This window comes from Capra hircus, chromosome 1 (assembly GCF_001704415.2).
Source record: "Capra hircus breed San Clemente chromosome 1, ASM170441v1, whole genome shotgun sequence".
NCBI classification, from domain to species: domain Eukaryota; kingdom Metazoa; phylum Chordata; class Mammalia; order Artiodactyla; family Bovidae; genus Capra; species Capra hircus.
This window is the reverse complement of record NC_030808.1, coordinates 106391282-106513177: the sequence shown is the minus strand read 5'-3', so window position 1 is coordinate 106513177 and position 121896 is coordinate 106391282. Positions and strand designations below refer to the sequence as shown.

Below are 121896 nucleotides of genomic sequence, written 5' to 3'. Positions count from 1 at the left end.
CGTAAGAAAATTACTCTATAAAATCATTTGGCCTATTATAACCTCACTGGCTTAATTTTAACCAGGTTTTTGTACACTAAGAAACAAGAATTATGCAGAGCACTGTTATGTGTATGTTCTAGTAACTTATGCCATTTGTAAAATCATACTTTGTGTGCACTCTATCATTTGCAGCCATATGCTGAAGTTATAGAAATACTTAAAATATATCTCAGGTGTCTCTCAGTCCACTTTGCTGAAGGAGTGAAAGAAGGTCAGAATCTTGGTTTGGACACGGAAGAAGCAGAAGCACAGATGGCATCAGCTGAACAAATTCAGTCAGTTGGAATATTAACATGTCTATACTGAAATTAAAAAAGTTAAGAAATTTCTTTTGTAATGCTGGGTCAATGTTAAAAGCTTATGAAAGACAAGCAAACACAAGCCACTGAGTTGTACTCTAACTTTACATTAATATATATAAAAAATCCACACAGCACACACACATGCCCCATGTAAAACATTGCTTTGAGTTTTAATGTTTATTTCCCCAAGATAGCCTAGCCTGCACTCTACTTGGATAAATTTTACAAGCTAGTTTTCTGCTGCTTCTAGTTTTAAACTTTAACCATGTTTCTGATGACAAGGAATGCTGCAAAAATACTCTAGTTCAACAAAGAGTTATGATCACAAAATAATTTTTATCCATTCTACAGTGTTTCAGAATTACCAGTTGATTTTTAAACACAAAGTAGATATAGATGCTAATGGTGGCTAATCTGGTATGTTTCTTATAGCAAACTGTTGTTCATGCAACACTTGTGCTCAAAGGGGAAGGCACAGGATTTCCTACAATGAGCCACCTTATAAAGAGTTCTTTTTGTACAAATTAATTTATGTCACATTTAATTTAGTGTGCATAACCTCAAAACTGAGGTATTATTCCAATTTATAAAAACCACTTGCATAACTTATATGCAAGTTTTAAAAATACAAAGTTTTCTCCCTAAAGTGGCTCAAAATAGATTGTTCATGGCTGCCTACATCTAAGATAAAAAGATTCTAAAACAATTGAACAGATTAGGCATATTATTAAAGGTGTTCAAACCATTACTTGATTTGTACATCTACTCAAACCTCTTCATCGGTCTTTATTCAGCAGTACATATGCACCAAATTCCATTTTAGAAGTTTCCATATCATTTTCATAGAAAACAAAGTTTGAAAACAAGTAACATTTAAACACAGCACGGTATTCTACCACAACTGAAACTTTTTTCTTCTTCTTCTTTACAGGACTCAACAAAATCTAAAAATGAACTAGGCTGTAGATTTACCTCATGCAAAGATCTTTATGTTATCTCTGAAAATGAAAAGGATGGCTTTTAAAAGCACATTTTACTGTTTTATACTATTATGGCAACTTGTGTACTGCAACACAGTCTATTTTGAGGGAAATTTATGATTTTTTTTCATGCAAAAATCTACACAAATTAGTTTTGATGATATGGAAAGCTTTTCATAGCATCAAACATTCATCTGGTGCAAATGCACAGGGAAACCTTCCTGAAAGTTTTCTGACTTGAGAAGCAACTAAAAAGCCATACTAGGTAAAGTAAATAAAAACTAAAAACAAAACAAAAAACTCCCACAAAAAAAAAAAAAAAAAAACCTAAAAAAAAAAAAAGGAGGGGGTGGGAACAGGGAGGAAGGGAAATAGAAAACACAGGCTGCAGAGTACACCAATGTCTGCTGCTGAACTGGTCTTTGTTTTCATGTCCAGTGTACAGTAACACTTATGATCTCACTCTGATGATTTTACTAGGTTTGTTATCAGCCCCCTGAAGGCAAATCAAGCTTGCATGCGTTCACATACAGCACCACAACCATACTCTCGTACACAGTCACTCCAGGACTAGGAGTCTGCTTCATGAATGAAGAGCCCTAGATTTGAAAGATGAACCTGGCTCTCCATCACTGAGCCAGACATTCATTCAACACTGTCCACTCACACACTGCTTCATAGCAAGGCCTGGGCTCGTTTTCCTTTGACTTTTATGGGCATCCTATTCTCTTTTATGCTTACAAGGCTTGAAGATGACAGTACTGCACTTTCCCCTCAATTGATACAAAGTCAATGTTCCTTCTCAGGCACTGAAGATCTGTGACCTGTAGCCCTTTTTACTTTGAACAACCTAAATAAGCATCCATGTAGAGTTTTCATTACATTTTGCCACTCATTCTCACTCGCACCCACTCGCCATCTTGACCTCATTTGGGCATTTTCTGTGATTCCAAATGAAATCTTCACATTTTCCTTCCCGATTTAATGCAGCAGCAGATCCCATGAGCCAAGCTTGATGGATCAAACCTTTTTATATATATGTATATATATATATATATCCCAGTGCTGCATTGTACCTAACTTCCACAACATCTTTCTAAAACTGGAACCCTTCTGTTGGTACATTGGCAGATGAATTGAAACCAAATGTTCCACCTTGTATTGCCTCTGGAACAAGGCTAGGATCTTCATCAATCTACAGGGGAGGGGAAAAAAAGAAGGTGATGGTTAGTTTTAAATAATAAAACATAGAATTGTAGTTAACACTTCCATTTAAAAAGTATGAGAGATTACGGGTGGCCAACACAGTCCTACCATCCCTTGAGAACCCTGAAAACACTTCATAAAGCTTTTTTTTGTAAGGGATGCCAAAAGGGAAGAAACTGAAGAGAATATGCAAAATGGCTATCTTCTGAAGAATGATGACTGCAGATGGTACTATGTCTCAAATTCAGAGAGTATACTCATTCTAATGCTACCACTTTTGGAGGCTAAGTGTATTCTTCAGTTAATATTTTAATAGCAATTGGAGACAACTTTTGAGCTTAAAGTGTAACATAATAGCCCAATGAAAATGGATAACTGATATTCTTTCTATATGCTTTATATCTAATGGTTGAAATACCACGAAATTATGTGCCTATGGTATAGTTCCTATAAAGAGGCACATCATCTTTATTATTTTTTTCACAATATAACAGAGTAAGCAAGACTTGCATGTTGAAGTATTAAAAATCATTAACGCTTTGTGTATACCTAATTATCAATTAGGACTTCTAAAAATATCCAACTTTAATACATGATAAAAGCTACTTTTAAAAAAGTATGCTTTTTAATAGATATTATATTCTAACTAGGACTTAGCTTGAAAATCTGTAGGTATAAATAGTCTAATTCTTTTTTAGTACTATCCTTGTCAAGTTAATCTACAAACCATATATGCTTAACAAAATATTTTAAAAAAGTTGATAAAATCAATCAAGAAATCTACTGCTGGCTATATCTGATCACTATAATTTTAGATTTAACATTCCCAAAGAGATAATACTAAAAATAATTCTTTAATTTCAACTACCATATATTGACAATATGAAAACATTCTTCTATAGTATACATTATATAGTAACTTACATTTCTTGATAATTTTTTTTCACTGTATCTATTTATCTTCATATTTGTTTTTGGTCACCAACTAAAATTAATGGTGGCAATATAGTCAAATACAGATTAACTAATTACTGTCATAATGGATTATAGGATATACTAGCTTTACTATTTTGTTCATAAACACATATAGGCTATTAGCAATATAAAATATGATAACTATAGAGACATCAAGGGAAAATAAAGCCTAATTTATTCACTGTCAAAAAATTCTCATCTTTTTTTGCCATTTGAGGTAATACTACTTTTTAATACCCCAAAGGACTTTAAAATACTGAAATATTATGTATCTATTTCAATTCCATTCTCTAAAATGCATACATATATGCCCTAGCTTAAATTTCATCCAGACTTATGCTTATTAAGTAAAACTAAGAAAATGATAAGATTATTAAATACATCATCTGAAGAGAAGAACTGATCAATGATCTCATAGGCCAATTTGTAGATGTCTTCATTTTCATGATTTTGAAGCTGTTCAATTTTCTCCAGTCCTGTAAGACATTTTATGAAGTGAAATAATAATAATATTAAAACAACACCACCACAGTGGCAAAAAGGTTATAATAATCTTGGGAACACATAATTCAATTGGGGGTATCTATTCTAAAGGTGAATCTTAAACACAGTAAGGTTTTATTTACAAAGAATTCTATATGCCATGTGGCACACTAGAGCCGAAACAAAAAACAACAACCCCAAACACTTGAGTGTTTAACTACATACAAATTAAGCAATGGGATATCTTTCTATTCAGAAGAAAATGATGTATCATACATCAGTGTTTGTAAGGAGTAATTGTATGTAAAATTACTCTGTTAAAAGCTGGGAAATCCCTGGTGATGTAGTAGTTAGGACTCTGGGCTTTCACTGTCATGTGGCTTGGTTTCAATCCTGGTTGAAACCGAGGATCCCAGGAGCCATTTCTAAAGAAAAAAACCAAAAACACCCCCAAACAAACAGTAAAACCCAAACGTGCAGGAAAAGTAAAAAAAGTTAAAAGCAAGTTCTTTCTATTTTGTAGCATTTGCCAAATTTTTCTAGTGAGCATGTAAGAAAAAACTTTTAAGTACTCACAATTAACAAATATGAATGTTAAGACAGCTATTAAGTATAATGAAAAATGATCATGATCAACAACAGTATTTCAGGGGAAAGAGGATTTTCCCCTGTAAATAAATACTAACAAACGTATTAAATCATAAGCAAAATATGTAAACAACCTATTGATATAAAAATTGAATACTGTTTTGCTTTGTAGTGGTTTAGTCGCTAAGTCATGTCTGATTCTTGCAACCCCATGGACTGTGGCCTACCAGGCTCCTCTTTCCATAGGATTCTCCAGGCAAGAATCCTGGAGTGGGTTGCCATTCCCTTCTCCAGATCTTCCTGACCCAAGGATTGAACCCTTGCCTCCTGCAGGTGGTCTCCTGCATTGTAGGTGGATTCTTTACCAACTGAGCCACCAGGGAAGCCTAATAGGAGTAATAATTAATTTTAAAATCTCTGAATTAAAGTGAAATTGCCCTTTCATGAGTATTTGTCCTCTGTTTCTTAAGTGGAGGAAATCGCTTTAGGCATATTTCTCACTTTACACACTCTCCTTATGGGGCCTTTCCACGAAAAGGTTTAACTACTATTTACATATAGGTTGAGGACTTATACTCATCTATAGCTTCATTTTTCTGAGCTTCAGATACTTAAAACTTTAAACCTGCTTGATAATTCCATGAGGATATTTTATAGGTACCTAAAGTTCAAGCTGTACAAACACAATATTATCTGCCATTCTTCATTTACAGTTTATTCTACTGTATACTTACTGGTGATAATCAACAACATTTTGAAATCTGAGAGAAAGACTAATTATTAAAGTTCCCCTTTCCCTCAATTCTATAACAAAATCTCAAAAACCTCAAAGCCTATCCTATCCATTTCTTGAATCTTGTCATCTCCCCCTTGTCTCTGTTATCACTGCCTTCATTTATTGTAGTGTAATCGCTATACACTTTCCTAGGTGGTTTCCTGCCAGTCTCTACCAGGGTTCCATTCCCCTTATATCCAAGTTCCATTTAAACGTATCAATTCCCTTGGTAAAATCTTCCAGTGACTTGTCGTACCCTACAGCAGAGAATCCTTTGGTAAATTTGTAAGCTAGGCTTTACTTCCAGTGAAATAGGCAATGCTCAAGATCTATATTTTTATATTAATATACAAAATAAATTTTTAATTATTAAATATCGTAAAAGAAAAAAATACACAAGTAGGAAAAAATTTTTTAACTATTCCTTTTAAATTTTAAATTTTTTAAGTTTTAAATTTTTCTGGAACTCACTTCCTAATTAGTTCCCTAACAGTATTTCCCATTTCCTGTTCCCAACTTGATAGTTATGAATTTTGTTGTTGTTGTTCTGTCATTTTGTGTCCTAAGTTATCACTTAAGTAACTTTAAAAACACTTACTTCCTATTAATTTTCAACTCTCCAAATTCTACTAAATAAGTTGAAGATACTGGTTCTCCTATTCTTAGCTAGCTTTCCTTTCACTTCTCAACTTCTATCAGAAACAGCTTTACTTTTGTGCTTACCTAGATTGATAATATATTTTGTTCCACACCCACATCAGAAACTTCCATGTTATATCTAGATGCTCATCTTAAGAGCTGAAAGCTAAGGCATGCTGTGTACCTTCTTGGTGGTTCTGGTATGCTGCCAGATTTGGGAACCACTGCCTTAAAAGTATCTGCTGTGCTACTAAACTTCTAAGACTTCATCCCTTTTCACTTTCTTAATTCTTATTCATCTCTCAAATCTAGCTCAGGTCACTTCCTACTTCTTCCAGGACAGATTAGGTATTTCACTTTGTTGCACACTTCTATTAGGGTAATCATAATCAGCACATTAAATCAGTTCATGTTTATCTCCATGATGGGACTATATGCCTTGAGGGCAAGGACTGTGTCTTGTTTACTACTTTTCCCAGTATCTTAGCACAGTGCCTGTTCAATATATGGCAGCAATTCAGTTACCTAAGCATATGCAGCAAGCTGAGGAGGACTGTACATACAGAATATAGTATTTATTTGATTCTATTACTTGATTATCTAAGATAGAAAAATATAGAAGTGCTGCATTTGAAAATAAAAGTAGTTACAAAAAGAATATTAAAATGTGGAATAACAGCATATAATAAAACTTACCTCCACATTCTTCTATAAGATTGGCTATGGTTTCTGCCTCATCTTCAGCCATTTTTAATATATTACTTAGTCCATCGAGTACTACTTGCACAACTTGTGCATCTTTTACAGTCAGCAAGTTGCAAAAAGGTGGGATAACATTTTGTTGGATTAGGTAGGCCACCTGAAGAAGACAAACACCATGATATAATAAATGTTCAGTGAATTTCATTTGTGCACCCTGTTTGTTATCTCACTGGAAAAATTTTGATTTATAATCTTGAATTTGGAAATATGACCTCATTTCTCACGTTAAGTTCAGTTTCAGTTCAGTTCAGTTGCTCAGTCGTGTCCGACTCTTTGCGACCCCATGAATCGCAGCACGCCAGGCCTCCCTGTCCATCACCAACTCCAGGAGTTCACTCAGACTCACGTCCATCAAGTCCGTGATGCCATCCAGCCATCTCATCCCCAGTCGTCCCCTTCTCCTGCCCCCAATCCCTCCCAGCATCAGTCTTTTCCAATGAGTCAACTCTTCGCATGAAATGGCCAAAGTATTGGAGTTTCAGCTTTAGCATCAGTCCTTCCAAAGGACACCCAGGACTGATCTTTAGAATGGTCTGGTTGGATCTCCTCGCAGTCCAAGGGACTCTCAAAAGTATTCTCCAACACCACAGTTCAAAAGCATCAATTCTTCAGTGCTCAGGTTCCTTTACATTCCAACTGTCACATCCATACATGACCACTGAAAAAAACCATAGCCTTGACTACATGGACCTTCACTGGCAAAGTAATGTCTCTGCTTTTGAATAGGCTATCTAGGTTGGTCATAACTTTCCTTCCAAGGAGTAAGGGTCTTTTAATTTCATGGCTGCAATCACCATCTGCAGTGATTTTGGAGCCCCCCCAAATAAAAGTCTGACATTGTTTCCACTGTTTTCCCATCGATTTCCCATGAAGTGATGGGACCAGATGCCATGATCTTCGTTTTCTGAATGTTGAGCTTTAAGCCAACTTTTTCGCTCTCCTCTTTCACTTTCATCAAGAGGCTTTTTAGTTCCTCTTTGCTTCCTGCCATAAGAGTGGTGTCATCTGCATATCTGAAGTTACTGATATTTCTCCCGGCAGTCTTCACTCCAGCTTGTGCTTCTTCCAGCCCAGCGTTTCTCATGATGTACTCTGCGAATAAGTTAAATAAGCAGGGTGACAATATACAGCCTTGATGTATTCCTTTTCCTATTTGGAACCACTCTGTTCTTCCATGTCCAGTTCTAACTGTTGCTTCCTGACCTGCATACAGGTTTCTCAAGAGGTAGGTCAGGTGGTCTGGTATTCCCATTTTTCAGAATTTTCCACAGTTTATTGTGATCCACACAGTCAAAGGCTTTGGCATAGTCAATAAAGCAGAAATAGATGTTTTTCTGGAACTCTCCTGCTTTTTCCATGATCAGTGGATGTTGGCAATTTGATCTCTGGTTCCTGTGCCTTTTCTAAAACCAGCTTGAACATCTGGAAGTTCACGGTTCCTATACTATTGAAGCCTGGCTTGGACAATTTTGAGCATTACACCACTAGCATGTGAAATGACTGCAATTGTGTGGTAGTTTGAGCATTCTTTGGCATTGCCTTTCTTTGGGACTGGGATGAAAACTGACCTTTTCCAGTCCTGTGGCCACTGCTGAGTTTTCCAAATTTGCTGGCATACTGAGTGCAGCACTTTCACAGCATTATCTTTTAGGATTTGAAACAGCTCAACTGGAATTCCATCACCTCCACTAGCTTTGTTCGTAGTGATGCTTTCTAAGGCCCACTTGACTTCACATTCCAGGATGTCTGGCTCTAGGTGAGTGATTATACCATCGTAAATATCTTGGTTGTGAAGATCTTTTTTGTACAGTTCTTCTGTGTATTCTTGCCACCTCTTCTTAATATCTTCTGCTTCTGGTAGGTCCATACCATTTCTGTCCTTTATCGAGCCCATCTTTGCATGAAATGTTCCCTTGGTATCTCTAATTTTCTTGAAGAAATCTCTAATCTTTCCCATTCTGTTGTTTTCCTCTATTTCTTTGCATTGATCGCTGAGGAAGGCTTTCTTATCTCTCCTTGCTATTCTTTGGAACTCTGCATTCAGATGCTTGTATCTTTCCTTTTCTCCTTTGCTTTTCACTTTTCTTCTTTTCACAGCTATTTGTAAGGCAACCATTTCGCTTTTTTGCATTTCTTTTCCATGGGGATGGTCTTGATCCCTGTCTCCTGTACAATGTCATGAACCTCTGTCCATAGTTCATCAGGCACTCTATCTATCAGATCTAGGCCCTTAAATCTATTTCTCACTTCCACTGTATAATCATAAGGGATCTGATTTAGGTCATACCTGATTGGTCAAGTGGTTTTCCCTACTTTCTTCAATTTAAGTCTGAATTTGGCAATAAGGAGTTCATGATCTGAGCCACAGTCAGCTCCCGGTCTTGTTTTTGCTGACTGTATAGAGCTTCTCCATCTTTGGCTGCAAAGAATATTAATCAGTCTGATTTCGGTGTTGACCATCTGGTGATGTCCATCTGTAGAGCCTTCTCTTGCGTTGTTTGGAAGAGGGTGTTTGCTATGACCAGTGTGTTCTTTTTTGCAAAACTCTATTAGCCTTTGTCTTGCTTCATTCCGTATTCCAAGGCCAAATTTGCCTGTTATTCCAGGTGTTTCTTCACTTCCTACTTTTGCATTCCAGTCCTCTATAATGAAAAGGACATCTTTTTGGGGTGTTAGTTCTAAAAGGTCTTGTAGGTTTTCATAGAACCGTTCAGCTTCTTCAGCGTTACTGGTTTGGGCATAGACATGGGGATTACTGTGATATTGAACGATTTGCCTTGGAAACGAACAGAGATCATTCTGTCATTTTTGAGACTGCATTTCGGACTCTTTTGTTGACCGTAATGGCTACTCCATTTCTTCTAAGGGATTCCTGCCCACAGTAGTAGATATAATAATGGTCATCTGAGTTAAATTCACTCATTCCAATCCATTTTAGTTCGCTGATTCCTAGAATGTCGACGTTCACTCTTGCCATCTCCTGTTTGACCACTTCCAATTTGCCTTGACTCATGGACCTGACATTCCAGGTTCCTATGCAATATTGCTCTTTATAGCATCAGACCTTGCTTCTATCACCAGTCACATCCACAACTGGGTATTGTTTTTGCTTTGGCTCCATCTCTTCATTCTTTCTGGAGTTATTTCTCCACTGATCTCCAGTAGCATATTGGGCACCTATCGACCTGGGGAGTTTCTCTTTTAGTATCCTATCATTTTGCCTTTTCACACTGTTCATGGGGTTCTCAAGGCAAGAACACTGAAGTGGTTTGCCATTCCCTTCTCCAGTGGAATTCCCTTCTCCATGTTGTTAGCCTACATTAAACTAACCTTTTCTTTTTAATGCAGTATGTTTGTTCTTCACTAACTTAGAGAAAAGAAAAACTGAAGTGAAAATGAGGGAATCACTCAACTTTATATGACACATTTCTTTGCCATAAGGAGTACTTCCTTCAGAGATCCTTTCTCCTTTAATATTAAATTATGAAGTCAGTTAAGAGGCCAGGTATTAATTTTTTTTTAAAAATTACAATTGTTCAGTGTGACAGCATCCTCTCTTTGCTTTCACATTAAACACTGTCATATACCTGACAACCTCTCTCTCAATCTGTTGTTCTATGGTTCCATAAAATTTGCAAATTTTCTATCATCTTTATACTTTATTAGTTATTGCCATGGAATATATTTATGTTCTGCTCTATATTCATATTTAAGTGGATTCAGTCTATGGCTTATCTGTGACAATTATGTGCTCCAAATCTGCCCTTTTACTTGTCTGTGAAACATATGTGGGACTGGGACTTTCCTGGCAGTCTAGAGGTTAAGACTCTGTGCTGCCCATGCAGGAGGCACAGGCATACATTCCCTGGTCCAGGAACTGGGGTCCCACGTGGTGTGCAGTGTGGCCAGAAGACAAAAACAAATAAAACTCATTTTCTTTTGCCAGTTGGCACAATGTAAAGCTCTGTTACCTGCACAACTCAGAGAGTTACGTGTTTCTTTAACTTTTATGCCCTAGGCACCTCACATTGTTCACCCTAGTTCCTAGCCCCAGCTTTTAAGTTGAATTTAGTTCCTTACTTGGTTTACTGTCAGATAATTTTTGTTCTTGTTCATTTGTTAGGAGAATGTGTGAGGCAGTTTCATTCTGCCCTATTAACCTAAAAAGTCTTGTTTTTTCCTTAACATTAAAAAAAAACCAACCCTGACGATAAGTGCTTTATCTTACCCTGGATCAGAAAAATTCTTGTAGGCCAAGAAGCTGGAAAGTGAACACTTCACATTTATGAAATATAACTAAAGGAAGTCAAGGTGACACTTTTATATATCACAGGATGTCTATTATCTTGCTATTATCTTAAATTATGATTTACTGAAATACAGATCTTAGAATTATTAGTACTGTTACTTATCAGTTTTGAGAAATATATAAGATCTGAACTTACTTGATCTTTTCTTCCACTAATTGTTAAGTTACTTATGGCCCACGCAGCTTCTTTCTGAGTGCCAAAATCTCCCTATAAAAGCAAAGTAAAGGATATAAACTGCAATAGAAGATAAACTGGAAAAGAGGTTTCCTAAAATGATTTTTCAACTGCATACTCCCCCTGGTTTCCTTCTAGCTTTTATGTATTCATATAATAAAGATAAGGCTTTGAACCCAATTTACCCAGTTTAACAAACAGAGATTCTATTTCGTGAACTTTCCCAACAACAAACTGACTTGATATTGCTGTTCATAATATCAAATGAAGTCAATGATAAAATACAATAAAATCAGTTAAAAAAATAAGAAGTTACAATTTTACTTTAGTCAAAGAAATGTCAAGGTAAAATAAAGTATCTTTTTAAACACATAGTTTTAAAAATAAAAATACCCATGATTAATGAGACTGTGATAAAGACTACTCTTATAGAGGTTACTCTCATACAAATTAAAAAATAAATTTAAAAATCACTTATAAAGTCATATATTTAAGAATCTCATCTTTGAGAGTTAATCAAGAAAATTTTAAAAACTGCAATGGATTAATACTAAATACTGTAAATCAACCATACTTAAAAAAAAAAAAAAGCTGCCATAGGATATCTACTTTTACTTATCAGATTGAGAAAACCCAAGTATGTGTCAGTAAGACTGGTAGGAGTATAAAACAGTACACAACCTTTCTTGCAGTAAATGGGCATTATATAGCAAATTTATATCTATGTCTATTTGTGGATCCAGTGATCCTAAATACAACTTGTCATGTGGAAAAAACCTTACACAGACATTTGCTTAAAGAAGAAACAGTAGAAGAATAATCCAAAAATTAAGGGAAAGAATAGGGAAGAACAGACAGAAACAGAAGTTAGACCTTTGTGTATTACCTTGAAGACAAGGTACTTATTTTTTACTTGGAAACTATAAATGGTTCACATAAGCAAAAACAAAATAAACAAGGGAATTTTCTAGTAGTCCAGTGGTTAGGTCTCCACACTTTCACTGCTGAGGGTCTGACTGGGGAACTAAGAAACCATAAGCCTCTTGGCATGTGCAAAAATAAAGAAAAATAAAACCCCCAAACTGAAGCAATTCCCCCAAATAAAAGTAAACACAGAAACAAAAAACTGTATATGAAGCTGGTGGCTTAACTACACATATAGAAATTATTTCAAGTGACATTATTTTTAAGTACATCATTGATGGAATATATCCTAAAGAAAAAAAATCCTCAAGGAAATCCCAAAAGTGGAGTAGTTATGTTATTAGCATCAATGTGGTCTTGTTATTTTGACAGATTTTATATTATATACCTCAATATATGTCAAGTAACTATGTCTACAGAAAGATTTCCAGCATAGATGAGATAAAAATACAAGATCAACGAAGTGAAAATATCTTACTCAGTGATATCTGATAGCTCTCTTTCATTTATGATTTGTTTTTATGAATTCTCATGTTTACAAAACTTACAATATGTATTATCTTTCATTTTCTTAAAAAAAAAATTACTTCCTATTTTATTCATTCAAGCCTACATACCATGACAATCCTGCAGCAATGATCATCCTTAGTATCTGAACTATGACCTTTAAATACCACTTGCTACAAAAGGGAACCAAGACACCCTATCAATCGTTAATTCTAGGTCTAGGTCAGAAAATACATCCAAAACAAAAGGCCCAGGAATCATGTCATATCCAAAAGGTAGGAAGCTCTCAAATACTCGAGTGATGTTAAAAAGACGGGCACCAAACTTAAAATAGGTTCTCATTGGTCAGGGACAACCTGAGCATCAGAAAGAATAACTACAAAGTACTGAAACTTATAATAAAAATAGATATATGTAAATCCATAATTTCCTAATGACACTAATAACTTTGTACTCGTCTCCTTTTGAGGTCGTTAGGGAACCATGTCATTCTAAAGACTGAATGATAGTAAGTAGGAATCAAACATTTATCTTGCTTTTCCTATATGAAATATATTTCAGAGTAAATAAACAGCTGATAAGGAAGTAAACGAACAGCTGATAAGGAAACGCTCTTTAATCTTCTTTATTGAAGAATCAGGCCTAATACATAAAGAATGACACAATTACAAAGTCATCGTTTTGCAGTTCGTAGTAAAATAAGGGATCTAGGTAATGTTCATCATGACTGCTTAAAAACCACTATGTGAAAGAATGATGAATAACATTATAATAAGGGTGGAACAGTCTGGTAACAGCTGAGCTCACTTTTCAATCTAAATTATCACTAAATGTAGGATAAACAGAATGTATCTCCCCATGTGAATCATTAGAACATTAAATATTTTTCCCTAAAAACTGAACCCAATCTAGCAATTTGTAAGAAACATGGAGGAAAAGAGGATAGAGATAATAACAGATCAGTGTTCAGGAAAAAACCTGCATGCTGTGATTGTGACATTTTATTTTTTGATTGTGACATTTTAAATTGTGTCTTTCCCAAACGTTAATGTAAGCATGTGATGACATGGCATATGACTAAATAGCACAATTACTTGCTGTTTGATCTTGGGCAGTTTATTTATCTATACTACAGTTTCTTCATCTGTTAACTCATGCCACTGTATCAATTCTAATTAAACAGAAAAATATATATACACATACTTAGTTATATTAAGTTCTTTTCCTCTTACACAGATACTAACATGATGACTTTCTTACCTTATCCAAAAGGTGTATTATCATTGGTACAAGATTGGCATCAATTACTGCCTGAACCTGCTGCTGATTTCCTGCAGTGATGTTAGACAGGAACCACACTGCTTCCTGTAGAAAAAAACTCCTTTAATATTTCTTACTGAAAAATAAAATCTGCAGCTGAACTAGGAAAAAGCATTCACTACCATAATCAAATGATTTTTACTATGGAATGACTTTCATAATTAAAAATTTCAGAATCTGTATTTCTCTGTCCCCTTTTCTGTATTTTTCCTTGGACAAATTGTTAATCAAATAAACTAACCTTCTAAAAACTTCTTGAAAACGTTCCAAGCACTAAGACTATAAAGAAGCTTGGCTGAACAAATACTAAGGAACTGATGAACTGTAACAACCCAGCAGAGGTGATGGAATTCCAGTTGAGCTAATTCAAATACTGGAAGATGACGCTGTGAAAGTGCTGCACTCAGTATGCCAGGAAACGGAAAAATCAGCTGCGGCCACAGGACTGGAAAAGGTCAGTTTTCATTCCAATTCCAAAGAAAGGCAATGCCAAAGAATGCTCAAACTACCACAAAATTGCACTCATCTCACATGCTAGTAAAGTAATGCTCTAAATTTTCTAAGCCAGGCTTCAACAGTACGTGAACAGTGAACTTCCAGATGTTCAAGCTGGTTTTAGAAAAGGCAGAGGAACCAGAGATCAAATTGCCAACATCCACTGGATCATCGAAAAAGCAAGAGAGTTCCAGAAAAAACATCTACTTCTGCTTTATTGACTATGCCAAAGCCTTTGACTGTGTGGATCACAAAAAACTGTGGAAAATTCTGAGAGAGATGGGAATACCAGACCACCTGACCTACCTCCTGAAGAATCTGTATGCAGCTCAGGAAGCAACAGTTAGAACTGGACATGGAACAACAGACTGGTTCCATATCAGGAAAGGAGTATGTCAAGGCTGAATACTGTCACCCTGCTTATTTAACTTATATGCAGAGTACATCATGAGAAACGCTGGACTGGATGAAGCACAAGCTGGAATCAAGACTGATGGGAGAAATATCAATAACCTCAGATACGCAGAAGACACCACCCGTAAGGCAGAAAATGAAGAAGAACTAAAGAGTCTCTTGAAGAAAGTGAAAGAGAGTGAAAAAGTTGGCTTAAAACTCAACATTCAGAAAACGAAGATCATGGCATCTGGTCCCTTCACGTCATGGCAAATAGCTGGGGAAACAGTGAAAATAGTGACAGACTTCATTTTTGGGGGCTCTAAAATCACTAGATGGTGAATGCAGCCATGAAATTAAAAGACACTTGGCTCCTTGGAAGAAAAGCTATGACCAACCTAGAGAGCACATTAAAAAGCAGAGACATTACTTTGCTGACAAAGGTCTGTCTAGTCAAAGCTATGGTTTTTCTAGTAGTCATATATGGATGTGATAGTTGGACTATAAAGAAAGCTGAGTGCTGAAGAACTGACGCTTTTGAACTGTGGTATTGGAGAAGACTCTTGAAAGTCCCTTGGACTGCAAGGAGATCCAACCAGTTCATCCTAAAGGAAATCAATCCTGAATATTCATCAGAAGGACTGATGTTGAAGCTGGAACTTCAATACTTTGGCCACCTGATGCGAAGAACTGACTCTTTTGAAAAGACCCTGATGCTGGGAAAGATTGAAGGTGGGAGAAGAAGGGGACAGGTGATGAGATAGCTGGATGGCATCACTGACTCAATGGACTTGAGTTTGAGTAGACTCGAGGAGTTGAGGATGGACAGGGAGGCCTGGCATGCTGCAGTTCATGGGGTCGTAAAGAGTCAGACACAACTGAGCAACTGAACTGAACTGAATACAAACACAAATCTTATTTATTCCCTCTTCTATTCTGATCAAGAGTCCTAGCCAAAACAGATGAGTATCTCAATTATTCATGATGACTGAAACACACAAAAATGAAACAATGGATTGCTTTTGTATACTTATTTGTAATATTCATTCACTGTACCATCTCTCTCAAAGATAAAACAGATTCAGGTGTTCAACAGCTTTACTGATCTACTTCAATGATCTTTTTATGTTACCCTTTATACCACAATGGTACTACTGCTACCAAGAGAATTACAAGTTGCTTTTCCTCACAGAAAATAAAAGCCACTTGAAAACACAGAATGAAATGAGACAAAATGTCTGCCTAGTGTCCTATGTAGGATATTACTATAATTTACAAACTTAATAAATTTATTAAACATATGAATTTACTAAAGGAAATATTTTCTCTCTTTTAAAAAACTAGCAAACAAGTTTTACTCCTAATGTGCAGAAGGCTCTTTTGGATCAGATCACAGGACCACGTTTAGTGAACCTGTCAGAGATTTTAGGGTGCTAGGCTACTTAGGTGAGCTGCTCCTGGGCTATAATCATAGGCAATGTTGTAATCAACAACCCATGCACTTCTACAACAGCCTCAGATGCACTCCAGTATCAGCATCACCAGTCAGTGCCCCCTTTTCATAGCCTCCACAAGCACACACACATGCACACACACATACACACACTATCAGATAGTTAAAAAATATTAAACTTAAGATTACTTAACTTAGATATTAAAATTTTCTAATCATACAACATTTAACACCCAATTATCTCTATTTCATCATTTCCAGGAGAGCCAAGTTTGCACTGTTTGCAACTGGTTTACTGTAAAAATGGAAAATCATGTACCAGTCCATATCATAAAGAGTAAAATATCTTACTTTCTCGTAATGTCTAAATGACAGCTTATATTAAAAGTAAATATGAAAGATACTCAACCACCTAATTTCATAATTGAAAATGACTTCTTCACATGCTATTTATTAAACAGTATTTAAAAATACTTACTTTATTAATTTTCTCTTTGGGATGTGTCAGAAGTGCAGGGAAGTGTGAAAGAGCATCACAGTTTAAAACTACTTGTGTTTGCTCATCAGTTCCAGTAACAATATTGCCTACAGCTCGAAGTGCTGCCGTCTGAAACATAAAAATATTTAATGAGATGATGTTGTTCTATAGGAATCACTCCTTATACACAAAGGAGTATTAGGCAGGCTATGAGAAATATCTTCATTCATTCATGGCAACCTATATTTTTGAGCAAGTTGTGTCAGACACTGATTTAGAAACAGAGGGGTGAATAGGACAGATACAACCTCAGTTCTTAGGGAGCCTCCATTACTGTACGAGGAAATGGTCAATAATAAGTATGAAGGATAACTTTAGATAATAATTATGACCATAAAGAAAATAAGATAATACAGAAGTTTTTGTGTGAACACATGTTTTCAGTTTTCTTGGGTATACACCTGGGTGTGGAATTTCTGGGTCATATAATAACTCTGTCTAACTTTTCCAGGTACCGTCAAATTATATTCCAAAGAGGCTATACCATTTTACATTCTTTCCAGTAATGTATGAGGATCATATTTTCTTTACATTCTTGCCAACACGTTACTGTCTTTTGGATTACAGCAATCCTGGTGAGTATAAAGCGGTACTTCACTGTGGCTTTGATTTACATTAGTGACATTTACATTAGAGATTTGTGTTTGTATTCAGTTCAGTTCAGTTGCTCAGTTGTGTCTGACTCTTTACGACCCCATGAACTGCAGCATGCCAGGCCTCCCTGTCCATCATCAACTCCTCGAGTCTACTCAAACTCAAGTCCATTGAGTCGGTGATGCCATCCAGCATCTCATCATCTGTTGTCCCCTTCTTCTCCCACCTTCAATCTTTCCCAGCATCAGGGTCTTTTCAAAAGAGTCAGTTCTTCACATCAGGTGGCCAAAGTATTGAAGTTCCAGCTTCAACATCAGTCCTTCTGATGAATATTCAGGATTGAGTTCCTTAGTGACTAACAATGTTGAACATCTTATGTGCTTACTGACCATCTGTATGTCTTCTTAGGAAAATATTACTTTTAAAAAACCATTTAGAATTGGGTTGCCATTTTTTGTTGAGTTTTAAGAGTTTTTTATGTATTCTGGACACAAATTCTATTTCATATATGATCTGTGAATGTCTCCTTCCATTGTGTGGGTTGTCTCTTCACTTTCTTGATGGTCTCTTTAGAAGTTTTAAATTTTGGAAGTCTAAGTTTTTTTTGGGGGTGGGGGCATTTTTTCTTTGACTTCTTGCAGTGTCAAATCTAATAAACTACTTCCTCATTCAAGGTTATGAAGATTTATGCCTTGTAAGAGGTTTATACTTCCAGATGTTTCATAATAGCTGTTTTCATTTCATAATAGCTGTGATTCATTTTTGAGTTTAGTTTTTTAAAATATGGTGTGAAATAGGGATCCAAGTTCATTCCTTTATATACATGGGCATCCAGTTGCCTCAGCACCACTTGTTGAAAAGACTGTTTTTCCTCACTGAATTTTCTTGGCACCTTTGTTGAAAATCAATTGATCACAAATGTATGAGTTTCTTTCTGGACTCTTGATTCTATTTCATTGATTTATATGTCTATCCTTATACTAGAATCACAAAATTTTGTTTTCTCTAGCTTTGTAGTCAGGTTTTAAAGTGAGAAGTCCCCAAACTTGATTCCTTTTTCAAGACTGTTTTGGCTATTTCTGGGTCCACTGTATTTTAAATATCGATTTTAACAAGAACTGCATTTAATCTGTATATAATTTTGGGGACCATTGCCACCCTAATACTGAATCTTTCAATCCACAAACATAGGTATCTTTCTACTTATTTAGGTCTTATTTAATTTCTTTCAAAAATGTTTTGTAGTGAGCCAGTTTCTTTAACAAATAAATTTAATAAGGGAAAGAATAAAGGAAGAGTAACAGAAACATAAGAGTATAGCTACTAAATGTAATGTGCTGACCTTGTTTGAAGACCTACTGATCTGGTCAAGTTGTGAAAAAAAGTGAGGCAAAAAGTAAAAATCAGATACTGATTGGATTTTAGTAAGCGCTCTAACGAACTGTGAATGTTAAAAAATAGGCTTACTTCTTACAGACGCAAGCTGGATGAAATTATACAATATCTGGGATTTGTGTCAAAGTAATCTGGAGGGGAAGTAGAAATATATGGGAAGCCTACATAGTTCATTACATTATTCTTTCTACATTCCAAATTTATGGCATGAAAAATTTAAAAAGTTTTACAAAATCTATATTAGTTATCAGGCAAGGTATAGAACATTAAATTTCTTTGAGAGCTGGCTAAAGTAAAAGTCTAAGCACTATCTTCTCAAAGTCTAGTATTAAAACTGAAGATGCATTCAGAAAAAAACAAAAACAAAATGCAAACCAAAAACCTATACCAAGACGTAAGTACCACACTTAAGAAATGCAAACTTCATGGTAAGAATTTAGTAGGAATATTTAAAATAGACTACAAATACCCCTAAATGACAAAGTATTCTATTAATCAATTATTTCTGAATTTAGCTAAGTGTTCCTTCTTTTCTTTAAAGTGCTTTAAATTTTAGAGATGAGTTTTCATTTTGACAGCATATGAATAACCTAAAGAGCTTTTTAAAGCCCAGATTTCTAGGAAATACAGCAGATTTACTGAAACAAATTCTAAAAGTTGGGCAAGGGAAACCAATTTTTTTCTTTAAGCTTCACACACCTGATTTTATCATCTAGCCAAGGTTGATAAAATGAATCTGGTTAACAGTTTTCCTTATGCTATTATTGTAGTTTATAGGTTCTTTGTCATTCTACGATTAAAGCACGCGCTATTTACTTCCGAAGGACAGGGAGAGCTTGCTGCACTTCCCTTTACCACCGTAGTTTGACAGTTATTGCTTATAACTGTGTGAACTTCTCATCTTCTCTTTATTAGCTCTTTCTAGATGCAGGTTTTTGGGGATATTTCTACAGAAGGATTTTAAAATAATACAATAAAACAAAAATCAAAGAAAATGATTTTAAATAACTGGAAGAATACAAGTTAGGAAGCCCCTAAGCAGCACATTTCAGTACAGAGCTTTTATCACAGTGCCAGTGATGCTGAGCATTAACTAAACTTACCAAGCGCAGTGAAGAAGAGTAAAAAAGGACAGCTATAGGGGAAAAAAAGAGTAGGAGAGTAAAAGAAGAAAAATAGGGAAAGTAGGAAAAATAAAATCATCAATACTTATTTCAGATGCTACCCAAGTTGCTTTAAGAACTGCCCTGCTCTACGTTAGAGATCAGTAATTTACAAATAAGTCAACTTGGCTTTTTTTTCTAGGAAAAGGGATATTCTTGTAGTAATCATATCTCATTTTCTTCTTCTTTAAAATGGGGATCTAATAATTCACTCTTTTCCATCACAGATATGTTATTATTAGACTAAAAAATACTTAACTATTGATATTATCCATATTCAAATGTCATGTTTAAAGCAGATAGTAGCATGTTATTAATAAAAAACTCACCTGCACTTTAACTTCCTGGTGGCTGAGAAGAGGAACCAAATGAGGGACTATCCAGAGTCTATTACCATCTGTATCTGTTCGTTGCCAGCATCAGTAAGGTAAGAGAGGGCCCAGACTGTATCTACCAATATCTAATGAATAAAAAAAATTCAAATAATCCTTGAATATTTTCTCATTTCAAAAATTTTTAACCATATGGACTAACCTCTGATTGTTCTACTGTCTTCTTTCTTCTGTTTGCTCTCACTTAAAATCACTGGAATGGTAGTCTTCTCTAATATACTAAGCATCATCAACTATGAATGTCTATATCAAGTATGTTCATGTTCCAGTCATATTTAGGATATTTAGGTTAATTATGATTCAATCACAGATTGATAGCCACTCCTCAATCACAAAGATACAAATATACTATGTAGCACATAAAATATGAGAAAAAGACATTCTCTTTCCCAAATGCTCAGATTGAGGGATAATAGGCCCAAGGACACTGTGATAAATGCATACAGCTGGAAAGAGTATATGTATCCAACATTATATGTATACACATTAAAAATATCTGGGGTAGGTGAATATACTCAAGATGTTCTCACATCAGTAACATATTGGTTGGTCTAAAGCCAACACTCCAGTATTAGGATTATAGTACTTTCATCTGTTCCAACCAGTTTGCTTTGCTTTGTAAAACTAGAGGCAACTTCCCAAATAGCGCAAGTCTCCCATAGCTACAGATAAAGACATTAAAAGCAACCAAAGGTCAGCCTGTGAGATCTATAATCAAAAAACATGTTCTAGTTTAAGAAAACAAAACAATGAACCAACCTCAAAACTATAATTTACATCAGCTGCCAAACTACTTTAAAAAAAAATCTCAAGTAATTAACTTATTATGATTATATTTCAAAGTACAACAGGCCACTGTGTTTCATCTTTGTATGTTAAGTCCTAATTAGAAGTTATGGCAAAACAAAGTATGAAAAACAACTCTTAAGCTGCTAAATAATGCAATTATTGACAAAGACACAGTAATAATTATGCCTGAAACTTTACTTTCAAAGCCTTTCTAGAATATGAACTCTATGTCAAAAGACAAGCCAAAGAAGTTTGAAATCTTTACATTCTAAATCAATGGTATATTTATAACATCCAAGAAGCTCCCAGAAAAAAACAGCACTTTGTCATTTTTCCTTTCAGAAATTCGAGAAAGCACTATGGATATTTTTTAATGTAATAAGAAGACATTGAATGAAAAAATTCACACACCTAAGGAAGTATCAAAACATGTGAGACAACTAAATTTCAACTCACAAAAGTAACTTCATATGCACTTTCTGTGTCAGCAAAGTTAAGTCTATGGATAAGTTTACTAATTACAACTCTCGTGTAATTTCAATATTTCACTTATGGTTTGTGGAAACAGTTTTGTTCAGTTATTTTTACTTCTTTGATGGCCTGATTTAAGAACTTGCTCCTAAGTATTAACCCAAGAAGATTTTTTTTTCCCCCCCAAGAAGATTTTATTTTTAGTAAACATTATTATTTAGCAAATAATATTACTAATGCTAGTAAAAAAAAGAACAATGCAAACTGGCTTGGGAAATTCAAGATAATATCAAGAGGAAGAAAAATGGAGTTATAATCTCAAATGGATTGGGGTAAACAAGTGGAAAGAACACAATACAGCTCTGAATAAGGTCAACCAAGATGTCTGGTTTTTCCAGTAGACATATCAACTTTGAGATTAATCTTTCTTGGAAATCTTTTAAAATAAAATATGAAAAATCTGACTATAAGAACCCCAAACCAAAATTTGTTTACATGTGTGTTTTCTGATCTTAGACTATTTGGAGCTATAAAAAATATCTTTAGAGCAAAGATCATGTTCCTCTATGAATGTGAAGCACATTCTATAATTCTAACTTAATGTAGTATAATTTGAAGTTTAAATTGTTCCATATCTTTAGAGAGATCTTAGCAAGAAGTTTTACTACCTAAGAAACTGAAGCAGTTTGTCACACACTGATCATACCAAACTGTGTTTCTGAAGACCTACACAAGTTTCTGATGGTTGCTATGCGTTTTGTCCATGTGATTTCCTTTTACCCGTAACACTTCTAGCTCCTCTAACAAAGGAAGGCTAGACTGACTTTATAAGCAGTTAGATCTGTTTCCTACTCTTTCATTCTTCCCGAGTTGCTTTTTCCTTTGTTCTCTTTGTTAGAAAGAATGAGCAGGATATATTTATTATGTTTAAAATCTAGTTTGCACTGATTTTTTTTCCCCTGTTGTTTGGATACTCAAGAATTATCTTTATACCAAGTGAGGCCATTAGCAAAGTCACTATAAATGAATTCACAGAGTAATAATGAAATTAAAGAGCAACTGATGCTTATGTTTTGGTCTAAGAATGGGATATGAATACAAATGCACACATAAAGGCACACATACTTTTTTTTAACCTTTCAAAAAATAATACCACTAGGTGTATGTGTTTCTCTCACCGGCCAGCTGTCAAAATGAGCTTTCATAAAAAGATTATGAACAGTCAAAGATATGATCTTTGTGAGAGCTTACTAAATGGACACTTTAACAACGTCTAATATCAGTTTTTGCAAAACAAATACATAATATATGCACACACATTACTGCCCAGACCAAAATAACAGGCTTGACTTCACTTGAAATTTACATTTTGTGATATGGGTAAACACAGAGTAAATACAAAAATACCAAACTATGTCTAAACAGCTCTTGAACTAGGGTGAAGCCTTAAATATATACACACATAAAAATATATGATGGGAAGCATTTACTCACATTTACGTCTGTGTGATGAATTAAAACACAAAGAGCTGGAAGAATCTAAAGAGGGAGAAATGCATAGATTTTAATTTACACGTAGATAAAAATATACACATAGTAATATCTACTTTAATTTAAAAAACAAAACAAAACAAAAAACACTTGTTACCTCCTGAATGGTTTCCATTGGGGGTGGTGGGTCTTTGTGGCGACATAGGTTGACCATAACCCAAGTAACATTTCTTAAGAATGTTATAGGAATAGATGGACTTATGAAGGAAAGTAAAGGTTTCACAACTCCAAGACTTATGACATAGTCTCTACACTGTGGCCCATCACCTGTAGGAAGGAAGATTTATTAATACAATAAGTAATTCAGAAAACATAAAGCACTGGGTTCAATATGCTGCTTATTGTATTTGAACCATATATTTTGATATATGCAGCAGTTTTAGACAATACTAACCTAGCTCACATTTTAGGTCTTTGAGGCAAGAGGTGTAACATAAGGTACTAAGACTTCCTTTGTACATTATTCATGTATTCAGGTTTATATGCTGCTCACCTATAAAATGTTTTTATGGCATCTAAATGCCAGAAGCCTAAATAAGGTTTTCAAGTACTTTGTGAACAGAGAATTGTTGCTTTTTGTCTTCTCTCTCAATGGTACTCTAAGAAACCTTCATGTTATAAAAAGAAATATATGGGAATACCATTACAGAGAAAAATATCTAGAATTTATACTGATGACCTGATGTCAAAGCACAGAGAGTATTGACTATAAATTACTCTATATACTTAAACTATGTAAACTATGTCTACAGTATTTGAAGATGACATGTTTGTTCTTTTTGCCATTTATTCTATAATGGCACTGGAATTAAAAACCAAAGATCAAGATGTGCTATTAATAGTTATAAATCTAAAATTTGATATAAAGGGACTCTGGATATACAAATGATAGCATTCCTAACAGCAATATATTGTATGCCAAGAACAGTTTATAGGGAAATCTCCCCATCTGAACACTCACAACTGTGGGGCACTAACCACACTTCACCTTCCATCTTGGCCCCCAAAAGGGTAATAAAGAAGAGCTTTATTAGAGCAAGGCTGATTACTTCCATGCAAAAAAATATCTGTGGCAAAAGTAACTTTTAATATAATGGCACACAATACAGTTCAGACCCCAGATTTTTTCCATTCTCCAGCTTTTTGAATTTTTGAGTTTGGGTAAACTTAATGTTGTAGTTAAAAAGCAAATTCCTGAAATACTGGAGCTGTCTTTAATTATTCTTCTTGCAATTATTTATCAGAGAAAATCAGAAAGGTATGGTAATCATGGTTGTCAACATTTAACGAGACTGTCTATATGACAGTCATATAGACACTTGTATGATGACCACCTCATGATAATAGTGGACAACATTACTATATTTTACTGTACTAAAATCTATAAGAGATATAAAAAATTTCAACTTAAGGTTCCTCTCAGAACTGCTATTGTAATTTGGTTTAAGTTTTACCACCTTCTTTTTTCTTAGCATTTCCTAAGACAGTTAAGAGAGTTGAGGAATAAAATGAACCCCACCGTAACGAAGGAGGATGAGGAAAATACCTAAATCATACACATATTTTGTAATTATTATAAATAACTAAGAGCTGACTATATACAAAAAGATATAATGGCATAAGCAACAAAATGTTCCTTCTGTTTACTATGTGTTTATACTTAAACAGCTATAATTTCTGTAAAATAGTTCATAAAAACTAGAACTGAAAACGACAAGCTGCTTTTCCTTTTCAACTCCTAGTAGGCATTTGTATTACACAGTTCATGATCACAACAATTGCTGGACTAGCATTATGAGTTTTAGACAAACCTATGATATTTCCCAGGGCCCACACTGCTTGCTCACAGACATTCTGATGGGGTGAATGGAGAAGCCTCAGGAAAAGTGGCACAGCATCTGAAGGAAGAAAATACATGCTATCATTTAAGTCTGAAGATATTATATATCAATTAGATTTTTTAAAAATTGAAAAAAAAAGTTGACAATACTGTAAATTGAAAACTGAACTTGTTTCTTTGCTGAAATTCCAAAAGAAATGAACCTATCAAAAAAATATACATATATAAAATATATTCTCATTAAATGATTTTCATTAGACTAATAGTAGTACAAAATTTGAGTAGCAGACAAAATTGTCACCATCAAAATGACAGCTTCAACATACAGACAAACATCAAATTAAGTTGATAAAACTTTATTCATAATTAAACCTGGATTTAAATTTAAGAAATTAATTCCTTATAGAGTATTATCTTCAAATTTGAAAAAAAAAAACCCTCTAATAATTAAAATAACTTTTGAATACAGAAATGTAAAATAGTATCACATAGGTCTTTAACCTGGCCACATGAGACATTCTGAATCAGAAAATGCTTCTGTTGCTTAACAACAAGGAAATACAGAGAGACATTTAACAGAATAATACCGCACTGAAGACATGATTCTTTCATTTTTCTTTCATTCTTTCTTTTCCTTCTTATACTGCTTTGAAAAATGCTATTTAAGTAACTACACAGAGATCAGGCAGGTATACTTATATGTGTGTGTGTGTTAGTCATTCAGTATTGTCTGCCTCTGTGTGACCCTGTGGACTGTAGCCTGCCAGGCTCCTCTGTCCATAGAACTCTCCAGCCAAGAATACTGGAGTGGGTTGCCATTTCCTTTTCCAAGGGATCTTCCCAACCCAGGGATGGAACCTGTGTCTCCTGCATTGGCAGGTGGATTCTTTACCACTGAGCCACCTGGGAAGCCCTTAGACAAAGAATACTGCTTATATATTTGAAGGGGATTTTCAAAGTACCTTCTTAAACTTATGAATTTCTTTGTTTAGTGTGTGCTAAGTCACTTCATTTGTGTCTGGCTATCTGCAACCCTATGGACTATAGCCCATCAGGCTCCTCCGTCCATCAGGTTCTCCAGACAAGAATATTGCAGTGGGTTGTCATTCCCTTCTCCAGGGAATCTTTCCAACCCAGGGATCAAACCCGCGTCTCTACTATCTCCTGCATTGGTAGGTAGGTTCTTACCACTAGCACTACCTAGGAAGCAGAATCAAATAACACTCATGGAAAATAACTCAAGTTACAATAACATAACTCAGTGATTATTTCCTACTTACATTTGTTGGAACATAAACAACCAATCCTATAATAACAATGAAAAAAAAATTCAAGCCATTCTCTCAAAGGCCTACTTTGTAAAATAGAAAATATCACTAACTGGGATAAGATGATCAAAGTAACATACTTAAGTTGGCTTTTTTCAACTGCCTTATGTGTTACTGAATTCAAAATTATTATTTTATAATTTAATAGCGCTATTCTTTCAGAAAAAGCACTAAGTGTTTTAAATAACCTGTTTTTGGAAAATTACAATTTTGTTTCTTAATAACCAACTTACTAGACTGAACTACTGCTTGAGTTTGTTCAGAGGTTCCAGATGCAATGTTTGTCAAAGCCCATGCCGCTTCAAACTGTAAAGAAGGACTACAAAAAAAACAAATTGTTTTAAACAGCAGGAATTTCTACACTGGCCCCAAATATCTACCAACCACTCCTCCCTTCCAGCATTTAAAAGTATCAAATATTTTGATGTAAAAGATCTATATAACCTATATTTTTTAACTTCCAATGACTATTTAAAATATCTCTTTGGTATAAAAAGCATATAACCCTCTCAAGGTGTCCTTATTTTTATTAAGAACTCTTTAAGATACCCGCACATTACTAACTGAACAGTTTTCTCAAGTATTATCTGGATAAACTAGATCTTACTAATTTTCAAAGCTTAAAGGCTAACTAAATATATCACTCGCAAATTCCCTTTTGATCTTTACCTTCTCTTGGTGTAAACATATCTTACATTGTTTTTCACGTTGGCTTTTCAACTCCATCTTACAGCCCTTTTTTTTTTTCGTTTGAAGATCAAATTAACTACTAAGAAAATGTTGTCTTCTGCAAAGGACACACTCTAAATTATTTCTTAAAATAATGTACTTACTTGTCATCTCTTTCAAGACAATGGACTAAAATAGGCAATATTCCAGATTTTATTAAGTCATCAATTGGTGGATTTCGATCACTGGACAAAAGCTTCCTGTAAGAGATATACATACTCCTTATGAAACTTAATGAAACATAATTAAATTCAAATTCACGTTTGATTACAATAACCTGAATATTTGCCACACTCTTCTTGAAAGTTACTTTTAAAATTTACATAATGCAATTTTGTCTATTATAAAAAGACTGATTTATAAATTCACAGAAATTATTAATAATTAGGAAAAATGGTAGACACGAACGATTACATATGGTTCTAACAACCATAAAGACATGAACACTTTACCACTTCTTTTAAGTTAGGACAAAAGTGCTGGTACAAGTTTATAGCTGATACCAGTTTCTAATTCTTTATCCTACTCTATACACTAAATTGGAGAAGGCAATGGCAACCCACTCCAGTATTCTTGCCAGGAGAATTCCATGGACAGAGGAGCCTGGTAGCCTACAGTCCATGGGGTCACTAAGAGTCAGACACGACTGAGCGACTTCACTTTCACTGTACACTAAATTAAAGACCATAAAATCTCAACATTCTCAACAACTAAAGGAAATGTTATTCCCCTATATAAACCAAGTGATAGCTGCTAATTTACTATCCTATCAATGTAAACTCCCTGACTGAGCTTTGTAACATTCCACAAACTGACTCCATTTTATTTGTCTAACTAATTCTCTGTAATTCAAGGATCAGTTGTCTGTCCCAACATTTCAATCTAATTTGCAGGCCCTTCAAATCCTATTTCCCACACTTGGAGTGCTCTCTTTTCTGTCTATTCAAACTCTATCTATACAACCTGTGTGTGTATGCTTAGTTGCTCAGTTGTGTCAGACTCTTTGCTACCCCATGGACTGTAGGCCACCAGGATCCTCTGTCCATGGGGAGAGATTCAGGCAAGAATACTGGAGTGGGTTGCTGTGCCCTACTTCAGGGGATCTTTCCAGCCCAGGTCTCCTGCACTGCAAGCAGATTCTTAACCATCTGAGCTACTCTCTCTAAATTCCAAGAATATTTACATGGCATACAGCTATACTTACTGTTGAGCATCACTGTTTTTTATATAGTTTTGTCTTCCCAATTAGCTTCTAAACTTCTTATAGAGCAGCAATTATTCCACATGCTTCCTCACAGTATTTTCCATAATATATGGCACAATTCTTTATACAAAGTAGGAAATAAGCCAGTCTTTAACCCAGTCTTTGTTAATCAAGGTTTCAAAGTTGATAAAAGAAAACTTTTTTACTACTTCACTGAGGACATTCTTAAAGAGAAATGATGTTTTTTCTTTGATTGCAAAATGGTATATACCATATATACAATGTATCATTAGTTTGGTGACACTGTTTTGGTTTGTGCTAAGGTGCCAGTAATTTACCCAGCCGATTTTGCAACATCAATGTGAATGCTAACACAGTTTTTAAAAAAATGGCAAATGAAGTCTTATTCTTTTTTATAATTATTGTGAAAATAACAGTCCCTAAAGTTATCTCAGGATCTCCTAGGGATCCACACACTTTATTTTCAGATACCCTGCCTTACGACTTTCATTATCTTGCAGAACTCATGTTGAGAAGAGCTGCTCCAATATTACAATTAACACTGACAATGGTGAGCATAATGTATTAATTTCTCAATCATTCTTCCTATTAACATTAATTTGCTATTTGAGATATGAAAATTTCTGTGACTTTCTTCCTATATTAACAAAGACCTTTCTAATAAGTTCTTTAACCTGTAGTGGACAACACTGTAATCTTATAATTTCCTTATCTGTTCTAGACCATTTACAGTGAATATACAAAAGTAGCAAAGTCTAATGAACATAAAAGGGACTCAAAAGCACTGGGTAAGATATTATATGAAGGTGTGAAGTCTTTTTCCACTTTGAAATTTTATAACAAGTTAATTTCTTGCTCAAGTGTCTCTTTCCTACTGATAATTAGAACATAGGGTATTATTCTTACATATATTAAAAAAAAAAAAACAAAGAAACCACTATATTGTACTATGATACAACCACGTCTTCCCCAAGCTATTTATTAATACAGATGTCTCAGTAGTTAAGTTTCTCTGGCTTTTCCTTTGAAATATGAGTGCACAGGTTTTACAACAGAAATATGTAAAACGATAAGTAGGAGTCCTAAATCTTAACACCCTGCAGCCTTCAGTTCAGTTCAGTCGCTCAGTCTTGTCCAACTTTTTGTGACCCCATGAATCGCAGCACGCCAGGTCTCCCTGTCCATCACCAACTCCCAGAGTTCACCCAAACTCATGTCCATTAAGTTGGTGATGCCATCTTGCCATCTCATCCTCTGTCATCCCCTTCTCCTCCTGCCCCAATCCCTCCCAGCATCAGAGTCTTTTCTAATGAGTCAACTCTTCGCGTGAGGTCGCCAAAGTATTGGAGTTTCAGCTTTAGCACCAGTCCTTCCAATGAACACCCAGGACTGATCTCTTTTAGGATGGACTGGTTGGATCTCCTTGCAGTCCAAGGGACTCTCTAGAGTCTTCTCCAACACCACAGTTCAAAAGCATCAATTCTTCAGCGTTGAGCTTTCTTCACAGCCCAACTTTAACACCCATACATGACCACTGGGAAAAGCCATAGCCTTGACTAGACGGACCTTTGTTGGCAAAGTAATGTCTCTGCTTTTGAATATGCTATCTAGGTTGGTCATAACTTTCCTTTCAAGGAGTAAGCATCTTTTAAAGCTTTAATTCAACTTATCGTTTTATCATTATGAAAATTGTGAGAATCAGCTACCCGAGCAAGAGCTGAAGAATCTGACTTTTAATAAAATTAAACCTATTATTCAGTAAAGAATGAAAAGTTTTACAATGTTTTTCTATTAGTCTATAGCAGTAACATGTCAAATCAACCTTTCTCCAGTGTTTGCACATTTTAAATGTACACTAAAGCTTCCAGTTCTTAGTGAATTAGAAATTTGCTAATTTTAATACTCTAAATTAGAGAATAATCTTAGAGAATAATTTTTAAAATAAATTCATTAGGTCTTTGATATTTTTTATTATTTGTCATCAAAGTTAATATAAGAAACAGGACTACTATATAGTAAAAACCCAAACCTAAGTTATAAACATTAAATATGTCCTTAACTTACCTAGCAGCTTGAACTGCACTTAATTGAATTCCTTGATTATCACTGGACGCATTCTATAAAAAACCAAACAATTTTTGATGCAGATACACAATAATTAGTTGACAAATACAAGAAATATGAATGAGGGTGAGGGAGGGGAAATCAACTTACTTGAACTATAGCTTCTAGAGAGGTATTTTGCTAGGAAAAAGTTAGAGAAAATTAAGTTAAAAATTCACCTTGTAATTCTGTATTTATGTAAAAATCACAGAATTTTTAAATTACCAGAATAACAATAACTTACCACTCTATAATCACCATCTATGTCAGAGTCTTCACAGATATCTTCATGTGGTACATTCCTCCTCTTTAAGAGATGTTCATCTCTTTTATTCTTAAAAAAATAGAACTTCAGTTAAATTTTAAAACGCTAAGTAGTTTCACATAAAAATGAGACAATCCTGTGCCTACAAAAAATACAAAGTGACTTTTCAAAGTAAAATGCAAATGCAGACAATTAAACCAAATTGTGAATTAAACATGTAAGCAACACCTATTTGAGCCCCCAAACTCCAAACATTACATTTTTAATGAACTGTGAACAATGTAAAAACAAACTAAAAACAAAAACAAAAAAAAACTAATTTGATTAAAAAAAGATAAGAATAGAGTTTAAGCCAGAACCAAACATACATATTTATTTAAAAGTACTGAACCATTTTATACATCATCTGGGAGCTTCTCTTTATCACCTAAAAGCAAAGTCAAAGCAAAAGTTGGCAGTTCAAAAATCAGACAAAAATTAACAATGTCTTACAAAAATTAAGGGCCACTTGAATTTCACTAAAATGTTCAGGACAAATTTTAAAATATATTCTCAACTAACCTACTTTAATACTTGAAAAGTTGACAAAATTTTTAAATACCAAGCTCCTTTTATGGAGTAAATTATCGTAAATAGCAGAACTATTTAGTATAACTATGACATATACCTTACATAAACCATTTAAAATTACAGAAGAAAAAAACTGTTAGGTAATGTTTACCTCTATTTTAGATAGTTGACAAAATGCACCTTGCCAACTTCAATAGTTGTCAAATTTAGTCAATATCTCCATTTTCAAAGAAAAAAGAAACGCTCATTTAAGCACTTGAGATTCATATACACTTGCTAATTTCTCTATATATGGCTGCTGTAATTATACTTGAAAGTACACAATATTAATCAGACTCACCTTTCTTAATTCAACTACAACTTCATTTCGTTGTCTTCTCATAGTCTACAAGAAATCAAAGAAAATTGTTTTAAAAAAAATCACCTCAAATTCCATCACCCAGAGAAAACTGCTATTAACACTTTGATGTACACCCCCTAATCTTTCCTTCTAGTCATATATATACATAAAGTTATATTCTACTCCTAATAAAGATTATATGATGATTTCCTATCTTCATTTCATATTCACATTCTTCAATACTGAAAATCTCTTTGAAATTATTACTGGAACTATAATATTGGATATATCATAAAAGTTTGAAACTGTAACACAGGAATTATTAAAAACATAAAGGTACAAAGAATAATCCATAATCTCACCCCCTGTAAGAATTCCCTATTTAAAAAGTAATATATGTACAAGGTAATCTCACTGTCATATGAACCCCCTATTTAAAAAGGAATATATGTACAAGGTTAGTAAACTGAATTGCTTTAAAAAAGGAGGGTGGGGGAGGGGGTGAAAACCTTCCTGACAATTCACAGCCTCTTTCTTTAAAGATACACATAGCTAGGTTTACTATGATTCTGATACACTTATTCTGTTCTTTACTTTATTTTTATTTATTTAAAGATCTGGAAGATCTTTCATGATGGTATATGCAGATATATTTTATTCTTCCGAAGGAGCACATAATTATTCTGTCACATATTGTAACCATTCTGTTTTTTAACGTTTTTTTCTCTTTAAAGTTACCTAACACATGGATACATGTTCACTGTAAAACATTCAGACATTCAGAAACGATACCAATTCACATTATATATAGGACCGCCTCATTCTTTCTAATAACTGCATATGCCAAGACATATTAAGTGGAGAGAGCAATTCATGAAGTAATACTTAAAATGTCTAATAAATACATCAAACATATCTGAAACCAAAACTTTTGACCTTTAACAGTTAAACATATGTTCTACCCCATCTCACATGGTTCATACGAGGGTGAGACTGAGTTCTTTTACCCTTAGTATTTTTGTATTTTTATAAGCCTTATGTTACTGTTTAAAAATCTGCAATATATCCAATACTCCAGGTCTATTAATAATTTCAAAGAGAATTTCAGCAAATGGCAACTCCATCCTTCCAGTTGCACAGATCAAATTATATATTAAAGCCATCCCTAATTCTTCTTTTTCTCTCATATTACACACTCAATTTGTTAGCAAATCATATTGGTTCAATCATTAAAACTTATCTGAAATACAACTACATATGATGATTTCTCTGCCACTCTCTGATCCAACTCACCATGATCTCTCCTCTAGATAACTGCAACTCCTAACTTGCATCCCTCTCTCTGTTCTTGCTCTCCATCTTTCTTCCAGTCCATTATTATCACAGCAACCAAAGTAATCCTCATAGGGAGTCTTGATTTTTGTGTGCCACAGACTTCTTTGGCAGCCTAGTGCAATCAATGGCCACCTTCTCAGACTGTTGCGGTTATTCAGTTGCTAAGTCGTGTCTGACTCTTTATGACCCTATGAACTGTGCCAGGCTTTCTTGTCCTGTATCTCCTTGAGTTTGCTCAAATTCACATCCACTGAGTTGGTGAGGCAATCCAACGAACTCATTCTCTGTTGCCCCCTTCTCCTCCTGCTCTCAATATTTCCCAGCATCAGGGGCTTTTGAGTTGAATCTTGGCATCGGGTGGCCAAAGTATAAGAGTTTCAGCATCAGTCCTTCCAATGGATATTCAGGACTGATTTCTTTCAGGACTGACCAGTCTAATCTCCTTGCAGTCTAAGAGATTTTCAAAAGTCGTCTTCAGCACCACAATTAAAAAGCATCAGTTCTTCAGTGCTCAGCCTTCTTTATGGTCTAATAACTCTCACATCTGTGCACAACTACTGGAAAAAACACAGCTTTGACTATACAGACCTTTGCTGGCAAAGTGATGTCTTTGGTTTTTAACACACTGTATAGGTTTATCATAGCTTTTCTTCCAAGAAGCAAGTGTCTTAATTTCATGGCTTCAGTCACCAGTAATTCTGGAGCCCAAGAAAATAAAATCAGTCACTATTTTCATTACTTCTTCATCTATTTGCCATGAACTGATGGGACTGGATACCATGATCTTAGCTTTTTGAAATGTTGAGTTTTTTCTTTTTTAAAAAAATATAAATTTATTTATTTTAATTGGAGGCTAATGTTGAGTTTTAAGCCAGCTATTTCACTCTTTCACCCTTATCAAGAGGCTCTTTAGTTCCTCTTTGCTTCCTGCCATAAGAGTGGTGTCATCTGCATATCTGAAGTTATTGATATTTCTCCCAGCAATCTTGATTCCAGCTTGTGCTTCATCCAGCCCAGCATTTCACATGATGTACTCTGCATAGAAGTTAAATAAGCAGGGTGACAATATACAGCCTTGACATAGTCTTTCCCCAATTATGAACCGGTCTGTTGTTTCATGTCCAGTTCTGTTGTTTCCTGACCTGCACACAGGTTTCGCAGGAGGCAGGTCAGGTGGTGTGGTATTCCCATCTCACAGTTTGTTGTGATCCACACAGTCAAAGGCTTTTGTGGAGTCAATGAAACAGAAGTAGATGTTTTTTTGGAATTCTCTTGCCTTTTCTATGACCCAACAGATGTTGGCAATTTGATCTCTAGTTCCTCTGCTTTTTCTAAACCCAGCTTGTTCATCTGGAAGTTCTCGATTCATGTACTGCTGAAGCCTAGCTTGAAGGATTTTGAGCATTATCTTGCCAACACGTAAAATGAGCACAATCATACAGTATTGCCCTTCTTTGGGACTAGAATGAAAACTCACCTTTTCCAGTCCTGTGGCCACTGCCGAGTTCTCCAAATTTGCTGACATACTGAGTGCAGCATGTCATTAAACCACCTTTTAGGATGTTAAAAGAGCTCAACTGAAATTCCATCACCTCCACTAGCTTTGTTTGTAGTAATGCTTCCTAAGGTTCACTTGACTTCACACTTCAGGATGTCTGGCTCCAGATGAGTGACCACATCAGTGTGAGTATCTGGGTCACCAAGACCTTTTCTTGTATAGTTCTGTGTATTCTTGTCATCTCTTCTTAATCTCTTCTCCTTCTGTTAGGTCCTTGCCATTTCTGTCCAAATGTTCCCCTGGTAGCTACAATTTTCTTGAAGAGATCTCTAGTCTTTCCTTTTCTATTGTTTTCCTCTATTTCTTTGCACTGTTCACTTAGGGCTTTCTTACCCCTCCCTGCTATTCTCTGGAACTTAAGATAGCGGTTTTAAATATAGAAATGAAATATGGACTATTACAAAAAAAGCCAATTAAACGTATTGTTCCCAAAATATAGAAAACATGAAACAACAAACTGTAATACATATGCTTCATTGTCATATTAAATGGAAACTAGCAGTTCCATAACAATTACTATACTTTCAAAGTAATGATCATGAATGGTATTTCAGGATATCTTGCAACAAAACTGATTTTTATAGGTGGTAACAAAATCACAGGTTACTTTAATAAATATGGAGGTTTATTGGCTACATTATTAACTGAATGAAATACTCTTTCAGTTAGAAAGTTAGTGAAAACAAGGATGCTCTTTTTTTTTTTCTAAGTTCCCAGGTTTTCTTGAATTCTACCCATAGACTTCATGGGAAGAAAGACTCAGTAAAGAAACCCTTTCTAAAAAGTCAATCAGATCATTTTACTCCCCTCTTCAAAACCACCCAATGGTTTTCCACTTTGGAGTAGATGCCAAATCACGGCAATGGCTTCAGTATTCCCATCTCATCCCCTCCCTGGTTACCACCTCCTATATCTCAACTCCTATGATTCTCTCCATCCATTCTGCTGTATCCTCACTAACTTCACTATTCTTCTAACACACTGGAAATTCTCTCTTCAAGGCATTTTCTAACATACCATATAGTAACTACAAGAAAATGGACTTTAGAAATAAACTGATTGGGTTTAATTTTCAGCCATAATACTTGTTACCATGCCTCAGTTTCCTCATCTATACAATGGGGATTAATAAAAAAAAAAAACAACACACAAAAAACCATCTATGGGCTTGTGTGGTAGCTCAGTGGTACAGAACCCACCTGCCAATGCAGGAGACAAGGGTTCAATCCCTGGGTCGGGAAGATTCCTGGGAGAAGGAAATGGCAATCTACTCTAGTATTCTTGCCTATGAAATCTCATGGACAGAGGAGCCTGGCAGGCTCCAGTGCATGGGATTGCAAAAGAGTTGGACATGACTTAGCAACTGAAGAACAGTAACAAAAATACCTACATCAAAGGATTACTGTAAGGATTAAACACACACATATAAAGTACATAAAATTTCTGGCACATAGTGCACTACTTATTATTGCTATTGTTATATCCTCAGGCTATAATGCTCTTCCCTCAATATCTGCAGTGTTCACTCATCTTCAAGTGCTTCAAATGTCACCTCCATGATGAGGTCTTCCTCTTCCTAACTATCCAGCAACTATACATCTATATATCTGGGTGCTGGGCTTCTCTGTCTTATTTTTCTCCATAGCCCTTACAACATTTCAATATACTATGTAAAACTTTTTTTTGCTTATTGTCCCCTTCCTCCCCTAGAATATATGTTCTATATATTAGGAATAACATGAGGAATAAATATTATTCCTTCTCAAAATGTACTGATCTTAAATGTGTGGAAATCTTTACCTCAATTTTTGACCAAATCAATTTATCCCATCTTTGTTTAAGTGATCATTTGAGCTTTGGTAAAGCTATGGAATTTAAAAATATGACAACTGAAAATACTAATAAGTATTAGTATTCTATAGTATGCTGCAAATGAGTAAAAACAATTGGCCAAATATTATGATAAGACGTTCAATATTCACCATGGTTCAATCATTACAGCCTTCAGAGGTAAGAAGAAGAAATCTTTCTTTTTGCAAATAAGGAAACTGAGGCTTAGAAAAGTTAAATTACTTGACCAAGGCTACATGGCTAGAACTGTGACACCCAGTATTACAATTTAGAGCCTGTGTGCATGCTTACTCACTCAACTGGGTTTGACTCTTTTTGACCCATGGGCTTTAGTCCACGAGGCTCCTCTGTCTATGTGATTCTCCAGGCAAGAATACTGGAGTGGGTAGTCATTTCCTTCTCCAGAGGATCTTCCTGACCCAGGGATAGAACCCACATTTCCTGCATTTCAGGCAGTAAAGGATCCTTTACTGTCTGAGCCACCAGGGAGGCCCAAAATTCAGAGTTTCATACACAGCCAATTAACCACTAAGCGATACTGTCTCCCACAAGTCAAATAGAGTTCAAGCCAGTTTTTAGAGCCAATGGTTCATTCTAAAGCAGAAGCACCACTATCAAGACAACGGGCTTTTCACTGTATCACAATACTCAAACAATAAACAAATCAAGTAAACAGTAACAAAACACAATGCCCTATGTCTTACATACTGAAAATAAAACCTGCAAAATGTACTAAGGTTTGTCCAGTAAAAGGGAGACTTCTGAGGGACAGAGATTATTTCTAGTCTGGTTTCTCATCCCATTTAAAGAAGTGGGATTAAGGTATAATCAACGGGCTGTAACTTCTTTTTAATAGAGCAAGCTATTAATAAATCCTAACAACTGCTATATATACACAAAATTTCCCCTCATTTTAATCTATCTTATTTATTAAATGTAGATTTTCTGATAATTTGAACCACCACTAAAGGATTTATCAAACTAATTTAGTACTACAGTTATGACATAAGCTTTGGGCTACTACTAGCCATAGAAACATACAAAATAAGAGAAGTGACAATCTTTTTCATAATAAAGCAAAAAAGATTTTATTTAAGAGAATGATTGAGGTAAAGAGACAACTGAATGAAATAGTAGAAAGACATCCCATGCGCCAGCCTGGTAGCATTTACCATTTTTTTTTTTTTAATTGCAAAAAAAAAATGTCTTCAAAGTAATATTAGATATTTACAAATCACAACCCCATCTCAAATCAAGGATTTTTTCCCCTGAGGTCACATGAAAGGGATACATAAAGTTTCTTTTTCTGAATTTTAACTTATTCTAAAGAGCAGTTTTTTACACACTACATGCAAACATAACAGTTACGGAGTCACATGATTTACACTGATGCAGTAAGCTGTCAATCAGAATTCCAAAAGGCTGCCAAACTGGCCAAAGGCTTATTTATAGGCCAAAGACTATCTAAAGGACAAAGCCTGTAGAGGGTGCCTCCCTCCACCCCTCCTCCCCCAATAAAGAGTAGATAGAGTTCAGGCTGATCTAATCACCCAGAATTTCTGTATTTTTTTTGCTCATAATACAGCTTCAAAGTTCTAAATTCAGGCAAAAGGGGACAAGAAATTGCCAAAAAATTCAAACAAGTGAATCTTAGAGAACACAGAACTTTCATTTAGAAGGAATGTGGTTCTTAAAATTAACAATTACTCTATGTCCATTACTGAGCTAGGTTCTAGGGATTAAATACTTTCTCTGCTCTAATGGGGTGTAGGGTATAGTACTTTCTTTCTAATTCATGGCTATTTAATTCTAAGTCACCTTTATCAATGTACAGTTTTCTTTAAAAACTATTAATCTAAAGTGAAGTCACTCAGTCGTGTCCGACTCTTTGCAACCCCATGGACTGTAGCCCGCCAGGCTCCTCCATCCATGGGATTCTCCAGACAAGAGTACTGGAGTGGGTTGCCATTTCCTTCTCCAGGGGATCTTTCTGACCCAGGGATTGAACCTGGGTCTCCCGCACTGTAGGCTGACGCTTTACCATCTGAGCCACCAGGGAAATCCAGTCACTGGTATTAATCTAAGATATGGTAGTATAACAACATACTGTATGAAACTTAAATGTTTAAAGAAAATTCTAAAGTTAGTCATTCAAGAAATAACGAATATAATTCTTTGACTTTATGTCATCTAGCCTGTCATTTTTACCCTAGGAATATTGATGGTTAGGTAATAGCACAAGAAAGAAAAAGAATAAAAAAACTTATCAGCGTAAGATATTTTGTGAAGAGATGAAATATATTTTAAAACAGGATTGTGATAGTCAGCACAACTCTGAAAATCTGCTATAAATAATTAAATTGTACACCTAAAATGGATGACGTTTATGCAAAGTAAGCTATATCCCAGTAATTTTTAAAAAGTTAAAACACACACACATCCTCCCCACATGGATTCTACTGAATGACCACTTTAAGCCTGCTAAAAAGCATACACTCAACCATCCAAATATTTATTAATCATCTATATGCCAAGCACTAGAAATACAAAGATGGACTGGACATAGTATATCCATGGCCTTAAGAAGCTAGTATTCTTATGGCAGAGAAACATGATTTAATAAAATAGTAATAAGGCCTAACATTTAGCAAACATTGGGTGCCAAACACCATTCCAAACAGGTTACTTGACTTTATTCATTTAAATATATGCAATGTGTTATAACATGCAAACTGATCTTAGCAGCAGGAAGACTATGTAATAAAGATGAAATATAAACTGAATCTTTAAGATTGAATTGATATTTGGTTACAGACAGGCATTCCAGGTAGAAAATACAGCATATACAAAAACAGAGATGTATAAACGATGTCGTGCAGGATCTGCTGAAGAACATGAGAAGCCAGGAACAGAAAGGTAGGCAAGAAGTTGAATCAGTCATGACAGGAAACACTGACCTACACAACATTTCAGGGAAAAGTGAGTTACTACTGTTTTCAACCTCAATAACCATTACATCCTAAACATACTCCATAAGGACAACAGCTCTTTAACCCAATAAATGCAGTAAATTGAATGTGAAAGATAAAATAACTATAAAAAATGTCTTCCATTCTTTACCTATTTCTCCTCGTCTCACTTTCACCTGTTGATCTCTGCATCAGCAGTCATTATGGTGCTTATTTATTTCCTAGCAAATAAATTTCAAGTTCACATTTCAACTTTACAATAAAAAGTTAAATGCTTAACACTAAATGCTTCCTCTGTGGACTTATCTCTCAGTGATAAATAATAGGAGCAGTATGAGAGAAAAGCTCTTATTAGCACTACTAGTGATAGGCAAGTCTTCACAAGCAGAATCAAGTTCTTACCTCTGCCAAGTATAAAGATGAATGCAGATTCAGTACAAGAGAAGTTTAAAAGTAAATTCATAGTAGGAGGCCACGTGAAAGCTTGGCAAGCTTTTGGAGCAGTTTTCAGAAACAATTCTAACCTACAGATACTATACTTTAAAATGATCCACATCTAAATTGTAAGCATTGAAATTTATTAGTACATGAATGTAAACTCTAAGGAAAGACATTAGAGTTTCATTATTTACTCAATATTCAAACAATAAGGAAATAGATTAAATTCAAAAGTTATATTTGGAAAAGTCAGAAAATAAAGGTAAGAAGAATAAAAAAAATTGAATTTCTGAAGTTTTCTATATTCACCTATCTTGTACAAGTGAATCAAATTCACTTGATCAAACTGCCAAAGTCCACTGGATCATCGAAAAAGCAAGAGAGTTCCAGAAAAATATACACTTCTGCTATATTGACTACGCCAAAGCCTTTGACTGTGTGGATCATAACAAACTGGAAAATTCTTAAAGAGATGGGAATAGCAGACCACTTGACTTGCCCCCTGAGAAATCTATATGCAGGTCAAGAAGCAACAGTTAGAACTGGACATGGAGCAACAGACTGGAGAGTGAAAAAGTTGGTTTAAAGCTCAACATTCAGAAAAGTAAGATCATAGCATCTGGTCCCATCACTTCATGACAAACAGATGGGGAAACAATAGAAACAGTGACAGACTTCATTTTGGGGGGCTCCAAAATCACTGCAGGTGGTTGACTGCAGCCATGAAACTAAAAGATGCTTGCTCCTTGGAAGAAAAGCTATGACCAACCTAGAGAGCATATTAAAAAGCAGAGACATAACTTTGCCAACAAAGGTCTGTCTAGTCAAGGATATGGTTTTTCCAGTAGTCATGTATGGATGTGAGTCGGACTATAAAGAAAGCTGAGCACCAAAGAATTGATGCTTTTGAACTGTGGTATTGGAGAAGACTCTTGAGAGTCCCAGTTCATCCTAAGGGAAATCAGTCCTGAATACTCATTCATTGCAAGGACTGATGCTGAAGCTGAAACTCCAATACTTTGGCCACTTGATGTGAAGAACTTACTCAGTGGAAAAGACCCTGATGCTGGGAAAGATTGAAGGTGGGAGGAGAAGGGGACAACAGAGGATGAGATGGTTGGATGGCATCACTGACTCAATGGACATGAGTTTGAGTAAGGTCTGGGAGTTGGTGATGGACAGGGAAGCCTGGCATGCTGCAGTCCATGGGGTCGCAAAAGAGTCAGACATGAATGAGTAACTGAACTGAACCGATCTTGTACAAGGGGCTTCCCTGGTGGCTCAGACAGTAAAATATCCGCCTGCAATGCTGGAGACCTGGGTTCAATCTATGGGTTGGGAAGATTCCCTGGAGGACAGCATGGCAACTCACTCCAATATTCCTGCCTGGAGAATCCCATGGACAGAGGAGCCTGGTGGGCTACAGTCCACGGGGTCTCAAAGAGTTGGACAAAACTGAGCAACTAAGCACAACATCTTGTACAAGAGGTGTATACACACACACATAGCAGAAGAGAAAACATATGAATACATATATGTCTTCTCCCAAGATGGGTTACTATAATATGACTAAACTACTTTATCAGTATATGGCTACTAGTCCCATATTTGGTAGGGAAAGAAAAAAGGTTAAGAAATGAAAAGTTTGGTAAGACACATAAAACCAACCCTCTCAAAAGATGGGAAATGCTGCAAGGTAAACTTACAGAATCACACAGAAAGTGATTAATGACAATGCAGAGAGAAACATGTTATACCAAACACATACATATTCAAATCTTACATGAGCAAAAGGGAAAGTACTCCCTTCTCTTTTATAATGAGACTGATCAAATCCTGGCAAGAATGATCATTTCTCTTCAAAGGTTTTGAGTACTTTATAGAAGAAATACAATTTCAGGAAGTGACTGACACGCTGAAGAGAACTTAACATATGGCAAAGACAGTGGAAAAAATTATGATGAACAGGAATCTAAACAAGATTCAACCAAGTTAAGGAAGTCAACAGAACCTAAGCTTATCACACTGCTGAGTTAAATCTGCCTTCTCTGCTTATTTGTTGCATTCTCAGATGAGAAAACCAATTAGTTTTTTCCACTTACAAAACAGCATCTGATTAAAATAAAATATGAGAGATCTAAGAGATTAAGGAGTATTTTCCTTGTATGTATAACGTATGAATATAATCAAAGTCATGGTTTTGTTACAGAAAAATCTACACAAAAAGCATTATAGGATTTTACAACTGGAAAACACAGAAATCAACTGTCTCATTTTATACAATGACTTGTCCAAGAACAATAAGGCTCAAATTATCCTGGTCTCAGACTAATGTTCTTTATACTAGATCATACTACTTTTTCATTCTAGGTCTGCTTCTGTGGCATCTCTCTTCAAATAAGCTACTTTTCCTTCTTTTCCTCAGTATTTTCAAAATAGTAATTTTTCTTTGTGAACTAAAGTTCAAAGATTTTCACACTGCCAACAGAAAAACTTCACTAGAAGGCAAATCACTGAATTACTTCATTAAAACATCATTTGAGAAACATTAACTCTAATAATGTTCCCATACTAAACAGATGTGTACATCTACACAGAAAGCCAGTCATTCACTCAACAAATGTTTACTGATCACTATGTACCACAAACTGTTTTCAGAGTTAAGGACATAGCAGGGAAAAAAAGGACACAAATCTCGTCTTCATGGAACCTACTGTGGGGAAAGACAACGAATAAAAACTAAAATATATAGTATGTTAGACAGTGAAAAATATTATAGAGAAAAAATATAAAGTCAAGAAGGGGGCTATTTTTAAGTAAAGACCTTAAGATGAGTGAGCAAGCCATGTGGGTAATTTGGCAGAAAGTATTCAAGGCAGAGGAATTAGCAAATAAAAAATGACATGAGAGGAAAGAAAAGCAAGAGTCCAGCTGGCTGATATGCAATGAATTAAGGAGCAGGAAATGGTGGCCATTGTAAAGATTTTGGCATTTACTTAGTGAGGCAGAAAGTCACTGATGGGTTTTGAGCAAAGGGAGACATACGGACAGGAACAGAATCATTCCAGCTACTGTGTTGGGAATATACCATAGCTATAGAATTCCAGTAAAAGATGATAGTTTGGAGCACAGCAGTGGAGATCATGAGATGTGGATTCTGAAGACTGAACCTACAAAATGTGCTAATTAATGGGATGGATAAGACTGGAAGAGAGGAAACAATAAGAGCTAGAAGGTTTCTGGTCCAAGTAAGTCAAAGACAGAACTATCATTTACCAAGATGGGGCAGACTGAATGATGAGCAGGTTTAGAGGGTAATATCACTTTTGAAAATGCTAAGCTGAACATGCTTGTAATTAATCAAAATGAGACATCAAGCAGTCAATTGAGCAGAGGGTTCAAGGAAGAAGTTAGGACTAAAAACATCAACTTAAAAAGCTGGCTGTGTATAAACTGTATTTAAAACTAGGTGATCTGATAATTATCTATGGAATGAACACAACTTCAGGCACTCTAAGGGGTAGAAGACTAAGACTCAGTGAGACAGAAGACAATAGGAATCTGTGCAAACCTGTAATCAAGTAAAAAAGTTATTTTTTCAAGGACACATACACAATTAACTATGTCAAATGCTGGTTTTAGGGAAAATAAGATGATGACTAAGAACCATCAGATTATTGTATATTTACTTTGTAATACGGCTCAACATCATAGAAACAATACCTGCACCCCAAATCTACTATGAATTCTGGTCTGTTCCTGTTATCCTTTATTGCCATTTCTGGGAACTTAAAAAGGTAAAAAATACCACCCAAAAATCCAAGCTTCTAATCCACATCTCCTTTACTGTGCTACAGTACTGTATGTGAGTAAGTCACAGAACTTTTAAAGGTGAGCTCTGGTATCTACAAAACACAGATTTCTTCAAATGAAAATAAACCTCACTCCCTAGCCCGTCCTTGTTCTCTTAAGCCACTGTGCAGGCATTCTCATTTCTGAGTAGGTCACAGTAGTTTAGGAAAAGACTAAATTTGTGTAAATACCGGTTCTTCCTCTATCAATGTAGTCAATGAAGTAGATTACATTTTAACATATATTCCCAAATTAGTCACTTCTGTAAGAATGAAGTTATTTTTAAAAATGTCAATTAAAACTCCATATCTGGGTTGGGAAGATCCCCTGGAGAAGGGAAAGGCTACCCACTCCTCTATTCTGGCCTGGAGAATTCCATGGACTGTATAATCCAAGGGGTTGCAGAGTCAAACACAACTGAGCGATTTTCATTTTCTTCTTTCCATATCTACTAAACAACAATTCCCTATTTCCTTTTTGCCCCAGCAACCATTAAATTACTTTCTGTTTATATGAATTTTGCTATTATTCAGTTCAGTTCACTTCAGTCACTTAGTCGTGTCAAGACTCTTTGCAACCCTGTGGACTGCAGCACACCAGGTCTCCCTGTTCATCACCAACTCCCGGAGTCCACCCAAACCCATGTCCATTGAGTCAGTGATGCCATCTAATCATCTCATCCTCTGTCGTCCCCTTCTCCTCCTGCCTTCAATCTTTCCCAGCACCAGGGTCTTTTCCAATGAGTCAGTTCTTCGCATCATGTGGCCAAATTATTAGAGTTTCAGCTTCAACATCAATCCTTCCAATGAATATTCAGGACTGATTTCCTTTAGGATGGACTGGTTGGATCTCCTTGCAGTGCAAGGGACTCTCAAGAGTCTTCAACACCACAGTTCAAAAGCATCAATTCTTTAGCGTTCAGTTTTCTTTATACTCCAACTCTTACATCCATATATGACTACTGGAAAAATCCTAACTTTGACTAGATGGACCTTTGTTGGCAAAGTAGTGTCTCTGCTTTCTAATATGCTGTCTGGGTTGGTCATAACTTTTCTTCCAAGGAGCAAGCATCTTTTAATTTCATGGCTACAGTCATCATCAGAAGTGATTTTGGAGGCCCCCAAAATAAAATCTGGAACTGTTTACACTGTTTCCCCATCTATTTGCCATGAAGTGATGGGACCAGATGCCATGACGTCAGTTTTCTGAATGCTGAGTTTTAAGCCAACTTTTCCACTCTTCTCTTTCCCTTTCATCAAGAAGCTCTTTAATTCTTCTTTGCTTTCTGCCATAAGGGTGGTGTCATCTGTATATCTGAGGTTATTGAGATTTCTCCCGGCAGTCTTCACTCCAGCTTGTGCTTCTTCCAGCCCAGCGTTTCTCATGATATACTCTGCATATAAGTTAAATAAGCAGGGTGACAATATACAGCCTTGACGTACTCCTTTCCCGATTTGGAACCAGTCTGTTGTTCCATGTCTGGTACTAGCTGTTGATTCCTGACCTGCATACAGATTTCTCAAGAGGCAGGCCAAGTGGTCTGGTATTCCCATCTCTTGAAGAATTATCCAGTTTGTTGTGATCCACACAGTCAAAGGCTTTGGCAAAGTCAACAAAGCAGAAATAGATGTTTTTCTGGAACTCTCTTGCTTTTTCGACGATCCAACGGATGTTGACAATTTGATCTGTGGTTCCTCTGCCTTTTCTAAATCCAGCTTGAACATCTGGAAGTTCATAGTTCATGTACTGTTGAAGCCTGGCTCGGAGAATTTTGAGCATTCCTTTACTAGCGTGTGAGATGAGTGCAATTGTGCAGTAGTTTGAACATTCTTTGCCATTGCCTTTCTTTGGGATTCGAAGGAAAACCGACATTTCCCAGTCCTGTGGCCCCTGCTGAGTTTTTCAAATTTGCTGGCATACTGAGTGCAGCACTTTCACAGCACCATCTTTTAGGATCTGAAATAGCTCAACTTGAATTCCATCACCTCCACTAGCTTTGTTCATAGTGATGCTTTCTAAGGCCCACTTGACTTTGCATTCCAAGATGTCTGGCTCTAAGGGAATGATCATACCATCATGATTATCTGGGCCATGAAGATCTTTTTTGTACTGTTCTTCTGTGTATTCCTGCCCCCTCTTCTTAATATCTTCTGCTTCTGTTAGGTCCATACCATTTCTGTCCTTTATTGAGCCCATCTTTGCATGAAATGTTCCCTTGGTATCTCTAATTTTCTTGAAGAGATCTCTAGTTTTTCCTTTTCTATAGTTTTCCTCTATTTCTTTGCACTGATCACAGAGGAAGGCTTTCTTATCTCTTCTTGCTATTTTTTGGAACTCTGCATTCAGATGCTTATATCTTTCCTTTTCACAGCTATTTGTAAGGCCTCCTCAGAGAGCTATTTTGCTTTCTTTGCATTTCTTTTTCTTGGGGATGGTCTTGATCCTTGTATCCTGTATAATGTCACGAACTTCCATCCATAGTTCATCAGGTGCTCTATCAGATCTAGTCCCTTAAATCTATTTCTCACTTCCACTGTATAATCATAAGGGATTTGATTTAGGTCATACCTGAATGGTCTAGTGGTTTCCCCTACTTTCTTCAACTTAAGTCTCAATTTGGCAATAAGGAGTTCATGATCTGAGCCAGTCAGCTCCCGGTCTTATTTTTGGTGACTGTATAGAGCTTCTCCACCTTTTACCTAATATAAGTGGAATTATATTAATTTTTGCTCTTTGTGACTGAACATAATGGCCTCAAGTTTTATCCACATTGTAACATGTACTAGAATTTTCTGTCTTCTTAGGTCAGAATATTTCATTGCATGTGTATACCCCATTTTATTTGTCCATTCACCCACTGAACAACACATGGTTTGCTTCTATGTTTTGATTACTATAAATAATGCTGCTACAGATATTAAGTGTACAGATATATATTTCAAGTGTACAGATATCAAGTCTTTTCCAATTCTTTTGGGTATATTCCCAACCCAGAGGTAGAATTGCTGGGTCATATGGTAACCCTATTTTTAATTTTTTGAGGAATCAGCATATCATTTCCCACAGTGGCTGAACCATTTTGCATTCTCCACAACAGTGTACTAGAGTACCAATTTCTCCACATCTTCATCAACACTTATTTTGTTTTTTAAGCAGTCATTCTAATGGACATGAGGTGGTTTTCCACTGTGATTCTGATCTGCACTTCCTCAACAATTAGTAATGCTGAGAATCTTCCCATACGTTTGTTGTTCAGTTGCTAAGTCATCCCTGACTCTTTTCGTGACCCCATGGATTGCAGCCCACCAGAGTCCTCTTTCCATGGGATCTCCCAGGCAAGAATACTGGAGTGGGTTGCCATTTTCTTCTCCAGGGGATCTTTGACCCAGGGATCAAACTCGCGTCTCCTGCATTGGCAGGCAGATTCTTTACCGCCATCTGTATCTGTTTTCCTCGGAGAAATGTTTATTCAAATCCTTTGCCCATTTAAAAATGGTTTTTTTGTTATTATCGAGTTGTAAATTCTGAAAGAGATGGGAATACCAGACCACCTAACCTGCCTCTTGAGAAATCTGTATGCAGGTCAGGAAGAAACAGTTAGAACTGGACATGGAACAACAGACCGGTTCCAAATAGGAAAAGGAGTACGTCAAGGCTGTATATTGTCACCCTGCTTATTTAACTTATACGCAGAGCACATCATGAGGAACACTGGACTGGAAGAAGGACAAGCTGGAATCAAGATTGCCAGGAGAAATATCAATAACCTCAGATATGCAGATGATACCACCCTTATGGCAGAAAGTGAAGAAGAGCTAAAAAGCCTCTTGATGAAAGTGAAAGAGGAGAGCGAAAAAGTTGGCTTAAAGCTCAACATTCAGAAAACGAGATCATGGCATCTGGCCCTATCACTTCACGGGAAATAGATGGGGAAACAGTAGAAACAGTGTTAGACTTTATTTTTTGGGGCTCCAAAATCGCTGCAGATGGTGACTGCAGCCATGAAATTAAAAGACACTTACTCCTTGGAAGAAAAGTTATGACCAACCTAGATAGCATATTCAAAAGCAGAGACATTACTTTGCCGAGTAGGTCCGTGTAGTCAAGGCTATGGTTTTCCCTGTGGTTATACATGGATGTGAGAGTTGGACTGTGAAGAAGGCTGGGTGCTAAAGAATTGATGCTTTTGAACTGTGGTGTTGGAGAAGACTCTTGAGAGTCCCTTGGACTGCAAGGAGATCCAACCAGTCCGTTCTGAAGGACATCAACCCTGGGATTTCTTTGGAAGGAAGGATGCTGGGGCTGAAGCTCCAGTACTTTGGCCACCTCATGTGAAGAGTTGACTCACTGGAAAAGACTCTGATGCTGGGAGGGATTGGGGGCAGGAGGAGAAGGGGACGACCGAGGATGAAATGGCTGGATGGCATCATGGACTCGATGGACGTGAGTCTGAGTGAACTCCGGGAGATGGTGATGGACAGGGAGGCCTGGCGTGCTGCGATTCATGGGGTCACAAAGAGTCGGACACGACTGAGCGACTGAACTGAACTGAACTGAAGAATTCTTTATATATTCAAGATATTAATCACATATTAGATATGCAAATATTTTCTCCCATTCTGCCAGCTGCCTTTTCACTATGTTAGCCAGGTCCTTTTATGTACTGAAATCTTCAAGTTTTATGTAATCCAATTTATCTATTTTCTCTTTTGTTACCTCTGCCTTTGGTGTCATATCCAAGAAATTACCGCTAAATCCATGTCGCGAAGCCTTTGTCCTATGTTTTCTTCTAACAGTTTTATGGTTTTGTCTTATATTTATGCCCTTGGTACATTTTGAGTTAATTTTTGTATATGGTGTTAGGTGAATGTCCCACTTCATTCTTTTGCTTGTGGATATCAAAATTTCTCAGCACCATTTGTTGAAAAGACTGTCCTTTGAATGTCCATTGAACGTTCTTGATACCCTCACCAAAAATCATGTGCCCATATATGCAAGGGTTATTTCTGGGCTCCCCATTCTATTCCACTAGTTTATATGCCTGATTTTGTGTAAATACCAGTTTTCACTACTGTAGCTTTGTATAATACTAAGTTTTATTTATTTTTTTGTTTTTAATTTTTATTTTTACTTTATTTTACTTTACACTACTGTATTGGTTTTGCCATACATTGACATGAATCCACCACGGGTGTACATGCGTTCCCAAACATGAACCCCCCTCCCTCCTCCCTCCCCATAACATCTCTCTAATACTGAGTTTTAAAACCAAGAAGTATGACATCTCCAACTTTATCTCTTTTTTTCCCAAGATTATTTTTGGCTATTTAGGCCCATTAGATTCCATATAAATTTTAAGATGGATTTTTCTACAAATAACACAATTTAGATTTTGCTAGAGATTGCATTAAATCTGTAGATCACTTTGCGTAGTACTGACATTCAACAATAGTAAGTCTTTTAATCCATGAATACAGTTATGTCTCTATTTGTGTCCTCTTTAATTTCTTTTAGCAACATTTTACAGTTTCCCATGTTAAAAGTTTTTCTTCTCATCGGTTAGTTTTATTCCTAAGCAATTTATTCCTTTCAATGCTATTGTAAATGGGTATGCCTCTCAATTTCCTTTTCATGTTGTTCCTTCTTAGTGTTTTGTTAATTCTATACCCACAAGACTACATTCCAGTGGTTCTCACCAAGGTGATTTTGTCACTTGTGAGACATTTGGCTATTTCTGGAGACAATTTTGATTTTTTACAACTTGCAGGTGGGAGGGAACAGATGGATATGTTACTGGCATCAAATGGACAGAGGCAAGGGATACTGCTAAATATTCTATAACAGGAAGTTTCCCACAACAAAGAATTATCTGGCTGAAGATGCTAACTGTGCCAAGGCTGAAAAACTTTGCTATATTCTAACTACAAACCCAAATTAAGGCCAAATATACTTGAAAAATGTATACAAGAAAAAACATTTCAAAAGATAATAGCAGCAAGGTTATAGAGGATTATGTTATTTTTCCTATTTCAATTTCTACAAATTACCACGCCATTACCATTCCAAGAGAAAAAATTAACTTGATTTGAAAAAAAAATGTTCATTTAGTCGCTAATTTTAACCTTCAGAGTCCATGGCTTTTTGTTTTTAAAGTTTCATTTGATTCCCAGAAATACTGTTTAAGTGCTACTTATATGCCAGACTCTGATGAGAATTCAGAAGACAGTGGTGTACAAAACAGACAAGGTACATACTCTCAGGGAGCTTACAGACTGATGGGAGAAATGAACACTGAGTTAATACACTAACAAATTATGCTAAATATTCTTAAGGAAAACAACAGAGGGATTTAACTTTCAACCAGCTTGCTCAGGGATGGCCTCTTCAGGTAAACGATATTGAAGATTCAAAAGATGAGAAATAACGAAGCAGGTGAAGGAAAGGGGATGAAGGTGAAGGGAGTGGGGAGGGCGTTCTGACAGAAAGGCATGTGTAAAAGGCCTGAAGAGAGGACTATTACTATGTTAGAGAAATTAAAAGATGAATGAGAGAACAGTAAGGGGAGATAATAAAAGAGAGAGGTAGAAGAAGGTGACAAGCACCAAATGTGGCAAGGCCTTCAAGGTCTCAGTAAGGAGTTTGTAAGCTAAATGTCGTGGGATGCAACTGAAGTAGAGAAGTGTGACTGGATTTATCTATTTTGAAAGAATCACGCAGGTTTATTATGAATTAGAAAAGAGCAATAGCAGAAATAAGGCAACCACTGTGAATACGAGATAATGACAAGGTAGCAATGATTTGCCCAAGATTTTAACAGTGAGGAGAAAGTTAACAGAAAAGTAAGAATGGAGTGACATTAACTAGTATCAAACTTAAAACATTATCTAAAAGAAACTTCTTTCCAGGGATGTTGTTGCAACATCAGCAAAGGATGTTACTTATGTGACACCACTTTCCCTGACCCTACACATGACAGGTGAGGAGGTGAAGGGGAAAAGCCAATTCATAATCAGGCCAGCAGTAAAAACAATCTGCCTCAGTTTGGACACAGCTTATTAGTGCAAGCAGATTCTCTGAGCAATTCAACACAGAAGTTACATAAAGACTAAGAGAGTCAGAATCTAGGAAAAATACAATTTACCAGCTGAATTAGTGGCTAGAAGAGCGGCAGAGCAAAGATCCAGGAATTCCTACCAAGATACTCCTACCCAAAATAATCTTGGATAATGTGACCACTGGTTCCTTAATTTTCCTAATGCCTCACGCTTATTTGACATAGTCTGAATAGGGTGTTCCTTATTTTTTTTCTTTTTATTTGGCTGTGCCTTGCAGCTTGTGTAATCATAATTCCCCAACCAGGGACTGAACCGAGGCCCTCAGCAGCGAAAGCATCAAGTCCTACCCATTAAATTGCCAGGGAATTCCCTGTTCCTTGCATTCTTAAAAGTTTACTCAAAATAAGTATCTACTAAAGTGAGACTTTAATTTTATAGAATTTGTTGTTCAGTTGCTAGTCATGTCCGACTCTTTGCCACCGCATGGACTGCAGCATGCCAGGGCCCCCTGTCCCTCACCATCTCGTGGAGTTTGCCCAGGTTCATGTTCACTGAATCGGTGATGCCATACAGCTATTTCATCCTCTGTCACCCTCTTCTCCTTCTGCCTTCAATCTTTCCCAGAATCAATTTTACATTAATTTCCCTCAATTTTACAGAAATTGAGGCTAAAAAAAACATGAGAAAGCTTTCCTAATGGCATATAGCTAATGAGATGCAATCCTAGGTCTTCTCATTCGTAAAGTCAACCTTTTCCATAAATCTCAAGGGAAGAGTTACTGGATGGCAAACATTTAGGATGTTCTTTCTCTTCAAATTTGAGGTATATTATTTATTATAAATTTGAGTTTAGGAAAGAAAGATAAGCAATCTACAACACTAGCTCACAGTGGCTAAATATCCCCACAGGGTCAGTTCAGAGCAGGGCTCTGAGAAATCGTGACCTGCTAGAATGCAAAAACCATGAGAAGAGGAATTTAGCCTGTGTTACTCATTGCTCAAGCTTCACTTACAACAGAACCTCAGACAAAGAAACTAAATAAATATTTGCTGAACAAATGAATTCAATTCAGGGAAGAGGAGATGAAGAAGTAAGTGAAAAAGAGCTGCTAACAGTTCATCTGTGACCCTTAGGTAGTAGAAAGCTGCCGTAATTCCTATTTCTCTTAATTAAGCTACAACTTTACTGATATAAACCACATATGACATAATTTACTATTCAAAATGTAAAATTCAGTGGTTTTTAGTATATTCACAAAGTTGCACATCAATCACCACCATCTAATTCCGGATCATAATCTTCACCACAAAAAGCCCCATGCCTATTAGTAGCCATTCTCATTTGCCTCTTAACCCAGGCCTTGGCAACTACTAATCTACTTGGTCTCTCTGGATTTCCCTATCCTGGACATTTCATATAATTGGAATTACAGAATATGTGATTTTTTTCTAATTGGCTTCTTTCAGGTACCATAATGTTTTCAAGGTTCACCCATGTAGTAATGTGCAGCAGTAGTTAAATTATTTTTTATGGTAGAATAATATTCCACTGTATGCAAATACCACATTTTGTTTATCAATTCATCAGTTGATGGATATTTGGGTTGTTTCCATGTTTTGCCTATTTTAGATAATGCTACTACAAACATTCTTGGTCAAGTTTTCATGCAGACACTTGTTTTCAATTCTCTTGGGTTTATACTTAGGAGTGGAACTGCTGGGTCACATGTTAACTGTTTAACTTTTTGAGGAACTGCCAAACTGCATTCCAAAGTAGCTGAACCATTTTACATTCTCATCAGCCATGTATGAGGGTTCTACTTTCTCTACATCATCACCAACGCTTGTTTATCTTTTTGCTTACAGCTATACTAGTAGGTATGAAGTGGTATCTCATTATGGTTTTCAGCTTAATGATTAATGATGTTGATCACACACTGCATTTGTTTATTGGTCCTAAATAAGCTTTTTCATAATTTAAAGATAATACTGTTACTATTTTAAAGCTGGGGAACAAAAGGGAATTGAGAAAAAGTATTCAAGACATTAAGAGAAAACAATGTGAACACTGATATAAGATGTTTAAGAAAACAGTTGATCAACAAATGAAGTCAAAATTATAGTGTATATTCTTTTTTGGTCTGGCTTATTCCATTCAGTATGATAGTTTTTAGATTCACATTTTGCCTGTATCAATCATTTGTTTTTATTGCTGAGCTAACCCAGTGTATGTATATACCACAGACTGTCCACTAACCTGCTGATGAACGTTTAGATGTTTCCAATTTGAGGCTACTACAGTTTCTACAAACATCTATGTAAAAAAAAAAGATGAACTCAAATCTGTAGCTGTACCTGTGAACATCTCTATATAAAAGTCAGGCAAAATAAGAAACCATTCTACTACATCTATACTGGATGGCAGTGCTTTATACTTGTCTTCAATAGGCTTTTTCTTCCTTTTTTCTTAAAATAGGCCTCTCATTCTTCAGGAAAACCTGTGGTTTAACTGGGGCTTCCCTGGTGGCTCAGCAGTAAAAGAATGTGTCTGCAATGTCGGAGATGCGGGTCTGCGGGTTTGATCCCTGAGTCAGGAAGATCCCCTGGAGAAGGAAATGGCAACTCACTATAGTATTCTTGCCAAGAAATCCTACGGACAGAGGAGCCTGGCAGGCTACAGTCCATGAGGTTGCAAAGAGTCAGACACGACTTTACCGACTAAACCACCACACCAACACCTTTCCCAATCAATCCCCACCCCCACTCCCCCCACCCCCGCCCCCGCCCCCGCCCCCGCCACCACACACACACACCTGGCCTGCGGCACACGACTTTGTACTGGCCAATCATAAAGCCATATTCCTCTGCCCACAGTGACTAAATTCAGGTACAAGCATGCAATCAAATCTTGATCAGAGTCCTCCCTAGACTTTCATTAGAGCTCTTATAAAGTGAGCTACAGCTCTGAACTTACTGGGTTTTAAGAGCCAGATTTCCTCATTGTGCTTAAACTAATTCAAGCTGGGCTCTGAATATTAAAAAAAAAACCAGCCTTTTCAGCCTAAAGCTATCAGACCTGACTTTTAATATCAACATTATGGAAAAAGTTTATGGTATTTAAAGTCACTATTCTAAAGAAAGCCAGAAAATATAGGGTTTAGTAACTATTAGAGAACCTAGAGTAATGTAACAATTATTCAAAAATCTCAAAACTTTATTTTGGTTTTTACCCCTGGACCTGAAAAGCTCAAAGTGGCTAAAGAGGAACAGGAAGATAGGCAGGATGGGTGGCAAAAAGTGTAGGGTTATTTAATACAACCAGATAGATAAAACTACTGTAACTAAATTTACGTAACATTTACTTTAAGGAACCAAAAGACATGCTATAAAAACTAAAACAAGGTAGTTTCCTGGTGGTCCAGTGGTTAAGACTCTGCGCTTCCACTGCAGGGTGCTTGAGTTCATTCCCTGGTGGGGGAACTAAGATTCCGCATGTGGTGCAGCCATAAAAACACTAAACAAGTATTAAGAGTAGTTACCAGGCAACTAAAGCTTTCATTTAAAGAACTGGAAACTGAAGCAGAACATAATTTGCTTTCTAATATTAAAAATGTCTATCACCAAATTATGGAACACCACATTACCTTAGGATTCTGACTTTTGTTAATTGAAAAGTTTCAGGTTTGCCAAAACATATCATTATTGAAAATGTTAATTTACATTAATTGAATGTAAATTAATTGAGGGTAAAAGTGATAGTTAATCAAATTTTATCCTAATAATACATAACCAGTAAAAGTTTAGCATTTTATAATCAAGCTAATCTTATAGTACCAGCAAATGTCTATGGCCTTAAGCCATTTTTCATTATGTGTACCAAATCTGAGCTATTTTCTGGTTCAATTTAGTTTTATGGGCCATCAGTTAACAAAATCTACCTATTTACAAACCTACTTACAACACAGGATTAGAGAAATGAAGTCAGAAATCAGTAATTTTGTGACCATTTGGTTAAGCATGCAGGAGAAAGTAGGCTTTCACTTGAGTGCTAATGAAGGGGAAAAGAAGGCTTCTCCAATTTATGTGATGTAATTTGAATTATGGTGCACAGTGGTACAAAAGGAACTGCAAACAAAATGTTACTCTGACAGGGAACACAGATGGGGGAGAGGGGTTATTTGGATGTAATGTATGATGAAGCAAGTTAATACAAACAGAGCCACCATTCACTCTGCCTGCAATATTAAGTATTTAAATAGTTTAAAGATATTAAGTTAACTTCTGTAACTACTGAACAGAGGAACTAGGGTTCAAATCCAGGTGTGACTCCACAGTTCATGTTATTTAACTGTGACACTATAAAGCTTTTTAAGAGCCTTTTATCAATTAAAAGTGATAATCACCTATAACAGAACCTACAATAATACACAAAGACAATGTTTCTCCAAGTGTGGTCAACAAGCCCCTGTGGGGACAGTGAGACCTTTTCAGAGGGTCCACAAGGGCAAAACTGTTTTCTTAAATTACTACTAACACTTGTTTTTATTCAGTTAACATTTGCACTGTACTGCACTGCAGTGGGTAAAGCACTGTATTTTAGTTAAACAGAAAAAAGGCAGCTCACTTGAGAATGTCCTTGATAAATCAGTAAAAAAATTGTTACTTTTATTAAAAAATAAAAAAGCCTTTTCTTTCTAAAATTTTGTGATAAAATGGGGAACACACATAAACCATTTCTACAGAATACACCTGCAGCAGGATGACTGTCTCAGGAAAAAGTATTTGTGGGACTGTTTGAGTTGCTAATTGAACTAGCCACTTTTTTCATGGAACATCATTTTTACTTGAAAGAACAACTGACAGACAAATTATGGCTATTCAGTATCTGGCGGATGTTTTCACAAAAGTGAGCAAAGTGAGCTTATGGCTTCAAGAAAAACAACTTTCAGTATTCATTGCTAATGATAAAGTTTGAGCTTTAAAGTGAAGAAGAACTTTGGAAAACTTCTATCTACCACTGTGAGCTTGACAGACTTCCAATATTTAAGATTTTTCTGATGAACTTATGTGGTGATGCTAACTGTGAATTTTTACTGTATAATCAAGTGTGTCAGCATCTGGAAGATCTACATAACTCAGTGAACTAATATTTTCCAAATGACCAACATATGATGTTACAAAATCAGTAATGTCCAAGTGTAAGACAGACCAGTGGATTTTAACATACCAGTGGACTTTAATGTAAGAGTAAGAAGTTTGCTAAGTGATTTCAGATTCCATACTGCAACTAACTTTTTAAAAAAACTATTATTTCGAGCTTGGGCTTATATGGTATGATATGGTATATCAAAGTAATTTTTATAATTATCTAAAAAGATTATTAAGTGTTCTTCCCTTTTTCAAATGCCTATTGTGTGAAGCTGGCAATTCTTCATATGCTTCAACCAAAAGAGTATATCACAAAAATTGGAAATTCAGCTATCTTTTCTAAAGCCAAATATTAAGGAGATTCAAGAAAAGTGTTAAACATGGCCCTTCTTCTCACCAATTTTGGAAAATTTTGAAAAATCAGTTCTCTTTGGCTGGAAATTTATGTTTATATAAAACTGCTCTATTATTGCTATTTTATGAATTAATATTTTTAAAAATTCTTGTTTAGCTTCTAAAATGGTAAAAGTTGATATTGATAGAAACCTGCAAATAAGGCTTTTTGAGGGTCCTTATTTTTAACTGCATAAATGGGTCTTGAAACCCAATGCTCTGAAAATTTCTAAACTAAGGCCATTACAACCACATATATTTTGTCCTTATTTAGTAGGTGCCAATATAAAGATTGTTTTCATTTGATCTGTAAGTAAATGGATTGCGTTCTCAGTTTAAAGTCTACAAATGAAACACAATTTCCAAAAATATCTCTGGTATACACAACAACAACAACAACAACAACAACAAAATACCCTTAGTGAATGTCTATTATACCCCATGGACTATACTAGGTGCTTTAATCAACTTTGAGACTTGTATTAAGGCTGAGAGAAGCTAAAGGGAGGTCCTAAACATAATACAAATAGTACAGATATCACTTTGAAACATCTGAGTTAAAGTCATTCCCTTGAATGTTATGCTATCATGTCATGTAACTCTAGCATTTTTTCTTTATATAATGAATAGTAATCCCTACTTCTATGATTGAGAGAAACGAGAATACAAGTAAAAGTATATAAACAGCAGATGCTGAAGAAGTTAGTTCTCTTTAATCAAACTTCTCCTCTGTTCCAAAACTAAACCTGTATCACAATTATCATTCAAGGTTAGATTTGACAAGCTCTCATTTCATTATTATAGGCCTCAAGTAGATGAATGCTGTTTCAGCAACATTAAAAAATACCTTAAGGACCCACAACCACTATCAGATACAAGAGATCAATGTTTAAAAATTACCTACGCATTTTTTTCTAAAGTATTTTCATTCTTTTAAAGCTAAATTACTCCTACAACTCTTCCCAATCTTGTTATATTCACATCTGACATACTAGGCTCTAAGAAAAACAAAGATCTTGATATTGCTAAGAAAATTACCAATGAAGCAATTCTGAAATTGGTTGCCTTATAAACTAGGAAAGCTGGCAGAAAGGACATTATTTAATTCCCAACTATATTTCTATCAGATATTTCATATTGTCACATGCCTGGACTATTATATGAAAAATTAGACAGTGGTTATTTTAAGTATAGTAAATATGTTCCAAGATTTGTGATGAGAGAGGTCAGTCTCTAAAAGTTAACAAGACTTAATAGCTTAACAATGCCTTTCACTCTGTAGAGTTTAACAAATCACCAAGGCCATTTCTAAATAACAAAACAGCTGATCAATTTATTAAACTCTTGCCAACCAAGTAAGTCTTTCCTGAAGTTCAAGCTGACTTCATATTTCATGTTGCATGAACAATTATAAGTTTCCAATTATGTAGTATTTTAATATTCTTTTATTTTTAGGGTAATCATTTTTCTCAAAGCAGTTTTTATAAAATCTAATTCTTTACCTAACAAAACTTATGCTCTATTCAAACCCGGTCAATCTCAGAACTTCTATAGAAATTATGCAGGTTTATTAGAAAGTCTACAAGAGAATTTCCCCTCTACCTCTCTACATTTAAAACTTAAGCTAGATGAACTCGGTCTGCTTTATTCTGACTCATTTTTTAATTTGAAATTTGGTCACTACCCATTTCCTGTGTTAAACTGTGCATACCCTCTCTATGGTTACTATCTCAAACTAATGATGATCCTCTATCACACTACATAAAAGAAGCTACACCTTGAATACCATCTGACAGTTCCTACAAGTTATTTTAAACAGATATTGACATACACCTTCTTTAATGCTGTTATCTTTCAAGAAGTTAGCATGACCATATTTTGGAGGAGCCAGAACAGTAGAATAAAAGATAGGAATGAATATCAGATTGAAGGTCATATAATCAGTTTCAATTCTAACAGAAATTCTGACTTTAGAAGGGTCACTAATTCCCTGTTCCCAATCTGTCTTTCTATGGGCAATTCATATCTCTACATTAAAAATGTTCCCATTAATTTTAAGTTCAGTGTAAGATACATGCACATGGAGGAAAAAACAAGGAGCCAACCGCAAATAAGGAAGCAAGACAATTAATTCCACTAAATCCTATTAACCCCCCTTTTCCCCCTAAAAAGAAAACCTGAAGGTGATAAAACACTCAGAGAATTGCCAGGCACCTTTCTAACATTAAACCTATTAATCTTCACAACAGGAAGTAGATGTCAAGTACCTCTAATTTTACAGATGAAAGAACCATAAGATTAACTGACTCTCCCAAAGTCACACACAAAGTTAGATATTAAACTAAATTCCAGGATTTCATACCCATAATTTGGAACCAAACAATGTTAGATCAAACCAAAATGCTAGTTATCTCACTCTACTTGCTATCCTCTGTATCAGTACTGTCCAATAAGGCAGCCATAGCTGCACCTGAAACGGAGCTAGTCCAAACTGAGATATTCCGTTAAGTGTAAAAGGCCAGATTTTGAAGACTTGTACGAAAAGAACAACATGAAATATTTAATTAACCATATTTGAGGGGGAAGAAACGGGCATAATTCATATTTTGAGGGACACAGGCATGTATGTAATTAATACACACAATAGGGCTTCTAGAGCTTCCCTGGTGGCTCAGACAGTAAATAATCCGCCTGCAATGAAGGAGACCTGAGTTCCATCCCTGGATTGGGAAGATACCTTGGAGGAGGGCATGGCAACCCACTCTAGTATTCTTGCCTGGAGAATCCCATGGACAGAGGAGGCTGGCGGGCTACAGTCCATAGGGTCACACAGAGTTGGACACAACTGTGCGACTAAGCACATACACACACAGGCCTTCCAATATTCTCCCAGGATAATAAAAGATGTTTTTATTTCATTGCAGGCATATGTGACAGAATAAATTACAAATGAGGAGAAAGGATGACTTTCTCTTAAAATCATATTCCATTTCTTTAGGTGAAACATGAAAATACTCATATTCCTAATGCATGCAGAGTTATCAAAGCCACTAAAGGATACCCACAAGGCAAAATGAACTTCTCAAAACATTTTACTTAATGTGTATTTACAGCTATTTTTTAAAAATCACATAGCAAATATGGCTCCAGTATAGAATCAGCCTTTAATCTTATTTTGGCTAAAATAAGAAATACACAGTGAGGGGAGAACATCAATTTAAAAAATAAGGATCACCTAAAAATAGCTTGGCAATTCCACAGAAAGAGACACATAAAGTTACCATACGTGTAAAACTAAAGAGAAATGAAAACGCAGGTCTACACAAAAATGTGTAGATGAATATTCAGAGCAGCACTAATCATTAAAAAGTGGAAACAATGCAAATGATGAATGAATGAACAAAAAGTAGTATATGCACACACTGGAATAGTCAGCTATAAAAAGGAATAAAGCACTAATACATTATTTTTACAATATGTATAAACCTTGAAAACATTAGCTACCTAAAGAAGCCAGTCACAAAAGATCACATACTGTATAATTCCATTTATATGAAATATTTATAATAGGTAAATCTAAAAAGACAGAATGACTGCTAGTGAGTCTGGGTTTCTTTTGGAGAGTGATGAAAATGTTCTAAGACTGTGCTGATGGCTGTACAACTATGTGAAAATACCAAAAATCATTTCAAATGGGTGAACTGTATAGTATGTGAATTCCATCTCAATGAAGTTGTTTAAAAAATAAAAAACACCCAGAAAAGTAGAAGGGAAAGAGATTAGAAGGATTGTCAAGCATTTGATATTTCTCTAGATTTTTCTAATTTTGCCATATTTAAGCTTTTAGGTTTTGTAATTTGTGATTTCCCCCCCTTATTTTAAATATTCATAAAAGTCAAAATTTTTTTTATCACATCATTACACTACTAAACAATGAAAATCATAAATTCTACATTTAAATGGCAATTTCAATACCATGTGAATCATCTCAATAAAGTTAAAATTCTTTCATTTTTTTAAAAAAAGGTGTTATAAAAATTATGCCTGATGTTAATCTTAAAAGAATCACAGAATTAACCAGATAGTATTTAAGTCCCTCAAACTAGGAAACCCACTGAGACAGCATTAACTGCCTTGGAGAGTAAATGGCTTTGTGGAAAGCCCCCCAAATAGTCACTATCTCAATCAGGCAAAAGCTCAAAGTTCAGAAACAGATGATGGGAATTTGAAGATCTCAGTATAAAAAAGTACAAAAAAATAAAAAATACTACTAGACCACCTTCTTTTAAAAGCTAAACTCTTGATTCAGATGCAGAATGGAAATATTTAAAAATTAAAAAAAAAAAGGCAAACAAAAGAACCCCTATTCACCTAGACTCCTAATACTGAAGGAAAAAAAGTCTAATATCAAAAATCTGTAATAGGTGTTTAACTCACACCTTATGGCCCTTAAGAACCTCAAAAGCAGCTGTTACCTAAAATAACGAAGGGTTTTTTTCACCCTTTTAGAATAATAAAATGTGATGGTGCCATTCCGCAGCCCACCCCATCCCCCATTACCACCACCACCGGCAGGTGGAGGGAAAGGATACTGTAGACTAGAGGAAGACAGCTCTGAATAACCCTTTGGACTTTATAGGTAAGAATGCAGCTGGTGGTCTCTCAGGAAGGGGTAAAAAGATTTGTGAACAAGCTGACATAAGGGTTATCCTTTGCCAGGAAGAGCGCACACCGTGAGCCACATCTTGCTCATCCACATCAGCTATATCCACAGTAAAACACAGGCCGCTGGAAGGCACTGTTAGCATCACCAGGAAGGCCTCTCACGCCGGGGGTGTTTTTTTTCAACGGAGAAGTTGACTCCTGTAGTTTGGATATTGGGGGGAGGCAGGGGTAAAGCGGGAGTCGGAAAGACCAGAGAAAGTGCCTTTAAGTGGAGATGACTCGGGCCTCGCTGAGGAAGTTCCGAGCCCCACTCGGTCGCCACACGCTAGTCCCTCCTCCCTCCCCACCCTCGGCCCCAGACGTCGTTGCGGGAGCCAGAGCCGGAATCTCCGCCGCCGCTCCGGGGCTGGGGGCGCAGGCGGGCCGGGGCGGCGCAGCACACGCACGCCTCCTCCACACTCGCCGCGCCCGGCCTCCCTGCCGCGAGGCCCAGCCGCTCGCAACCGCGCCGGGCCAGCTCCGCCGGGCAGGCCTAGGCCGCGCCGGCCGTACCCCGGCACCTCGCTCCCCGCGGAGGCGGACCAGGCCCGACACAAACTTCCCGGCGCGTTAGCACACGCGTCACGGACGGGCCGGCCCCCAGCGCCATTCCCCTGCGGCCCGGCGGCGGCCGCGGCTCCCGCCCCTACTCCCCATACTCCGAGTCCCGGCGGAGATCGACCCGAGGCCCACGGCCCTCACCCCTCCGGCGTCCCCGAGTTTACCTCCAAGTCGCGGCCTTTGTTCTTGAAATTCTTGAGCCGTTGGTTGTCCAGTTTCTCGTTGTCCGCCATGGCCGGGCCGGTGACTCCTTCCCCCGCCCGGGCCCCGCGGGATCCGCCCCAACCACCACGCCGCACCGACACTCCCAGGAACCGGGCCGCTGCCTGAGCTGCTGTGCCCGCCGCTTCCTTCCTCCTCTCACCTGCCTTCGCCGCGGTCTTCGCCTCTCCCCGCCCGTCCCCCCCCGCCCTAACCCCAGCGCGACCGCAGCTCCGGCGAAGACAACTGCGGAGCCGGGCGGCGGCAACGGCGGCGGAATGTGCTGCCGGCTGCGAGGGGGAGGCAGCCTCGATCTGAGGGCCCCGGCGCCGCGGCCACGCCCATTGCCGCCAGTCCCGCTCGCCGATTGGCCAACCAGACTCCGGTGCGCGCGACCAATCAGAAAGAACGATGGAGAGCGGGGGCGGAAGAGCGAATGGAAAGGGGAAGCGGGAGACTCTGGGAGGAAGGGGCCGCGGGATGGGCCCGGAGGGGAGGGGGTGTGGCGAGGAAGAGCAGGGAGGGACCACGTGCCCCCGGAGCAGGGGGGAGGAAGCGAAAGAGAAGTAGGAGGCTTAAAGGAAGGCGGGAAGGGGAAGGGGGAAGGAGACGCCCGGGAACGAGTTGGTTTGTTCTTGTTGTAGGACCCGCCCCAGAGGTCTGGAGTCCCCGGGCCAAAGCTCAATCAAAGTACGTTCTTTTCTTCTTCAGTGCGTCTTCTCTCCTAGGGCATTCTTTACGTGCTCCTGGTGCTTTACAGGAGATCTGCGCCTCGATTCCATCCCGGATCGGGACAGCCCCCTATTCTCAACCGAGCTCCCTACCCTAGCAGGGGTCTCTGCTGTCTAGGGGCCTGGCCTTGGGGCCTGGACTGGAAAGAGTGACTAGCGTTCCGGAGTCGCAGCGGAAAGCGGGAGGGTCAGTGGCTGGAAAAGGAAAAGGACGCTTTAGAGGAATCTGATTCATCCCCTCTGACCAAGTCCCGCAACAGGTGGGAACTTGGGAAGCGCTGATTTATCCTGTGGTTATTCTTGTGTTGTTGGTTAGTTGCTAAGACTTAACGGACTCTTAGGGGCTTCCCTGGTGGCTCAGTGGTAAAGGTATAGGACTCCTGGCGACCCCATGGACTGTAGTCCGCCAGGCTCCTCTGTCCATAGGATTTCCCAGGCAAGAATACTGTAGTGGGTTGCCTATTTCGTCTCCAGGTGCTCTTCCCAATCCAGGGATCGAACAGGTGGCTCCTGCTTGGCAGGCGGATTCTTTACCACTGAGCCAGTAGGGAAGTCCTCCATCCTCCAAGATACTTCGTCTTGCAAAGTTAAAGGAATTTCTCGGCCACACAGTACTAACTTCTGAAAGGCGGGAACCGTGGCACCAGACATAGGAAATGTAATATTGTGACTCTGCTGAGAAGGGAAAAGAGTTCCAAAGATACACATCTCTAACAGAAATGTTATTACCAGAGATAGAAATAGCACAATCGACGAAAGAATGTACTAAAAGTACTTCAGAAAACGGGAGACGGAAATGGTTTAAAAATATATTTTAAAACGTTTAAAATGAGAATAATGCCTTTAAAGTCCTCAATACTTTGTATGCTTTCAGCTACCTAGGCACACAGAAGCTGTGCTTGGAAACAATTCACACTGTACATTAACTTGAATGTAAATTCAGTGCCGATTTTAAGTTTAAAATGGTGTTCATTATAAATTTTATTCCCCATAGAACCATTTAATTGAGGTAACATTGCACACCGTAGCACTGATGTCTTGAAACTGAGTTTAGAATAAGAAAATTCAGTTCAGAATACCGTACTCCTAAAAGAAGGGTGTGATCACAGTAGCCACTAAGAGAGATGCAATACAAACAGGAAATAACCACAACTTGTAATTTTGGTCTTCCGTATTTGTTTAATGTCTGTCTAAGGTGCCTGTCCCTCTCTAGACAATCAGCTCTCTGAAGTCAAGGGCCATATTTGTTTTTTCTCTATATTCCCAGCACCTCAGCTGCTTGGCACCCTTATTGTGCACTCAGTGACAAGTCAGGACCTACAGCTAAACTGCTGTGAGTGTATGTTTCATTAAGTTAAGAAACAAGCTAACACTTCTTGATTAAAAATGTTGGTTGAGTTGTTACAGTTTCTAATCTACACTGGGTTCCTTCTAAGAATTCTTAATTTGGTATCATGCTCATTCTAGGGTTAAAGTTAAGGGAGTAGATTCAGACATAGGCTTCAGGGCAAACCCCCTATATGTTTAGAAGTTGAAACATACTTTTCTAAAATGAACAATTATTCTTAATTATAAGGATAGGTGGTCTGTCTGTTGGCCTAAATTATTCATTTGAAATTATCCCTACGCATTGCCTCTCAATTTACATGTAGTTCTTTCCAGATGTGTGCATGTGTTCTAAGATACTTCAGTAGTGTCTGACTCGTTGCAACCGTATGGACTCTAGCCTGTCAGGCTCCTCTGTGTATGGGATCCTCCAGGCAAGAAGACTGGAGTGGGTTGCCTGTGCCTTCCCAACCCAGGGATCAAACACTTGTCTCTATGTCTCCTGCAATAGCAAGTGAGTTCTTTACCATTAGCACCACCTGGGAAGCCCTCTTTCCAGATAGAAGACATATAATTTATAAAAGGGGTACATTGTTTTCCCTGGAGTTAATAATAGATCTAAATGCAGATTGGCAATCTAATTGGCAAGATATGGTAGCTCTAAGCATAGTTAGGAGGTTTCAGAAATTTAACTTGCCGAACTAAGGAAATAGTAAAATGCAGCCATTAATATCATTTCAACATAGATTAACAAGTTTTTTGTGTATATGAAATATAATTATAACCAAATACTATAAGACTTCTACACGAGGCCTGTTTTTTTCTTCTAATTATGAAAGTGTGATAACACATTTAACAGGAGACTTGGAAAATACAGAACAAAGTTACACATAATTCCACTATATATTACAATTTTTTAATGTAGATAAATTAGGATTTTTAGTTGGAGTTTCAGTATCAAACTCTCAAAAATTAACAAATAGAAAAGTAGAAAGATATAGTAGACTTGAAAAGCACTATGAACCAATTCTGCATAATTAAGATTTATACAATTTTCACACAACAGCAAGATACAAATTCTATTCAAGTTCCCTTAGACTATAAACCAGGAGACACTGGAACATATCCAGGGACATAAAGTACAAAAATTTCATGGTCTAAAGGTATTGAAATCATACAGAGTCTATTCTCTTATCACTATAGAATTATGTTAGAAATCAATATCAAAAGATATTTGAAAATAAATGACGTTTACCAAGAGAGATCTTTGACTTAGCCATTGAAGGCCCATAAGACCTATTTTTAAATAGGACGTTCAATACTTAATATCTTGACATTATTACTTTGGTATAAGAAAGTCTAAAATATTGTGGAGATACTAACTTTCAATGTGTTGTGAAATTCTCTTCTTAGAGTCACTTTCTGAATAAAGAAATTTGTTTCTTCATTTTTTTTATTATTTCTCTGTTCTATAGCAGAGATTTGTGAAGAGGATTTGTGAAGCTTTATATGGTGTTTTAGTTGATCAAATGTAATTTCAGTTATAATTGATCATAATTTCATTTAAGCAGTTTGGAGTATTCGCATGATACATACATTAAATTGAAGAATGTTGAATCCGTCTTTAATCTAGAGTATGAATCTTATAGTTTGTGTTACCATTTGGGGAGTTATATGCAATTTCTTGAGCAAAACTCTAGGCAGTATTTGCTGAAAGAAGAAACAGCTTTATATGTTGCTAAATCTTAATTAAAATGTAATTTATATTTTTCTATAGTTGGAGTGGTTCTTTTTTTTTTTTTTTTTAGAGCAAAAAGCACTGAACCTTTGTTAACACAATTTTATTTTCTTAGGAAAACAGAACTGATCAGGTATTAGGGGACTTTATTTATTCCTCTTTATTGCCAGGATTTTTCGGATTTGAGTTTTTCAGACTTGACTTCTTATTTTGACTCAGGGCTCTGAATGGTAAGAGATTAAAAGGCTAGCTGTTGATAATAATCTGATTGAGAGAGATGAGCCATGAGCTTTTCTTAAGTTAGATTTTTGTTTGTTTTAAAGCTTAGTTTTTACTAATTATTAGTAATTGGAGAAATGCTCATAATTCATGTGTACAAATTATTGATTATTGGTAAATATCTATTTGTATTGCCATGAGGCAAACATCCATAGACTTTCTAAAACTTTTTTCACTTGCTTTTTGTTTTGACATAAATATTGGGAAAATGAAAGGATACGTACTCTTCATTTTTAACTTTTAAAAAGTAAATAAAACAGAAGGAGCCACTCGAACCTCAAGGATACTGAGAACAGTCAAGGAACAGTCAAGGATACTGATTATATGACTTAGAGCAGTGCTTCTCAAACAGAGTTCCCCAGATCTAGATGTTAGTAAGTGTTCCTTAAACATACCACACACACTTTTGCTGGCCTAAACAATTTTAGGAACTTAGTAGGTTGGGGGAAGTAGGAACTTTAAGACATCAGTGTTAAGCAGAACATTATTTGGAAACTTGAAATAAGTGAACCTAGAAGGGTCACTATCCCTCTTCAGTTATTTTGTGTTAAATTTTGTGTTAATAACACCAGTTTGTAAGTATAGTGATTTATAAATGATTAGTATTTCAAAAGTTTGCTTGAAGATTAGTTCTTTGAAATATCTACATAAGAGTGTGGTCATGACTAGGGAGTAGGTGTTCAAGTTGGCCCACAAGGGCTTATTTAATTTATAAAGTACTTATATGAATGCCATGGAACCCAGTGACAATATGTGGCAATAGTTCTATGAGGAAAATATTTGGATTTATAACTTCGGTTGGGAGGAGTACATTCCTTGTCTTTACTTCTGTGCACCAGAAGCTGTGTTAGGTGAGAAAGTTACAGTGTTGTTTACATGTATCAGAGATTCTGCAAATCCATATCTTACCCAGTGTTAGGAGAGCCTCACCTCGCTCTCACTAGTCAGGCTCCTATGGTTTCCATTAGCCCCAACTAGTGGAAAGCAATGTTCAGATTCTAGGGGCTGAGAAACAAGGAACTGGCCCAACATTTTGCCCCAGCTCCTATCTTTTTTTGGCAGGGGGTCTTTTTATTTTTATTTTTTTAATAATTATAGGTTCACACGAACTGCCAAAAAAAAGTACAAGGAGGCTGTATATATTCTTTACTCAGCTCCATCTCCTCCCTATGGTAGTATCTTGAGTAATGATAGTACACTAGCCAAATGAGAAAATTAATGTTGATATAATTCATAGAGCTTATTCAGAGGGGAGGGGAATCATTAGGATATAAAAACTATAGAAAGGATCGGGGGTACCTATATACTGGAGCCTCTTATAATCCTGTGCTTGAAGAGAATTTTATAATGACACAATAATTGCTACCAGGAATTCCCTGGTGATTGGTGGCTAGCACTCTCTGAGCTTTCACTGCCAAGGGCCTGGGTTGGAAAATATTAATAAGATCCCACAAGCTTTGCATTGACCCCAAAATAAAAAATAAAATAATAATTGCTACCAAATATTTAATACCTATCATATTCTAGGTATAGGTGTTCTATCTATGTGATGTATATTATTATTATCATTGTTATTTGCATTTTTACTATTATAAGCATAACAATTATTGAGCAATTATGGGGCAGGCAGTCTTCTAAGCAATAGTTAATATTGACTCATTGAATCCTCACAACAACCCTATGAAGAAAGTATCTCATTATTCACTTTATAGATGAGAAATCTAAAGCACAGGTTTAGTAATTTGCTCAAGACACATTAAATAGAAGAGCTAGCGTTTGAACCGAGTCAGACACTGGAGCCAACACTCCTGAGTGCCATGTAGATACACATAGACTTCAGTGTTCATAGTAACCTTTCAAGGTAGATATTATTGTTTCTGTTTTCTATATGTGGAACCTGAGGTTCAGAAAGGCTAAGCAATTTGCTCAAGATCCTATACAACTAACAATTATTGGAACCCAGTTTGATTCCAGGTCCGACTAGCTGCAAACTCTCACTATTTCTAGTTGGCCATTGGTATCTTGGGCTTCCCTGGTGGCTCAGATGGCAGAGTCTGCCTGCACTGCAGGAGACCTGGGTTCTATCCCTGGTTCGGGAAGATCCCCTAGAAGAGGGGATGGCAACTCACTCCAGTGTTCTTGCCTGGAGAATCCCCATGGACAGAGGAGCCTGGTGGGCTACAGTCCACAGGGTTGCAAACAGTCGGACTCAGCTGAGTGACTAAGCACAGTGCAACATTCTGACTGGTGTAAGGTGAAAGCTCATTGTAGTTTGGGCTTCCCTGGTGGCTCAGACAGTGAAGAGTCTACTTGAATGTGGGAGACCCGGGTTCGATCCCTGGGTCGGGAATATCCTCTGGAGAAGGACATGGCAACCCATTCCAGTATTCTATCCAAATCCCGTGGATAGAGGAGCCTGGCAGGCTACAGTCCATGGCGTCGCAGAGTCAGACATGACTAAACACTTTTCACTCTATTTCTAGTTGGTCATTGTCATGGACTGAACATTTGTGTTTCATATCTTGAAACCTCATCCCCAATGTGACAGTGTTTGGAGGTAGGGTCGTTGGAGGTAGTTAAGTGATGAGGGTAGAACCCTCATGAATGGGATTAGTTCTCCTCTAAAAGAGGCCCTAGGGAGATCTCTCATCCCTTCCATCAGGTGAGAAGATTACAGTGAGAAGACTGCGGTCTAGGAGGAAGCAGGTTCTCACTAGACCCTGAATTGACCATCACCTTGACCTTGGACTTCACAGCTTCCAGAACCATGAGAAATAAATTTTTATTGTTTATAAATAAGTCACCCAGTCAATGACTTCTAAACTTTATTTATTTTTTAATTGAAGGATTATTGCTTTACAGAATTTGTTTTCTATATGACATTTTGTTATAGCAGCCTGAATACACAAAAATCTATTTTTGCCTCTCTGTTTTGTTTTTTAGTTTGTTTCAACTGTGGGTTGAACCTGGGCCCTTGGCAGTGAAAGCACAGAGTCCTAACCACTAGACCACCAGGGAATTCCCACCTCGCTGATTTTAAACACAAATCCCTGCCAGACCTCAGTGATATTGTGATTTAAGAAATGTATATTTGGTCTTCCTCCACAGTTCCTGGCACAAAAACCTTTGCAATTTCCTAATGATAAGGATCTTGGGGATATCTTTCCTTCTTGGCTTCTGAAATAGCTCCAGAATGAAATCCATGTCCTTTCAGCCACCTCTAAGTTGTTCATGTAAATATGACTTTTGGAAAGTCCCTAAGGATAGGGACCTCAGAGGAGGAGAGAGGGGCTGGAGGTTATATCAATAGCTAATGAGGCCTCCATAAAAAAACCCCAAACCAACTTGCTCAAAGAGCTTCCATGGTGACTATGGAGGTGCTGAGAGGGTGGTGAGACTAGAGAGGGCATGGAAGCTCTGCACCCTTCTTCACACCAAGCCCTGTGCATCTCTTCCACCTGGCTGTTTCTGAGTTATTAACATATCCTTTTATAATATACTGGTAATCCAGTAAGTAAACTGTTTTCCTGAGCTTAGGGAGCTGCTCCAGCAAATTAATCAAGTCCCAGGAGGGGGTTATTTGAACCCCCAGTTTACTGCTTGTGGATTAGAAGCACAGATTAACAACTTGAACTTGTGACTCATCGGGGCGGGGCTCAGTCCCCCAAGATTTTAACCTGTTGGATCTGACAGTATCTCTGGGTAGTGTCAGAACTAAGTTTCAATGTAGGACACACAGCTGGTGTGGTAGCATTGTTTGGTGGGGCAAAAAAAAACCCAAAAAACCTATCACACACTAAGCAATCAGAAGTGAAAGAAGTGCTGTGAGTAGACAGAAAATAGCAGGGTATTTTTCTTCCTAAGCAAGCTCTAAAGAGGTCTAAGTCTGAGACCCAAGGCAGCGGCTGCCAAATCTTAGAGTGTTTTAGAACCAATTTGCAAGACTTAAAACCCCAATTGGTGGACTCCATCTGCAGAGTCTGTGATTCAGTAGGTCTCGAAGAGCAAGTACTCACTTGATGCTGATGGTACTGGGTCTCAGAACATACTTTGAGAACTACTAGATCTGGCCTGCCATCCCATTTAAGGTGGTTTCAGACTAAGGGAAGGATAGAATTAAAATAAGGATGATCAGACATCACAGTAATAGATGATGATATATCAGCAAATTTTCAAAGTACTGCAAGTATAAAATAATGATTCTGTGACTCTTGGAAAAGGTACCACAAAATTAACATTTCAAGGATATAATATACATGTCAGTAATATTCAATTCCATTTACTTTCTGAATAAATTGATACAGTATTTTCCTGGGTTTCCTTTCTGCCTCTAGTTTTCCCCTTGAGTTTTCTCAAGTTCCATTTTCCGATGACATTCTTTTAAAACAGTGGCCCCCAACTTCCAGGACCTAATGCCTAATGATCTGAGGTAGAGCTGATGTGATAATAAAGGAAAATACACAATAAGTGTAATGAGCTTGAATCATCCTGAAATCATCCCCCACCCCTTGCTCCCCAGTCCATGGAAAAATTGTCTTCCCTGAAACCGGTCTCTGGTACTAAAAAGGTTGGGGATTGCTGCTCTGAAAGATTAGCTCCATTGCACCTGTAAAATCTATTCTGAGTTCCTTGTGGTTAGCTTAAATCTCATATTCTCTGCTACTGCCTTTCCTAGCTCCTTGAAGTCTCAGGCCCATCCTAGTTCTTGAGTCAATTCACAAACAGGCAGAACGTGTCTCCATTAACTGTTCTTCCCCAGCTCCTGAATTCTAGCCTGTTTGCTAGGTTTTCCTCTATCGCTGCCTCCTCAGGGCTGTGCCTGAGCAGGTTCAATCAGGAGTGGGGTCTCCTGGAACTGTCTCTGATACCAACGAACAAAACAGAAATGCAGAGTTAACTTTGTTTTTAGTCACCTTGTTCAGGGGATTCCTTCACAATCAAAACAAAGAGAAACCTGTTCATTCTTAATCCTTTCTCATTTCTGTTAATGGTGCTATTAGCCTTAGTTTCTTGAACTAAAAACATTGTGTTATTGATTCCTCATCCTTTTCTCCTGTATTCCATGTCCAATCAAGGGTAAACTGTATTGAGTGAATAGGACATCTTCATGATGTCTCTTTCCCTCTCCTGGTGACCATTTTCTGCCCTGTTGGTGACCTAAGAGTTGTTTCACAGTCATGATGTCTCAGAGTTTGAAAAGAGCACACATGTTAGCTAGCTCAACCCCCTATTTTGTGCTTGAATTCTCATGTCAACTTTGTCATCAAGTGCAACACATTTGTTAATGGGGAATTCAATAGCTCTTGAATCATAGCCTGTTCAGTCTTCAAAGGATATCATTAGAAAGTTGTTCATGCCAAACTCATGTGTATGTAATATCATTTAAAAGAAAAAGTCATTGAAATGTCTAAGACTGAAGCAGTTAAATATCTAGAGACAAGACAAAGGGCAGATGCATTAAGCAGAGCTCTTTTTTAAAAGAATTATGAAAATGATAGATTCCCACCTTTTTAGTAATGTCTAACACTTGGATTATGAGTCCTATTTCGAAATTTGAGAATAGTTGTGCTAGTCAGACTGGTGAAAATTCTCATGGATATGAGCGATTTTAATACCTTTAATGAAGACAGAACTGATGCCCTAAAACAGATGACTGCCTTGGATAATCACATATAAGTAGAACTCTGATGTATTTATTAGTTGTTTTTCCCCCTTAGTATAAATTAGATGTAACATATGGTACCATACATACACGTATAATTCTAGGAAATGTCTTTTAAAATAGTTCAAGATTGAACACCTTCAAACAGACATAGAAATTAGTGTTGAAATACACAACACCTCAAAGCATTTATCAGATTTCTATTTCTGGTTCTGTCACTATGTTATACAAAACCCTGAAGTCTGTTGGACTTCCCAGATAGTTTCAACAGACTTCCCAGATGCCTACAGAGTCAAAGGTCTGTAGCTCCTGTTGTGCCATTTAGACTTAGTTACCTTATGATGGACTTCAAAAAAAAAAAACAAACATCAAATCTTTTAGTGTTTTCCTCACTACTTCCCCACTCGGTTGAACCCTTGAGATCCTTGTACTTTTACCTATAAGCTTATCCCAATACTCATCAGGTCCTATAAAAACCTGCTGTCTTTATAACTAATAAGAATCAGAGCCTGGTTAGTGTTAGACCATCTTATTTAGAGCTTGTTAGATGTTAGAATGTCTTATCCTCTTGCCTTTTGGCTACATCCCTAGGATCTGCCTAATCAAATCTTGATGTTCTACATGGCAGAACATAAGCTACCATGCTGATCCCAAATTAGACTTCCCAGGTTTTTAGTTCTACTTATAAATAGAAGTATCAGAGGAACATTTAACTTGTAGACAGATGAAGTCAACTAAATAGCAGTACTATTATTTGCTTAATTCAAGGATATCATAGAACCATTAGAGCAGTGGAAAAATATTTATGGATACCCAGATGGCCTGAAGAGCTATTTAATTTCTAGAGATAAAAAATTCACATTTATATTTTGTGTTCTTTTTTTAAAATTTTACTTGCCACCTGACAAGAGGAAAAAAATTACTCATCATTTAATATGGAAGTCATTAAAGTGTCATTAAAATGGAAGCTCTTTACAAGTAACTCAGATCTGCCACAGACTAATCTTTTGAAACCTACACATCTCTCTCTCCTCATCGAATCTCTGGCAGTCCTCTTGGAGGCACTCTTGTGGCATGCACAGTGATCTAAAAGGTACACTGACAAACTGCTAATCTTGGCACCCTTGATGTGCTAGCTCCTTTTAGGAATAATTTAAATATGCTCTGGGTTGCCCTTCTCACAAAGTATTATCCTTATGATAATATCCAAATTAACAGAGAAGTGTGTGGAATAGACAGAAAACATGTATATTTCCATCCACCCTTCCATATACTACTGCTTAGTGTAGTGTTTACCTTAGCATATACATCGTAGTGTAATATATACCTGCGAGTATAGTATATACCTAAGTGTATAGTATAGTGCTAGGGTCAACCTCGTGGACATGTGACCTGCACTCAAAAGGGCCCCACATTGGACTTAATGTGCTGCTGCCCCTATCTTGAAATTCTTAATTTTTTATTGAGGGGCTCCCCATTTTCATTTTGCACTGGGCTTGCAAATTATGCAATCTGCCATGGATAGTGCAAGTATATTCTTCTAACTTTCTACACCTAAAATTCTTTCTAGCATATGTTTCTTCAATCTTTAAAAATAAATGCTTATATAATATCTCTGTTTTAAATATAAATAAGTAATACAGATATACATAGGGTCATACTATGTATACTACTCTTCAGCCTATTTTTAAATTAATATATTAGAGATGTTGCTCCCTGTTAGTTATCTCATACTTTGTGATAGCTGAAGAATGGTTTCTTGTATGGATAAACATTATTTAATCTCCTCCTGATGGATGCATCATGTCCCCTGTTCTTTGCTATAATAGAATATACATACATGTGTGCTCACTTACCCTACTATTTCCTTAGGGTACATTTCTAGAAATAAAATTTCTGAGTCAAAGGGTATGAACATTTAAAATGTAATACGCTATCTGATTGCTCCTTGGAAAGATTATACCAGACTATACCAGATTATACCAGACCACCAATCTGACAGAATGTGGTCCACTGGAGAAGGGAATGGCAAACCACTTCAGTATTCTTGCCTAGAGAACCCCATGAACAGTATGAAAAGGCAAAATGATAGGATACCGAAAGAGGAACTCCCTAGGTCATTAGGTGCCCAATATGCTAATAGAGATCAGTGGAGAAATAACTCCAGAAAGAATGAAGAGATGGAGCCAAAGCAAAAACAATACCCAGTTGTGGATGTGACTGGTGATAGAAGCAAGGTCCGATGCTGTAAAGAGCAATATTGCATAGGAACCTGGAATGTCAGGTCCATGAATCAAGGCAAATTGAAAGTGGTCAAACAAGAGATGGCAACGGTGAAAGTCGATATTCTAGGAATCAGCGAACTAAAATGGACTGGAATGGGTGAATTTAACTCAGATGACCATTATATCTACTACTGCGGGCAGGCATCCCTCAAAAGAAATGGAGTAGCCATCACGGTCAACGAAAGAGTCCAATATGTAGTACTTGGATGCAGTCTCAAAAACGACAGAATGATCTCTGTTCATCTCCAAGGCAAACCATTCAATATCACAGTTATCCAAGTCTATGCCCCAACCAGTAATGCTGAAGAAGCTGAAGTTGAACGGTTTTATGAAGACTACAAGATCTTCTAGAACTAACACCCAAAATAGATGTCCTTTTCATTATAGGGGACTGGAATGCAAAAGTAGGAAGTCAAGAAACACCTGGAGTAACAGGGAAATTTGGCCTTGGAATGTGGAATGAAGCAGGGCAAAGATTAATAGAGTTTTGCCAAGATAATGCACTGGTCATACATAGCAAACACCCTCTTCCAACAACACAAGAGAAGACTCTACACATGGACATCACCAGATGGTCAACACCGAAATCAGATTGATTATATTCTTTGCAGCCAAAGATGGAGAAGCTCTATACAGCCAATAAAAACAAGACCAGGAGCTGACTGTGGCTCAGATCATGAACTCCTTATTACCAAATTCAGACCCAAAATGAAGAAAGTAGGGAAAACCGCTAGACCATTCAGGTATGACCTAAATCAAATCCCTTATGATTATACAGTGGAAGTGAGAAATAGATTTAAGGGCCGAGATCTGATAGATAGAGTGCCTGATGAACTATGGAATGAGGTTCGTGACATCGTACAGGAGACAGGGATCAAGACCATCCCCATGGAAAAGAAATGCAAAAAAGCAAAATGGCTGTCTCGAGAGGTCTTACAAATAGCTGTGAAAAGAAGAGAAGTGAAAAGCAAAGGAGAAAAGGAAAGATATAAGTATCTGAATGCAGAGTTCCAAAGAATAGCAAGAAGAGATAAGAAAGCCTTCTTCAGCAATCAATGCAAAGAAATAGAGGAAAACAACAGAATGGGAAAGACTAGAGATCTCTTCAAGAAAATTAGAGATACCAAGGGAACATTTCATGCAAAGATGGGCTCGATAAAGGACAGAAATGGTCTGGACCTAACAGAAGCAGCAGGTATTAAGAAGAGGTGGCAAGAATACATAGAAGAACTGTACAAAAAAGATCTTCACGACCCAGATAATCATAATGATGTGATCACTCATCTAGAGCCAGACATCTTGGAATGTGAAGTCAAGTGGGCCTTAGAAAGCATCACTACGAACAAAGCTAGTGGAGGAGATGGAATTCCCATTGAGCTGTTTCAAATCCTAAAAGACGATGCTGTGAAAGTGCTGCACTCAATATGCCAGCAAATTTGGAAAATTCAGCAGTGGCCACAGGACTGGAAAAGGTCAGTTTTCATTCCAATCCCAAAGAAAGGCAATGCAAAAGAATTCTCAAACTACTGCACAACTGCACACATTTCACATGCTAGTAGTATAAAGCTCAAAATTCTTCAAGCCAGGCTTCAGCAATACGTGAACTGTGAACTCCCTGATGTTCAAGCTGGTTTTAGAAAAGGCAGAGGAACCAGAGATCCAATTGCCAACATCCGCTGGATCATGGAAAAAGCAAGAGAGTTCCAGAAAAACATCTATTTCTGCTTTATTGACTATGCCAAAGCCTTTGACTGTGTGTATCACAATAAACTGTGGAAAATTCTGAGAGAGATGGGAATACCAGATCACCTAACCTGCCTCTTGAGAAATCTGTATGCAGGTCAGGAAGCAACAGTTAGAACTGAACATGGAACAACAGACTGGTTCCAAATAGGAAAAGGAGTACGTCAAGGCTGTATATTGTCACCCTGCTTATTTAACTTCTATGCAGAGTACATCATGAGAAACGCTGGACTGGAAGAAACACAAGCTGGAATCAAGATTTCCGGGAGAAATCTCAATAACCTCAGATATGGAGATGACACCACCCTTATGGCAGAAAGTGAAGAGGAGCTAAAAAGCCTCTTGATGAAAGTGAAAGGGGAGAGTGAAAAAGTTGGCTTAAAGCTCAACATTCAGAAAACGAAGATCCTGGCATCTGGTCCCATCATTTCATGGGAAATAGATCAGGAAACAGTAGAAACAGTGTCAGACTTTTTTTGGGGGGGGCTCCAAAATCACTGCAGATGGTGATTGCAGCCGTGAAGTCAAAAAATGCTTACTCCTTGGAAGAAAAGTTATGACCAACCTAGATAGCATATTCAAAATCAGAGTCATTACTTTGTTGACTAAGGTCCGTCTAGTCAAGGCTATGGTTTTTCCAGTGGTCATGTATGGATGTGAGAGTTGGACTGTGAAGAAGGCTGAGCACTGAAGAATTGATGCTTCTGAACTGTGGTGTTGGAGAAGACTCTTGAGAGTCTCTTGGACTGCAAGGAGATCCAACCAGTCCATTCTGAAGGCGATCAGCCCTGGGATTTCTTTGGAAGGAATGATGCTGGGGCTGAAGCTCCAGTACTTGGCCACCTCATGCGAAGAGTTGACTCATTGGAAAAGACTGATGCTGGGAGGGATTGGGGGCAGGAGGAGGAGGGGACGACGGAGGATGAGATGGCTGGATGGCATCATGGACTCGACGGACGTGAGTCTGAGTGAACTCCGGGAGTTGGTGATGGACAGGGAGGCCTGGCATGCTGCGATTCACGCGGTTGCAGAGTCGGAGACGACTGAGCAACTGAACTGAACTGATACCAATCTAAATCCCACCAACAGATTACAAGCACTATTGCTGCCCCACTTGGTAACTGATCATAATAACTTCATCTCTGCCCATCTGATAGTACTTGCTATTTCTAATGGCCTTAGCCTGAGTTATTAGCTCTCTAGGATAACACTGATTCAACTAACATGGAATGGCAGTTTATTGACTCAAGCACCAGTGTGCCTATCAGAGTGAATACTTTCTTGGGGGTGATTTTACCCTGGAATTCCTAACCAAGATATCTGAGGCCCTCTAAGCTCCCAGCTTCTCTGTTAAAACAAGGCTTTTGTTTTCCATGTGTAATATTCATGGATACTGTAAATGTTCAAAGAGCCCCTACCAACGTTAATCTTACTATCTTGCTGTTCTTAACCCCTAACCTTTAAAAATCTTATTTTGAAACAGTTTCAGACTTTGACTAAGTTGCAACAGAAGAGTACACAAAATTCCCATATAGTCTTCACCCAGAGTCCCCAAATGTTAACATTTTATCACATTTACTTTCACTTCCTCTCTTTTGTATGAACTGTTTGAGACTTAGATGCAGGCATGAAGCCCCTTTACCCCAAATGTTTTGTGTTCATTCTCTTATCTAATCACAGTGTGCTTATCTAAATCAGGAAAATTGGTGCAATATTGGTTTCTATAGACATTATTTAAATTTGATTAATTCCGAAGAGTCGGACACGACTGAGCAACTTCACTTTCACTTTTCACTTTCATGTATTGGAGAAGGAAATGGCAACCCACTCCAGTGTTCTTGCCTGGAGAATCCCAGGGACGGGGGAGCCTGGTGGGCTGCTGTCTTTGGGGTCGCAAAGAGTCGGACATGACTGAAGCGATTTAGCAGCAGCAGCAGCAGCAGCAACACTTTATGGAAAAAGAGGAAAAGTTTTTTTTTCTGGTCCAGTGTTCAAACTAGGACCACACATTACATTTAGTTCTTGTGAGTTCCTCTACACACATACTTTTTGGGGTCATATTTTTCTAGATAAATCCTAGGTTAATGTAGAAAAATACTTTTTGGCAACTTCAATTCCAAAAACCTGGTTGGTTAGCCTTTTTTGTATTTATGTTTTAAAGCAAAGGTTTTTAAAAGGGGAAAACATACAATCAAACAGGTGAAAGAAGTGGCACACTTTGGCTGTAGATAATACAAATTGTCAGCAGTAAATCATATATACAAAATGAAAACTTCAAAAGCCTTTTAGGAATGCTCTAGATTTTCAAGAAAAGTTTCTCCAGGGCTGTTCTAAAAAGACTGGCATTTGTGCTGAATTACCAGGTATTGAGAAGTCCTATTTGATTATATACAAATAAAGTTATTTCCAAGTTCTAGAGAGCCTAGGGAGGAATAAAACCAAACAAATGTAATACGAAATGACTCAACACCAAAGTAAGGGCATTTGTATTCTTAGTAGGATGACGTTGTGTGAGGTGTGTTGAATGGGTAAATTAAACTATGGCTTGCCCATGAATCGGAGAAGGAAATGGTAACCCACTCCAGTACTCTTGCCTGGAAAATCCCATGGACGGAGGAGCCTGGTAGGCTACAGTCCCTGGCATCTCGAAGAGTCAGACACAACCAAGCAACTTCACTTTCACTTTTCACTTTCAGGCATTGGAGAAGGAAATGGCAACCGTCTCCAGTATTCTTGCCTGGAGAATCCCAGGGACAGAGAAGCCTGGTGGGCTGCCGTCTGTGGGGTCGCACAGAGTCGGACACGACTGAAATGACTTAGCAGCAGCAGCAGCAGCAGCAGCCCATGAATGAGCTTCCCAGGTGGCACTAGCGGTAAAGAACCCGCCCACCAATGCAGGAAACATGAGATGCAGGTTGGGTCCCTGGGTCGGGAAGATCCCTTGGAGGAGGGCATAGCCATCCACGTCAGTATTCTTGCCTGGAGAATCGCATGGACAGAGGAGCCTGGGAGGCTACAGTCCTTGGGGTCACACAGAGTCGGGATACAACTGAAGTGACTTAGCACAGTACAGCACACAGCTCATGAACAGGCTCCCTGTAGCGCTGGGGACTTTGGATAGTTGTGACTGGATAACCTGAGTGCTTCTACAGCTTAAAGACGAATTCATAAGGAAGGAGCAGATAGATATTTTCCTTATTAAGCAAACATTTGAAAAGTGATCACTGTCAATGTGTTAACCACCTTGAATGAAAACTCATCAGGCTATTACTTTTTTCATCCTACAAATGGAGAAATGGAGGCATAGAAAGGTATAGCAATTTTTGTCCAAGGTCACAAAACTAGTAGGTGCCTAGGAAATTGAGGATCTCAAGGTAAAGCCAACAGGCTGACGTGGTGGTGTAAGTCCATGAATTCTCAAGACTGAGCCATCAGTTTCACAAGTCTGGGGCTTTACCCTGAAGAGAAATGACTGGAAGCATAATTGAAATCCAACAGGACAAGGATGGTCAAGAAAGATGTCTAAATATCAGACATGACACCACAAAACTAGTAGAGAACATAGGCAAAATATTCTCTGATATAAATTGTAGTAATATTTTCTTAGGTCAGTCTCCCAAGGCAAAAGAAATAAAAGCAAAAATAAGTCAAACCTAATCAAACTTAAAAGCTTTGGCACAGCAAAGGAAACCATCAACAAAACAATGACAACCCAGTGAATGGGAGAAAATATTTGCAAATGATGCCGCCAGCAAAAGGTTAATATTCAAAATATACAACCATCTCATAAAAATCAATTTTATTAAAAAAAAAAAAACAACATAATCAACAAATGGGCAGAAGACCTAAAGAGACATTTCTCCAAAGAAGACATACAGATGGCTAACAGGCACATAAAAAGATGTTCCACATTGCTAATGAAATTGCTAATTTTCATTCTCTAAAGAAATGCAAATCAAAACCACAATGAGATGTTACCTTACACTGATCAGAACAGTCATCATCAAAAAGGGAACCAATTCTCCTACACTGTTGGTGAGAATGTAAATTGGTGCGTTCAGTCTGGAAAACAGTATGGAGGTTCCTTAAAAAACTAAAAACAGAGCTACAATATAACCCTACAAATCCCCTCCTGGATATACATTTAAGAAAAAAAAAAAAAAAGAAAACTCTGATTTGAAAAGATACATGCACTCAAGTGATCATAGCAGCATTATTTACAAGAGCCAAGATATGGAAACAACCCAAGTGCCCATTAAAAGATTATGGGCTTAAGAAGATGTGGTGTATATGTGACTATAATGGAATATTACTCAGCCATAAAAATGAGATTTTGCTATTTGCAGAAATGTAGATGGACCTAGAGACTATTACACTTAGTGAAGTAAGTCAGACAAATACAAATATTCTTTGGTATCACTTATGTGTGGAATCTAGAAAGTAATACAAGTGAATCTATATGCAAAACAGAAGAAGACTCTCAGGCATAGAAAACAAACTTATGGTTACCAAAGGGGAAAGTGGGAGGAGGGATAAATTAGGAATATGACAGTAACAGATATAAACTAGTATATATAGAATAGATAAGCAATAAGGATTTACTGTATATGAGGGCATCATATTTAATGTCTCATAATAAGCTATAATGGAAAATAATCTGAAAAAATATATATAACTAAATCACTTTACTGTACACCTGAAACTAACGGGGTATTCTGGATTAGCCATACTTCAGTTTTTAAAAAGAGGAAAGAAAGAAGAAGAAGACCTAAACTAACATGGGAAAGGGGAAATATCAGGAAACATCTGAGAGCAAGCTGCTCTATTTTGAACAAAGCTATAAAAGCTTTCTGAACAAAGCTTTCTTCTTAAAATTCAGTAAAACTGAATTCATATAAAAATGAGCAACAAAAACATATCAAGATCTGATGTGATATAAAATTGTTATAAGGAAAAAGAATAAGGAGTGAACTAACAAGCATACATTCTTTACCACTAGGGCCACCTGGGAAGCCCTACCAATTAAATGCAGGGCTGACTATATGCAGATTTTCAGCTTCGTGAAAGGTTGGCATCCCTTGCTCCAGTGTTATTCAATGGCCAACTGCACTTTTCAAAGTGGCTTTAAAATAATTTAAAATAATAAATTTGGTAAAGATTATTTTAAGTTAAAATATGAAAATTTCACTTTATAATTTTGTAATTCAGTAGCAAATTATCGTTTGAATCTCCAGCCCATCCAAAGTCTGCTGTGCCTTACTACATGGGAGTTTTGTGAAATGAGAATAAAATTTTTTTGAAAGTCAAAACCATAAAGGGGAATTTAATAAGTGGCAGCAAATGTCACAATATATTATGGCAACATTATGTAGAAACTCACCCAAAACTTATTAGAATAATCTTTTGTAATGTCACATTGCATTATTATGAATTTGGAATTTTGCCATCATAAAGGTGTGAGAAATATATTTAAGGAAGGGTGCTGTTAGCAGAATAATTGAAGGGTAAACTTAGAACAATTATTCTCAGAGTGAGAGAGCATGTGTAATTTTTAAAAGTGTATTGAATATGACTACTACTGTTTTCCTAATACAACCTTAGAGAATTAGGTTTGATAAAATCTGTTCAGTTGTGGATGAGTTATTCAACTGTGAGAGGCACTGTAATGTAATTGGATAAAGTCTGAGACATATTGACACAGACCCTGATTTTAGTGCTTGTGCATGAAAGTGTTCGTTAGAGTTGGATAGGTGCTGACTTGATATATTCAAATCACTGTGGTATATTTTCCAAACTATAGTACACAGGTCAAGTCTGTCCCTCCCTGACTGAAAATCACAAATATGAAATATTAAGGCTAACTGGAGAGATATTTTAACTATGTGCAGAGGCTGTATATTTTAGTGTAGATCATCCTGGAAAGCTTTCCTATCCCTAATTTTTTTCTCACAAAAACATTGGGCTAATGAATGTTGACAAGTCTTAAAAAAAAAGGATGACTTTGTCAGCAAAATATTTTTCTCCATAACTGGTTCCATGTTTTTGAGCCCATATAGAACTGGAGGAGAAAAAGAATTTTTTAAACCAAATTTTGATGAACATAGAAGTTCTAGGGTCTGGTTTGGACTTCTCCATAACAATTTTGGATCTGGCTTTGGAACCCCAGGTGGGCCTACCTCATCGAGAAAGGAAGTGGAGGTGATCTAGATCTCTAGTAATTTTTAATAAGTTAATTTACTAGTACAACTGAGCCATAGATGAGCACAGATAAGATTAGCTGATTTATCTGGGGCTCATTTCCGGGGCGAATTTGGACCCTGGACCCCAGGTGTCTTCGACTTGCTTTGTTTCCTAGCACCTTAACATCACTGCCTTAAACAGCCAGCCAGTCCTTTCTTATCCATCCAGTGACTGAATTCTTTCATGACTTTTCCAGAGTCTCTGCCTTTTTTCATTTTTTTAAATACATTTCCACTGCTTACAGCACACTGATTGGAGCTTGAGGTTAAGAAATAAAAGACAATTTAACTCAATTCATTTCAGCCTCATTTTATTTCCTATGAATAGCTTTAACAAAAAGTTGTTCAGTTCAGTTCAGTCGCTCAGTCATGTCCGACTCTTCGCGACCCTATGAATTGCAGCATGCCAGGCCTCCCTGTCCGTCACCAACTCCTGGAGTTCACTCAAACTCATGTCCATTGAGTTGGTGACGCCATTCAGCCATCTCACCCTCCATCATCCCCTTCTCCTCCTGCCCCCAATCTTTCCCAGCATCAAAGTCTTTTCCAATGAGTCAACTCTTTGCATGAGGTAGCCAAAGTACTGGAGTTTCAGCTTTAGCATCATTCCCTCCAAAGAAATCCCAGCGCTGATCTCTTTCAGAATGGACTGGTTGGATCTCCTTGCAGTCCAAGGGACTCTCAAGAGTCTTCAACACCACACTTCAAAAGCATCAGTTCTTCGGCACTCAGCTTTCTTTAGAGTCCAACATGCACATCCATACATGACCACAGGAAAAACCATAGCCTTGACTAGACGGACCTTTGTTGGCAAAGTAATGACTCTGCTTTTGAATATGCTATCTAGGTTGGTCATAACTTTCCTTCCAAGGAGTAAGTGTCTTTTAATTTCATGGCTGCAATCACCATCTGCAGTAATTTTGGAGCCCCCCAAAATAAAGTCTGAAAGAGGCTGAATCAAAACATTTGATTAAAGAGAGATCTGAATTTTGAAGAGTCCAGTTTATTTTTGGTACCATGATCCTGGGAGTACAGTGAATTAACTCATTTCTAGTGACTATGCAGAGGTTCAGCTTTATTTTTTCATAATATAATAGAGAGTGTTACAGTAAGAATATCAGTAAATTCTCAGGAACTTTGGGGAAAGCACTATCTCCAAGGAAGAAATTTAAAAAACAAACAAACAACAACCAAAAAATCCCCCCCAAACCCAGTTATGTAGGTTTTTTTCAAATGTAGTTAACTTGAAAAAAAATGTGGCTTGTGCTTACTATAAGATAATACATGCATGTGATAAAGGTACATAAAGAAAATCAAACATTAGGAGGTTATCCAATAAAAACCAAATCTTTGTCCCAGATCTACTTCCCAATCTTCATTTCCCTCTGAAAAATACAACAGTTTCTGAAGCTAAACTTGATAAGTAGGTGCTGAATTAATCCTTCTGAAACTCAGTCTTAGTCTTTAAGGACCAAAAAAACATGTTGGGCTATAGCCTCAGCATTATTAGAGAGAACCACACAGCACTGGTTCCCTAAGAGTCATTGTTGGTGTTATTTACATGTAAAGTGGCTGTGATCCAAGGTTTATAAATGATTGCACAATAAAAATTAGAGTGCCCTGTTGTGGATCACTGAATAGGTACCATGTAGGTTACAATTTAACCATGCTAAAGAAACTAAACTATGGAAACAAACAGTAATAAGTAAAATATTCATCAGAGATTTGAAACGATTTCCTTTTAATTTATATTTTTATGAAATACTCTTCTTCCCTCAATATCAGAGAATTTAAATGACTATTTAATTTTGATGGAAGTTTCCAAAGAGATAGATAAATTACAAGATAAATCTATTTTCTATTTTTATAAACCTAATTGTTAGTGTGTCACTTTGTTTTGTGTTCACTAATGTTTGATTTTTTTTCACATGAAAAATTGTCTTTTTGTGGTTAGTACCTGTTTGTCTTTGATATCTAAATATTATATATCTAAAATAATGGTGAATATAGTCTCTGTTTATAGTTCAATGCATTAAGCTGCTATCATAGAGAAACAGAGGATAGATATTTCCCATAAACTAGTTTTTCATGTCCTAGATTACTTTTGTGGTTGTATTTTGACAACTCAGAACTCACTATTTCATTCCTGCTGAGTTACTTTCTTCCAATGCATTTACCTTAATATTTATATTGAATTCATTTATCATATTTCTGTGTTTTTTATTCCAATCAATAAACATTCATTTCTTCACCTAGCAAACATTCATTGAATATCCACTATGGCTTGAAGTTGGGTAAGACACAGTGCTGTTTCTAGTAACCTCACATTGTTTGACTTGAGAGGCCAACCAATGTGGGAAAGTAAAACACACTTGAGCAAATCAATTTTATGATCTATTAACACAGAACATTTGGTGGACAGGGAAGCCTGGCCTGCTGCAGTCCATGGGGTCGCAAATAGTCAGACATGACTGAGCAACTGAACTGAACTGAACTGAACATAGAAAATACATTCACAATAGGGACACCACTTGGCAGTGAAACAAGAATATTTGTAGAATAAACTTTATTCTTGCTTAGAGAAATCGTCACCTGCTATTCTCAGGTCATTGGATGAGAGCTCAGAAATATTCTTCTGTCCTACTCAGAAGAGAAATGTCTGGTCATTCATGATCCTAACTTGTGCTTCTGCAAATGCTGAAAGAGTTGTTTGGTCCTAGTTTCAAGGGTTTTATTTTCTGGGAACTACTGTATCCACAAGGGTATGTTTGGTCAACTAGGGGTGCTTGGTCTGCTTAGAACTAACTTGCTGGAGTTCATTATGAGATATTACCAACCTAAGATACAGTCATTAGCATTTCCATTCAGAAATAAGTTGTTCAAAGTTCAAAGTTTGTTCAGTAACTTCCTTGCCTGCTTTTGCAGCATCTAAACACTAGGACTTCTACCTTCTAACTCTTCAGGCATATTTCATTTTGAAAAGAAAAATCCTGTGACTCAATTCTTACCTAATCACTACATTCTTTCATTATTGTTATTATTATTACCATTGTCAAGAGAAGGGAACAGCTCACATCTTTTAACCGAAGGCTTTTCGATTTCTCTCCTTATCTGTGCCTATCTGGGTGTTCTTCTTCACAGTGAATGGTAAATTTGTCCACCCAGTTGCTCATGTCTCAAATCTGACTGCCATGCTTGAAAATTCCATCTCCCTGTGATCACTTATTCACATGCAATAAGTGATATTTCTACCTTCAAAATATGTATTGAGTTTGTCCACTCTTCTCCATCTGCATTGCCACTGCCCTGGTCCAAGCCACTGTTGTGTCTTCTTGGACAACTGTAAAAAATGTCTCACTGGCCACTCTGTTCACATTTGCCTCTTCTCCAATCGAATCCTCAACAGCTATGAGAGTGACAGTTTTTAAAAATATTTACTTATTTGGCTGTGCCAAGTCTTAGCTGCAGCATGTAAGATCTTTTAGCTATAGCATGTGAACTCTTAGTTGCAGCATGTGGGATCTAGACCCCGAACAGGGATCCAACATGGGGCTGCTGCGCTGGGAGCTCAGAATCTTAGTCACTGGACCACCAAGGAATTCCCAAGAGTGACAGATTAAAGGGTATTTCCCTTAGTCCATTGTTGTTGAACATCTGCAAGCCAGGCTTCAGCAGTACGTGAACCATGAAATTCTGGATGTTCAAGCTGGATTTAGAAAAGGAAGAGGAACCAGAAATCAAAAAGCCAATATCCTTTAGATCATCAAAAAAGCAAGAGAGTTCCAGAAAAACATCTACTTCTGTTTTATTGGCTACGCCAAATCCTTTGTGTAGATCACAACAAACTGCGGAAAATTCTGAAAGAGATAGGAATACCAGACCACCTGACCTGCCTCCTGAGATATCTGTATGCAGGTCAAGAAGCAACAGTTAGAACTGGACATGGAACAACAGACTGGTTCCAAATTGGGAAAGGAGTACGTTAAGGCTGTATATTGTCACCCTGCTTATTTAACTTATATGTGGAGTACATCATGCAAAAGGCTGGATTGGATGAAGCACAAGCTGGAAGCAAGATTGAAGTGAAGTGAAGTGAAGTGAATTCACTTAGTCGTGTCCGACTCTTTGCGACCCCATGGACGGTAGCCTACCAAGCTCCTCTGTCCATGGGATTTTCCAGGCAATAGTACTGGAGTGGATGGCCATTTCCTTCTCCAGAGGATCTTCCCGACTCAGGGATTGAACACGGGTCTCCTGCATTGTAGACAGACGCTTTACCATCTGAGCCACTGATTGCTGGGAGAAATATCAATAACCTCAGATATGCAGATAACACCACCGTTATGGCAGAAAGTGAAGAACTAAAGAACCTCTCGATGAAAGTGAAAGAGGAGTGTGAAAAAGTTGGCTTAAAACTCACATTCAGAAAACTAAGATCATGGAATCCGGTTCCATCACTTCATGACAAATAGATGTGGAAACAAAGGAAACAATGACAGACTTTATTATTTTGGCTCCAAAATCACTTCAGATGGTGAGTGCAGCCACAAAATTAAAAGGCCCTTGCTCCTTGGAAGAAAAGCTATGAGAACCTAGACAGCATATCAAAAAGCAGAGACATTACTTTGCCAACAAAGGTCCATCTAGTATAAGCTATTGCTTTTCCAGTAGTCATTTATGGATGTGAGAGTTGGACTATAAAGAAAGCTGAGCACTGAAGAATTGATGCTATTGAACTATGGTGTTGGAGAAGACTCTTGAGAGTCCCTTGGACTGCAAGGAGATTGAACCAGTCAATCCTAAAGGAAATCAGTCCTGATTATTCTTTGGAAGGACTGATGCTGAAGCTGAAACTCCAATATTTAGGCCACCTGATGCAAAGAACTGACTCTTTGAAGAGACCCCAATGCTGGGAAACATTGAAGGTGGGAGGAGAAGGGGACAACAGAAGATGAGATGGTTGGATGGCATCACCAACTTGATGGACATGAGTTTGAGTAAACTCCAGGAGTTGGTGATGGACAGGGAAGCCTGGCATGCTGCAGTCCATGGGGTCACAAAGGGTGAGACGTGACTGAACTGAACTGATTATTGTTGTTGTTTGGTAGCTAAGTTTTGTCCAACTCTTTTTAGTTACCCCATGAATTGTAGCCCACCAGACTCTTCTGTCCATTGGATTTTCTAGGCAAGAATACTGGAGTGGGTAGCCATTTCCCCCTCTAAGAGATCTTCCCAACCCAGGGATTTAACCCATGTCTCTTACATCTCCTGCATTGTCAGGTGGATTCTTTACCACTGAACCACCTGGGAAGCCCCGCATACATGCTCACTAGTACTCAAAAAATTAAATACAAGGATGAATGAATGAATTAATACATGACAAAATATTTATAATGTATTTTTCCCTGATTATGTACACTACAGGCTTCCCTGATGACTCACAGATAAGGAATCTACCTGCCAGTACAGGAGATGAGGGTTCAATCCCCAGATTGGAAAGATCACCTGGAGAAGGAAATGGCAATCCGGTATTCTTGCCTGGGAAATTCCACAGACAGAGGAGTCTGATGGGCTACAGTCCTGGGGTCCCAAAAGAGTCAGACATGACTTAGTGACTAAACAGCAACAACAAAAAAATAATGTACGTTAGAGAAAGTTTGGAGAGTACAGGGAAAAATAAGTAATTCATATTCTCACCACAGGAATATCTGCATTTCTACTATACAGATTTTGGAAAATATCCTTCCAGTTACCCGATGTCAAGAAATGACTTAGAAAAGCACCAATATGTGTCATTTAGTATAGAGTGGCCCTAAGGAGTCTCAGGCCCTACCAGGAGGGAACAAAGCACCACCCATCAACAGAAAATTGGATTGTTGATTTACTAAGCAGGATCCCACCCATCAGAACAAGACCTAGATTTCCGTACAGACATTCCCTCCCATCAGGAAACTTCTACAAGCCTCTTATCCTTATCTGTCAGAGGACAGACAGAATGAAAACCACAATCACAGAAAACTAACCAAACTGATCACTTGGATCACACCCTTGTCACACATGGAGCACAGCCTTGTCTACTCAATGAAACTATGAGCCATGTGTGTAGGGTCACCCATGATGAACAGGTCGTGGTGGAGGGTGACAAAGTCTGATCCACTGGAGAAGGGAATGGCAAACCACTTCAGTATTCTTGCCTTGAGAACCCCGTGAACAGTATGAGAAAGCAAAAAGATTGGATGCTGAAAGATGAACTCCTCAGGTAAGTAGGTGCCCAATATGCTACTGGAGAAGAGTGGAGAAATAACTCCAGAAAGAATGAAGAGGCTGAGTCAAAGCAAAAATGGATGCGACTTTTTATAAAGTCGACTGGATGCGACTGGTGATGGAAGTAAAGTCAGATGCTGTAAAGAACAATACAGCATAGGAACCTGGAATGTTAGGTCCATGAGTCAAGGTAAATCCAGTTCAGTTCAGTTCAGTTGCTCAGTCATTGGGACCCCATGGACTGCAGCAACCAGATCTCCCTTTCTGTTATCAACTCCCCGAGTCTGCTCAAACTTACTTCCATTGAGTCGGTGATGGCATCCAACCATCTCATCATCTGTCCTCCCTTTCTCCTTCCACCTTCAATCTTTCCTAGCATCAGGGTCTCTTCAAATGAGTCAGTTCTTTGCATCAAGTGTTGGAGTTTGCAAAGTATTGGAGCTTCAGCTTTAGCAGCAGACCTTTCAATGAATTCAGAACTGAGTTCCTTTAGGATGGACTGGTTGAATCTCCTTTCTATCCAAGGGACTCTCAAGAGTCTTCTCCAATATCACAGTTCAAAAGCATCAATTCTTCAGCGCTCACCTTTCTTTATAGTCCAACTCTCACATCCATACATGACTACTGGAAAAACCATAGCTTTGACTAGATGGACCTTTCTTGGCAAAGTAATATCTCTGCTTTTTAATATGCTGTCTAGGTTGGTCATAGCTTTTCTTCCAAGGAGCAAGTGTCTTTTAATTTCGTGGCTGCAGTTATCATCTGCAGTGATTTTGGAGCACCCAGAAATAAAGTCTGTCACTGTTTCCACTACTTCCCCAGCTGTTTGCCATGAAGTGATGGGACCAGATGCCATGATGTTAGTTTTCTGAATGTTGAGTTTTAAGCCAACTTTTCCACTCTCTTCTTTCACTTTCAAGAGGCTCTTTAGTTCTTCTTTGTTTTCTGCCATAAGGATGGTGTCATCTGCATATCTGAGGTTATTGATATTTCTCCTGGCAATCTTGATTCCAGCTTGTGCTTCATCCAATCCAGCATTTTGCATGATGTACTCTACATATAAGTTAAATAAGCAGATTCACAGTATACAGCCTTGACATACTTTCCCTATTTGGAACGAGTCTGTTGCTCCATGTCCAGTTCTAACTGGTGCTTCTTGACCTGCATACAGATTACTCAGGAGGCAGGTAAAGTGGTCTGGTATTCCCACTTCTTTAAGAATTTTCCACAGTTTGTTGTGATCCACACAGTCAAAGGGTTTAGCATAGTCAATAAATCAGAAGTAGATGTTTTTCTGGAATTCCCTTGCTTTTTCTATGATCCAATGGATGTTGGCAATTTGATCTCTGGTTCTTCTGCCTTTTCTATATCCAACTTGAACAACTCAAAAGTTCTCAGTTCATGTACTGTTGAAGCCTAGCTTGGAGAATTTTGAACATTACTTTCCTAGAGTGTAAGATGAATGCAACTGTGCAGTAGTTTGAACATTCTTTCACATTGTCTTTCTTTGGGATTGGAATGAAAACTGACATTTTCCAGTCTTGTGGCCATTGCAGAGTTTTCCAAATTTGCTGGCATACTGAGTGCAGCACTTTCACAGCATCATCTTTGACGATGTTAAATAGCTCACTGGAATTCCATCACCTCCATTAGCTTTGTTCGTAGTGATGCTTCCTAAGGCCCATTTGACTTCACATTCCAAGATGTCTGGCTCTAGGTGAGTGATCACAGCATATCGATTGTCTAGGCCGTGAAGATCTTTTTTGTACAGTTCTGTGTACTCTTGCCACCTCGTCTTAATACCTTCTGCTTCTGTTATGTCCATACCGCTTCTGTCCTTTATTGTGCCCATCTTTGCATGAAATGTTCCCTTGGTATCTCTAATTTTCTTGAAGAGATCTCTAGTCTTTCCCATTCTGTGTTTTCCTCTATTTCTTTGCATTGGTCACTTAGGAAGGCTTTCTTATTACTCCATGATATTCTTTGGAACTCTGCATTCAAATGGGTATATCTTTCCTTTTCTCCTTTGCCTTTCACTTCTCTTCTTTTCATAGCTATTTGTAAGGCATCCTCAGACAACGATTTTGCATTTCTTTTTCTTAGGGATGGTATTGATCACCGACTTCTGTATAATGTCACAAACCTCAGTCCATAGTTCATCAGGCACTCTATCTATCAGATCTAGGCCCTTAAATCTATTTCTCACTTCCACTGTATAAGTGTAAGGGATTTGATTTAGGTCATACCTGAATGGTCTAGTGGTTTTCCCAACTTTCTTCAATTTAAGCCTGAATTTGGCAATAAGGAGTTCATGATCTGAGCCACAGTCAGCTCCTGGTCTTGTTTTTGCTGACTGTGTAGAGCTTCTCCATCTTTGGCTGCAAAGGATACAATCAATCTGATTTCAGTATTGACCATTTGGTGATGGCCATGTGTAGAGTCTTCTCTTGTGTTGTTGGAAGAAGGTGTTTGCTATGACTAGTGTGTTCTTTGGCAAAACTCTATTAGCCTTTGCCCTGCTTCATTCTGTACTCCAAGGTCAAATTTGCCTGTTACTCCAGGTATTTCTTGACTTCTTACTTTTGCATTCCCATCCCCTGTAATGAAAAGGACATCTTTTGGGGTGTTAGTTCTAGAAGGTTTTATAGGTCTTCATAGAACTGTTTAACTTCAGTTTCTTCAGCATTACTGTTAGGGACATAGACTTGGATTACTGTGATATTGAATGGTTTGCCTTGGAAACGAACAGACATCATTCTGTCGTTTTTGAGATTGTATCCAAGTACTGCATTTCAGACTCTTTTGCTGGCTATGAGGGCTACTCCATTTCTTCTAAGGGATCCTTACCTACAGTAGTAGATATAATGGTCATCGGAGTGAAATTCACCCATTCCAGTCCATTTTAGTTCGCTGATTCCTAAAATGTTGATGTTCACTCGCCATTTCCTATTTGACCACTTCCAATTTGCCTTGATTCATGGACCTAACATTCCAGGTTCCTATGCAATATCGCTCTTTACAGCATCAGACTTTACTACCATCACTAGTCACATTCCACAACTGGGTGTTGTTTTTGCTTTGGCTCCATCCCTTCATTCTTTCTGGAGTTATATCTCCACTGATCTCCAGTAGCATATTGGGTACCTACCGACCTGGGGAGTTCATCTTTCAGTATCCTATCTTTTCGCCTTTTTGTACTGTTCATGGGGTTCTCAAGGCAAGAATACTGAAGTGGTTTGCCATTCCCTTCTCCAGTGGACAATGTTTTGTCAGAACTCTCCACCATGACCCATCCATCTTGGGTGGCCCTACACGGCATGGCTCATGGTTTCACTGAGTTAGACAAGGTTGTGGTGATTGTCATCAGATTGGTTAGTTTTCTGTGATTGTGGTTTTCAGTCTGTCTGCCCTCTGATAGAGAAGGATAAGAGGCTTATGGAAGCTTCCTGATGGGAGAGACTGACTGAGGGGGAAAGTGGTAAATCAGAAGTGGTCAAACAGGAGATGGCAAGAGTGACCATCAACATTTGAGGAATCAGTGAACTAAAATGGACTGGAATGGGCAAATCTAATTCAGATGATCATTATATCTACTACTGTGGGTCAGAATCCCTTAAAATAAATGGAGTAGCCCTCATAGTCAACAAGAGTCCAAAATGCAGTACTTGGGTGCATTCTCAAAAATGACAGAATGACCTTTGTTCATTTCCAAAGCAAACTGTTCAATATCACAGTAATCCAAATCTATGCCCCAACCACCAATACTGAAGAAGCTGAAGTTAAACGGTTCTATGAAGACGTACAAGTCCTTCTAGAACTAACAGCAAAAAAGAGATGTCCTTTTCATCACAGGGGACTGGAGTGCAAAAGTGGAAGTCAACAGATACCTGGAGTAACAGGCAAGTTTGGCCTTGGAGTACAGAATGAAGCAGGGCCAATGCCAGCAGAGTTTTGTCAAGAGAACACACTGGTCATGGCAAACACCCTCTTCCAAAAACACAAGATATGACTCTACACATGGACGTCACCAAATGGTCAATATCAAAATCAGATTGATTATATTCTTTGCAGCCAAAGATGAAGAAGCTCTCTCTACAGTCAGCAAAAATAAGACCAGGAGCTGACTGTGGGTCACATCATGAACTCCTTATTACCAAATTCAGACTTAAATTGAAGAAAGTAGGGAAAACCACTAGACCATTCAGGTAACCTAAATCAAACCCCTTACACTTACTACAGTGGAAGTGACAGGTAGATTCAAGGGATTAGATCTGATAGAAAGAGTGCCTGAAGAACTATGGACTGATGTTCATACCATTGTACAGGAGGTGGTGATCAAAATCATCCACAAGAAAAATGGTTGACTGAGGAGGCCCTATAAATAGCTGAGTAAAGAAGAGAAGTGAAAGGCAAAGGAGAAAAGGAAACATATCCATCTGAATGCAGATTTCCAAAGAATAACAAGGAGAGGTAAGAAAGCCTTCCTAAGTGATCAATGCAAAGAAATGGAGGAAAACAATAGAATGGGAAAGACTAGAGATCTCTTCAGGGAAATTAGAGATACTAAGTGAACGTTTCATGCAAAGATGGGCACAATAAAGGACAGAAGCGGTATGGACCTAATAGAAGAAGATATTAAGAAGAGGTGGCAAGAATACACAGAAGAACTATGCGAAAAAGATCTTAATGACCCAGATAACCATGATTGTGTGATCACTCACCTAGAGCCAGACATCTTGGAATGTGAAGTCAAATGGGCCTTAGGAAGCATCACTACGAACAAAGCTAATGGAGGTGATGGAATTCCAGTGAGCTATTTAACATCGTCAAAGATGATGCTGTGAAAGTGCTGCACTCAGTATGCCAGCAAATTTGGAAAACTCAGCAGCGGCCACAGGACTGAAAATGTCAGTTTTCATTCCAATCCCAAAGAAAGACAATGTGAAAGAATGTTCAAACTACTGCACAATTGCACTCATCTTACACTCTAGGAAGGTAATGTTCAAAATTCTCCAAGCTAGGCTTCAACAGTACATGAACTGAGAACTTTTGAGTTGTTCAAGTTGGATTTAGAAAAGGCAGAAGAATCAGAGATCAAATTGCCAATATCCATTGGATCATAGAAAAAGCAAGGGAATTCCAGAAAAACATCTACTTCTGCCTCATTGACTATGATAAAGCCTTTAACTGTGTGGATCACAACAAACTGTGGAAAATTCTTAAAGAGATGGGAATACCAGATCACTTTACCTGCCTCCTGAGAAATTTGTATACAGGTCAAGAAGCAAGAGTCAGAATCAGACATGGAACAATGGACTGGTTCCAAATTGGGAAAGGAGTACATCAAGGCTCTATATTGTCACCTTGCTTATTTAACTTATATGCAGAGTATATCATGTTAAATGCCAGGCTAGATGAAGCAGAAGCTGGAATCAAGATTGCTGGGAGAATTATCAATAACCTCAGATATGCAGATGACACCACCCTTATGGTAGAAGATGAAGAGGAACCAAACAGCCTCTTGATGAAGGTGAAAGAGGAGAGAGAAAAAGCTGGCTTAAAACTCAACATTCAAAAACAAAAACCATGGCATCTGGTCCCATCACTTCATGGCATAGATGGGGGAACAATGGAAACAGTGACTGACTTTATTTTTGGGGGGGTCCAAAATCACTGCAGATGATGACTAGAGCCATGAAATTAAAAGATGTTTGCTCCTTGGAAGAAAAGCTATGACCAACCTAGACAGCATATTAAAAAGCAGACATATTACTTTGCCAACAAATTTCCATCTAGTGAAAGCTATGTTTTTTCCAGTAGGCATGTATTGATATGAGAGTTGAACCATAAAGAAAGCTGAGCACTGAAGAACTGATGCTTTTGAACTGTGGTGTTGAGAAGAGTCTTGAGAGTCCCTTGAACAGCAAGAAGATCAAACCAGTCTATCCTAAAGGAGATCAGTCCTGAATATTCATTGGAAGGATGATGCTGAAGCTGAAGCTCCAATACTTTGACCTCCTGATTTGAAGACTCATTGGAAAAGACCCTGATGTTGGGAAAGATTGAAGACAGGAGGAGAAGGGGACGACAGAGGATGAGATGGTTGGACGGCATCACCGACTCGATGGACATGAGTTTCAGCAAGCTCTGTAAGTGCTGATGGGCAGGGAAGCCTGGTGTGTTGCAGTCCATCGGGTTGCTAAGAGTCGAACACAACTGAGTGTCTGAGCTGAACTGAAGGATCAGAATGCTACAGCTGCACAGAAGCCATCCTCTCAGAAAAGTGTACTTCTATCCAGTGGGGCTGGATACATTGAAGGACTATCGATGTATTTTTATACCTTGATATAAATTCAGACCTCAGAGGTATAGATTCAAAAGCTATGAAGGAATGTACGTCAAACATGAACCTCCCCTGTTATATTTCAACCACCTAATACTCCTTCACAGAAGCAACCATCATTATCAATTGATGTTACAGATTAAAAGATGATTACCCCAAGTAATCCTTACTTAGAAAAATAATTTTTATGTATTACCCCTTGCCTTAGTCGACAAAAATTGCTGTTAAAAATCCATGCCTAATATCTAAATAATAACCCTATTTAGTCAGAACCAGTAAATTGATATTGTGAAATGGGAATTCAATTTAAACACAGGTGAATGGATAGTCTTGAAGTTGCAGTAAACAGGCTTCACTTATCCACTGACATGGTTTTTGCTTCTCAGTGGCTTACAGTAGGGCTTCTGGAGAAAAATGATGTAACTATATAACTTGGCACCTTTGAAATGGTCCCGAAATCATTTGTTTTCCAAATTGACTCTCTCCTTATTTTAAAACTTCTGAATTCTTCAAATCTCTGATTCTGTCTCTTTCTTCCTCACTTTTATCAGATGACTTTGCCTTTTCATAGGGAAAAAGAAATCATCAAGGTTTTCTGTGTAAGAAGCTTCTTTCTGCCAAGCAGATGCACATGTGTGTTTTAGAAGGACCATCTCATGGTCCATTTTGTATGGAAGGAGATATTCTGAGGTATGGATCTATACTGATTCCTGAACTACATCAGGTCATGGAAAAAGAAGATTGAAAACTGTGAAGAGATATGAGGAAGGAAGCGCATGGACGCACAGCTTTAGATTGTGCCTGGATTATGAGAATACCTGTCCCATGTGGATACTTGCCAAGGACTCCTGCAGAGAAGATTCTCAATAATTAGGCGGACAAAATGGCCTTGCTCACTACTACTACTAAGTCGCTTCAGTCGTGTCCGACTCTGTGTGACCCCATAGATGGCAGCCCACCAGGCTCCCCCATCCCTGGGATTCTCCAGGCAAGAACACTGGAGTGGGTTGCCATTTCCTTCTCCAATGCAGGAAAGTGAAAAGTGAAAGTGAAGTCTCTCAGTCGTGTCCGACTCTTAGCGGCCCCATGGACTGCAGCCTACCAGGCTCCTCCGTCCATGTGATTTGCCAGGCAAGAGTATTGGAGTGGGGTGCCATTGCCTTCTCCGGCCTTGCCCTAGGCATCTAATTGTTCAAAAGGCTCATTTTAAAAGGCTCCATAAGGGAGAGAGTGGATGGAGACATGTACACTACTGTAGGTAAAATAGATGGCTGGTGGGAATTTGCTGTATGACTCGGAACTCAAACTGGTCTCTGTCATAACCTAGACAGGTGGGATGGGGTGGAAGGTGAAAGGGAGGTTCAAGAGGGAGGGGACATATGTATCCCTATGGCTGACTCACGTTGATGTGTGGCAGAAACCTACACAATATTGTAAAGCAATTATCCTTCAACTAAAAATAAATAAATTAAAAAAATAAAAGGGGGCTTCCAAGGTGGCGCTAGTGGTAAAGAAACTAACTGCCTGCCAATGCAGAAGGCAAAGACGCAGGTTCGATCTCTGGGTTAGGAAGATCCCCGGGAAGAGAGCATGGCGACCCACTTCAGTATTGCATTTGTGCCTGGGGAATCCCATGGGCAGAGGAGCCTGGCAAGGCTCCTGGGGTTGCAAAGAGTCAGACATGACTGAAGAGACTTAGCTTGCATAGGCACTTCCCTGGCAGTCCAGTGGTTAAGACGCTGCATTTCCACTGCAGAAGGCACAGGTTTGATCCCTGGTTGGGGAACTAAGATCCTGCATGCCAGGCTACATGACCAAAATGTTAAAAAAAAAAAAAAAGCTGCATAGTGGCAGGGAAGGAGATTACGTGTAGGTCTAACATCAACTTCCTCCAGCAGGGCTGATTGGGCTACTTCACCTTCTGAGTACCTAACATACCTGCAGCAGTGATCAGTAACTGAACCCTGATCCAGACCCAGCCCTGGAATATTTACCAGCCATCTAGCAGCAGATTGGTTACATAGGCGTCTTCCATCATGGAGGGGGCAACAATATTTCCTTGCTGTGAATATGTATTTACTATAGATATAGGTTTACTTTCCCTGAAGGCCAGATTTTTATCTGTACCATTATCTCTAGTCCTACTAAGTACCTAGTTCGTTGTTGTGGTATCCATTTAATCATTGCTTCTAACCAGGGAATTTGTTTATTGATAAATGAAGTAATTGATAAATGAACTAATCATTTATTGATAAATGAACTAATACTGTTGTGATTCACTGATCTTACCATGTAGCCCATCATCTAGAAGTAGATGGACTTTTAGGAAGATAGACAGTCCTTTGGGAAATCCAGTAAATGTACAGGCTGGGAAATAACACTTTGTGAGGGTAATGCTATCAGTCAGGCTGCAGTAAATGCATATCTTCCATGCCCACGATACATGGGTCCAGAAACCATGGATGTAAAGCGGGCTGTGCTCTCAACAACTTGTGCAAAAGCCAAGGTTGGTTCCTTAGCCTTCTGGACATCCTGTAAACTAACCAGTATCCTGTAATAAATCCTTTTCTGCTTCAACTAGTATGTGTGTACTCTGTAGTCTAAAACGAATACTCCAGTGAATATGTTTCTAAACTAGTCAATGCAAGAGCAATAGAATCCCCCAATTTCAGAGAGGGGGCGAATGTTTGTGATTTAGACACAATAACCCCCTTCCCTCCCATTCAGTCCTCAACCACTGAAATCTCACATCTGCCTTCCCTGCTACTGCCTTGGTTAAGATCACCAAGACTCCCCTGATGTCATCTCTTGGCAACATTTGACCCTATTGTCCACCTGAAAGTTCTAGAAAAACCTCCCTTCCTTTAACTGCAGTGTGCCATTTGGTTTCCTTCCTTTTTCCCTGTTCCTCCTCAGTATTTTCTGAGAGGCCTTCTTTCTCTGCTGCTGATCATTTTAGATGAGTATTCCTCAGTGTTCTCTACCAAATCTGCTCCTCTTCTTACTCTACATAGTATTCAGGGGTAATTTTAGATTTTCTCTACTCCCACAGCTTTAATGAATTCCTGTACAACGCTGACTTCCAAATTTATTTCTTCAGGACAGTTACCTCTCCTCAGGACCAGCTGCATTCTGAATATCTCTACCTCAGTGGCTCAAAAGCACCTTCAATGCAAGATATATAAAATAGAACTCAGTAGTTCCTCCTCTCACGTCTTCAAAATCCTTCAAACTAGCCAACTACTTCTTTATTATATTTCCTACCCTGATCACCAACACCACCATCAACAGGAGCACTCAAGCCAGAAACTGGGTGTTGGCTTCACTCTCCTGTGCTTACCCAGTGATTCCTCAAGTCCTACAAAATCTACTTCTCAAACATCTCTCACCTCTACTGCCTTAGTTGTATTTTTTTTCTCTTTCTTTTGTTTTTGTAAGAGAGCTTGGGAATAGGCTATTTTATTTATGGATTTATTTTTGGGGCCGCTCCCCGCAGTGTGTTGGATCTTAGCTCCCCAACCAGGAATCGAACCCATGTCCCCTGCATTGGAAGTATGGAGTCTTAACCACTGGACCACTAGGGAAGTCTCCCTTAGTTTTAGATTCCATCATCTCCAGCCTAGTTTATTGCCTCCTAACCACTCTTTTCCTCCTTCTAATCCATTGTTCACATTAAAGATAGACTGATACATTCAGAACATATGCAGTCATGTCTTTCCCCTGTCCACAGAATAAATAACATCCTAACCCCCTTCTCCAGAGAAGGCAATGGCACCCCACTTCAGTACTCTTGCCTGGAAAATCCCATGGACGGAGGAGCCTGGAAGGGTGCAGTCCATGGGGTCGCTGAGGGTCGGACACGACTGAGGGACTTCACTTTCACTTTTCACTTTCATGCATTGGAGAAGGAAATGGCAACCCACTCCAGCGTTCTTGCCTGGAGAATCCCAGGGACGGGGAGCCTGGTGGGCTGCTGTCTCTGGGGTCACACAGAGTCGGATACGACTGAAGCGACTTAGCAGCAGCAGCAGCAGCAATCCCCTTCTCAGAAGGGCTTGTAAGGTCTTCCACGGGTTGGCTTCTTCAGCACCATTTACGGCACTGCTTGCTTCCTTTCCAGCAATTTGTGTTCACTCTTACTTAAGTTTTCTCAGGTCCTAGAATATGCCACACTCTCTTTGTCCTGAGGAAAAGCACAGTATTCCTATTCTAAAGGCCCTGAATTCAACTTAGATATTATTTTCTTTAGCAAGTCTTTCCTTCTGGGTTGTTGCCCCTGCTTTGTTCTCTACTAGCAAGGAGGTGCCTTCTACCTCTCCATCATACATGTGTGGCAAGCAATTGTAACTCCTGATTTACTTTTCTGTTGTTTCCTGGATAGGCCTCACTCAGTGGAAGCATGAGCTGTGTCTCTTTTGTTCACTGTTGGTGGTCCCATCACCTAGCAGAGTTTTGGGCACTTAAATATTTGTGAAATGAGTGAACAGTTGACACAATAAGGTAGTAAATGACAGAGGAGTAATAAATAATTAATTGTTCATCAATTACTGGCTAATGAACATAATTATCAAAGAGTTAGCTAAAATGAAGCAGAGTTGTATAAATCTAAATAACCAAGCCTTTCTTTCTACATCAAGGATATCAGCAGTGTGCTTCTCTACAGCAACTTTAAAAAAGTGTTTTATTGAAATACAACTTAAAATGTACAGATCTTAAATCTAAAGTTTGACTGGCTTTTGTATATTCTATACCAGGGTAACCACTACTCACATTAATATGTAGAACATTTCCAGTAGCACAGAAGGTTCCCTCATTGCCAAAGAGCATCCTCTCAAAGGTAACCGCTTCTGACTTCCTACCAGCACAGATTTGTTTGCCAGATTTTGAACTCCACACAATGAAGGGGCCTCCTTTTCTCAACGTCACATTGATGAGTTTTGTTCTTTTACACTGCTGTACTCATCTTAATGTATGACTACGTGGTACTTCATCCATCCTACTGTTGAAAGACATCTGGATTTATTTCAAGTCTGGACTGTTATTAATAAAGCTATTATGAATATTCTTGTGTATGTCTGTTGATCGACATAAGCACTTATTATGTTGGGTGTATAGCTAGAAGAGGATTTGCTGTATCACAGGATATGTAGTAAGTTCAGCTTAAGTAAATATATTATCAAATACTTTACTAAAGTCATACCAATTTATTATACTCAATAAATGTATGAGAGTTTCAGTTGTCCCACATCCTTGATATTACTTTATTTGATTTATTTATTTTTATTCTTTGGCTGTGCTGGGTCTTCACTGCTGCACATGGGCTTTTTCTAGTTGCAGAGAGCAGGGGCCGCTCTTGATTGTGGCGCACGGGCTTCTCATTGCAGTGGCTTCTCTTGTTGAAGGCTCTAGAAGCAAGAGCTTCAGTAGTTGCAGCTCCTGGGCTTAGTAGTTTCGGCTCCTGGGCTCTAGAGAGTCAGCTCAGTAGCTGTGGCCCATGGGTTTAGTTCAAGGCATGTGCAGTCTTTCTGGACCAGGGATCAAACCTGTGTCCCTTGCCTTGCAGGGTGGATTCTTCTTCTTTTTTTTTTTTTAAATATTTATTTATTTAGCTGTTCTGGATCTTAGCTGCAGCATGTGAACTCTTGGTTGTGGCATGTGGGATCTAGTTCCCTGAACAGGGATTGAACCCAGGCCCCCTGAATTGGGAGCACAGTATTAGCTACTGGACTGCCAGGGAAGTCCCTGGAAGGTGGATTCTTAACCACTGGGCCACCAAGGAAGCCTAATATTACTTTATATTTATATTATCTTTTACCAACTTATAAAAACTTATACAACTAAGATGAAAACTGAGCTTACTGTGATAGTATAAAAGCATTCAAAACAGGCTTCTTGAGGCTATTTTTTAGGCATAAGATAATAAGAATGGTTAATATTTACTGAGTGTGCATTGCTTGCCAGGCATATTCTAGGCACCTTATGTAGGCTACCTCATTTAATTATCATTATAACGCTGTGAAGTAGATACTATTATCCCTTTTTAGGGATGAAAAATTTGTGGCACAGAGAGACATCATTAAATGATAGACTTTTAAAGAACTAGATGGCAGTACCCTGAATGGATTAGTTAATGCAATCCCACTATATTGACAAAAAGCCAACTCATAAAGTAGGCTGAATCTTATGAAAAAGAGGTCACCTAGTATGTTAGAGGAAGACTCTAGATTGGAATCCAGATCTCCTAACTTCTCGTCTAGCATTGATAACAGAACCAGTAGTGCACAAATCAGGTAAAAATAATGGTAATCAAAACAAACACATTTTAAAAAATTACTTCATTCCCTTCAGAATTTAATTATTATGCCTTTGATTTATGGAATAGTTTCACCAAATTCTAAAATGACACTTAAAGTTCAAGCAAGGTCACATAACGATTCATATTTTACGGGAGCCAAGTCAATTTAGTCACTCATTGTGTCTGACTCTTTGTGACCCCATGGACCGCAGCACGCCAGGCTTCCCTGTCCATCACCAACTCTCAGAGCTTGCTCAAATTTGTGTGCATCGAATCGGTGATGCCATCCAACTATTTCGTCCTCTGTCGTCCCCTTCTCCTCCTGCCTTCAATCTTTTCCAGCATCAGAGTCTTTTCCAATGAGTCAGTTCTTCACATCTGGTGGCCAAAGTATTGGAGCCTCAGTTTCAGCATTAGTCCTTCCGATTCGGGGGCCAAAAGTTTATGTAATTAAAGTGGGGGTGGGGCTTATTAAGAGAAATAATATAAAAGTATCCTTTGCAAATGTTACAAGAACCTGTGAACAAACTGCTGGGGGCCTGGTGGTAGCCACCCTCCTGTTATGAAGATTTCCCCCAATAGTCCCTATCTCATGGTATTCATGCCCTTGCATAATTCTTCTCCAACACTGTACTGAGATTGGTCTGCGAGACCAGCTGAATATAGGAGAAGTGATGTCACTTTGGAGGCTAGGTTATAAAAGACCGTATGACTTCTACCTCTCTCTTGGATCATTCACTCACTCTGGGTAACCCAGCTGCCGCTGTGGTGAGAACCCTCAGTCAGCCCTGTGAAGAATCCCATATGGTGAGAAACTGGGGCCTCCAGCCCACAGCCGTGGGAGCCATCTTGGAAGGGGATCCTCCAGCTCTGGTCAAGCCTTTAACTAACTGCAACCTTGGCTACAACCTCATGAGGCACTCTGAGCCAGAAAAGCTGCCCTCTGATCCCAGACTCAGAAACTGTGTGGAATAATAAGGCTTCTGTTTTAAGCTGATACGTTTTGAAGTAGTTTGTTATACAGAAATTGGTAACTAGGACTTCCCTGGTGGCTCATGGTAAAGAATCCACGTGCCAGTGCAGGGGACATGGCTTCGATCCCCAATGAGGGAAGAGCCCACATGCTGTGGAGCAGCTAAGCCCTGTGTCACAGTTACTGAGCCTGTGCTCTAGAGCCCAGGAGCCGCAACTTCTGAGCCCATGTGCCGCAACTATGAAGCCTAGAGCCTGCACTCTGCCAACAAGAGAAGCGACCACAGTGAGAAGCCTGCGTACTGCAACCACAGAGTAGCCCCTGCACTCTGCAACTAGACAAAGCCTGGGCAGCAGTGAAGACCCAGCACAGCCAAAAATAAATAAATAAAAATTTTTAAAAAGGCAAGAAATTAGTAACTAATGCAGGCCCCTCACAGGGCCTTGGAAGAGACCCATGTAAGTGAGAAGCCTAGAAGTTTGAATTTCATAAGCTTTATAATAAATTGGTATCTGCCAATGTTTTTTTTTGAATGTGCTGTTCTTTTTTTTTAATATAAATTTATTTTAATTGGAGGTTAATTACTTTACAATATTGTATTGGTTTTGCCATACATCAACATGAATCTGCCACAGGTATACACGTGTTCCCCATCCTGAAACCCCCTCCCTCCTCCCTCCCCGTACCATCCCTCTGGGTCATCCCAGTGCACCAGCCCCAAACAGGAGAATGGCACTGAAACATGTATAGTATCATATATGAAACGAATCGCCAGTCCAGGTTTGATACATGATACTGGTATCTGCCGATGTTCAGTTCAGTTCAGTTCAGTCGCTCAGTTGTGTCCGACTCTTTGTGACCCCATGAATCACAGCACACGAGGCCTCCCTGTCCCTCACCAACTTCTGGAGTTTACTCAGACTCACGTCCATCGAGTCGGTGATGCCATCCAGCCATCTCATTCTCTGTCGTCCCCTTCTCCTCCTGCCCCCAATCCCTCCCAGCATCAGAGTCTCTTCCAATGAGTCAGCTCTTCGCATGAGGTGGCCAAAGTACTGGAGTTTCAGCTTTAGCATCATTCCTTCCAAAGAAATCCCAGGGTTGATGTCCTTCAGAATGGACTGGTGGAATCTCCTTGCAGTCCAAGGAACTCTCAAGAGTCTTCTCCAACACCACAGTTCAAAAGCATCAATTCTTCAGCGCTCAGCTTTCTTCACAGTCCAACCCTCACATCCATACATGACCACAGGAAAAACCATAGCCTTGACTAGACGGACCTTAGTCAGCAAAGTAACATCTCTGCTTTTGAATATGCTATCTAGGTTGGTCATAACTTTTCTTCCAAGGAGTAAGCGTCTTTTAATTTCATGGCTGCAGTCACCATCTGCAGTGATTTTGGAGCCCCCCAAAATAAAGTCTGACACTGTTACCACTGTTTCCCCATCTATTTCCCATGAAGTGATGGGACCAGATGCCATGATATTCGTTTTCTGAATGTTAATGGCTGTCTGTTAGAGTGCTGCAGCGAAGACAGCTAGTTTCCCTGCATAATTTGTTCTTTCTTCCATAGAGGCTGTAACTAGGTCATGCCTATCCAGCCAGGAGTGTCCAGCCTCCTTTGCAGCTAAGTGTTTCACGTGGCAAAGCTCTTGTTAATGGAATGCAGCAGAAGTACTAGGTTCCTTTCTGGACTGCGCAATCAAGAAAGTGGCTGTTAACACTCCTTTCCTCCTTCTCCTGGGGCAAGGATGGTGACAAGTGTAAGGAACTTGGCAGCCACATGTTGAAGATAGCAGAGCTCTGCCGGCTAAGTCCCTGAAAGAATTCACAGAGCACAGTCTCTACCCCTCCAGGCTGGAATACACCCCCTGAACAACTTTGTTAGAAATAAACTTCCGTTATATTAAGTGACCATCTTTGAAAAGAAGTGAACCTGCCCTAATTAATTAGTTATGTTCTTCAAAACTCAGATACCTAATTTTCCCTCCAGGCTCTAGTCTTGGTGTTATTTATTTCTGTATCTGTTTCGTAATTTATTAGCTTTTACTCTGTAAAATTTCAGACATACGAAATTAGAGGAAATCATATAATGAAGCCCTATGTTCAAGTCGCTCAGTCGTGTCCAACTCTTTGCAGCCCCATGGACTATAATCCACCAGGCTCCTCTGTCCATGGAATTTTCCAGGCAAGACTACTGCAGAAGGTTGCCATTTCCTACTCCAGGGGATCTTCTTGACCCAGGGATTGAACCTGTGTCTCTTGTGTCTGCTGCATTAGCAGGTGGATTCTTTACTACTAGCACCACTTTAGTTCCCTAAAGAAGCCCTACACTGCTAAGTCACTTCAGTTGTGTCCGACTCTGTGTGACCCCATGGATGGCAGCCCACCAGGCTCCCTGTCCCTGGGATTCTCCAGGAGAGAACACTGGAATGGGTTGCCATTTCCTTCTCCAATGCATGAAAGTGAAAAGTGAAAGTGAAGTCGCTCAGTCTTGTCTGACTCTTAGCGACCCCATGGACTGGAGCCCACCAGGCTCCTCCATCCATGGGATTTTCCAGGCAAGAGTACTGGAGTGGGGTGCCATTTACAATTATGATATTCTGCAAACCTCGTCTAGTGACCACTACCAGAGAAGTACAGTGAGGTAATTACACCTCAAGAGGAAACTGCTGAGTTGCCTTGGGCATGTGGCCACCCACATTAAAAGTCAAACCTTTCAGTCTTCCCTGCATCAAGTGTGGCCCTGTGGCTAATTCCAGCCCCAGGAATGTAAACCAAAGTGTTATGCAGTAGCTTTTAGAAAATGTCCCTAACAGACAGTCTAAGAGTTTTCTTAGTCCCTTCCCCCTTTCTGCTCCCTAGAATCTGGAAAGATGGCTGGAACTCAAGCAGCCGCCTTGAGACAATGAGGTGGAAGGACTTGCTAAAGATATAGAGTTATCAAAATAGAAGGCACCTGGGACTATGATACCACAGAGGAATATACTGGCCCTTGAACATCCTTAAACTGTGTTTATCAGGCCATTCCTATTTCCTGTATGTGTGTGTGTGTGTGCGTGCCATTTCTTACATATTTATGACCATTTCCATGTCATTGGCATCCTCTCTCCCCAATTGCTCTCTCCTCAATTATTTTAAAGCAAATCTCAATCTCAATCAACATATCATTTCACTGGAGACACTTTAAATGCCGTGTAAGAAATCTCTTCTGCCTTTCCTGGAAGCCAGTGTTTTCTGTGAAACTGTGGCTATGCAAAAAGCCAGTTCCCCACTGCTTGACAGCATATGATGAGGACATCATGAACTGTGAGGTTAAGCTCACCCGCCAGTGTGAGAGGCACAACCTATTCACACAGTGTACCAGAATCTACCTTTACCCCATTCAAGCTAGAAGTTTTAAGCCTATAAAAGGAACTGGCAGGGTTAGGCAGGTTGAGAGTATGGAGTGAGAACTAAAGTCAGGTGACTTGGATCCTAAATGTCTAAACTGTGATCTCATTAGCTGTATGCTATTTACTTAATTATTCAGATTCTCACATTTTTCTCATTTATAAGATGAAAACAATATCTATTCTACCACTGGACTGATATAACAAAATCAGCTAAGATTTTTTAAACTATAAACTTTATATGATGATCCATTTATAACATGGAAGTAAAGATAAGCTAAATTTTAAATTCTGACTTAATATTCTCTTGCAGAGTAGAATTTATAGTCACTTAAGCTACAAGAAATCCCATCACAAAGAGTCAGACACAACTGAGTGACTAACACACACACACAAGCTACAAGAATCAATGAAAATCAGTGTTATTGGTGGGAGTAAGTACTTTTTCTTAGCAGTTTATTGAATATGAATCAGCATGACCATTCCATGAAAGGGAAATGATATTTCAGTTTGTCCATTTCTAAATATGTTGCATCTGAGAAAACTGGACAGCAGTGAGCTCCTGCAGGGAAAACAGTAATTCAGCTTACAATCTAAGCTGAAATTTTCCCTCAGTCACTTGCCTTCTCCCTTCCCCCACCATTTTCCAGATTTTGACCCAGACAGTTCTGGATATTCTGGGATATGGGGATTTCCATATCCTAATGACATCCCCCAGACACCAAAATGTCTCTTTCTGCATTATTAAGCTCAGTTTCACCAAGTCACTGTGTTGGGCAAGGTTGGTGTTGCCCAGGAAAGAGGTGAAGCAGTTGTTTTGCTCAGCGCAGCTATGGGCTCCCTGGAACTGGTGATGCCTGCTCACAGCCTCTGACCTCTCACTCCGGCTTCCTAGCCTTCACTCTAATCTCTGATCTTGCCTCTTGCTCTCCTGTATGTCTGCTTTCCTCTTCATTTACAATATTCCAGTAACATCATCACAGAACTGTTTTTAAAAAGGAAGTGTACAATAATTCATGTGAAAAATAAGTAATATCTTTTCTCCTCTCCTGCTGAATCTGTATGCAATGTTTCTCCTTTCTGGTTTCTGATTTTAAATTACAAGTACCTGGTTAAGCTAGAACATCGCTGGTGACTCAGATGGTAAAGAATCTGCCTGCAATGCAGGAGAACCAGGCTTGATCCCTAGGTTGGGAAGAATCCCCTGGAGGAGGGAATGGCTACCCACTCCAGTATTCTTGCCTGGAGAATTCCATGAATGAGGGAGTCCATGGCGTTGCAAAGAGTCGAACATGACTGAGTGACCAGGACACACACACACACACAACTGGTAAGCTAGAATATTTTTGTTTTTTTAAACCTTAAATTTAGTTTTATCATTTATAACTTTTTATTTTGTATTAGGGTATAGCCATTAACCTATGGTTTTTCCAGTAGTCATGTATGGATGTGAGAGTTGGACTGTGAAGAAAGCTGAGCACCGAAGAATTGATGCTTTTGAACTGTAGTGTTGGAGAAGACTCTTGAGAGTCCCTTGGACTGCAAGGAGATCCCACCAGTCCATTCTGAAGGAGATCAGCCCTGGGATTTCTTTGGAAGGAATGATGCTAAAGCTGAAACTCCAGTACTTTGGCCACCTCATGCGAAGAGCTGACTCATTGGAAGAGACTCTGATGCTGGGAGGGATTGGGGGCAGGAGGAGAAGGGGACGACAGAGGATGAGATGGCTAGATGGCATCACCAACTCGATGGACATGAGTCTGAGTGAACTCCAGGAGTTGGTGATGGACAGGGAGGCCTGGCGTGCTGCAATTCATGGGGTCACAAAGAGTCGGACACGACTGAGTGACTCAAATGAACTGAATTGAACTGAACTGTTAGCCATTAACAACATTGTGATAGTTTCAAGTGGACAGAGAAAGGACTTGGCCATATGTATACATGTATCCATTCTCCCCTAAACTCCCCTCTCATCCAAGCTGCCACATAACATTGAGCAGAGTACCACCTGCTATACAGTAAGTTCTTGTTGGTTATCTATTTTAAATATAGCAGTGTGCACATAGAACAGTTTTAGATTTACAAGAAAGTTGCAAAGATAGTACAGAGAGTTCCTTCTGCCCCTCACCCAGTTTCTCCTATTGTTAGCATCTTACATTAGCAAGCTACCTTGGCACAACTGAAAAACCAACATTGATATACTACTATGAACTAAACTGCAGACTTTATTTGAAGTTTACTAGTTTTTCCTATAATGGCCTTTTTCTGTTCTAGTATCCCATCCAGGACAACACTGTACATTTGGTCATCATGTTTCCTTAGCCTTCTCTGATCTGTGACAATTATTTAGGCTTTCCTTATTTTTCATACCTTGACAGTTTTGAGAAGTACTGGTCAGTTGCTTTGTATATATCTCTCTCAATTTGATTTTTTTTCTGTGTTTAGACTGGGGTTACAGGTTTTGGAGAGGATGACCACAGAGATGAAGTACCATTCTCCTCACGCCATATCAGGGATAGATACTATCAATAGAATTTATCACTAGTTGTGGTAACCTTGCTTACTTAGTTTAGCGGAGGAGCCTGGTGGGCTGCAGTCCATGGGGTCGCTTGGAGTCGGACACGACTGAGTGACTTCACTTTCACTTTTCACTTTCATGCACTGGAGAAGGGAATGGCAACTCACTCCAGTGTTCTTGCCTGGAGAATCCCAGGGACGGTGGAGCCTGGTGGGCTGCCGTCTATGGGGTTGCACAGAGTCGGACACGACTGAAGGGACTTAGCAGCAGCAGCAGCCATGTTTCTTCACTGGAAAGTAACTTTCCCCCTTTCTCCATACTCTATAGAAGCAAATGACTAACTCAGCCCATATTCAAGGCAGGAACACAGATTAAGCTCAGCCTCCTTGAAGGGAAGTATCCCCAACAATTATTGGATTTCTAATAAAAGAAAGACTTGTCTTCTTTCTCTTTTTTTCCACTTTTTCAGCCATTTATTTTTATAAGTATGGACTTCTGGACATTTTTTTATACTTTGGTACAATGCTATGTTATTTTTGCTCTCAAATTCTCCCAGCTTTGTTTTGGGAGCTCCTGCAAGTTGGCTCCCATATCTCCTTGACATGCTTCATCCTTTTGTTTTTTTGAGTACAACAGCATGCTTCATCTTATATTTTCCCTGTCGCAGCTTTAGCAGCAGCCATTTCCCAAAGGAGCCTTGGTTCTTTTTATTAGAGAATATATTGGAATTCAAAATCTGAGCACACTGGGCATGCTTGTTGCTACTGGGGAGAAACTTCAAAAATGTATTAAAAAAAATTTTTTTTAATTTGGCTGTGCTTGGTCTTAGTTGCCAGATGTGGCATCTAGTTCCACAACTAGGGATCGAACCCAGGCCCCCTGCATTGGATGCATAGGGTCTTAACCACTGGACCACCAAGAAAGTCCCTAGAAACATATATATTTAAAATTGTGGTTGTTTTAGTATGAGGCATTTGCCTGTGCTTTATAAACTTAATTATGAAAAACTAATAGGCAAAAATCTAACCTTACAAAAAATGAATGTGACAGTAGATTGTATTTATATGAATTACAGAAAGGTTCTCATCCCATTAAAATAATCTTAAGCAGAACAATCCCCCTAAATTCATTTAAAATATAATTCAATCTGACTAAATTTGATCTGAGCATAACTTTTTGGCAACACACATTATCTCAGTTCAGTTTTCCTAGAAAAAAAAAAAAAACCTGAGGCAGAAGCAAACCTTACCTACCACGTAAAGGTTTATTGGTGGTGCAGTCTCAGGGCAGCAAGAGTGAGGGTAAAAGAGAAATGAGGCATGGAAAGAAGCCCCCCTGAAACACAGAACAGTCCATGGAGGGAGGAGAAAGAATATCTGTTGGACTTCTTGCTGAAGCCCAGCCCTCATCCTCAGGGGAAGCTGAGAAGTTGATGATGAAGAAGGAGTGGTAGTAGCTACAAGTAGCAGAAGGGACGGGCATAAGCGGAAGCCATGTAAATTTGCTGAGGTGCATAACTAGGTCTGGTTACACACACATGGAGCAAAGCAAGATATATGCCCAGGGACTTCCCTGGTGGCCCAGTGGCTAAGACTCAAAGCTCCCAATACAGAAGGCCCAGGTTTAATCCCTGTCAGTGAACCAGGGGGGCTTCTACAGTGGCTCAGTGGTAAAAAATCTGCCTGCAATGCAGGAGCCACAGAAGGCTCGGGTTTGATCCCTGGATTGGGAAGATCCCCTGGAGGAGGAAATGGCAAACCACTCCAGTATTCTTGCTTAGAGAATCCTGTGGACAGATGAACCTGGTAGACTACAGTCCATGAGGTCTCACAAGATTCAGATACCACTTAGCAACCAAACAACAACAACATACCATCCTTAATGCCCAGCTAAATAATATGCTATCTGCTGCTGCTGCTGCTGCTGCGTCGCTTAAGTCGTGTCCGACTCTGTGCGACCCCACAGACGGCAGCCCACCAGGCTCCGCTGTCCCTGGGATTCTCCAGGCAAGAATACTGGAGTGGGTTGCCATTTCCTTCTCCAGTGCATGAAAGAGAAAAGCGAAAGTGAAGTCACTCAGTCGTGTCTGACTGTTAGCGACCCCATGGACTGCAGCCTACCAGGCTCCTCCGTCCATGGATTTCCCAGGCAAGAGTACTGGAGTGGGGTGCCATCGCCTTCTCCTACCCCCACAATTTCTTCATTTCAAGAATGTTGTATAAATGAAATCACACAGCATATGACCTTTAGAAATTTTCTTTTTTATTAGATATACTTGGTTTTAAGTCCTGGCTCCACCAGAGAACACTGTGATCAGAACAGTTACCGAACTTCTGGGAGCTTCCGTAAGAAGTGAAATAGACACACAGTTTGTTGTATTTGGTTTTATCTTACCTCACAAATATTATAATAATGGAGTGGTAATAAAGGCTTATTTGCATAATTTACAATTAATAGATTTTATTTTTTAGAACAGTTTTAAGTTTACAGAAAAATTGACTGCAAAGTGCAGAAGAATCCTATATGCACTTCCTCTCTTCTGTCCAGTATCCCTTAAAATTAACATTCTCCATTAGTGGTTAACCTTTGAACTTCTGCTGTATTAGAAATGAAGAGTAGGGCAGTACTGTTGTGGCAAGGTAACCTTTTGACTCCCAATAAATAGCAGTGTTTTCCTGGGACTAGAAACAAAAGAGAAGTCTTGGTATGGAGACAGATAACATGAGACTCCAAATTCTATTACACAAATAGGGGCAGGGTCATTTAAAATTTTCTTTTCTTTCTGATTTTAAAACTCTTGACTCATCTTCAAAGAGAAAAGGAATAGAGGTCATTACAAATATTATAGCCAGCTCTGTGATTTTATACTTGTGAGGACTAGTTTCAAAGTAAGTTCTTGATTCAATTCTTTGAACTAAATTGAAAACGAAAACTGCATCTGAGAGGACGGACCAGCATCTGAAGAAAGAAGATTGAAGTTCTTGTGGTGACTGTCACGGGAAGATGTCATAGGTCACTAAGTATCACTGGGAAGATTTCTGTCTCTACCAGTGAGACACCTCCGTTTCTGGGACACATTGGTAACCCCCTCCCCCCCCCCCCCCCCGGAGAGGTGTTTTGGCAGTGTCTGTCAAATTTTCATAGGGGCCCAAGGAAATCCCCTTCAGTTTGGACTCAATCTGGAAGTTATTTCTTTCTAAAAGGAACTGAGCTGGTTACAAATCTCACTGAAAACCTCATGATAGGCAGAGCACAGAGATGCTGGCCAGAGGCAGAAGCAAAGCTGTGAGTGTGGCAAAGGGGCTGTACAAAGCCAGTGCAGGCTCGGCACCCTGTATTCAAGGAAAGCTATGCGTCCACAGCCGAGGTCCGGGGAGTTGTTCCAGTAAATCTGAACTTTGAGCAACTGCCGATACAGATTCTGTAAACTCTGTTAAAGGACTTGTCAAGTGGCTGTTGTTGTCAAGTGGCAAACAAGTATGTGGCAAAAACAGAGTCAATTATTCAGAGGAGGACTGGTACAGCCCGGACAATGTAAGAAGTGGAATCCAGTTGAGAACAGAAACATTTCCTGAGAGTTGCCTAAGAATGCCCACCACTTCTTTAGTGAAGGCAGGATACCAGAACCCCACTGCACAGTGTCTGTCCTGTAGTGTTAGGTGTGGGTATAATTAATGATAGGCATGCGTTTTCTCTGACTGTGAGTCACTCGGTTTCAGTTAGTCTTTTTATTGTTTTTATTAAGCCCCAAGTGAAAGAATCCCAGTATTGTTATAGACAGTCATCAGGGCTGAGTGGATGCAAACAACAGTTGCGGTCAGCTGCCTGAGTGAGGCGACCAGGTGGACAGTTGCCCCGGCAGCGTGGTGCCTGGGCGTTGTGTTTGGTGTGCTGCCTGTTTACAATGGCACTGGGCAGGAATTCATGTTCATATGGTGATGGCCCCGCAAGAAAGGGCCACTTTATGTTTCGTCTGTTCCATTCCAAAAAACAAGTAATTTTCAAGCTTTTGTACTCTAAAGCACTGGTTCTCTAACATAACCATGCCGAATTCCCTTGAGTGTGATCAGAACTTTGTTGGGTCCCACCCTCAGAGATTCTGATTCAGTAGATGGGAGGGAACCCAAGAATTTGCATGGTAAGCTTCCATTCTGTGGAGCAGCCAGATAAATTTCTCATTCCTCATGATGCTGAACTTAAAACTGGAGAGGTTATTGCCAAGTGACAGGAATGGCAAGGTGCGTGTTGCACCTGACCCTGCTTCCTTTCCTGCACCAAAGCCTCTGGGATCACTCTTCTGTGCTTATCCTTTACTAACACCCACCTCCAAATCAGGATATCTAAAATGGGGAATTCACTCCCCTCTGTTATTAATTCCTCTCTTCTCTTTCCTCTAGTTCCTGTTGCTAATATATGTATAAGAATAATAAATAAGGGACTTCCCAGGTAATCCAGTGAGTAGGACTCTGAGCTCTCAGTGCAGAGGGTCCAGGTTCGATCCCAGATCAGGGAACTAGACCCCACATGCTGCAACTAAAGATTCCATGTGCTACAACTGGGACTCGGTGCTGCCAAATAAATAAAATAAATAAAAAATAAAAATAATGAATAACATACAGCAGCATGCAACTGAGCCATTGTGGTTCAGGAGTTCAGGGAAAGACTCATGGTGCAACTAAAACATCAGCTGCACCTGGACAGAAGGATGGCATCTGGCTAAGCAGATGGGAGACAGCGTACATTTCACACACAGGCAGCATCTTGGGCAAAGACTCAGAGGTAGGACAAGTGGAGAGACAAGCCTGAGAGGGGTGTGTCCTGGAGACAACTAAAAGCAAAGATTGAATAGGTAGGGTGGGGCTAGAGATCCTGGCAGAGTTCAGGGTAGATTTTGTAAGACATGGGAAGACAGTGAAGGCTTTAGAGTGATTAAAGTCCAGCTTTGGGCAGATTAGCTGGGCAATGGAGTGTGCAGGATGGCTTGACAGTGGAGGCCATCTAGCAGGCTGTTCTGGAAATTTCAGATCTCTGCAAGCCAGCAGCAGGTTCTTTCTTAGAACCTGAAAGTAAAGTGTTAGTTGCGGCTGTCTCTTTGTGACCCTATGGACTGTAGCCCGCCAGGCTTCTCTGTCCATGGAATTCTCCAGGCAATAATACTGGAGTGGGTAGCCATTCCCTTCTCCAGGAGATCTTCCCCACCCAGGATCAAACCTAGGTCTCTTGCATTGCAGGGAAGCCCAGGTTCTTAGAACCAGACATGCGTCCAATTCACGATCGAAGTCATCCCTGGATGTGACCTCAGCGGGTCAGGGCAAGCTGAACCAAATCGTGTTTTGCTTAATTTCTCATATTTAAACTTCCTAAAAATCACTTTCAGTTACTTTCAATACTTTGCATGTAAATGTTCAAACTGATTTAAGATAAAGCCTTACCTTTTTTTTAATTAAAATGTTTTAAGCCTTAACTTTTTAAGCTTAAAAGTCTACTCTTTCCATTTCATAATACTGGCTATTGTTTCTAAACCACCCTTTGATTTCTTTGCACCCTCTCACTTTCTCAGTCCTCCAAGGTTTTCTTTCCTACCTCAGTAACCTTTTCTCCTCCCTTTGATAATCCAAACCTAAATTATCTCTACATTCTTTTTCCTGGCTTAGTTTAGAGGCAGCTTTCGCCTCCTGATCAAATTCACTAAAATATACAGTGGCAGATGGTTCTCCCCCTAATGTTGCTTCTACTTAATGATTCCAGATATATGATTCATGGATTATCTCAGAAAAAAAAGGATATTTTCCTCATTTGGATAAGGGAGTATGAGCACTGTTCTCTATGTTATATGTGTAATCACATTTCTCTGTCGTACTGATGAAACATGAAACAGCCACTTGTGGTTCAGTCTTCATTAGCAAGATATGGAAACTCCAGGCCTCAGGACCTTCACAGAACAGTAGGGTGTCTGCTACAGAGGCTGTCTCGATGCTCCTGGCAGCCTCATTTGCCCTCCAGTGTCAGCCCTGTGGGCCCCACTGCCCTGACATCCTCCTCCCTCCCAACACAGGCATATTCTGGGTTGCTCCTCGATTCCACGCTCAGTTACTGTCATGCCACCCGGCTCGCCCAGCTTACGCTCTTCCTGGGCCCCCAAGCAGATATGCCATGTGTTCTGTATTCCCCAGGGGCTCTGTTCTTTATCACTGCCCCTTCCCAGGAACAAAGCATGAGCCCGGAGCAGCCCTGCAATCTCAGAGACGCCCCACTGTGCTGCCTCGTGGCTGTGCTCCCTTTGATCTCCTCCAGTGCCCCAAGATCAAGAGTGTGTGTGCCTCAACTCTGAGAACACGCAGAATCACGAATTACATGGCAAGATTTATACAGCCGATTTCATAAACTTTGCGCAGTTTTTAAACTCATGGTTTCCACAACCATAAAATTTTGTCTTTGGTAATTTGGAAATGATGGTGAGGAAACCCCACCCCTCCTGTTTCTTACCACTCTCCCTGGAGGCTTTATATGCAGCCTCCATGTATTCAGGAATGGAGTTTCTGAGGCCCTCATTCAAAAATCAGCTGAAGCTCTCAGCACCCCAAGTACCATCAAAATATCTAAATTTCCAATGTTCACAAACTAGGTCCCATTCAAATGTAACTTTTGAGCATCTACTCTGCCAGGCACTATTCTTAGTGCTTCGCTGATACATAAGTGAACAAGGTAGACAAAATCTCTGCTCTCAGAGAATGGGTGTATAAACAAACAATTTCAGACAGCGATACAAGCTATGAAGAAAATAATACCTGGTGATATGATAGATAGTGATGGGGATGCTGAGGGAGGCCTCTCTAAAGAGGTGAAATTGATGTGTGACCTCCATGACAAGGAAGAGGCAGCCATGAGAAGCCCCAGGCAAAGAATGCTCTAAGTAGGAGGAGGGTTTGGTGTAAAGTCGGCAGTGGGAGGGCCAGTGAGCCCAGAATGGAATGTAACTAACAGATGGGGAGTGATGGGATACAAGATAAGAGAGCGAGGTAGGGATGACGTCATATAGGACCTTGTGGGACTGGGTGAGGAGACTGAATTTTATCTGAGTACTATAGGAAGCTATTGCATGGTTCAACTAGTGGGAGATCATGATCTACTTAACTTTTTTGTCTTTTTTCATTGGTGTTTTTGAAAACTGAGGTAGGATGTATATAATGTGTTACTATTTTAAAAGTGTATAATTCATTGGTTTTGAGCAGTTCACAATGAATACAACCATCACCACTAATTCGGGAACGTTTCCACCACGCCCAAAAGAAGCCCTGTACCTGTTGGCAGTCACTCTCCTTGTCCCTCTCTCCAGTCCTCGGCAAAAAAATTGTCTAGTTTCAATATCTATGGATTTGTGTCTAATATAAACTGAATGATATAGCCAATTGTGTTTAGCTTCTTTTACTTGCATTATGTTTTCAAGGTCATCCATGTTGTAGCATGTAATAGTATTTGATTCCTCTTTATGGCAAAATGATATTCCATTGCATGTATATACCATGTTTTGTTTATGCATGCATCCGTTAATGGACATTTGGACTGTTTCACTTTTTATCTTTTATGAATAATATTGTTATGAACATCTGTATACAAGTTTTTATATGACTATATGTTTTCATTTCTCTTCAGTATATATCTGTATGAATATATACTTTATTTCTCTTCCATATAATTGCTAGGTTATATGATAACTCTTGGACGAGGGGTATCTCCTCACCGCCGCCCCTACTGATCTTGAATGTGGAGTAGCTCCTCTCTGCCTTCCTGCACCCAAGCAGCCACCGCTCCTTTTCCGGATGAACTGGATGGCAAGCGCCGATTTGCCCACGCTGCCTCCACCGACCACCACCAGCCGGTACTTCTACTGGCCGGAGCCGTCCCGCCAGCCGGCCGCGGTCATGGGGACGCCGCCGAGCCCAGCCTGACCACGCGGAGCCGCTGCCCGCCTTAGGCCTGGCTCTGGGGACATGTGCGGCTGACGGGCTGCGGGTGAGCCTCTGCGCTGTGGTTCCGGGCGCAGGAAGCTGCTGGAGGGCGGATCAGGAGGCACCCACACATCTCTTCAAGAAAATTAGAGATACTAAGGGAACATTTCATGCAAAGATGGGCTCGATAAAGGACAGAAATGGTATGGACCTAACAGAAGCAGAAGATATTAAGAAGAGGTGGCAAGAATACACGGAAGAACTGTACAAAAAAGATCTTCATGACCCAGATAATCACGATGGTGTGATCACTCACCTAGAGTCAGACATCCTGGAATGTGAAGTCAAGTGGGCCTTAGGAAGCATCACTGTGAACAAAGCTAGTGGAGGTGATGGAATTCCAGTTGAGCTCTTTCAAATCCTAAAAGATAATGCTGTGAAAGTGCTGCACTCAATATGCCAGCAAATTTGGAAAACTCAGCAGTGGCCACAGGACTGGAAAAGGTCAGTTTTCATTCCAGTCCTAAAGAAAAGCAATGCTAAAGAATGCTCAAACTACCGCACAATTGCACTCATCTCCCACGCTAGTGAAGTAATGCTCAAAATTCTTCAAGCCAGGCTTCAGCAATATGAACCATGAACTTCCAGCAGCCCAAGCTGGTTTTAGAAAGGCAGAGGAACCAGAGATCAAATTGCCAACATCCGCTGGATCATGGAAAAAGCAAGAGAGTTCCAGAAAAGCATCTATTTCTGCTTTATTGACTATGCCAAAGCCTTTGACTGTGTGGATCACAATAAACTGTGGAAAATTCTTCAAGAGATGGGAATACCAGACCACCTGACCTGCCTCTTGAGAAATCTGTATGCAGGTCAGGAAGCAACAGTTAGAACTGGACATGGAACAACAGACTGGTTCCAAATAGGAAAAAGAGTACATCAAGGTTGTATATTGTCACTCTGCTTATTTAACTTACATGCAGAGTACTTCCTGAGAAATGCTGGGCTGGAGGAAGCACAAGCTGGAATCAAGATTGCACAAGCAATCAAGATTGCTCTCAAGAACTAAAGAGTCTCTTGATGAAAGTGAAAGAGGAGAGTGAAAAAGTTGGCTTAAAGCTCAACGTTCAGAAAACTAAGATCATGGCACCTGGTCCCATTACTTCATGGCAAATAGATGGGAAAACAGTGGAAATAGTGGCTGACTTTATTTTTCTGGGCTCCAAAATCACTGCAGATGGTGACTGCAGCCATGAAATTAAAAGACGCTTATTCCTTGGAAGGAAAGTTATGACTGACCTAGATAGCATATTCAAAAGCAGAGATATTACTTTGCCAACAAGGTTTCATATAGTCAAGGCTATGGTTTTTCCTGTGGTCATGTATGGATGTGAGAGTTGGACTGTGAAGAAGGCTGAGCGCCAAAGAATTGATGCTTTTGAACTGTGGTGTTGGAGAAGACTCTTGAGAGTCCCTGGACTGCAAGGAGATCCAACCAGTCCATCCTAAAATAGATCAATCCTAAAGGAGATCAATCCTGGGTGTTCATTGGAAGGACTGATGCTAAAGCTGAAACTCCAATACTTTGGCCACCTCATGCGAAGAGCTGACTCATTTGAAAAGACCCTGATGCTGGGAAAGATTGAGGGCAGGAGGAGAAGGGGACGACAGAAGATGAGATGGTTGGATGGCATCACTGACTCAATGAACATGGGTTTGGGTGGACTCCGGGAATTGGTGATGGACACAGAGGCCTGGCATGCTGTGATTCATGGTGTCGCTGAACTGAACTGAGTATTCCATTGCATATATGTACCACATCTTCTTTATTCATTCATCTGTCAGTGGACAGTTAGGTTGCCTCCATGTCTTCGCTATTGTAAATAGTGCTGTTATGAACACTGAGGTGCGTGTGTTGTTTTGAATTATAGTTTTCTCTGGGATATGCCCAGAAGTGGGATTGCAGGATCATATGGAAACTCTGTTTTTTTGAGGAATATCTATATCATTTTCCATTGTGGCTGCACCAATTTACATTCCCACCAAGGATGTAAGACTGTTTCCTTTCTTCCGTACTCTCTCTGACATTTATTATTTGTTTACTTTTAATGATGACCATTCTGTCCAGTGTGAGGTGCTATCTCATTGTAGTTCTGATATACATTTCTCTAATAATTAGCATTGCCGAGCATCTTTTCACGTGCCTGTTGGCCATCTGTATGTCTTCTTTGGAGAAATGTCTATTTCAGTCTTCTGCCCATTTTTTGATTTTTTTTTTCGTTATTGAGTTGTTTGATCTATTTGCATATTTTAGAAATTAAGCCCTTGTTGACTGCAACATTTGCAAATATTTTCACCCAGTCCTTAGGTTGTCTTTTCATTTTGCTTATAGTTTCCTTTGCTGTACAAAAGCTTATCAGTTTGATTAGGTCCCATTGGTTTATTTTTTCTTTTATTAAAAAGTTAGTCTTTCTTAATGATGTGACTGACAAAAGACCAGGCAGTCTCCCTCAATAACCCATTCCAGTATCATTTTATTCTAGTAGTCTGGAAGTTCTTTATGTTCAGTAGAAATCTCTCCTATTTTAAACCCATTTTTTCTCATTGGCTCTTCTGTACTATTGGCTTATTGGAAAAGACCCTGATGCTGGGAAAGATTGAAGGTGGGAGGAGGAGAAGGGGGCTATAGAGGATGAGATGGTTGGATTGCATCACTGATTCAATAGACATCAACTTGGGCAAATTCTGGAAGACAGTGAGGGAGAGGGAGGCCTGGCATGCTGCAGTCCATGGGGTTGCAAAGAGTTGGACACGACTTAGCAACTGAACAACCACAACACTATAGACAAAACAAAACAAATCCAACTCTTTCAAAACCTCTTTAGTCTTTAAGAAATGGTAAAGGATCATTTATCAAGGCGTTTGAACACTGGTAATATCCAAACAACAGAACAGTGAAGATGATTTCCTCTGCCAGTGTTGGCCCAGTGGCCCAGGTCACGTAGTGCAGACAGGACAGTGCTGATTATAACAGACAGATAGAAAATAACCTTGTCAGTGGCTATTTCAGGTGAAAGAAGAGCACACATTTTATGAAATAAAGGTCAGTTACTACTGAGCAAAAAAAAAAGAGAAAAACTACTGTTGTAGAGGCTGAAACAGACATTTGGAAATGAAAAGGACTGCAAAAGCAAGCAGACATTGATGAATCCGTCCCAATGAGTGTTGCGTTCACGTGTCTTAGTTTTGCCCAAAGCAATTTCAATAAATCCTGCTAGCAATTTTCTCATAATTCTCTCTACAGATCATCAGAATTTCACAATAAGTAAATGTGATTTGCTTTTTTATTATTTCATACTGCTGTGGGAAGGATATTTTAATAAAATTAACATGCATCACAAATTCTATTTTTTTATAATGTGAGAATTGAAATGCATAACCTATTTGTTGTTGTTAAGATCATTAAATATTTAGACGTTTTCACAATGTGCTACATTTCTGTTGTTATTACTTTCAAGGAAACCCAGATAGCTTTACTTGATAAAAAATGACATCGAACACTTAATCCATGCTTTGCTTGATTTACTTGTATTAGATTAAAATGTTTTATAATCGTACAAGACTTTCAAATTTATATATTTATTTTGATCACTGAATATATCCCAATTTTGGTACCACTGTGCATTAATCATGCTTTGGTTAAGCTAGGCTATCTATGTCATGATAGCAAATTAACTCTCAAATCTCAGTGGCCTCACCTAACAATTTTATTTCTTGTTTATGTTAACCGTGCTGTCTCGGTCAGCGGCGGGCTCTCTTCCACACAATCTCTTAAGTACCTGGACTGATGGGGAATCCAATATCTTGTTGTTGCATTATTAGAACATGAGATCCCATGGCTGCTGAAGCAGAAGAGAGAGCTGCAGGTTCTCACACAAATGCTTAGATGCTCTGCCCAGAAATGCCACTCATGACTTTTATCTGCTGCAAAGGACTTTTATTTGATCTCAATGTTTGGTTTTTTTTTTTTGGTCATTCTGTGTAGCATGTGGGATATTAGTTCCCTGACCAGGGATCAAACCCGTGCCCCCTGCACAGGGAATAGAAGTCTTAACCAGTGGACCGCCAGGGAAGTCTGATCATAATGTTCTTTTGAAGTTCAGAATAATCTTGTCTTTAATTATGTCACCCCATGCTTATTCTTTTCTCAAGTGAACTCTATTTTTGTTAGCCTCCTCTAACTGTTACTATTCTTAAGTGTAGACAAAGAATTGAGTCTGGGTTATTTAAATGAGAAGGGATTTATGAAGGGAGATTAGAAAGCTCAGATAATCATTGGAAAGGCTGGAGGAACAGGTTTGAGGCCAAGTACCAGCAGTCCCAGAACCCAGTAGTCTTTTTTGCAATGGGGAAGATACTGTTCCCACTGCTGACCCCAGAACCGTGACACTGAAGCCAATTTGTGCCAGCGGAATGGATGTCTGGACCCTGCCTGCTCTATAGGTATTTCCTGACAGGCACAACTGAGAGGCAGAAACCAAGGTATAGGACCTCACCTTAAAGTCAGAGGCTAGGGAGATTACAAATGTTTAATTTTAGAATTTACTCTGGGATAGTAGAATTTTGGGATAAAACAATGTGGGGAACTGTTAATATATAAGATGTAGGGTGGTTTTTCAGAAGATTTAAGGCTGCCATGTGTAACAGATAGTTACTATACTTTCTTTTATAGAACTCGTTTTCTTTGCTCTTGTAAATTTGTTTTGTTACAGATATAATACAACTAGACATAAGAAAGAAGCACAGAGACTGCTTGACACCTCCTTAACATAGACACTGTTACTATTTTGGTATATTTCCTTTTCGCTCCTTTTCTATGCAGAATTCTCTCTATAAAATTATCTGACAATGAATACTGATTTCCTAGTGAAATATTGGAATACAAACATTTCCCCCATGTTTTCACATAATCTTCAAGATCATGGATTCTAGTGGCTGTGCAATAGTGCAAAGTTTGGAATGGCTTTTCTATGTAAATTTACCATGTAAATACAATACTGTGATGTAAGTCAATAGGCATAACTTCTAGAACTGATTACAACTGTATGCTTATTTGTTCATTTATTCTGTGATTGTATCAACATTTTAATGGTTTCCTTATTTTCCAGTTTTCATCAAGATGCATGACCTCAGAGAGATACAGACCAAGACTCAATGCAGATAAGGAAAGAAATTTGAAATCTGTAGGCAAATGGTTAAGTACAAAAACATAATCTTCGTTTTTTCTTTATTTCTGGCAGTACCGCAAGGCATGCGGGATCTTAGTGCCCTGACCAGGGGAACCAGTGCTCCATGCACTGGAAGTATGGAATCTTAACCACTGGACTGCCAGGGAATTCCCAATCTTCATTATTTAGAAAAAAGGGACTTTTAGTATCATCCATACTAGTAGTGATACCAAAAGCTTGACCTCTGTATAGCAGTGCCAAATCAAATCTTGAGCCAGAGTTTTGGGTGAAGTACAAAAGAATAGCTTTATTGCTTTGCCAGGCAAAGGGGGAAATATAGAGGGCTCCTGTGTCCCTCTACCAGGCTCCTCCATCCGTGAGATTCTCCAGGCAAGAATACTGGAGTGGGTTGCCATTTCCTTCTCCAGGGGATCTTCCTGACCCAGGGATTGAACCCAGGTCTCCTGCATTGCAGGCAGACGCTTTAACCTCTGGGCCACCAGGGAAGCCATTGTTTTTCAACCCAGGAGGATTTGATGAGGAGTTTTATAGTAAAGGGATCGAACCCAGGTCTCCTGCGTTGTGGGCAAACACTGTACCATCTGAGCCACCAGGGAAGTCCCTTTATGGTAAGAGTTCAATGGTGGGGTGGCTGATAAGATTAAGATGTGTGTGCAAGGCTAGCACTCTAATCTCATCTCAGTTGGTCTCCTAATTTTGATGAGATTTTCCGAACCTCTGATGAGGTTCCTTTAATCTTCTCAGGTGGTTTCTTGGCTGCTCCTCCCTTAATTTACACATACACACACACACAGAAGTCGCTCGGTCATGTCCAACTCTTTTGCGACCCCATGGATTGTAGCCCACCAGGCTCCTCGGTCCATGGGATTTTCCAGGCATGAATACTGGAGTGGGTTGCTGTTTCCTTCTCCCTTGATTAACAACTGTTCAAATCTGACCTTTGGAATTCAAAGAAGATCATGAAGGCTAGAATCCATTCCCTACAAACAAGAAATGGGGGACAGAAAGGCTTCCATGCCCAGGAGCCCCACCGGGTCCTGCTTGGTTTCAGTAGCCAGGTAATTTTGAAAAATTCCAGACAACGTTTCCATTATTCATTTGCTTATGTCATCATAAATTTGATGTCATTTCTGACCATTATATACAGCAAAATTCAATTTCGTTGAACTATTCCTCCCCTTCAAAAGAGAAAAAGTCACACACACTAATAACCTTAAGAAAGATCCATCA

The 121896-nt window shown here is 38.6% G+C and overlaps 1 protein-coding gene across 1 annotated transcript; it reads right to left on the bottom strand.

The window, feature by feature from the left end:
• KPNA4 (karyopherin subunit alpha 4) lies at window positions 489-61874 on the bottom strand. Its single transcript, XM_018048221.1, is given in 18 exon segments — window positions 489-2519; window positions 3887-3981; window positions 6687-6849; window positions 11198-11269; window positions 13928-14032; window positions 16807-16935; window positions 20348-20397; window positions 20400-20478; window positions 23165-23209; window positions 23319-23488; window positions 25033-25119; window positions 26623-26708; window positions 27223-27318; window positions 30408-30460; window positions 30558-30587; window positions 30691-30780; window positions 31622-31666; window positions 61650-61874. Coding segments are annotated over 18 exon segments (1563 nt in total). The 5' UTR covers window positions 61719-61874; the 3' UTR covers window positions 489-2420.